General features: G+C 38.9%; 4 protein-coding genes across 12 annotated transcripts; 3 read left to right on the plus strand and 1 right to left on the minus strand.

Annotated features, from left to right (window-relative positions):
* The first annotated feature begins 5,335 nt into the window (after nucleotides 1–5,335).
* Nucleotides 5,336–65,462, plus strand: kcnn1 (potassium channel, calcium activated intermediate/small conductance subfamily N alpha, member 1). Of its 2 annotated transcripts, XM_031901701.1 has the most exons (10): nucleotides 5,336–5,567; nucleotides 10,189–10,641; nucleotides 13,322–13,417; nucleotides 16,338–16,756; nucleotides 34,754–34,895; nucleotides 35,544–35,654; nucleotides 37,024–37,151; nucleotides 48,050–48,058; nucleotides 50,462–50,531; nucleotides 61,873–65,462. In XM_031901701.1, the coding sequence occupies exons 2-10, from the start codon at nucleotides 10,270–10,272 to the stop codon at nucleotides 62,155–62,157; spliced, it is 1,632 nt and encodes a 543-aa protein (XP_031757561.1). In that variant the 5' UTR covers nucleotides 5,336–5,567; nucleotides 10,189–10,269; the 3' UTR covers nucleotides 62,158–65,462.
* Nucleotides 65,463–73,698: 8,236 nt separating this feature from the next.
* On the plus strand, nucleotides 73,699–81,609 carry ocel1 (occludin/ELL domain containing 1). 4 transcript variants are annotated; one of them, XM_012971465.3, is made up of 6 exons: nucleotides 73,699–73,836; nucleotides 75,189–76,443; nucleotides 78,313–78,491; nucleotides 79,008–79,179; nucleotides 79,596–79,646; nucleotides 80,126–81,609. In XM_012971465.3, exons 2-6 carry the CDS (start codon nucleotides 75,340–75,342, stop codon nucleotides 80,237–80,239), a joined length of 1,620 nt encoding a protein of 539 aa, XP_012826919.1. In that variant the 5' UTR covers nucleotides 73,699–73,836; nucleotides 75,189–75,339; the 3' UTR covers nucleotides 80,240–81,609. The 4 variants fall into 4 exon arrangements, with proteins under 4 accessions (XP_012826919.1, XP_012826929.1, XP_012826966.1 ...); XM_012971475.3 differs by having other exon boundaries at nucleotides 75,189–76,437; XM_012971512.3 differs by having other exon boundaries at nucleotides 75,189–75,858.
* A 5,544-nt stretch (nucleotides 81,610–87,153) lies between these two features.
* ocel1.2 (occludin/ELL domain containing 1 gene 2) lies at nucleotides 87,154–103,436 on the plus strand. Of its 3 annotated transcripts, none has more exons than XM_031902205.1 (9): nucleotides 87,154–87,183; nucleotides 89,226–89,265; nucleotides 89,943–90,671; nucleotides 90,763–90,924; nucleotides 96,799–96,950; nucleotides 97,449–97,616; nucleotides 97,773–97,944; nucleotides 98,082–98,123; nucleotides 101,504–103,436. In XM_031902205.1, the coding sequence occupies exons 3-9, from the start codon at nucleotides 89,958–89,960 to the stop codon at nucleotides 101,603–101,605; spliced, it is 1,512 nt and encodes a 503-aa protein (XP_031758065.1). In that variant the 5' UTR covers nucleotides 87,154–87,183; nucleotides 89,226–89,265; nucleotides 89,943–89,957; the 3' UTR covers nucleotides 101,606–103,436. The 3 variants fall into 3 exon arrangements, with proteins under 3 accessions (XP_031758065.1, XP_031758061.1, NP_001072761.1); NM_001079293.1 differs by lacking the exon at nucleotides 87,154–87,183 and adding an exon at nucleotides 88,757–88,833 and having other exon boundaries at nucleotides 101,504–103,433; XM_031902201.1 differs by lacking the exons at nucleotides 87,154–87,183; nucleotides 89,226–89,265 and adding an exon at nucleotides 88,468–88,833.
* A 1,957-nt stretch (nucleotides 103,437–105,393) lies between these two features.
* On the minus strand, nucleotides 105,394–126,349 carry nr2f6 (nuclear receptor subfamily 2 group F member 6). Of its 3 annotated transcripts, none has more exons than XM_018091958.2 (5): nucleotides 126,182–126,349; nucleotides 124,817–125,128; nucleotides 116,137–116,231; nucleotides 109,406–109,933; nucleotides 105,394–109,285 (listed from the first exon to the last, which is right to left on the minus strand). In XM_018091958.2, the coding sequence occupies exons 2-5, from the start codon at nucleotides 125,086–125,088 to the stop codon at nucleotides 109,011–109,013; spliced, it is 1,170 nt and encodes a 389-aa protein (XP_017947447.1). In that variant the 5' UTR covers nucleotides 125,089–125,128; nucleotides 126,182–126,349; the 3' UTR covers nucleotides 105,394–109,010.
* Between the last annotated feature and the right edge of the window lie 17,830 nt (nucleotides 126,350–144,179).

Consider the following 144,179-nt stretch of genomic DNA (forward strand, 5'->3'; position numbering starts at 1 on the left):
AGGTACAAAAAATAGGTTTGGAAAGCAGACCAATAAAGCATTATAGGGCTCATTTCAGTCTGCAAGTGCAGTTGTGGTCCCCAAAATGTTCCCACAGTTGCACGTAAAACCAAATTTTTATTAAAGGTACTTGCATCAAAATTCACCCCTTTACATACAATTGTGCTCAGCGCTGCTCAGTCCTTCCTGCCATCAATTCCGAATTCAGCTCTCCTGTGCCTATTGACTCAGGCCTGAAGCTATGGCCACTTCCTTACCAGGTGGTATTTCCAATGTTCCTTTCACACCCATAGGTGCTGCAAATTTGTACCTAAAAAAATCTGACGCAGAAGTCACTCTCACCCTGGACACCAAAAAAGATACCACAGGACTTCTGTGCATTTACGTTTGATTTGCACTTGCAGTAATTTTGGCAAATCAGGTGCAATTGCAATCTCAAACAAATGTTAAAAAAAATGTGAAAAAGAATTATTAATAGTTCACCACAGTTTGGGTACATGTTGATATTAATGACAGTTCACCATGGACCATCCACTACAGTTCATATTTGAGAGCTGACACAGGCTATTTTAGACAATAACTAACCACAATCAAAACCACTAAGGTGGTGGCTCAGTGGTTGAGTGGTACAGTGCCTAAAACCACTGTATTAAGGGTTATGGCACATGGGGCAGTTAAGAGGGTTTTTTTCTGCCAAGGGAATTCCTATGGTTGTGCTGTGTATTTACACAGAGGCAGATTTATCACCATTCTGATCTTCATGGTTTTAGAGGTTTTTAAAAACAACAAACAAGCCACTAAAACCACAAATGTCTAGTCATTTATAAAAAAGATCTGAATTCAAACAGCATGAACGAATTAAAATGCAGGAAAAAAATGAAGCATAATTAATGGGGAAAAGATTAATGTTTTTTTAACAAGAAAAAATTGTTTTAGTTTTAGTGCAAAAACCACAAGTTGCAGAAAAAAATATGAACACTAGTAAAACTGCCCCTTAAACTTTACAAAAAAACACATTTAGAAAAATATGACAATGTGACATACCAACCCAGTCTTAAATAGCATAACGGCAAAAAGGGCCAAATTTGATAATACAGGTATAGGACCTGTTATCCAGAATGCTTGGGACCTGTGGGTTTCCTGATAAATAGGCTTTCCATAATTAGCATCTCCATACCTTAAGCCTGCTAAAAAGCTATTTTAACATTAATTGACCCAATAGGATTGTTTTGCCTCCAATAAAGATTAATTATATCTTTGTTTGGATCAAGTACAAGGTACTGTTTTATTATTACAGAGAAAAAAGTTTGTTTGTTTTTTTAAAAAATTGCAATGATTTAATTAAAATAGAGTCTATGGGCGCTGGTTTTCTGTAATTCGGTGTGTTCTGGATAAAAGGTTTCCAGATAATGGATCCCATACCTGTACACAATTATATACCTATTAGTAAAAAATAATTAGTTGGAAACTGTGACTTTATTTAAATGCATATTCACAGATTCAATCACTTCCAATGATGTACAAGTTTCAAGTTTCACTGTCACTAAAAAAAGTATATCAAATACAAAAATAAATTCATTACAATAGCACTAAATTGGTTTATCTGCTGACAGAGACAATATGTGGCCCAAACAGGAGCTCGGAGAAAGGAGTTTTGTCAACATTTTAGATTCACAATTCAATATCTGTGACGGGGACTGAAAGGTTTATCCTTTTATCCTTTGCCCAAAGTGGGGGGGTGATATAACCAATAAAGTTATAAAATATAAAGCTCAATGGGCAATCTATAGTAATGAAAAAAAATTTTCTCCAGGTATGGCTTCGCTGCGAAATTCCGCATTTTGCCATTTTGCCTAAAAAAAGGCATGGTCACGTCAAAAAAGTCACGTGCATCAAAAAAAGTTACACACCTCAAAAACGTCTTACACATCAAAAAGTCATGCAGTAACCACATTTTGCTAATTTTACGCCATTTCAGGAATTTTTCTGCAGTTTCGTCAATAGCAATGTATCTTTATACTAGATAGCCCTTGGGATGAACATGAAATTCTACATTTTTCATTATTACTCCATTTCTACTGACTGTTTCTTATGGTTGTTACTACTTTTGTAAATCTCTTTTTGCCTCTTTCTTTTCCTATTTTTATTCTCACATGATTGGCTGTCACATGATTAAAACTGTACTTCTATGGCCATGTAATGCTTTTCACATTTCACATCAGCTTAATTCAAATAAATATGCAATTTGATTTTTGGCAAATCATGTTTGTGTTGGAATCCTGTTTGTACCTGTCTTAATACATCTATTTCTATGGGAAGTGGACAAAATGCTCAAAAATACCCCTGCTTTAGTGGTGTAACTACCCTGAGGTAAAGGGGGGGCCAGGGCAGTAGTTGCTGTATGGTAGTTTCACTGTCCACCAGTCAGTTGCTTCAAGGGGAGGGGTGGTAACTGTTGAAAAAGTGGAAAGAAGGTCAACTCTTTTTAATGTTTTCCAGTGCATACAGTTCCATGCAAAAGTTTTTGTACACCTTGAAAAAATACATATTTCATTAGTTGTGTAAGTGAAAAGTATCTACTGCTGGAATTAGTGTGACATTTGCCAATGTCATTGGGCCTGGTATTTTCTGGATAAGGTGTCTTTTGCCTTAAAAAGGAAAACTGCACTGTACCCCTTAAGATTACAGGTGTTCGTAAAAACATATCACATAAAACAGCAGATATTCCAAAACTTCTCAAATAAACAGAGAAATATTTATTTCGACTGATATGTATATTGGACTATGCCAAAAAGAACATTGTCATTTTAAATCCAATCCTTCAGGCTCATATGAGGCATGGTGCTCACACACAAACTACGGGCATGCATGCTTGCTAGGTTACATCAGTCAGTAAAAGGACAGATCTGTGTCTTTTACTTGGTCCTGTTGAAGGAAGAACCAGCTCTTTTTATCTCATATCGTATGTAAAATGTACAGAGCACTATAGCCTTTTGGGCCGCTTTAATTGAAATTAATTCATGTTTTCATTTGAGTTTACTTAGCGGGTTAAACTAATCTCTGGGGGCACCTGCAGATTATAGGGCATGGCTTTGAATTTAAAATGTAAGTCATTTTAATTCATTCATCTGTCTTGAGAAAGGGACAGCATGTACCAAAATATCACCTGTATTTTGCTAATATACGAAATTTGCAGCAGACCAGAAAATGTCCAGGAGCCTTTTTGCAATATAGATTTATATTCAGCAGATTGACTTTTTTTGGAAGTTGGACACTCCTTTTTTTGCTCTAGATTTGTCTAGGTCAGTAATAAAATGAATACACTTATAAGATCCATTATCTGGAAACCTGTTATTTAAAAAGTTCCAAATTAAAGAAAGTCCTTCTCACAATTTGATCCCAACTAAGTTGCATGAATCCATATTGGTTTTATTTAATGCTTAAATGATTTTTATTAGATGTATGATATGAAGATCCAAATTTTGGAAAGATTATTCAGAAAACCCAAGGCCCCAAGAATTCTAATTCTAATAGATCCAATACCTGTACTGATATTAACCCTGTCCTTGACTGGGTTTGTGATAGGAGACAAATTAATTCAGAAGCACAATCATGATGAAACCTGGCAAGAGAAGGATTGATGTACATTATATCCCAAAATTAATCACTGTACCACTATTTCCACTATTTTTTGTTTTAATTTAATGATCAATTTAAACTCTTCCTGGATGGATTTAAGTACTACTGATAATAGAAGAGTTCATATGGGTATTTATGTCGACCAATTATATATATATAATACTTATGACACTGTATATATAATACTATACACAGTTGTGTGTCTCTTGGTAATGCTACATACATTCAGGAATAGGTATGGGCCATAGTCAACATATTCTATTGAAATACAAGTGTCTGCTTCGGCTTTACAAACTGAAGCTCTGCCCTGTGAGAAAATTCCAAGAAGTCTTGGAATGGAAAAATCACTGGACTTTTACCTTTTTTTAAAAAAAATTAATGTTTACTCAAATGTAAAAACTGGTATTCTTCATTTTCAACAACTTTTAAATTATTGAATGCTTTACTGTTGCTTTTCATTTGGAATTTGAATGGTTTCTAGCTGTCAACGTCCTACTGGTCTCAGCAACCAGTAGATTGATTGCCATAGGTCAATAGGGGAAGATCTACACAGGAAGCTTATAAAAATCTTACATTAATAAAAACCTGACCTAACAAATAATCTTTCTGGTTGCTGGGACACTGTCAGTAGCAGTTTAAACACTAGTTTGGACAGAGGCAGAATAGCATACTATATAAATAAAAAATGTAGATGGCATTGTTCATGGCATTGTAAGAGCTGTTTTAACTGCAGTCTGACAGTTATTTGAAATACCACATTTGGAACATCAGACAAGGTTTGAATAAAGTCATGCTAGGAAGTGAATGGGACTTTTAAACATGCAAGAGACCAAATACATCAGTTGGAGAGCTGCAAACAGTACAAGGATATCCATGTGGATCTAAGGCTCTATAGCCATGGAGTTGACATTGCCTTTCTATAATATGTTTTTTGATCAAGGCTAGTGTTGTCTGTGTTTATTATTGATGTTCCCTTCCATGGGTGCAAACCCACAAGCATAATTCAATCAAATGTTGGATGCCATGGGGTGAAATGCCAAGTGTTAAAACGACTGTGGACATAAAGCCTTGAAGTTAATTTTTAGTTGAACTTTCCCTTTAATCACTGAGCAAGGCCAGAAGAGTGTGCTAGCAGACAGAAATTGCACCACTGCTGCAAGTGTGCACTGGTGCTGCATGAACAGCTTGGGCTCTGCCAGAGCACACACATTAGCAGTGGAGAGTGGCAATTCTTCTTACAAGTAATACCTCCATCAAACACTCTGATGAGCTCTTACTAGCTCACATGAAGAACATAGAATCTATATAAGTACATTTAATTCCATTCATAAGCTCAATTATCTTCACCGTGGCTAGAAATGATTCCTCACACACAAACAGCACAAGCAGCTTTCTACCATCAGATTGGGGTCTGCAAGTTAAACACATATGCATAATTACACACGCCATGTCTGTGCCCAGGCACACTCACTGGCACTCATGCCATATTTACACAGCAGCTGCCATTCTTAGGAGGCTGTTTACATATGGCACAAAATTGTTGAATGGCCGAATGCTTTTCACATCCTAAAAGCTTTAACCCCTTCTTTGTCATAAGGATTTTTTAGCTCTGCAGGTCCGCAAGTTACTGTACCGGTGCATGTGTGCTGGAGAAAGGCAAGCAATCATTCATTGTACCTTGCAGCGTGTCTCCTTTAAATGGGGGAGGGGCCTGTAGTACACTGAAGACATCATGAGGATAGTTGTGGTGCAGGCAGCCAATCAGAGGGGGTCCTTCGGAATCCAACAGACCTCCAGGAGAAGCAGCGCCAGCAGCAGCAGCAGCAGAGCAGAGAGGGGATGCTGCAGCAGCGCAGGGCTGTCCCACTGCAGAGCAGCTGCAGAGCACACGGAGCTGACACCAGCCCTTCATCAGGACCAGCTGACAGGTAAACGGGTTTCCAGCTGCTCCTCATCCCCATCGCTGCGGGGAGACGGGGGCTATCCTTCAGCACCACAATTTGTCTGTTCGTATCGCTGCATGGTTGCTTCCATCCCGAGCTCTGCAGGGAGAGGGGAGCTGTCCTTCAGAACCACAGCAAGAGCCCAACTATTCTATTTTCTACCAGTTTTTAGCGCGTCAACTGCAGCTGCCCATCAGTTGCTCATATAACAGGTTAGAAGTACTGCCTGCCTCACTTAATGGCAAGAGGAAACTGTCCTTCAGCTCTCACATCATCCTACCACAGCACAAGCTGCTCACCAATGCATGCAGGCTGAATAGTGCTAATGAGTACTTTGTACCATAGTGGCACATCATAGGCATCTTAAACCTCTCCTTCTCTGCCACATGTCTAGCACTGCTTGCTGTAGCCAGTCACCCACTCTGGTTGCTTTTTCCCCCCCATCTTCTCAGCTGCATGATCTATTACTAAACCTTTGCTGGTCCTGCTGCATGTCTGGAAAGCAATGTTACCTGCTGAATATGAGTAGGGAGGGAAGTTGATCACTGGAGCACTGACCAAGCTTGTAGACCAGGGTGGGCTCCTCTGGCTGCGGCAGTGCGGCTAATGCCTCTGAAACTTCTCCTATGATTTACCCCCCACCCCCATCACCACTACCAAACAAACGTACTCCTTGCTCCTAGACTGTGGCTCTCATGGGAAAGCAGCTGGTTTAGCTGGTGTGAAGCACACACATATGCTCGGAAAGTGCTTGTTGCCACCTAAATCATAATGCAAATCAGTACTTTATAAAGGAAATGGTGTGTTGTAGAAAAGCTTTCCCACTTTCCCTTAACAGTTATTTATCTATTTTCTTAAATAAAGGGCTGTTATTTACCATGTAACTATGACAGAATGGCACTCTTTTGCCTACTGTAGTCAGTAACCATGTATGTGTGTGTTTATATAGTATATCTAAATATATATAGCATGTTTTGAGATGTTTGTTTCGTAAATTGCGAAACTGAGAAGCTTGAATTGCTAAACACCTTTTTTTAGCCAATGATTGCTTGATTGAGCAGTTTCCCTGCATGTTATCAACCAGAAAGTATTAAGACGTCATATTTGAAAACATATACAGGGAAATTATATAGTTTATGTTTCACTATGACAAAATGCTTGAATTCTAGAAAAAGAGGGGTTAAAAAATTGCAGTAAAAAGGCCTCCATGATATTAACTCTTTGGTGACAGATCCTCGTGCAGACCCTTTCAGTGACCATATGGAAATATATACGGCCAGGTTGTTGGGTCTTCAGTATTTAGGGGTCTATATATTTTGATTAGAAACTTGAGACACAGAAGTGTAAGCATGCATCCTATAGCAATAACATATAGGTTATAAGAAAGGAAAGCTAGGGTTACTGGCATAGGGCATAGTCAGGAGGAAAGATAGTGGGGAGATAGGGAGAAAAAGGTTGAATATTGTGCAACAATATTTAAATTTTTAGGTCTGCATTCGTGAATATTGTGCGCCAGCGATGTGTGTGTGTACAGCGGGCATTTTTCCATGTTGCAATTAATAGTGTAGTGCATAGCTGTATTAGCACAAGCTATGAATGTGTGAATTTGCGTCTGTGTGCCAGTCTGTTGGTTGACATTTATCAGCAGGTCATTTGGTGTATGAGTTTGTGGCAGTCACTGCATCTGCGTGAGTGTGGGTCTGGATTATGTGCCAGCGTGTGCCTGTGTACCAGCCTGATAGCTGTTTGTACGTCAGTGCAAGAGTGATAAGATATGTGAATAGCAAAATGTTTAGATTGCTATGTTCCTAATCCAAGAATACTTCCTTTGTGGGTACGAAGAGCCATGTTATTGCTGCATTCCTTAGTCTTTCTCTACCTAAGGACACAAACTCCTGCATTTTGTCTTTAAAAATCGTTTTCTAGACCTGACTGCAGTATAGAATGAATAACATTTGAAGACCAGGCTCTCATTGTGAAGAAAAGCAAGTTTTTCTGGATCTTACAATACTTTATGGAGGTTGCTTTATATTTAAAGAAACCACGGATTCAATTCCTTTGCTTGGAGAAAAACCTGTGATTGGGATTTTGTGCCACTTAGTACATCTGCAAACCCCTGTTTGGACACAACATTAACTGGATTATGATAATTAATATTTGATTTATTAGCAATTGGATTATGGGCCTATCCTGTTTTTTTTTTAGAACACTAAACAACTAGCTAATGCTGCCAGTGATGCTAACCATAGCGCCTCACACTTTTTGTTTCCTAAATATATATATTTTAATTATTTATTTACTTAATTTTTTAAATAAATCAATGTCCCATTTTAGTACACCACTGTCATCCCATGTTGTTTTGTTTGGTAAACTAAAGAATGTCTTGTGATTTACAACAATCCCTACATCTGTCCTATTAATCCCAACAGTGTACATTTAAGAATCCAGAGCTTTAAATACCTTGTTTTTTTCTGTACTATGACCCCTAATTCTACCTTTGATTACCCCTGATCTGTCACAAAACCCCCTTACTGGATATTCAATGACAGAAATCTTAGCCTGCAGTGTATACATCAGTCTTCTGTAAAAAGCTGTACTGTAGTGGTTACAGTAATGGTATGTTTCTTTTCTTGGCCTGAACCCCTGCACCAAGAACTGTCAGTCTCTACATGGAGCACTTGCTGCCTGCAACTATGTCATTCATACTGCTGCACAGCACATGCAGAGGGGGTGGCAGTAAAAAGAGTGAGTAACAAAAAAAAAAAAGAGGGAGAAAGGTACAGAGACAAATACAGAGGAAGCATAGGAAAATGAAACCAAGAAATAGAGGAAGAAGAAGTGAAGAGCGGCATAGTATAGTGGTCAGTAGATGAGACTGCAGAATTTATAATATGGGGATAGGGTATATGGTCACAGGTAGATAGAACATGATGAAGATGGGCACAGAGGACCTTTTTATTTTATCATGAAGCTGTTTTCCTGGTCGAAAAGAAGAAGTGCAGGGGGCTAGTGCCCACATATTATACAAGATGATTTGCAGTCTTTCTGCTGCCGTGTGATGAGGTTTAATGCTGCAGTCATTCAGTGTCTGAAAAAAATCTGAATCATAGCAGCTCTCATCTGTATACATTTGATCTTATTACTTAACCTTAGCATGCTAAGGGCTAGGCATCTGCATGTTCCCCTGTTGTCTTTATACTTTAGTCATCGGAACAACCATTTATGTGTGATCCACTGTATGTTTCTTCTTTTCATACTTAAATATTCTCCTTTTTGCACCGTGCTCTCTATGTACCAGCACGGTCCAGATGTTTCCATGTACTGAGTCAGTTATCTGCTATACCACATAGGAGGCAGCTTTTTTATAAGAAAATGATTATGTCACAAAAGGAAAAGCAATGGAGCCATTGGTAGCCTGGCAGCCATGAAAATCTCATAGAGGGTCACATTTGGATCATGGGTCTCAAGCTGGACAGCTCCAATATTTATCAGCCACTATGGCGCAGTAGCTGTACTATATAAGGGTGTTAAGCAGTGCTAAGTATTAAAGGAGTTGGACTACTTTTCCTATAAAAATCAGCAACAAATACATTATACCAAAGCATGTGTGCATGTGGCCAGTTGTGCTTTACATAGTTTGATGTACATGTAATTGTAAAGAGAACTGATGATTGGCTACTATGGGTAACTACACTGGTGCGAGGTGGCACCAATAATAGTAAGTCAGTCCCAGGGAGTGATTTGGGGATAGAGTTTAGTCTGTTTGTGTAGGTTATGTTTTTTCTGCATCATTTAACTGTTTTGTTCTATTTTGGCTTCACTGATTGCACACAAATCAAAGATACATTAGGAGGCACTAATAATGGCTTAATATAGATAAAGAATTGAGTTAGTGCTTTAAGAAACACTAGGTTTGCTGAAGCAATATTGGTTAAAGTACATGAGATCTCCTTAAATACAAAGTGAAAAGACTTTTGCCGAAAGCATCTGCATGAAGGTTTGGCAGATACAGCTAACATTTTTAAGATGCTAAAAAGACATGATTTCTTGTAAAATCTTAATAAAAAAATGATAGGCTTTTTAATTGTAGAGCCCCACAGTGTTTTACCTATTTGTATCTATTTATATAGTGTACCTTTCCCTTTTACCATTCATAAGGTTGCTACAGAACCTGGTGTGCCAGGATGATAATGGCTCCGCTTTGCATGCAATTTTCTGACTTTGTAAGAAAAAAATGAGGGGTCAGATGTGCTGTTGGAGTGCTTTCTGTGACATGTAATATAAAGTATAGGCCCTGTTTTACCATGGACCTGTGTTTAATTATGTAAATTATAGTTTAACATTACATACATTATATAAAACTAAATATAACAGTGTAGATTTATCTTGTCTGTGTGTTTTGACACTAATTACCAGTCCAGAAGTTGATACCCTACAAAGTAAAACACAAATCGCCATTCATTGGTATCTGGAAAGTGGTTTCCTCAAAGCTTAGCATCTCTCTTAAATTTTTAGCACACACATCGTATGAAACATTTTGGAAATCAAGCAAATTAAACATACACAGTAACACGCTGTAAAACATCTTCTTTCATCTCTCTTCCAGGGGAACGTTGAACTACAGTCTGTCAGTCATGGTGGTCCAGGTGCATCCTTCAGAGAGTCCAACAATTTTTTGGACATAGCCATGAACAGCTGCAGGTACAACGGGGGTATCCCACGACCCCTCAGCAGCCTGAGCTCCTCCCGGAGAAACCTTCACGAGCAGGACCCTGAAACACAGCCCCTGCAGACCCTGCACAGCCCGGGAGTTGAAGTGGTGGTATCCAAAAACGATCCAAGTAAGGCATCACACCGTAGCCTAAGAGGGGTTGAAGAGGGAAGCCAAGAAGCCCCGAGGGGGCAGAAGAAGAACCAGAACGTAGGATACAAGCTGGGGCACCGTCGAGCACTGTTTGAAAAGAGGAAACGGCTCAGTGACTACGCTCTGATATTTGGGATGTTTGGTATCGTAGTTATGGTCACAGAAACTGAGCTGTCTTGGGGGGTCTACACCAAGGTAACTAAATAAGGCAGTACTGAGGGCAGACCTCAGATATAAAAGCAAAACATAGTTGAGATTTATTAAAGTAAATGTATGTATTAAAGGAGAAGAAGACATTTTTATCATGCAGTGATTCATATATGTGTTCCTATCCCCTTTCTTATATTATTTTCTCATTATCTGACCTTGTCCTAGCCATGTGTGATAGTTAGTTGCTCTGTTGTGCCCTTGGTTAAGACAAACAACTCTAAAGCAGTCAGTGCTTAGTACTGGGATGTTATGTAGAAATATTAAGCTTCAAGTGGCACAACTACTCCTCAAGGATTATACCCACAGGCTTGCTCTAGGTTGCTATTGGATGTCAGATGAGGTCTATGCATTAACATTTGAATATATAGATTCTTATCCAAATTGAGATCAAGGCTTTGAAGGATGGCACACAAGAGGCCATACTAAAACAAAGAACCATATGAAATCACATCTGAAGTTTGCCAAAATTTATCAGAGTGAACCAGCTGTGATTTGGGATAAGTTTTTATGGTGTGATAAAACCAAGATTGATAGTTTAAAGAAATATGTGCAGCACAAATCAAACATTGCCCACGCCTCTTTCCAAACTTTTAGTATATTATGGTGGCATTAGCATCAGGGCATGGACCTTCTTTTCATCATTAGGGACTAGGCATATTGTTAAAACAGAAGGAAGACTGGTAGGAGCAAAATACAGAGACAGACTGTAAAATGACCTGTCCCAGTCTGCTAGAAACTAAAGCTTCATAAAAGTTTATCTTTTAGAGCAATCAGGGCAATAATACCAACCACAAGGCCAAAGTAACACTGCAGTGGCTAGAGAACAATTGGTAAAAGTCATGCATGGCCCAGTCAGACCCCTGATTTAATCCAATAGAAAATCTGTGGCACTGATTGTAAATGAAGGTTTTATAAGCATCATCTGCAGAGACTGAACAACCTGGAGCATATCTGCCATGAAGTATGGGCCCCAATCCCTAATGCACAAAACTGGTATATACTTAATACAAAATTGCTGCAAATGGTGGCTCTACAAAATATTTCGACAAAATATTTCATGTTACATGTTACTATGTTACTATGCTTTGCAATAAAACTATCACCGCAATCACACACACTTTTTTTTTTCTCTCTCACTCTCTCCAATTATACAGTATATACTCAAAGATACAATGTATATAGTATGAATAATGCAGCAGCTCACTTTACTGAAACGAGTTGCTTGCATGTCTCAGTAAACACCTCAGTAAAAAGATAATAGGGCTCATTTATGTTCACAGGTGCAGTGAGCAAAGTGCAATTTTGAGTGCAATGGCAATGTTTTTCTTTTCACAATGCAGCATTTTTTCCCAGAATTCCAGGGTCATTGTGGTCGCAAAGGATCAATGCAGTCAGTGCAACTGTGCTGCCAAATTAATACAACTGTGCGTGTATTTTGGTGCAAATCATACGCAGTGCACTAAAGTCCATCCGCAAATATATGAAAGTGCAAGAAGTTTTTTTTATGCAAGTGTTGTTAATGAAAGGGGTTTAAAACACAACTTGTGTGGGGAAAAGTGTGGAAGTACAACGGCATAACTGCACTTGTGGATGTAAATGAGCCCTTGTTGTTTTTACAGAGCAACCATAGCAACCAATCAGCAATTAGTATTTCCTCTACAGTTGAATAGTACATATCTGAACAGTTGCTGGTTTATAGATCTGTAGCAACTTTGTATTGTTATTCATTTTCACCCTAGCTGTCTAGAGATGCTGATAGTTGTATTTCTGCAGGGGTGTCTGTTATTTTGTATTACCAGTAGTGACCTTAGCATTAAAGGAGGGGGGGGGCTGAGGTGTTAAATATCTGTCTGCATTATCCTTTAGTTTATTTAACCCCTATTGTCCTAGAAGTTATATAGCAGGCATCAGGTATAAGTCAATGGGACAACAGGTCCACCTGTAAATCTGCAAAAGGTGGCAGGATAACTGCCAGGACCAAGAGACAAATGTCTCCTGGAACCAATGTATGTGACTGACAAAGCGGTGGCTTGGCTCTGTGGAGGTTTCCCCGTTATTGATTTTCTTTAGATATATTATATAGAGAAGACTTCAACAGATAGGCTCTGATGGAGGAAAATGAGGAAGTAATGGGGTGTATTATTGAGAGAATAATAGGGAGGAGTTAAATGAAGCAGAAGAATGTGGGTAGGTTAAATGGAGCTATATGATAAATTACTGTTAGGGTGTTATAGAAGGAATCGACAGGAAAAATAGAGAGGAGTAGGATTTTAATAGGGAGATAAGAAAATTATTGTAATATAGCAATTATAAGATGGATGGATGAAGTGCTTTTGGTGGAATTATATGAACTGTATACTGTATATGTTATTGAGCATTAGAAAGAAGCATGTGGAAGGCATTTAAGGCAAAAGTGGAGGGGGTATAAAAAAAAGGTGTTATTGAACTATTATACTATAGTAGTATTTAGAGCAGAGTGGTATATTTGTATATAAAACAGTTGTTTTACAAAGTCAGGGATAAATAGAAATAATAGCTGACTTAGGACTTTGAATTTAATCAGACAGAGTGTGTGAAATAATGGATTTATAGTGGTGTCAGGTTTAAGTGCAGTTTATGTTGTTATAAGGCAGGGCTTGATTGTACCACTCTGATTTTTTTGCAGGAATCCTCTTATTCATTTGCACTGAAATGCCTTATCAGCCTCTCAACTGCTATCCTGCTTGGACTCATCATCATGTACCATGCCAGAGAGATCCAGGTAACGTTTAAGGGCCTGTCTATGTACAGATTAACAATAGTATCAATAATGGCACTTTCAGACATGTTAAATGCACATTTCTCAAAATAAACTGCAGCATTAAATATTTTGAGGAATAATTCACTGTATACAAGTTTAATGATTGTCTTAGAAATGTTTCATTGGAGAACTGGTGATCAGGATGAAATCACAATGAACATCCCTCTTGTAAAGGATTTGTGTCTCAGGTGACATGTCTTGCATGCTGAAAGTTGACACATATACAGAGGGCTAAAGAAACACAGGAACCTTATGCTTGACCTTGGGTGAACTTGTCATTCTATCTCCTAGGCTTCCTATTCTGCTTATCGCGACAGCTGTCAGGCTCTTGTCAACATAGTAAACACAAACATATACCTACTAATGACATCACTCTGCCACCTTAGTACCTCATCTACTGATAGTCATGCAATGTTCAGTATTTCAAGTTACAAGAGATGGGGTAAAATGTGCATGACCCACGCTATAAAAATCAGAGGTTGCTGAATTAAGCACTTTATATTGGATCAGAAGTTGCCAAACCTGACAATAGCTTTCAGTGCACACTCCATCAAAGGAAATTCATTTAGACGTTTGGTTGTAGTTGTGGTAACCAGTAAACTTTTTAAAGCAGAGGTTCTCAACATGAGGGTGAACCTCAATAGGCAGACCCAAAGTACTGGATGTGAGTAACCCAGCTAAAAAAGTCATTTAGGGTGGGATTTGGGGTAAATACTTATTTGTTGTTGTTGTAGACATACCTTAAAGTCCAGCTTGAAAGACAATTTTGGGTGAGAATTGGGATTACATATTTACTATTCCTTTGGCAAGATGTCTTTTGCCCAAACAGAAATGACTGCGAGTAATAACCAGTCTATTTAGTCTGTCCATTAAATATTTAGTTCTGGTTTTGTTTTCTTCTTAGCTTTCCTTACCTTAAACTTAACCCGTTAACCATATCACTGTCATTTGTTCTCTTAGCAAAGTTCCATGCCACAACTGAAGTGTATAAGCCTAGTGTGCAGAACTGGGTTCATGAAAGGGGGACCGGTCCTGCATTAGATACTAGGGGGCACATTTACTAATCCACGAACACTCAGAGCGTTCTGCGACTTTTTCGTATTGTGCACAACTTTTTCGTACTTTACGACAACATTGCGAAAGTTTCGGATTCATTCAAGCTTCGTTATCGTGACTTTCCTTGGGTCAGGTTGGAGCTGCACAGTGCCATTGATTCCTATGGGAGGCTTCCAAAATCATGCACAGAAGGATCAAAGTCGGAAAGGTTTTCCTGCATTTTACGATCGTTCGGTACGAAAATTTCATGACTTTCGGATCGCCAATACGATATTATCGTGACTAATTAGATTTTTCGTAAGCATATTCGTGATATTTGCGATCTTAAGAAATTATCGTATCCAATTCGTATTTATCCCATTCAGGATTCGAACTCTTGATTTCATGAATCTGCCCTAGGTCTTGAACCAAAAATGCCTGAAATTTAGTTATTTTGGCTTGCTTGTTATCCTTTGGCAAACAAATCTAAATTTTCCATTCTACTGGAATTCTGATTTTTCTCTATTTTTATGTACTCCTTGAATATACATTCACAAACTCTAACTACAGTGCATTTACATTTGCAATTATATAATTTCTCACAACCATTTTCTAAAAGTGAAAATTGCCAATAGCCTTTCATCATTGCTTACTCTTCGGGTTCTAATACACCTTATTATTGATAAACTGCTTACATGTATGCAGGACATTAACCCCCATATGTAATAAAAGGCACTTAGTTTGCCCACAGGTGAGCAGTAAATTCTAACTGCTGCTTGGTTAAATTTAGTGTCTTTTATTATATAAACCAATTAGAGTGCATGTTATTGTAATAAGCATAATTTTCTCTACACTGTGTATAATGTATTTCACATACCCTATCTGCTACAGCTTTGAAGTAAAAACTAGTTTCCGTATGTTGTATTCATTAATAAATAAGTCTAAACCTGGGCCCAGTTCAATATTTGAAGTACCTTACTTGCAGCTTGGATGCAATTTGAAAGGTTTCCAATAACACTCTGTTCCCTGGCCGTCAACCAGCTTTCACTTCAACTGGAAATAATTTCCCCTAAGACAATATATTTTATCTATAAAATAACTTGTTTATTTCACTGTATGAATAAATGATTGCACTGCACCAACCTTTGTTCCTGCTTAAAAATCCGGCAGTAAATACTGGCATGATCTGCTCTTCATACTGTCCATAGCTTGTGCGTATTTAGTTTTTCCCAGCTCTCGGCATCAACGTTTAAAATCTTTTATTCCAGCAGAATAACTTTTCAATCTTTATCAAGTAATGGCAGTACAATGACCTACATCCAGACTCCGAATGAGCAAATCAAGCACTCTGAGCTTGAAATTAACTACTCTGCTATTACTACTCAACTAAACTTCATACATGGTCGTGGATTCAAGCTGTCTGTTTGAGTGAACTAATTACACTGACACATCTACTGAACTTGTATATGATGTTGTATGAGTCATATAAGTATTGTGTCTATAAAGAAAAGGTGAAAATGGGTTCTTTTTTATCATATTGTTATTTTTTGGCCTCATACTCCAACAGTTGCATTTGGTCTTGAGCAGTTACTTGGTTATAACTAGATGATCATTTGAGCTTGTAATTAACATACTTAATCATATGATCACAAATTCTGTGTTTGTTAAGTATGCAGCTGCCATGATTACACTAAAAGAATAATTCTGCAGGAACTTTATGGATGATCAGCTGCACACTAGCCTAACATAACTATAAGCAATGCCACTGGACTTTGGAGAATGCTATATATACAGTATATAATGTTTCCTCTTTGTTTTCCCTAACCTTATTACCTTTTCTTCCCAGCTTTTCATGGTCGACAATGGAGCCGATGACTGGAGAATAGCCATGACCTATGAACGGATATTTTTCATCACTTTGGAACTAACTGTGTGTGCCATCCACCCAATCCCTGGGCAGTACTCTTTCACATGGACAGCTCGGTTGGCCTTCTTTTACACCACCTCTGTGGCCAACGCTGACATAGATATCATACTTTCCATCCCCATGTTCTTGAGACTTTACTTGATTGGAAGGGTCATGCTCCTACACAGCAAACTTTTCACAGATGCCTCCTCCAGGAGCATTGGTGCACTCAACAAAATTAACTTCAACACTCGTTTTGTAATGAAAACATTGATGACCATATGTCCTGGCACTGTTTTACTGGTCTTCAGTATCTCATCCTGGATCATTGCAGCTTGGACAGTTCGAGTTTGTGAGAGGTAGGGTTTTTAATGCTGTCTGTTGCTTCTCAATGTGTAATTTGCTGTTGATGGGAAACTTGCTGTGTGTGCATGAGTATGAAGATGCATGCCCCTCTACTTATAATCCAGGTACACCTCACATAAAGAACATTTTATATTTAATAGACAAGCTGAATACCACATCCTCAAACTAAACATTGGCATTGCCATTTGCTATATATTGTATGTGACATGAATCACTTGAATGAAATCAAAAGGGGTTTACAGTGGATAATTGGGATTTGTAGTCGCCTTAGATTTGCTCCCAGTTTTAGACTTATTATGTGGATAAAGTGTATAGTAGAAATGTATATTTTTAACCCTATGGGGGCAGCCAGTGCATATACTTAAAACTATTACTTACCAGCATTTTGTGTCCCTCCTTTTTCAAATTAACACTGTAAACTCAATTCAGAAATACAAGAGGATGTAAAGAAAACAAATCCTTTAGCTTTTGAATTTTTTTTTTTAAAAAAGACCCATTTGCAGGAACATAATGAGGTGTATAGGAATTAACCAGAGGGCATGCAATCTGTAATCATAGGCATAAAAGTGAGTTTATCTCTTCATGCCTCATTGTACATGGTTTCACGGCAGGAGTAAATGTGTTTGCAATGACAGCTCCCAAATCCTTCATCATAGACCCCGAAGGTCAATAACTATTTTGCCAGACAGCATACCAGTCTTTAAAGACAGATGAGAGACTTCATGGCTTCCAAGTCCTTTCAGTCAGTGTTATTGTCTGCAAGGCCTTTTTTCATTTCTCTGACTTGAATGTCATCCATTGGCCATACAAAGCAAGGCTTCAAATGGCAATATACATGTTTGTAACATAAAAACAGTAAATAATCCCCATAGTGAAAATGTGTTCTGCCTACTGTTCCAATTAAAATGAGTCATATTTTGTTAATAGGATAGTTTACTGCAAATTAACAGAGATTTCATATTATACTTTCTTTTGAGTCCTAGTTAAAAGGGAAGTTGATATTAGAAGTGAATTTTATTGTGATGCAGTTATCAGTATTCTGAGACAATTTGCAGTTGACTCTTTTTTGTATATGGTTTTGCCTCTCTCCCACATGATTTTTAAAATTCCATCTAAATTTTAGGTTAAGGTACTAAAAAAATGTATATTTTTTAGTATATCTTGTGTTAATATCCCATGCAATTGCTCAAACCACTCCTTAGTTGCTGGGACAAGCAAGACATAACTACCAGATAACTCCAGACTGTAGAGAAAGTTCAATATATCAAAAATATATCTATATATGAATAGATCTATAAATATCCAAATACCAGTTGCAACTTGTCTTAGCATATCATATTAAAATGTAAATTTTGTGTGAACATCGTCTATAAGGGTAAGGCCCCACAAGGCTGACAATCTGCCTGTCGACTTGAAAACCTTCTAATTGTGCCTGCACCCGGAAGCACTGAATCGGCCCAAGTGCAGGCACACGCAAATGATATCCATCAACTAAAGTGAGGCTTTCCATTTGTTGGTGGATATTGGCTGTGTGTGCCTTCACCTGGGCAGAGTCATAGATTAAAGTTGACAGATAGGCTACAGTTAGAAAAGCTGTATTTCATCTGCAGTAAAGCTTAAATGAAACAAACTTAATTTTAGTCCACTCTGTAGAATAAGTTTATTTATATATAAAAGTAGCAAATTATATATTTAACAGTAGGTCATACAACCTATTTTAAAATCCACGTATATTGACTTCCTCCTGAATTTATCTATTTTGTGCGAGACAGAGTCAGGACAGAAGGGAAGGTGGGAGTTGAGGCTTAATATCAGTATTTGCACTTCATTTGTTGCCTATTAATGCTGATAACATACACCTTTAAACTAGATCTTTTTTTAAAAATCCCTATTTTGGTGGGTTTTTTTGGACTTGCAGTACCTGTAGATGTATATTGCCTCAGATGTTTTTCCCATAGGCTGCAAGTCATTTAAGTGTACTCCATTTAAGACAAACACTCATCAATAACATTCACCAGCTGCTAAAAGGACCTATCACGTATAAGTAGCGTTTTTGTTAAGAACCCACATGCCAGAGAGCCATTGGTCTAATCAGGCCGTGTTGCTTATAGGAAGCATTATTTCTTTGCAAGCCACCTCTTCTGTGAGATCTGCTCAAAAGCAAGGGACATGATCATGGGGTAATGGATTGGGTTGTGCTCACGGGTGGATCCTCCCCAACCTGCTTGACACTTGAAGAAAAAAAATAAGATAAAATAAAAAAAAAGAAAATATTTCTGCTCCCTTGTTCAAAGTCTGTATCCAGCTGTGGGGTGGGGGATGCTACAGCCAGCTGATTGTGTCAGAAATATGTTTAGTGGGACAGTTACTGTGTGTCTGCTTACTTCAAACATCCATGAGAACAGGTCAACTCTCTCCTCTTACAACTGGTAAAGCTTTGGTGCTGCTACTCTTCCTCCAGCCAATCAGAGCTGTGGGGAATCAGATTGACTGGAGGGTAAACTTCCCTCCAGCCAATCCAACTTCCACTCCCTTTTCTAGGTCCTATACTCTATGGGTAAAAGCAGAATCATGGAAGCTGTAGCAGATACGAAAGAAAATACTTGACCTGTGGTGAGCAGTGATTTAAGTAGCCAGACATACAATCTGTTCACCTCCATGATGGTTTTGACACCTGTGACTGCAGCTACCTAATGACCATCAGCACCCCCACCATCTTGAAACATCCTTTGCCCTTCACTAGCAGGTCAGTAAGGATTTTTTATTTTTTTTTAATAGAACATAACAGGAAAAATTAAAAAGGGCAGAAAACAGTGTTAAACAGAAGAGAAAGAAATGGGATCAGAGATAGTTATGGAGAATGGGAGAAGAAATGTGGGTGTACCTATAAGGAGAGCAAGTGAATGAAGAGAACATATAGTTGAGAGGAGTGGATTGTGGAAAGGAAGATAATAAATAGGCAGACATTACATAAATACCCCTTTAGGTCACAAGCATTCCAGATATTAGATCCAATACCTGTACATGCATTATCACCTAGAAGACTAAATAAGGTTTGTGTGTATAGCCAAGGACTGACAGTAGATGGCCTTTGTGGGTCAAGGGAGCTACCAGTTTTTGTGGCTTTTAATCATGCAAGTACCTTGTTAGTGTTATCAAATTTGCAGCTTTGAAATTCTGCTTGTTAAAGGTTTCCAAACATACAACTTTTATTTTCTCTGAGATCACTCCAAAAGCCAGGCAGCACCACTAAGGCCCAGTTTTTATTTTGGCTAATCAGCTTTTGTTCAATGGCACCAGAGGTTTTTTAGCCAAACTGACACATTAGGGGGTTATGTAATAAATGTTTGCCCAGGAACAGTAACCCATAACAACCAATCAGCAGGAAGCATTTAATGGTCACCTGTTTACAAGCAATCATCTTATTGGTTGATATTGGTTACTGCTCCTGGACAAACTTAGTGCCTTTTATTACATATGGGGGATTGGGTCAATAAATACACTGATCAGAACAGAATGAAATCTTACATTATGCATGTGCATGCACGTAACTTTAGGCTAAAAGGAGAAGATTAGAACGATGATGGGTCAAAACAAACAAAACTTGATTCTTTTGTTCAGTTAGGAACATCTTTAAATAAGACATGAAACAATGTACATTTAATACTTACAATTTTCCGACAGAGAAGCACAAAAGCAAAGCAATTAAAGCTTTTTGTACGTTTTAATAGTCTCAACCCTCCCCCACATGAAAAAAAAACATTCAAACCTATGGGAAACACATTTGTCCTTCTCAGCTTTGTGATATATATAGAAAAAGATCTCTGATAAGGAATCAATCCTTCCAATCATAATGTATCACAATGACACAGACTGAAGGAGCTATGAGACTTGGAATCTACTTATCTTGCATTACAGAGCTATGGGGCAACAAGTCAATATCAGCCACTGCAGTGCCTCAAACAGAAGGGAGCTATACAATGCTTCATGTTAACATAATAGTCATTCCATTTGCACTACTCTGTCAGTCATTTGCTTCTGCATTGTGATGTCTTCTTCTGCACTCTTCATTAACTCAGCCAGGGCTGCAAAGATCCCAACTTACCTTCACTCCATTACCATATATATATATATACTTGCTAATGTTGCTTACACCTGGTGCTCATCTTTTATACTTCATCTCTAACTGCTGTTACTTTTTCATGGAGTGTCAACCCTCTTAATAGCATCTCTACCCCAAACCACTGCTTTTTATAGAGATAATATTACTGGTTCTTCTGGCACCCAATTATGTGGGGGTCCCCTGTGGCAGTAGGGGAGTTACATTGACTCCATGAATGCACCTGAACAGGGACCCTTCTTCAGTAAGAGTTGTAATTTATGTTACGTTTCAATGCCTCTCCCTGTCTGATGTCCTGTAACCCCCAACCTCTCAGCCTCTCTACCTGCCAATACCTTTCTCTGCTGTATATCCTTTCTTACTGCTTTTCCCAATCTCTTTTTCTGCTGTTCCCTTATCCGTTCATTCCAGTTTGTTACATGCCCCCTAACCTGCTGTTGTGTCCCCTCTTTCTAATGTCTAATGCTACTCCTAGGGAGAAACTGTGAGTGTAAAAGCAACTGAACGCCAGGCTTTTCCTAAATGCACGCCTGCTCTGACAAATTACAGGGGTTTAGGGCTTGCTGCAGCTGTTCTGGAACTTTTTTTTAAAGAGGGAACTATTTTGCAGTCTACAGAAGACAGGTCTTCTGAAACAAAATACCCTTCAGTTAGTAATAGACAAGGTCTGCCCAATCTCTTTTTTTCTTCTGCAAGTTAATCCTCATGCAGACCTTTTTCCGTTTTAATCTATTGCAGGGTGATCTTTTAACAGGCAGTTAACAGGATAAGGTCTCAGACATTTCTAAATATCTAGCTAGGGACTGGTTATGGCACTCTCAAAAATAACTTGCTTTATTCTAGTAAAAAGGAACAGCACTTAGTGCTGGCAGACCTGGATATAGCACAGGGTGAACTAATGACTGCAGATTTTGGTGTAGACTGTGCTATATCTCTGGATAATCAAAGGTCACCTCGTGAATGTTTATTTTTAAGTTTAAAGCAGTTCTGGTTTTCCCCTGTAATGTTCCTTGAGCTCATTATTGTAGATTGTTGTACAGGAATAGACAGTACTGGGATTTTACCTCTTATAGTGTGCCAATCTAGCTGTACATAGACTGCCCATTATCTGAACTGGGCAAGTACAGCCAGTGCTGGGTTTCTGCCTAACCTAATGGGCTTTACTTTAGCAGTGCAGGTATGCAATGTCAGTTAATCTTCAAAATGCACATTGTCGGGAATCAAAGGCATTTTTCATTTATTACTTTTAAAAAATGACCTTTTGACAATAAAATGTCTGTTGCAAAGGCATTACAGAAGGCTAACGTCTGGCGTGCGCACATTTTGTTGCAGATGTCTATATGCAGTACAGACAATGCTGCTTGATACAAAGGGAACAAAGGGGATAGGGTAATTTTTCTGCTTAATGTAGTGTGAAGTCTTATCTATGTGATATCAGGTGACATGTTGTAGTGGGTTTTTTTTTTCATATGGCGTACAATAAAGATTAGTAGGATGACATCTTCATTACAGATTATTCTGACTCATTTAGACAATGTTGTGTTCCTATGTAATGTTAGGGTAACCCTCTGACTCCACACTATGGTTCTGTCAGCTCCTAAGATCTACTAAATGCAGATTATCCCAAACAGGCACAATGTTTGGTGCCCCTTTAGGGTAGCATTTATAATAAATTATTGGTTCAGGCCCCTACAAGGAAATGTTACATTTTAAGATAGGGAGAACTTGTTTTTACTGGTTTGTATTATATTGAAATGTATTGTTACGTCTTGCTTTCTGTAGACTGCTACAATTGCTGTAGGACTGCTACAATTTGCCTGTTATCTGACTGAACCTGCCCACTGAATACTGGGCAATGAGGCCATCCATATAGATTTGCAAAAGTGAGATGCAGCTCTTGTTGTTTTCAGATGTGCAAGTGTCTCATCTGTACCAGTCTGTCTGTCTGTCTTTGAACTGCCTTCTGTGGTAGCATATATGCCCAGGTTGTAAAGAAGTAGGGTTTGTGTAGAAGGTTATCCACCAACCTGGGAGACCATTATCCTTTTCATGCAATATGGGTGCTAGTGTTGCGCGAATCTGTCTTATTTTGCTTCACTGAAAAATTCCCAAAACGCCTTGAAGTCAAAGGCATTTTTTTCTGTGCAAAGTACATTGAAGTCATGGGCTGTTTTTTTGCAGAGCTTTTTTCTCCCTTTTATAGGTTGCAATAACATCCCCACACAAGTAGATTTGTCCAGTGTACTGCTGCCAAAACATCAATTTTTTTTTTCTAAATGTGAGAATTTTAAAAAAAAAGCACCCTCCAAAAAGTGCCAATACCTTATTTATTGAGTTATGTCATAAAAGGCACTAACTTTGCCCAGAGGTAGTAACCCATAGCAACCAATCAGCAGGTAGCATTTACTGGTCACCTGTTTAAAAGCAAACATCTTACTGGTTGCTATGGGTGACCTTACAAAAATACCTTACTGAAACTCTGCTTTCAGTCTACTCAAATAAGGCAACTGAGCGACATTCACTGTTCAAGATCCAACTTGCAGCGTTTAAAATCTCCCCTTCTAGCCCTTCTGCCAAAACCGGAAGTCAATTGTTGCTGCTGTACAGAGGAATTTTTCATCCTGTTGGACTGATTTATCTCCGTAAGTGCTGTGAACACTAAAGGCAGCACTCAGGTCAGCTATAAATTTAAGCACTACAGAAAACCCCATAAAGTCAGCGTGCTCTTCACTGCTTGCAGCTCTTACAGATACAAATTACACAGTCACAACACTTGACTTCCGGTTTTTCTCTACTTGCTTGGCTAGGAGGAGAAGTGGGGTGCCTCATGTTGCTTCCTACTCAGTGAATGTCACCCTATTGCCTTTTCGAGTAGACTGGAAGCAGAAGTATTTTTAATAAAGTATTAAAAATAATAAACTTTGTGCAGGATGGAGCTACTATTAGTGCAGGACAGAGTAGATTTTTTACTTCGATTTTTTAGTGTTATTTTTCCTTTAATGAGTAAAGGTCATGGAAATTTGAGTCCATGCATAAAAGTTTCCAGCTGCACCTTTTCAGAGCTGCCTAATTCAATGTTTCTGTACACTGCAAATAATAGGACGTTGCTTATTTCAAATTACATTTCTATGAACAACTTAGGGGAAAGATCCACACAGAGAATTTGGGAGTTTTGATGATATTCTCTATTCTTTAATTCCTAGATAGGTAAGGGCTACAGTGCATACTTAACTGTATCACTTCTTTGCTGTAAGTCAAAAATGTCTAAATAGTATATTTTCACAAATACTGAGGTCAGATCATAATTTCAAAAGGGGTTTTAGAAAAGAAGCAAAGTGGCTTCAGACACACACCACAGAAACCCCTTGCAGTTGTTCCACAGAAGAGCAGTCATAGCTGGGAAGTATGTGTTATACAGGTACAGTAGTACAAGATGGCAAAAGGATAACTGTAGGGATCATTTACTACATGGAAGTCAGGGTGCAGAGAAAAGAAAACCACCATGTTTTTGCAGTTTGCAGACTACCTATCTTGATAAATAGCCACAAGATTCTGCAATCTATTCCGGAACACAGAGATGTTTTGTTGCCCATTAATACTGCTGTGCTTGCTTTTACAAGTGCTGTAGCATGAGGGGCAGGTAAAAGAGGCATATATCTATCCCTATGTCATTCAAAATCTGCAAGTTAGAGAGCAGTGGAAGATGCATGGTGCAACAGGCCATACAGCAGGTGGTAAGGACACTGCTCTCTTCACATTTTGCTGGATTTTTTAAATTCATTGTGAGGTGATGAGGGCAGACAGATTCTAGACAGAAGTGCTATTTGGATGAGCACTTTGTAAAAGACGCCTTTTATGTCAACATTGCCTAACTTGCGCCCCTAAGGTACATTCAATCATCCACCAACAGCTTAGAATTGAAGGGCCATTTTTGGGTAGTGGAACCCTGCAAATTATTTTTTGCCTTGGCCTGGCTACTAAACACAGCCCTCACCTTCATCAATCAATTAACAATTTTTTGAACCAATGTTTTAAAAAATGTTATACTCAAGATAATGAAAAAGTGAGGTATACACTGAATGGATAAGAAGGATTTGGAGATTTGTATATCTCTAGGCAGTGTCATTCTGTGGCTACTAAAGCAAATACAGTACTGTCTTGTATAAAAAAGGGCATTGACTCAAGGGATGAGAACATAATTTTGCCCCTTTATAGGTCCCTGGTAAGGCCTCACCTTGAGTATGCAGTGCAGTTTTGGGGTCCAGTCCTTAAGAAGGATATTAATGAGCTGGAGAGACGTGCAACTAAACTTGTAAAAGTGATAGAAGGATTTGATACTGTCATGGTTGGGGTTGTATGCTCTGGAGAAAAGCAGCACTGTACCCTGGTCGGGTGCCACTCTAGGCACCGGACCTCTAAGGCACCCTATTGGACCATACACAGTATGAATTGCGCGGAAGAGATGAAATGTGCATACGTATTATGCCACTTCTGTCCCTGTGGATCAACCAGGTCTCCCCTCCCCCCTTTAATTTACCATATAGGAATCCACCCCCCTAAAGCTGCCACCATAACATAGGCACAGGCACTTGAGTGCCTATGGTAAATATGGCCCTGGAGTAAAGGGGACATTATTAGCCCTAAAAGCCTGTTATAGGACTTTATAGTCAGATAGTGGTGGATCTTTATATAGAAAAACACAAAGAACTAGATGCCACCAATTTAGACTTCATAAAGAAGAAAGAACTTTCATTTGAAGCAGTGAATATTGGTATTCACGAAGGTAATGAAGTACCATTTTCACTGCTTCAAATGATCCACAGCTATGGTGATCCCAAGATCTACAGTTAGTTTTGTATTGATATATGTATATATACAGATCCTCTCAGTGCTGCCAAGTTGGAGGCCCCATAGTTAATGATATGCAGGCAGCATATACAATGACATACAACTCCACATAATGCTCTGTCTGGGGATTTTAGATCTATGATGGCAAATGGAGGAAAGAAGCTGCTTACCTCCAGGCTGGTTAATGCATGTCCTGTCAGTGATCTGACATGGGCCCAAGTGTGCTCATGTCAAATTGCTATTTTTTCACATTGGCACATATTTGTGTACGGACACATTTTAATGGTCCTGTATGTTTTCTCTATAAATATATTTTTTTCTAATCTCTGTGCTCTATGATATATCCAAAACCTCACAGAGGACACATGCAGATAACTAGGCAAAATTTACCAAAGAAATGGCTAAAATCTGAAATGTTCCGACTGTTGCTTTTTACTGTAGTTAGCTTTTCTTTAATTAGTTACAACATTTAGAAAAAAATGATAAGATATGACAGATATAATATTGGCTAGACTATGAAACTTTTCAAATGACTGCAGCAACCTCTAACTCCCTTCTGACTGCCCCTGCTATCTCCATATCTCTCCCTTCTCTATCACTGCTTGGTTTTCATGGCAGACAATGGGACTGTCATCCATTTTTAACCATCTTTACGTAAAAAAGAAAGGTTGGGGGTTCCTTCATTCCCAGTTACCCAGCATGCATTTCTTAGGAGCTATAGTTTTTAAAAGAAATTCACTATTCAGCTAATAAAGAATTAAAAATGTTGAACCTTTGGCAGTAAAGAAATTCATAAAATGAATATATCCTTTTTATGCTGTCTGATGTGATTTCTGTGTATTTATTCTTAGAAAATGTTATCAGAAAATATTTGGCTCAGCTGTTTGTGTCTGTGAATCAAGGCAATGTTGGGTATTTTTCTGTTAATCAGACTTTCTTAGTATTACTTCAGTATAAAAGATGCTCCAGCCTGCCCTTTTTTTCCAAGTGTGGATAATTGGAGGTAGAGATAAAGGCGCCCCCAATAGAACTTTATATTCATTTAGCAGTGCCTCATTACACCTCTGTCTAGCAAGATCAGATGATGGAAAAACATAAAATATATAGATCAATAGCAGTTATAAGGCTGCCTTTATTTACAAGGCAGACATACAGAGGATGTCAGGCAAAAGCAATGTTCAAAGGGCAATTTTGGACATGGATTGCAATTGTTTTTACCCATAAATACCTTAATTTAAGAAGCTTCAAGGCATCACATAGCCTTGTAGTGAACTAAGGGCTTTGTGAGAATCATAAACCTACCACTGATTTGTATAACAGAGTATTTGCGGCTGTGGCCAGTTGGGGGTGGTGTATTCCACCTAGTGTTCTGTGTCTAGCTGGACCCCCATCTAACTGCAGAAGACACATTTTGTAGCCTGCGGCTCTAGGGAATATGGAATGTGTTTTAGGCATTCATAGAATTAGTTGCTAATAAATTAGCGACTGTGAAAGGAACAAAAATCAAATTTTGCAGCTGCCAACAACTATTTTATGATATGTCATACTGAGGACCTGCTACAAAGCTCTGATAACAGATGCATCTGTGAGTGGAATCCTGGTCAGAGACAGATTTGTTATCTAGGTGAAATTGCATCTTGCGAATTAACCAGGGAAATCACCAGCACTTGAAAGTGAGATATCTTTAAAGCCAACTTAAAATGTCCCCCAAAAGTGCTTTAAAGGGTAAATATAATCTATAAAAAGAAGGGAAATTGATTTATATACATTTTGGTTATTAACGCTTGGGGAGAGAGAGCCATAGATCTTTTAGTTTTGCAAAATGAATACAAAATATTATCATGCCCAGTCTCATTCTGCCCAGTCCCAGACAGATTCTCATAACAGGTGATTTTTAGTTTTACACATTATTGATTTTTGAACATCTTATTAAAAATGGAATTCTTAGCATAATAGGTGCTATCAAAGACAGGGAGCCCTTAGCCTCATGGTAGAGTATGAGACCATGACGGCAGGTCTGTCTGTGGACTAACACACAAAAATGAGTAACACTGAACAGATCTGCAGTAAATTTAAGGTGTGGTTTGCTATTGCGGTGATGCTGGTGAACACTTGCCTTGATAAACAGATAATGACAGCTCAAAGCCAATATAAAGATGGATGATTTTTGTAGAAATAACACTAATACAGATAAAACTATCTCATATTCTGCTGGTCAATTTGCACTTCTCAGTTAACGAGTGCAGAAGCTCATGGCTATCACACAGACAATGTTCTATCTTGTTAATCACTTCTTAAGGGGGATGAGGGAATGTTTGCAAAGGAGAACTTTACTGGATGGATACAGCATGACTCACATCCTGCCATTTCTTTGCTACAGCATGTCCCTTAGATGCCAGCGGTGAGGCATGCATGTCAGGGAGAAGCCAGGCTCCCATTGCCTGCCCTGCTCTGGACTAGACAGCCATTAATCTCCTCATGCAGAGAGGCTTAATAAAAAGCATGCAAACAGCATGGTCTCATTTAAAGGCTCAGCCCTACTCACTGAGCAGTAGGATGGGAACTCACTCAGCCATATAAACTCATTCTGCCGTAACTGGCATGCTCATTATTACTGTGGCCCTTTCTCTTTCAGACCAAAGTTTATTAAACACGGTTTAGGAAATGTATAATGGCAAACATCTTAGGCTTATTTGCATGTAAGCATGTAGAGTCTGATGCCTCTCTTCCTTGTCCATGTGTTTGATATATACTTTAATTATAACAAACAAAGAAAATAATTATGCTTATGTATGTTTATGTACTGTGATATAATTTAAAGGAACAGTAAAGACAAAATGACGTATTCCTTATATGAAAGTGCATATTGTAAAATTCACAGTGAAATCTGTTTATGGTGGATATAAAATGCATTATGCATGCCAGATCTGAGCTCCAACATGGTGTCCACAAATGTTGGTTTCATTTTATTTGATAAAATGCTTATTTCATCTAAACCCCCATGTCTTCAAATCTTGGCTTTAGTACTGGAGTCAAGTGATAAAATCACAATACCAGCTATAATTGTAAGTTCAGTGCAATAATTCTATGTACATCATTTATAAACTCAATATAATACAAAGTTTGCATATTATTAAAAAATATGTGACTCAAAATGAAAATATAGTTGATTGTAGGCCCCTTCACTTCATATTTACTTATGTACAGATTATTCTATGTGGAAAAGTTTGTGTCCAGATTGTGCAAATCCCAATCATACAAAAAGGGGTTAATACAGTTATTTTTCTGTTATAATAGTCAAGTAATTAAAATAAGTTATGCAGGGGATATTTAATACATCTTAATAAATCTAACCCAGGGTCATAGTGCTGAATCCCAGACTTTAAAGAAGCAGCATAAAATACAGCCTCATACTTTACTGAGTTTAAATTCTATTTACTTAAAGAGATACTGACACCAGAAATAAAATCTTTTTTTTACATCTATCATAACATTGTCTTTGCAAGAACTTTATAATTTTGCCATAAAAGTATTTGCCTGATGCGTTTACATTACTGTCTGATTCCCCTTGTTCCTCTATGAGGGAGCGGCCATATTTGTCCGTTAGCATTAGAAGCTATAACTGGCAGGCTGAGAAGAGACAGTCAGGTTGGCAAAACAGTCAGGTTTAGGAATTTCAAGTAACAATTATTTACAGAAGCAAACCTGTCAGCGAAAAACCGTCAACATGACCTATAGGGAACTTTTTATGTACAGTGGAGGAAATAATTATTTGACCCCTCACTGATTTTGTAAGTTTGTCCAATGACAAAGAAATGAAAAGTCTCAGAACAGTATCATTTCAATGGTAGGTTTATTTTAACAGTGGCAGATAGCACATCAAAAGGAAAATCGAAAAAATAACTTTAAATAAAAGATAGCAACTGATTTGCATTTCATTGAGTGAAATAAGTTTTTGAACCCCTACCAACCATTAAGAGTTCTGGCTCCCACAGAGTGGTTAGACACTTCTACTCAATTAGTCAACTTCATTAAGGACACCTGTCTTAACTAGTCACCTGTATAAAAGACACCTGTCCACAGAATCAATCAATCAAGCAGACTCCAAACTCTCCAACATGGGAAAGACCAAAGAGCTGTCCAAGGATGTCAGAGACAAAATTGTAGACCTGCACAAGGCTGGAATGGGCTACAAAACCATTAGCAAGAAGCTGGGAGAGAAGGTGACAACTGTTGGTGCGATTGTTCGAAAATGGAAGGAGCACAAAATGACCATCAATCGACCTCGCTCTGGGGCTCCACGCAAGATCTCACCTCGTGGGGTGTCAATGATTCTGAGAAAGGTGAAAAAGCATCCTAGAACTACACGGGAGGAGTTAGTTAATGACCTCAAATTAGCAGGGACCACAGTCACCAAGAAAACCATTGGAAACACATTACACCGCAATGGATTAAAATCCTGCAGGGCTCGCAAGGTCCCCCTGCTCAAGAAGGCACATGTGCAGGCCCGTCTGAAGTTTGCCAATGAACACCTGAATGATTCTGTGAGTGACTGGGAGAAGGTGCTGTGGTCTGATGAGACCAAAATAGAGCTCTTTGGCATTAACTCAACTCGCTGTGTTTGGAGGAAGAAAAATGCTGCCTATGACCCCCAAAACACCGTCCCCACCGTCAAGCATGGGGGTGGAAACATTTTGCTTTGGGGGTGTTTTTCTGCTAAGGGCACAGGACAACTTATTCGCATTAACGGGAAAATGGACGGAGCCATGTATCGTGAAATCCTGAACGACAACCTCCTTCCCTCTGCCAGGAAACTGAAAATGGGTCGTGGATGGGTGTTCCAGCACGACAATGACCCAAAACATACAGCAAAGGCAACAAAGGAGTGGCTCAAGAAGAAGCACATTAAGGTCATGGAGTGGCCTAGTCAGTCTCCGGACCTTAATCCAATAGAAAACCTATGGAGGGAGCTCAAGCTCAGAGTTGCACAGAGACAGCCTCGAAACCTTAGGGATTTAGAGATGATCTGCAAAGAGGAGTGGACCAACATTCCTCCTAAAATGTGCGCAAACTTGGTCATCAATTACAAGAAACGTTTGACCTCTGTGCTTGCAAACAAGGGTTTTTCCACTAAGTATTAAGTCTTTTTTTGTTAGAGGGTTCAAAAACTTATTTCACTCAATGAAATGCAAATCAGTTGCTATATTTTATTTAAAGTTATTTTTTCGATTTTCCTTTTGATGTGCTATCTGCCACTGTTAAAATAAACCTACCATTGAAATGATACTGTTCTGAGACTTTTCATTTCTTTGTCATTGGACAAACTTACAAAATCAGTGAGGGGTCAAATAATTATTTCCTCCACTGTATATTCATATATTGAAAGGCAGTTTTTTGTGTCAGTATCACTTTAAAGAATAGCTACAACTCACAGAGAATTAAGCTATTATGATGTGGGCTTCTGTAGCAGTCTAAGGCAACTGCAGCCCTTTATAAGTTAAGAGTTGTTCCTCCACAGATTCCCTCATATTCTTTTTTTTTTGCTGATTCATAGCACATACTGTGGGCTGCTGTTCCTTATCTGAGCTTAGGGACTGACTCACATATATAAAAATACACATATACAATATAAAATTGGGAATACAATGTTGCACAAATAATTAATTCAGATTCACATTAAAGTAGCCTGGCATTCTTCATCACAGCTAATTAAATACCGACACTATAGCATCAGCTTTTATGCACTTTCTGCAAATGTTTTATAGATTGCCAACAATGCCTTAAGCCCAGGGTTGGACTGTAGGGTGCAGGGCCCACTAGGGCTACTACCTCAGGTCCCCCACCATCCATCTGACCCCCTTCCCCGAGTGTGTGTAAATGAAACTTACCTTCAGCGTCGGGGGAAGGAGGGGCTTCTTCCCAGTGCTCCGGCGGCCCAGTCAGACCCTGCTTAAGCATAGCGTTGCAACAGTAGCTATAGCACACTGAGCATGTTTCGTGTCACTGACACTCAAAAGATGGCCCAACACGATCCAAGATTTGGACCCGCTGTGGGCAAATTTGAAGGCAGTGATCATAAATTTACTCTCAGCTGGTACAGTTCAGTAAATTAAATATAACCTTTAATCCATATGCTCTTTTAGAATGTAATTCTTCTTTAAAGGGAAATAAAACTCTACTGAAAAAAAATTAAATGTAAGGTGCATTAATGAAAAATTAATAGATATGAAAGTGGACATTGCTTTTATTATTAATAGCATTTTTTATGTAATTAGAGTAATTTTTTCATTAAGCTAGCCATCTGCTTTAAAGTAATCTTATTAACCAATGCCTGCTTTAAATATGGCTGCTTCCAGCAACTGCAATGCTTTAGGCTGTTCTAAAATAAAAAGAGACCCACATTATGAATTTTATATAAGGTTTCCTTTTAGAGAACCTAATGGTAGGGATACCAAACCTGTGACCCTCTAGCACAGGGGTGGGCAAACTTTTTGGCTCACGGGCCACATTTACTTACCCCCGGCCAGACAGGGCCAGGGCGGGCAGGGCCAGGCCAGCGTTACGCCCCCTTAGTCTGTTTAATTCCGGCCTGCCAATGACACCAAGTCTCGCGTGATGAGACTTGGCGTCGTCGGCGGGCCGGATTAAAAAGGCCAAGGGGCCGATGTGGCCCGCGGGCCGTAGTTTGCCCACCCCTGCTCTAGCAGATACTGAATTACCAACTGCTTGCTAAGGTTTATTATTGTCATAGTTTAAAAAAATTAAGTCTTATATTTTACAATGGTTCACTATATTCACTATATAATACACAAGAGCCATGAATAAACTGTAAACATAATATTGGTGCTCAGTGATGTCATTTGTGTCACATGGCTTTATGTGTATTATAATAAAGAATGTACTCCCTGTTGTAAAATATGAGGATATTAGAAGTCACCGTGGACTTCCATGACCTGCACAAAATCACTGCGTCCTTTACCTCATTTTTTATGGTCATAAAACTCCTTAATACAAAAATACTTATATTTTCATTAATCAAATATATGAGGAGATTCAGACATATTCAGAATATTCAGAGTGCACACTCTTTATAGCAAAGAGCCATTAACTAATGCTCTCACCAAAGAAAAATATAATGTGTCTGCTTCATTTAGTAAGTGAAACAGGAAACACTGCTAGCATATTTACCCACTAAAGGTATTTTTCACATAGAGGTGTACATACTGTCACTTTAAATGGAAGCTGTATTGACCATTGTAGCATCAATCCTCCTTCCTTGATCGAAAGTGTTTATTTCGTTGAGTAGACTTGACACACAAGACCCTCTGAAAACACCTTAGGTAAAAGATCCACTTTTACATTTTGAATGATTTTTACAAATGATTTTACACAAATGTCTGTCTAACTGGCAGTTACTGCTATATTTTACACTTACTCTGTCCCCCTTTAAACAAAGCAAATGAACTCTTCTCTGCCATCACTAGTAATGCTGCCTTAGTCATAGTCTACCTGAGTAATATACACGCAAAATTTAAAAGGAGGGTTTAAAGTAGTAAGTTAATAAATGTTCAGTATAACATAGATTATCCACAGGCAGCCTTTTCAGTTTGTGCAATATGATAACATGGTTGCTCTGATAACCATAAGGCACATATGAAACAACACCTCCAGTTTTTTTTTTACTTTAATGCAATCACTACATTGGCCCTAAACAGATTCCCTTTGCCCAAATTAAACAATAGCAGATCCTGGCTAAAAAGCTACAAAGACATATCACTCAGTGATACCCCATTACATTGTGTGTGCTGATTTTCATTCAGGCTTTTAATTACACCAATCAATAAAGAATATCTAATGACAGGCACCTGTTCATGGTGTCAGTTATGCTAGCACGAAACAATATTAATGACTGGGGCATGTTTAAGGGATCAGTTGTTTCTAGGACTTAAGTGTACCAATGGTCAGAATGATAAGTCTTTTATTGAACAAACACATGCTAATGGCAATAAGGTTTAAGGGTTCGTATGTGGAAGATCCATGACTGTGTCAACAACACTGGACACTTATAGTCCATTTAAATCAGTTTGTAACAGTGTGGCTCATTTGCTAACAATGGTGCAGACTTGCTTCAATGCAGTAATCCATATTAGCCCCTGAGATATTTGCTTCTGTTGTCTTACTCAATGGTTAGTAACACTTCCATTTATTTTTCAGTGTGTCTGGAATCACCAGACATTACTGTTCTACACAGTTCGCATAACTTCCACAGATAAAAATTTATATATGCTATATATGATGCTGTTTGGGGCTCATCAACTAAATAAGGATGGCTACACATTTTCTGAAACACCTCTTTTTCTTACAGTGCACTTAACAAAGCCTTTTGCTGACTGGTTGCACTGGTCCCATTAGAAAAAAGTATTAAACAAATTATGACATTTATCAATATACAAGTGGTGGTTAGGCTGAATGTATTTTATTGTGGGGCGATAGAATTCAGAGGCAGTGCTGAGCTCTAACACCCCCATAATTCCATAGTTCCATAATTCCATAATTCCCATAATTCCTAATGCAAGTGGGGATTAAGAATTTGGACATAACTTTTCTGAGGTAGAACTAATTATTCCAGCATTAAAAAGAAATTGGTAATTTTGCTAATTTTTTTTAAACCATTGACAACCCTGTAAAAATTTCTGCAGATGCTCATATTGCTAACCAATGACATAGGTCTTATTTTATCAGATAAAAGATGTTTACAGATTGTAGAAATATATAGCACTACAGGCTAGATGCAATTGCCATTTCCTTTGTTCATTGTAGCATTATCAGTTACTCAGGTATTACCCTCAGTGCACTTAGGTCCTAGAGAAAACTATGAGGAATTGATTATTTGGCATGGAACTACAATAATCAGCCTCAGTGATTCTCAGTGCAATGGGTTGGCATGTATTCTACAGTGAAATCACCCCCCTTTCCAAACTCACGTTTTCTGGTTTTTTTTCTGTTACTTTTTCTCTGGCAGGTACCATGACAAGCAGGAGGTCACCAGTAACTTCCTGGGTGCCATGTGGCTTATTTCTATAACATTCCTTTCCATTGGTTATGGAGATATGGTGCCCAATACATACTGTGGCAAGGGAGTCTGTCTGCTAACTGGAATTATGGTAAGAATGGCATCAGATTAGAATCTCTCTTTGTTTTTCTTATTTGCCAGCTTTTCTGTTTTGAATATATCTAATATACAAATGAAATATATTTTGGATCAAAGAAATGCAGTGATGTCAAGGGTTCCCTTTAAACTCAATCATATTCAGATACTATGGTAAAGAGTGTAGCAATATGGACAAAGTTTTAGTAACTCTAAACTAGTCAATAAAAATATAAACTATTCTATTGCAGTGGCAGCAGTAAAAGCAAATTGCATTAACTGTGTGTGGTTACTGAACCTGGAGCAACCTTTGCACATATTCCCCTGCATGTTCTACAGAACTGTGTGACTAAAGGCTCTATTTGCACATGAATTCTTGTGTTTTTTATTTACTTACCTGACTTATGGAAACAATGACATAATATGTATTCAGCAAATTCTTTTCTAAGCATGCAAACTAGAAGAGTATGATGGCAAGAGGGAAAAATGATTCAATTATTTAACTGTTAATGACTTCCCACCCTCAGTCCTAACCAGAAACCCTATTGTTTTTTTGGCAATCTATGTGCCATTAATTCCTACTGAAATATTATTTTTTATTTATTTTTTGTATTTTTGACTAATAAGCCCATGTTTTTCTCCCCTGCTTGCCTTCCTTCTGCAGGGGGCAGGCTGCACAGCTCTGGTTGTCGCTGTTGTTGCAAGAAAACTGGAACTTACCAAAGCTGAGAAACACGTTCACAACTTTATGATGGACACACAACTATCAAAGCGGGTACAAATTTGCTTGTAGGGGTGGAGGGAATGGGAAGAGTAGACACAGTGGCAAAGGGTCAGAGAGTATGTGTAGCTGGGAATGTTTAAGCAAAACAGTAAAGTATATGGGGTCCACATTTAAAATTAGTTATTTTTCCATTTCTATACCCTTTGTACACGCTAGCATTACCTATTTCTATTCATACTTTTATCCTTCCCATACAGCTTTCTTTATTTAAACCCCTCTTTCAACTTTTCCTTCAAATACTTTGATATTACAGTGCCATTCCACGGAAACAACCAAGTAAATGTTTTACAGGAGAACGATAAATTCATTTAAACAAAGGGAAGAGCTAATTGTGTCTACAAGGGAGACTTGGTGGAGTAAAATTAAAAATGGCTGGAAAACAAAAGCTGATAAAAATTCATAAGGTGTAATATAGCGCTTGTGCAAATGGTGCAATTATATCAAATGCTAGTTAAAATGTCAGTTAAGTAATAATGAAGTCTTACATTTATTCTTGGACTAATGAACTGCAGGTGTTAAAAACTATAACTTCAAGCTTCCTTAGGAATTACACTGGACATCAGTTAACATTTAAGTCATTAACTCCATTCTTTTGTCCATGGGCCTACTGCTAACATATGTCATGCACCATCATTTGATCATCATCATCACCTTTTGCTGCAGTCACTTTTCCTACAATCACACAGACATCTGTGACCTTACAATATCTAAAGTCAAACATGTTAGGTAGTGCCACTTGGTAGAACTAAAGACATGTCTCCAAATTTAACCAAAACCTCACCTATTGCAGCAACCAGTGTCCCTTTGAAGATCCAATTTGGAACTGTCCAAACTAAATCTGGATCATTAGGAGGAATTCTGCAAGGGGACACTGTCCTTACTACTTCTCCTACACTTTAGTATAGTTTAATTCAATTAGCAGTTCCTGTCAATATGGGGAAAGTTTAAAAACCATTGGTAAGGTCTCAGAGATTTCATTGGATTGCTGTTGGTCTGGAAGGAAAACATATTTGATCTGTGTTGCCACCAATTCCATGTAGATGAAGCAACACCAGACATAAAAGTAGGAGGAGTTACTGGCCTTTCATGCCATGAGTCTATAAGCTGGATAACACAAGCAGTGACCCATATAGTGTCACCTTGACCTCTGTATGTCCTCTCTCTACAAATTTCTTCTTTCTTACCATTACCTTCCTCCCACTGCTTTCAAGCCTTCTCTTTTGTCCCATCACACCCCATGTTTTTCTGATCTTTTCTCCCATTACACCCTATATATGCTTATTGAACCTGCGCAGCAACCTCCTTATTTACTCTTTCTTTTTTGTGTGTCTTTTTCTTTCTTTTGTTGTTATTTTTACAGGTGAAAAATGCAGCTGCCAATGTGCTCAGGGAAACTTGGCTAATTTACAAACATACGAAGCTTGTGAGAAAGATCGACCATGCTAAAGTACGCAAACATCAGCGCAAGTTCCTGCAAGCTATTCACCTGTAAGTGTGTAAGACTGAGAAAAGGAGTGTAGATCAGGGGTGGGCTAAAAAAAAAAAGGAGGTTTAAATTAAGAGAGAAAAAAATTAAAAAAGGACTGAAAGAGAAAATTTGTGAAAGAAGAAAAATAATTGATAAATCATAACTGGGTATTATTAATACTGCCAAACCATACTTTGCATAAACATATTTAATGACTAGTGCTAATGCTTAGAATACATTGCCAAAAATGAGTAACTAATAGGTCTCAACAAGTAACTTATAGGTTTCATGTATTTAGCAGTTAGAATAACAATTGACAAACCTTTACCATAAATTAAACACATGTTGGAAATAAGAAATTAATTTGTAACTGGTTGTCATAAATCTATTCTAAATATTAAGACATTTAAGATAAATTTGAGGCAATGCAATAAATAAGAAAGGTTTTTGTTTGCTTGCAATACATTTTTAAAATTATACATTAACTCTGCATGTCTTTGGAATGAAGGAATATGGTCAACAGGATATGGTTAGGGTCAAACTGATGCCACAAATGGGCTTATAAGCTTGGTTCCTGTCTGCCCTTATAGTTTTGTCAAGACTAGGGCAGTGGGCAGCTGTGCTTAGAGGAGGGGGCAAGTGTGGGTGATGAATAAAGAATTGCAGAAACATCATGTGAAAGTGACAAAAAAACATGAAGATGTAAAACAAGGCAGTTGGACAGAAGGGAAACATTTGTGATAAAACATGGGAGGAAAATAAGTGAAAAAGAAATAGTAAAAGGAGGAGAGAATGGGAGGCAAGCCATTGCATCCACCCAATATGCCCCCCAGCCCCACCAGGGTCTTTTTGTGTTAGAACAGATAGTGATGAGCGAATTTTTTCACCAGGCATGGATCTGCAGCAAATTTCCGCATTTCACCGAAAAAAATTTGCACCAAAAAAAGTTGTGTGTGAAAAAAAAGTCACACGACAAATGTTTTTTTGCAATTTTTTTGCCGTTTCCCAAGATTACCTGATGTTTCTCAAATTTATCGACGAAGCTAAATGCGGCAGATTCGCTCATCACTAGTCACAGAGGGTGGGTGGTCTGAGGGAGTTATCTGCTCAACTGCTTTGGAAGAAAGCCGGGGACTTGAAGGTGAGGCCCTGAGAGTTAATTGTACAGTTCCAAGAAAGTTAGTAGTGACAGTGTTTCAAAGCAGAACAAGAGAATTCCATGACTATTAGTTTCTGACTGTATCAGGTTAATATAAATGAATGTAGAGCCAGAAGCAAGAGAACAGAGGGAAGAGTTTAAACTGGAAGAAGTTAAAAAGGTCTTGGAATTGTATTGGTTTTAGGAGCACCATTCAAAAAATCTTATTGAGAATAAAGAAATATTTGTCACATCTGAGAAAATTCTTGCATATATGACTGCATGATGTTAAAAGGGATGTGGAAAGCAGCAGAATGCTTGTAAGGAAGAGGAAACTGAGAGTGTAGTTTCAGTATTAGAATGAGAAATGCAGGTAGGCTGAGAATACATGAGAATTTGTAGAAAACAAAGAATGAGAAATTAGTTGTGTTTTGCAGTTGGATATGCTTATTGTACTGAGCTGTGTGTGAAGAGTGCTGCTTGTGCATGGCAGAAGGCTCTGAAAAGGAAGGGATGTGACTGTGCTGAGACCTGGAAAGATTCTTTACAGGTACAGAATAGAGTGTGATGTGAAAAGTTTTATTGTGCAATGTGAACTAGGAGGGAGGGATATGAATTTAAAAAGTCTTACTGGAAATGCATTGTAAGAGATGATATAAATAATACATTAGTGGTAGAGATGGTGGTGAGCTATAGGAAGGGACTGAGCAGATGACTTGCATGGAGTTTTGGAGGCCAGTTCTATAGCTTTTAATTTAAGGTTGTCAGGGAAAAATTAGAGTGCAGTTTTTGAAGCTGATGCACCTGAGGACATACTAAAGCTGTTTAACAGAATAATAGATTACAGTAGTAATGGCATGGCATTTTAGGAGACTGAATTTTAGCTGTATACTATGTTTAATAGGCTTAATTTTAAAGTCCTGCAGTAATGGCTAATCCATGTACATTGACACAATATGACCCAATAACTATACTTAACACAAGTGGTAAACCCAACTCTCCAAGGTGTAGTACTGATGTCTCTTAAGTGCACATACTAGATTTTGGGTATGATCACTTAATGATGGCTTACAACCTCATGGGTAATTAATTTAAGTCCAAAGATAAAAAGATGCAGGCTATAGCAACAATAGTATCATGGCAACATTTGTCATCCGTGCTAGTATGCAGGATACAATTGCATTATTGCAGATTTGAGTTAGCAGTCACAAATGGAATAGTTAGTGCTGCTGGAAAACCCATTAGAAAATGGTCAATGAGTGTGCATCCACTGGGCTTTTGTTCTGGATGAGAAATAATGCTCAGTCTGTGTGCATGTAACTATACTTAAAGAACGATGCCTATGGGTATGTATGTGCCTGTATCTAAAAATACTGAAGGTAGATTAAGATTTTATTTGAGTGAAGTAATACAGATGCAAAATAGTGTAGAACAATTACATTTGTAGACGTAAACAGTCATACAATCTGTGTGTGCACAGAGAACAAAAACAAAATCTGTGTTTGCAGATATAGCATTAGGCCTGGCCTGTGTGTCTGCATGGTGACACAGAGAAATCTGAGCCTGCATTGATAAAGAATAAAGCTTATAAAATGTGTGCATAGATACAGAATAATGTAGTTGGTGTGTATGCTTGGATACGGAAAACCTGCAGTTTTCCAGAGTCCATAGATACGCATAGATACAGAAAGCACCCAATATGTTTGTGCATGGATACAGAATAAAATACTGTACAGTGTGTGAGTCTGTAGATAAAGGGGACATTTTACTATACGTTATACTATGTTAGAGTCTTTGCAGTACTCATTTTATAGGTTTCTGTCTGGAGGTGCGTAGCTGCCAATAGCTTAAGATTTATGCCCCTTTTGCATGGGACTGAATGATGGCTAAAATGGACTTTCTTTGTGTTGCTTAGTTATGTATTAGAAACAAAGTACTCAGTGAACTTTAATAACTGTAGCAGTAAAGGTTAGTAGCTGCAGCAGCAGCAGCAGGGGCGTAACTACAGAGGAAGCACACCCCACACGCCAATGTATTTTAAGCGCCAAGCAAGGCCTTTATTTAGCCCCCCCCCCCCCCCCATCCACTGCCCTCTATCAAGCCCCATCCCTGCTCCGTTCCCACAGAGTCTGTTTCAATGAAAACTGACTCCATCTTCAGTATCCTTGGGTTTTCTTGGGATCAGTGACACAGAGCTTGCTGGAGTTAAAGATACTCCAGGATTACCTTTAACTGAACATGCACCAGCAAGCTCCATGCCGCTGATCTGAAAAAAAAACCAATGATATAGAACATGGCACCTGCTAGCTCCTCTGTGCTATTCTGCATCTATAGATTAGCTTTACAAGAGCTAAATGGAGGGAATAGGAGCTCAATGGAGAGCAGTGGATGGGGGCTTTTGTCTGGTGGGTTTAGGTTTCCTTTATTGAGCAATTTTAAAATATTTTGGTAGAATAGGTGAACTTACCAATGTTTTGGGGCCCTTAATAAAATTTACTGTGGGGCCCAATAACATCAAATACACTGTGCAGGAGGCAGTGGCTAAAAACTCAAACAATTGTTTGCTAAAGGAGAATGAAATAAGAACAGAAAGAGACAAACTGTACTCCTACTATAGTGAGTATCTGTGGTTTTAACTGTATGATATATTGGCTGGGCGATTTTTCTAAATGCTCCACCTTCCACCTCCTCTAATAAAAGGCATCTCTAAAATATGCAAAAAAAAGGGTTAGTCAGATTTAAAAGCAGACATAGCATTAATCAGTTTCAAGGTGCTTTTTGTAATCCCACACTTCATAGGGCAGGCCCCAAGTGAACTTTTCCTCTGTACGTAAAGGATATTACATAGAATGTGCCAGTATAGGGAAAACTCTGAGTTAAACTGGTGCTTCTCACAATTTGTTGCCCAAAATTAGTGTTATTTGCGTGACATGTTCATCAGGAACATCTAGTGAGTAGAGAAGCTTGCCATGCTTGCTTTGTATTATGTTGTCTATTTTTATGTTGTATTTGTTACTTTCACGTTCTTTTAGTTATCATAATGAATCTATGTCTAGTGTTCCACATTTCCTTATTCTTTTATTATTAGATTCTTTATCCTTCCTGTTTGCATCCTCCTTTTCTTCATTCTTTTTTTTTCTTCTCTTTTCCATTTTTGCCAGCCAAGGTTATATTCTCCCTTACAGTCTTACTAGGATTGTCTGCTCCCTAATTGAATGATTAATTGCAGAGCGTGGCTGTGTGACTTGAAAGTACAAAGGCTGCAAGCCACATTGTGCTGGCCAGATATAACAGGCAAAATGTAGTTAGTGTTGGCTAACGTTCTTTTTACAGTAGGAGAAACTGGACACATTTTAAGTAGGAACAAGTTGCACAGGTCTGGTTTTGGAGCAGATGACCCTTATGGGTGGATTTGTTGGTAGGGTATGGGTTCTGGGGTTATGTAGTGTGGCCACTCAAAGGGCTCTTACAGACAAGTATTTCTTCATGTATGTCACGATCGGTAACCCAAAACCCAGAACAATTGCCAAGGTCCTGGTCACAGCTCACACTTCTGCCTATAGCAGCCACCTTTGGCTTCGGGTGGAGCCCTCCACTTCTCGGGTGCCTCCAGGTCTTAAAGTGAGAGGACCAGGGCAAAGGTTCTGAGTGAGAAAGGGTACCATATTGTTACAGGAGGACTGAGGGAGCTTACAAGAATCAGAGTCAGGTAAGCCGGGTCAAAACCAGAACTGTAGTGCAGTACAGAATCCAGAAGCAGAGACAAACAGGCAAAGGGGTCAATGCAGGCAGAACTCACTTAAAGTCAGAACCAGACATGACAAAATGCGCACCCAGGAACTATGGTAGATAGACCTATAACGGGCATGGGAGGTAGCCGAAAAATGCTTGCCGAGAATACGTCCCACTACTGTACACTTGCCCTACCTTGTGCCTGCACCCGAATGAATGAAATATGCTCGGGTGCAGGCACATGTAGCCGATATCCGCCAAAAGATGCAAGACTTTCGTATCCTCAGCGGATATCGGCTACATGTGCCTGCACCCGAGCGTATTTCATTCATTCAGGTTCAGGCACAGGTAGTAGTGTATGGCGCTATTTTAAGCAAGCGATTTCGCCATACGCTCAGTGTGGCATCAGCCGCAGGCTAGATAATTAAAGAGCACCTGTGTAAATAGAGAGCACCTGTAGCCATCATTCCTGCCTGGATAACTATTATTAACTATATTATTGAAGTGAACCAGGAGCCCAGTAGTCCTGCTCAAATAGGAAACTGCACAGCAAGCAGTGGTTTCCTGGTTCAAATCCGGGATGTTACAATGTGGGCTTATGTGGTGGCTCTTTCATGCATTCCCTCAAAAGGGAACACAGGAGTTAATGCAGTCCACTAAACATAGGGGGGAATGCATCAAGTTACATTCCACTTCTATTTAATGCTTATGTGTGGCACAATGAGTACAAACAGACAGGAAAGAATGGGCTGCGTTCCCTTGCAGTGGAACAGATGAAAGAGCCACCACCACAAGGGAACAAAGTCATGTCCAAAATGTGTGTAAGAATCCTAAACATACAAACAGCATTGTTCAGACTGAAGAAAATCCAATCACTTGCAAATATTTTCCAGGATTCAATATATTGCACTGATTTTGTTGAAAAGGGAGGAATTGGGTTTATGTTGCCATTTCAGGGGTACAGTAATTTTATTATGGTAGGGTTGGTGCTGAGCCTCAGTGCATGAGTTTACATTTCATTAGCAACTACTTCTACAAAACTACAAATCAAATACTAATCATAAAAAATGGGCTAAAGTGAGGATTCTGGGGGATGAAATTCTGCACTTGGCTACAAATGTTGATTCCTATTTATAAATCAAACTCAAAATATCAAATATTCTTACTGTTATAATGGATACTTCAATCTGTTATTTCTCAGTCTTCTGTTATTTCTCATTTTATTTTTCAATCAATTAAAGCTGCTGCTGAACTTATATGTATGTGAAGTAGCTCAGCAAATGTGCCAAAAGGTTGACTGTGGACACAGCTGTTCTAGACCTTTAACTTTTTTTTATATTGCCTTTATGGGCTTTTTCAAGATGTGCTAAAAGGCATGAAAGAACTTTTGAACCAATGACAGGGTTGACAGTGTATACTGCAGCTGTGATCACCAAAGTTGTTTGTGAGAGAAGCAATTGCCCAAAAAAGATGTTGGCAATACCTTGGCAATAATACTTCAACATACACTGGTTTCTTATCCATAGGAAACATAGTTTACAGGTGGAAAAAACAATGGATAGACCCAGTGCAGTGATCATTTTTGGCTTGTTGTTCAGAGCAGACTACAGTCCTAAAGATTCCATAGTACAACTCCTGCCATTAATGGTAGCGTGTGTATATGGCACTGGGATGCAGACAGTTGTAGTGTACCCCTTCTTACTCCATTTAATAGAATATTATTGCATAAAACCAAAAAAATCTTTTTACTTTTAAGACACAGTGGTTCCCTAAATAAATCCAGACCCCAGGTCATGTTCACCAGGTATAGTTCTGACTGTCTGTGTGTTTCTCTTTTGGTTCTCCATAGCCTACAATAAAGTGTACAATTGGATGTGTTTCTGGTAGCGGCTGCCCATGTCCTGTTTATGTTTACCCTTGACCAGCATGCTTTGCTAGCACCTGTTGTTCTGTAGGATCTAAAATCCTCGTCCCCCTCCTTGCCCTAATCACATACACATCCATCTCCTACTATGATCTATCATCTGGCTGTTCCTACTCAATCTTGTGCGTTCTACTGCTTAACTCAAGTTCCTCCATTCCTACATAAGTTTCTCGTCTCGCTCTTTCTATTCCCTCTCTTCCTGACACCCTTTCATTGGGACAAAATAATAGAAGGCTCATAGATTGCAAGGTCTAGTAACTCAATCAGAAGTTTGTTATCAAACAGGAGATCTGCCGATTTGGTTGGTATTAGTTACTACTCTACTAGCAAACTTTGTACCTTTTGTACAGTATCCCAAAAGTCGGTTACAGCAAATGTAAGTGATTAACTTATTACATATACAGAGATCATTATCTCTACTCCACTTTAATATGAAGAACATAAAGAACTTTATATATTATGGGGTATTATTACTATTGTATTGACAAGATAAAATAAGTGAAAGGTGAGCAGGTAAGGGTGGAATAGGGTTCAAAGAAATGTGATACAGCTTAGTAGGAGTATAGGTAATGTTATCTGATATTATATATTTATGAATTGATGTATGTTGTTATTAGCAAAGTCATTCATTTTTACATTGTCGTTGCAAATCTATTAACCCCATACATCAAATGTACTAACACTGTAGTTCCCTATAACAACCGTCAGCACAACTGACCACAAGCTACAAAAGGTGTGACTATTTGCTATGAGTTTCTGCAGTTGTAATGGTACCTATGTTAGAAAAATTTTGGAAGCCAAACGGCCTGCTCAATATGACTGTTAATGTTTTTGTTTTATTGTTTTGATATTATTAAGCTATTTTACATTTAGAGGTAGATATAATTGGATAACTTCATTAGGTTTCTATAGGAATCCATAAATTACCACTGAAATTGTTTGTTGCAGTCTTATATCCAGTATAGCCGCACCCAACTTTTTCTTGCTGCAAATGAAATCTCCCATGTTCAAATACAAGGTAGATGGAGTATTCATGATCAATGCAATGATTAAAATCATGCCCAGTGTATCTAGCTCATGTTACATACATTCTAGTTGAAATAATTTAATTTAACCAGTACTAATAAACTGAAACGGGGGGGAAATGAAAGTGGGTCTATAATAAGCATCTGTTAAAAATTACAGTATTCCAGGTCTGTACTATAGAACCATGTAATCAGTCTTTTAGCTAATCTGGGCCTGCATGCAGTAGATTCATCTTCATTAATTACTGATTTATCTTGATTATTTACTGACCCTGTGTACTGCAGATCCTTAAGCCCTGCCTTCTTTCACAAGCAAAAGTGACATTGTTGCTCACCCTAGTGGCCAAAATGCCAATATGCTGCCTGGCTTTTATTAAGTTCCATATTTTCATGCATTATAACATAACTAAATAGCTCATCTATGATGCTCATGAAACTGTAGCTCCATTCTTCCCATTGTACATTAGACCCTAAATTTAACAAAAGGATGGACGCAGTTAAGGGGTTCTGATCTGATGATTCAAGAATGGAATAAAGGTACAGTTTGGTTTAAGCCATCTTTTCTTCCCTGTCCCACACTTGGGCTATAAATGAGGGCATCACATTAGAGCACAAACACACACATACGGTTGAGCATTACTTCAGTGTATACTCCTGCTCCATGCCAACAAGTAATATTACTAGTATTTAATTTTTACCTACAAACACCAAAGGCCAGAGGTTCATGTGAATGAATAACAGCACATCCTAGTTTGCATTGGAATAAACCCTCTTGACTAAACTAAATAGACCATATTGGTGTGCATATGGCTGGGAAATAGCCTTGGGAACATTGCCTTTGGTTAGACCTATTTATATATATGTATATATATGTTTAATAAACACACAGGAAAACTATTTAAGGCTTATATACTTGTGTAGATTTCTGCTGTTTACCTTAAAACTTCTAGAACTATGTCCCTGATCTTTATTGCTTAGTTAACGCTTAAAATAGTTGCCATGGCAGCACTAAAATACAGCAGCAATGCAGGCAAAAATCATAATAATGACACAAAGAATTATAGTTGAAGGAGAAAAAGAGAGAGAGATCTAATAAGACAGAGGCAAAGAGAGACAATTCGCTAGAAATCAGGGTTAGAAGACAAGGAAGTGAGAAAAGCAAAATATCATGGATAAAAAAAAATGTTATTACTCACATGCGAGGATCATCATAAGAAATAGAAAGGGAATAGTGCAACTGACAGTCCTTCTCCCTCAGGACTAGACATCAACCCTGAACCATTAATCCTAATTCTTCCGCCATCGCCCATCAACCCTTAGACCTACCCACTACAAAATGCGTATCATTAAATAGACCTGCCTGCTCCAGACTATACATCAGCCACCAAGACAACACAAGGTTATGTGTGTACCATCAGACCCCTCCACCCTCATGCTTGGCCTATCCAAGCATACATCACTCCTCTGCTCACTCCCCAGACTTCTGAGTTTGGATATTCCAAACTGTAGAAATAAATACAGGGCAGATGGGCAGAAGAAGTCTTGCCAGAACTGGATCCATGTGTTTCTACTGGTTAAGTGAAAAGGGTCTTGTACTCTACCACTGCCATTATCTTTCTAATTAAACAGGAAAAAATGCTTCAAGAAACTGCATCAGTCTGATATCCCACGAAACTCTCTATACCCCATTGTCATTCACAAAGATGACAGTTGCTTGTGGCCACCATCAAACTGGCATGCCAGAGTACCAGAGAATTTCCTAGTGTGCCACAGCCCTGAGGGCCCAACTAAAGAAAATTGCCATCAGCCATTTCTTATTTCCACCATAGGTCTTTTTGACACCTACAGAGACAGCAACAAAGAAAGTTTAAGCTCCAGGAGAACTTGCTGTGCATGAAGGGTGCCTCCGGAAATTTGTGGGCATGGCTTATGGTGCTGACTGATATCACTGCACATGCACACAAAATCCAGTGAAATCAATGGATGCTCACTGCACATGTGCAACACCCTTTTTCAGGAAACTGAATTCTCACTGTGTATGCACAGTGGACATTCAGATGAGGATATGTTTAAAAAATGGATGAAGGCTTGGGATAAATAGTCTAAATCATGTACATTTAGCTATGTCTATATCTAAATATTGTGAGAGTGGGCCCTCAACACAAAGTTCATTAGTTGGCCTTAGGATGTCCACTCTGACACTGCTTGTGACACATTTAAATATACACTATTTATAGGAGTGCATAAGTACAGTTTTCTTTAGAAATGTCCAGTAAAGTATATGGGCACTATGTATAATGCAAAGAACTTAATTTTACCCCACTGGTATTTGTTAATATTAACTATTATTCATAAAGCAACAACTTATTCTGCAGAGCTTTACATTAAATGGGTGTATACATTGAGCATCCAGATTGCATTCATGGTATCAAAGGGCCCTGCCCAATTTAGAAAAGTGAGTAAGAACTGGCAAACTTCTCCCCCTGCCCAGGTAAAATGATTTCCCAGGATGCTGCCAAAGTCCAAAGTATCTAAATAAGACCCAATCAGGTGTAGATCAGAGTGCTCAGAAGACTACTCAAGAGGAAAGTTTATAACAATTTATTTTTTGGGGTTTTGAACCTCTTCAGGCCATAACATATTTAATCCTTTTGATGATGGGTCTCTTTGACCTTGCCATGTTGTCTGAACATAAACATACAGCATGGTATAAATCAAAGAGTAACACATGTTGTTTGTGGAAGATTCTCACTATTTAAAAAGTGCATTTGTGTTTGCTGCCCTAGATATTCGTGTAACTAAGGCTGAATGACTAATGCACCATTATTTTTACCTTATCTGTACTCACTGCATGAGCTAAGTGGGGCCCTGACCAAAGGTTTGATCTACGAGAGGTCCATATCCAAAGACTGGACCTTCAAGGGGGACTTGAACTGAAAAAGTTTGACAACTGCTGCTCTAAATTCTTGGAATGAATTGTGTAACCCCAAGTCCTCTTTGAGCTGTGTTATATTGTGTGTTTTTGTCCTGTTTGTTAACAGCAACAAAAATAGAATTCTGTTGTGTTTTGTCTTTGTTTTGCTAAATCCTCCCTACCAGGGCTCAGAAGTAAGTTCCTCTCTCCCTCTAACACCCTCTCATCCTCTACAAATACCCTCCTCGGGTGTATGTATCAGTGCTTGCCTGCATGGGACTTCAACTAACTGTTCAATTCTGGTCTTCATCTCTAAGATCATTCTGTGGTTTTTCATTCAACGATGAATGAGAAATCCTGTTATCTTTCTTTATGGTGTTTCTTCTTCCTTTATGAAGAGTATGCTGCTTTATATAGTCATGCTGAGTGGTTACAAAGTCCAGACTGCCAAGGAGAAGTGATGAACTAACTTACTCCCTCCAAGTTATTAGGCTAAAACCAGCATCTCTCTAAATTAGTTTGAAACCTAATACTGACCCTAACATAATAGCTTCATGTGAAACAGCAGACTTAGGGGCAGATGTGAGTTTAGAGCACAATACATAAAAACTCTCCTATGTTTTATTCATTCCTATGAGATTTTTAAAAGTGTATTTATCAATGGGTGATTGTTAAAGTTCACCAGTTTATAAATATGCTTTTTAAAATCCCAGAAGAATAAAAAGAATGTGGGTGATTTTTTATGTATTAAGCTCTAAACTCACATATTGGTAAATCTGCCCCTATGGGTCAGCTTATATTTGGTAGATACACAACACTATGTGAATGTTTCTAGACAAATTTAAGACACGGGGTAATTTATAAATACTGGGCAAATATGCACCTGGGCAGTAACCTACAGCAACAAATCAATGATTAGCCTTTTTCATGCATCTGCAGGTTGAGTGGTGAAAGCAAATACCTGATTGGTTTCCATAGGCTACTGCCCAGGTGAAAAATTGCCCAGTGTTTATAAAGGACCCCCAACTAGACAAAGGTCCCAGTTGTAAATAAGTAGCTGAAATTAGTTTTCACTATTCTATGTGTGGCAGTTCACACATGACACAGGTAACTGCAACAGCTGCATGTGAGTGTAGTAATATGAGTAAATTACTTTATCTTTCTATTTGCTCAGCAACAAAGTAGCCAATATTGCAGTAGAGAACTCTAGGGCCAGATTGCACTGTGCACCTTGGTAGTAAGGTTTTGTGTTTTGCGCAGTGTTAGCCTGGTCTCAACATTGAACTTAATGGAAACTGTGCAATCTCATTTGGACTTAATGAAGAGGTTAAACTATTTCCAAGTTTATCTACCGTGGTTTTTGCCCCAAACTACGCTGGTCTGGCTGCAACAGAGTAGCTTAGAGCACAGTGGTCACCCAGTATTGATAAACATAAGCTTAGGGGCATATTTATCAATATTCAATATTCATTTGTATAATTTTAGAGCTTTTTTTTTCAACCTCAACTAAGCTCACTTTTTTTTTTTTTTTTTTTTTTTTTTAAACTATGGACATTTCCATATTTATTAAAAATCTGAATATAAAAAACATGAACAAATAAAATGTGGAATGGATACAACTACCTTAAAATCCTCGCTTTTGTGGTTTTTACACTTGATAAATAACGAAAAAAATATGAACATTGATAGATCTATCCCTTACTGTTTTAAAGGCCTTACCTGACTTCTGACCATCAGAGACAAGTTCATAGGCCAAATACTTTTATATAAGCTGGTTGACCTGCAAGTAGACTTATATCCTTAATATTTTCTAAAAGGGAGTACATTATATAATACACAAGTCCATGAGCCACACGTGACATCACTAAGCACTAATTATCACTAATAATATCACTAAGTACCCAATATATTTTACAAGTTATTTGTGGCTCTTGTGTATTATATATATACATATACTGTATAAATCCCTAACACTGGATGAATTTACCCATTCTGACAACATAGGATAAACTCAGAGACTGATTTCAGGCTTGTAGCTCACAAAGTAATTTCTCCCAGAGCTCTCCCTTGGCAATCCCATGGCAGTGCATGTGGTGAATGAGTGCATCATTACATAAAGCAGCATGCTCATTATCAGGAAGGGTTGCAGTGGCTGCTCGGGCTTCTCACTGACATGTAATCTACACTGCACACTGTCAGTCGCAGTGCTCATAAACAAAACAGTGCATAACGACGCATGCAAAGATGTTTAATGTATTTGCAGTTTCTGTCCTTACACAAGGGTTGCAATGCTCTGCAGGCCTCTCTTGCAAGAATGTGCCCCCCATGTCAGTGCTATGCAGACAGTTGCTCGCTTATTTTTAACAATTGATATCGCATGACCAATTACATAAAACACATCTAGCGGATTATTAACCCTGCCAGTGCCGGTGATGTCTACAGGAATAATCTCATTAATTCTGGAGGGGTTAATATTATGTAAAAGCTTTCTTTTTTTGTGAGTGAAGGGAAGTTGGCAGTGGCTTTGCATGTGTCATGTGATTAGCCAACAGGGATGTGGCTCTGCCAAGTCATTCTCATTGTCCTGTCCCCCCCAGGCTACGCAGCGTGAAAATGGAGCAGAGGAAGCTCAATGATCAGGCTAACACCTTGGTGGATCTAGCAAAGGTGAGCAAATTACAGCTCCAATGCTCTGTAATTATCAGTGCAACAGAAATAACTTCAATATGGAAAGATACAGCCATGCGCTCTATTTACATTTTGTTATATTCAGGGGAAACTCTGTTTGTGTGTAAAGTTGCCTTTTGCATTTTTCATGGTTTTAATAATTGAAAAGGCATCTCTCTGGCAATGATATCACTAGGATTCCCCTCAGTGTGCAATCCTAATTACATCTCTAATTACATCCTCAGGAGATTCACACATATCAACATGTAAAGGGCTCCCCCTGCTGGAAACTTTGAGGTACTTCTGTAAAGCCTTGCTCATGCAACAAATATAAGTTGCAAGTCCCCTGTGTTTGATCTTACATAGTTACATAGTTACACAGGGTTGAAAAAAGACCAGAGTCCATCAAGTTCAACCCTTCCAAGTAAACCCAGCACGCACAACCTATACTGACCCATCTATATACTCACATACATAAACCATATATACCAACATCAATACTATCTGTAGATTTTAGTATCACAATAGCCTTGGATACTATCTTGCAGTGCCATCAGTATTAGTTGGAAATACCAAACTTTATGGTTCAGATTTGGTGGAACCAGGCAGATTAGATGGTGCTGTTTCACACATTTGGGATCTGTATTTAATTTCATTAGAAAACAGCAGATGTGTTGGCTCATGATAAACCAACCAATCACATCCGATTCCGTTGATGTTTTTAAATGAATGTAAGGAGATTACCTAAAAATGCATGACTACTCCTTGAAATGTTTTGCATGATATGTGAGTATTCCACACCAACCCCCTACTGCTAACCCACCCCTGCAAACAGCCCCATGCCCAGTGCCTGAAACCAAAATATTAAAAAAAAAAGGACTTAGGAACAGGCAGTTTGGCATTTTAAGGTTCACTGCTAGGGACATTTATTAACAATAGGAAAGTTTGCCCATGGGCAAAGCCATGGCAACCAATTAAATTGTTACATTCATTGTTCTACCTGCACCAGGCTCAAAAGCTCAATCACTGATTGGTTGCTATGAGTTACTGCCCATGAGCAAATATTCCCAGTGTTGATAAATGAGCCTCAATGTGATTTTATGTTCCTGATAGTAGAATTCCACATTTTAATTGGTAACAGCCTGGCTTGTGACAGCCTCCCAGGAACTGAATCTGGATGATTTTTTGACACAACCAAAGTATAGCCTGCTACTCCCTGACCCATGCCCATTATGCAGCCCCCACTGGGGGTATCACTTTGGCTGTGTTGCACTATACGTGCTGGGACTGTGCTGTACCTGCTTAGAGCAGGCTGCAATGAAATCCCCTGCCACAAATCATCTGTAAATGAGCACTCACAAATCAGTAATTTATATTGGTACAGTCCAGTCACAATGAACAAGGCAAACATGCAATTTTTTACTGTAGGACTAGGACGTGGAAAAAACATTGTGCCCTATAACTGTACAAACTGTCAGTGGCTGTTAGAGCCACAGAAGTGACTGACAAACTTAATATTAACCATCTCTATTCAAGTAAGTTCACGTCACATATTACATTCATTCCATCACATATGACATCCAAATGATTTAAATGTATTTAAGTGTACTTTGACAGTAGCTCAACTACCACTATCTACATACCTTATGTAAGGGTTCCTTACTTCACTAAGGAATTAAGTCCCTTAGGGACTTCCTTTAATGGAGTCTTGTGTCTCAGTCTCCCCAGCAAACATTTACCCTGTTCCACAGGTGGAGGCAAAAGAGGAAGAACCTGCTCCCACCTACTATATTAGACTCCCCAGGAAGTGGTCACCAACCACCAGATACCCAAGTTACAGGTACCAGGACTTCCTAAACCAAAATACAAGGAAAACCTAATAGGAGATTTAGCATAGGTCCCTACATTTTTTTAACTTTTTATTCCTTCCAATTCGCAAAAGTCTAGGGCAGTGTCTAAAGGAGCCAGCATGGTTGTTGGGGACAGCCAGGGCTGCTTTAATAAATGGGAAAAAGGGACACAGAACAAGGTATTCTACTCTCAGCATTTCCATCTGCAATAATGTTTCAGTGAAGAATACCTCAGAAATAACAGGGTCTCCATTCAGCTTTCAGAGCTCCACTTTTTTTGTCTGCTTAGAAAAAGTAATGTAAAGGACGTTTCTTATAAAAAAAAAAAAAGCTTTCATTTTCAGCATAGATGCAGTTTACTCAGCGCCAGATTTCTACTGGGGGAGCCCCGAGGCCGCCCCCATTCGGTGCCCCCCTATCTCCCCCCACCGCGCCAACGTGCATGCGCCAACGCCAGCGTTAAAACTCCCCTACGGAACAGTGGGGAAAGGTCCACATTGCTCCGTACGGTAGCAAAATTTAAAAATTTGCCTGCGGCGGGGCAGCATGCCTCCCCTATGTTTGTGCCGCCCTAGGCCCAGGCCTTTGTGGCCTCGCCACAAATCCAGACCTGAGTTTACTTGTGGTGTTCCATGTAGGGGTGTGATCTTCTGCTTGCTGATCTTCCAGCGCTGAGAACGAGTTAGAAGGGTCTGTTAGTTGCTTCATTTCCATAAATGACAAAGAATTAGGTGGCCATTTAAATCTTTGGCAGATTTTGATTTAATTGTACATATACTTAATGAAATGTAGTCAGGGTATTCCTTACCACACCAGGATCTTCTAGAAGACAGGCTTAATACACACAGCCCTCTTTAACATTAGCAGTGCTGGGCCAAGCAGTTGCAAGTTGCACCCAAGGCAGTTGCGATTGCACAGTGTGTGAGTGTGAGTGGGAAGCAGGTGGTTCAGTCAGGAAAGGCCATTACCCTGAACTAAAGGTAGGCAGACAGAAGAGGTACGTACCTATTGAACCCTCCACCCCCCCACCCCCCACCCCCAGCATTGCACCCTAGGCACGTGCCTCTTCTGCCTACCCCTAGTTGGTAGCTGTACATGAATTACTACTGTCCTTGCAGGTAGTTGGATACTCCAAGCAGCAAGGGAAGACTGGCCATGCTAGAAGAGCCTATCTGACCCAAGCCTGCAATATACAGCAGGCAGAATTATTGATGGGAATTCTAAACATGAGGCAGGTTTACTGTCTTGCAAATTTCACATGTGAAAGCTCCGCTAGTGTGCTGCCCCTTTTGAAGAATAGTTCGTGCTGGTGGGTGTTGACCACAAGAAAGGTTCAGCCCCATGGGAGGAACATATATAGAGTAAGTTCAGTCAGCTGGATTTGCCAACACTGACTTTTAGCTTGAAGCAGAAACATTCTAGATGAAATACTACATTTAAAGAATTGATGTGAAATAAGCTCTGCTCAAGCTTCTGCTTCTCCCATTTCAATCAACCTTCTACAAGTTCAGGGGTTATTGCTCTTACCAGGAAGGGATGGGTCTATTGTTGTGGTGTGGAAGAAGGATGTGACTGTACACTGTTGATGGACTAATATAAGAAAAATGCTTGCATGCTTTGGGATGCATACCCCTGCCTTGGGTGGAAGAATTTCTGTCTACTTTGGGGCAAGCCTTATTTTTTATTCAACACTAATGGCAGGTACCATCAAGGAGTTAGATTGTTCCAAGACTGTCTTCCATTATATGGACACAATGTTAAGCAGTTTGGTGCATTTTGGACTTTTGCCTGCTGTGAAGCAACTAATATATGTGGTCTATGTGGCCAATTCCTGCAAGGTGGAAGCTGTTCAACAGTGGCCTGAGCCCTGCAATCAAATTTGCCAAGGATGCAGTCCTATTAACTGCTCTTTTTAAATGAGAACATGCTGGTAATGGTGGAGTGAAGTTATCCTGGAGGAAAATGAGCAGAGGACCTTTAAGGGGCCCCTTTAAACTATAAACAGGGTCATCAACAGGGTTACAAGGAATGAATGATTAGATATGCCAGCTACACCTAAGGAGATTCCACAAGTAAAGGAAAAAGAAACTTGCAATACAATACAGGTATGGGACCTGTTATCCAGAATGCTTGGGATCTGGGGTTTTTTTAGGATAAGGGATATTTCCGTAATTTCAATCTCCATGACTTAAGTTTGCTATAAATCATTTAAATATTGAATAAACCCAATAGGCTTGTTTTGCCTCCAATAAGGATTATTTATACCTTAGTTGGGATCAAGTGCAAGATAGTGTTTTTTTATTACAGAGAAAAAGGAAATCATTTTTTAAAAATTAGAATTATTTGCTTATAATGGAGTCAATGGGAGATGGCCTTTCCGTAATTCTGAACTTTCTGGATAACGGGTTTGCGGATAAGGGATCCCATACCTGTACTAGAGTGCAAGTGGGACAGGCTTCCGGACATTTACTCCAAATTCAAGACCCAAATATAGGATAACTAAGTAATTTATGTAGTAAGGACAGAGGCCCCCCACCTGGAAGCTTGTCTAGGTGACTTCTTGGCTATTGTTGGTCATGTGGATCAATTCAAGGAGTCAATAGCTGACAGTGTTTTGTGCAGAAGGTATCTAAAGTACCATGGACAGGTGGCAATTGTACTGCAGATAAGACTGAGAAAATAATTTGTTTAGCTTCAATTAAGCTGCAGCGGGTGTCTGAGATGCATAAGGGTGACTGAAAAGACTGGGCCCTAACTGTTCACAATTTAGCTGCCAGCCACAGACTCACTATTCAGGAAGTGCTCTCTTGCCTTCGTTACACACTTGATTGTTTCACCAGTTTTCTGTAGTAGAGACCACTGTTGAGCAGATGCTACAGGTCACTAAATGGATTCATGTGGATTTATGTAAACTGTCCTTATTTGTGCCCTAAAAATTCCTTTTGGATCAGACTAAATTTTGAGTCCTAGTTTTGCTTATCAATAGAAATACCAAACTGCTCTAAAATATCCTTATTGGGATATGTATCAAAAAGTAAAAACAGAGCTTTCCACAATTAATAGTTAAGTACACAAATAAGTCACTGGGGTATTAAAATTTTTACTTTAGTTTTCCTTACCTTTAAATTTGCTCAGCACCCTGAGGGAGGAATACCAGAACTGATGGCCTAATCATGTTGAAGATGTGATCTGAACGCAGCAAAATCCTGGGGATTTTTTTCTTCTTTATTATATCAAAAAGACAGTACAATCTGTACTATTTTGCTATGTTCAGTTAGACTTTTGAAAGTGGTGATTTTTCTTTAGTGAGCACCAAGTGGATATAATTTGTGCTGTGTACTACCCTATTTTTGATAGAAGATGTGGTCTGAGCTTACAAACACATGGCTCACTCTGTTATTCGTGAAGTCCATCTAGCAAGGTCTGCTGTATATAGACCTGCTTCTCAACCTGCCAGGGGTAGAGATTATACACCAACCCAAACAATGGATACAGAAACTAGCCATCTTCCTGGCTTATTTCCATTTTACCAGAGGAAGAGAGTGTTAGTGCTAAATGACCAGGTCCAGATGAGTCAGCTTTAGCAGACACTCCAGCTTATGTTGTGGAGATGGAAAAAGACCAGTACAGACAGAAATTGGCTTAGCCCTGTGTATTTATGCCAGAAACAGTTACTTGTCCCCCAGCCTTCCCACCCACAATTAGTGTGAACTTGTATTTACCAACAGGAAACATTGGTGATGGTTTTAAGCAGTTACCTAACTTGTGTTTTGTGGGCCTTGATCCCACTACAACACCAGAATGCCCTCTTGTACCATACTCTTTACTGTCTGGTGTGTATCCATGCAACATCGCTGCTTCACTGATGGCCTCCTGACTGGCCCTTATAGGGGTAAAGGTGAGGCTTTGTGCAGCTGCGCCATCCAATAGTTCCAAACTGGCAACCAGCCTGGGCATCTACCCAATCCTAGTTAATGGAAATATATGATGTCATATGGAAAACAATGCTAAAATCTCCCAGCTTGATATGTGGTTTGAAGTGTCTTGGTGATAGCTGGATCCCCAGTTTTATAGGCTACCAGGGTAAGGTTAAGCAGATATAAATATGGCAAACAAATATAGAGCAGGCACCATGTTAGGTTTTTTTGGTGTGGATATACATTTTAATGATTAATAGAGGTAAAGACAACAGGAGAAATGAAAACAGTCTCCCTTTAGTGTTTCTTGAAGTAGTACATCCCTCCACTGCCTTCACTAAGACACTTGCAGAAATGCTAACATGACCCCATGTTGAAGGGAAAGGCAGTAGTTACAGTAGATTGGGGCACTGTGGATTCAATGAAGTTTAATGAGGTTTGACAGGACCAGTGCATGACCCCCTTCCTCAACTGATCTAAAGCCCAGAAGGTCCTGGGGCCTTACCACATGCTACAAACTACTGTTACTTCAATATAATTTTATCAGATAAATTTAATATCAAGCTGTCAGGGAAATATAATGTTAAGAGAAATGCACAGCGTGGTGCTCTTTCCATCTGTGTATTTATAGCAGCACACACTGCAGCTCGCTCACCTCAAACACAGCTGACAGTTTTCATGAATGCACAGCAGCTGCTCCATAGTAACAAGGAACTTGTGATGCTCAGACTACCCTTCTGTGATTCGCTTATTGGTGAGAGTCAGCCAGCTGACAGCCATGCTGATATGAGAGACCTGGGTGGCTGTGCCCTTTGACGAGGATGTTGTTGCTGGATCCACAGATGGGAGGAGCAGGGGTTTGGGCTATTTATATAAACATTTTTTCAAGGAAACCTTTTAGTCTAATGATGTCCAACTGTGACCCTTCTGCTTTCCTGAACTGCAATTCCGATCACCTCTTATAGCCATTACCTGTTGAAGATGTTGTTAGCTGCAGACTACAGATTAGACATCTGCTTTTATTATGTCCTATTTATAAACGTGAAAAAGAATTATCCATGGCCTTATAAATAAAGAAAGTTTTGGGGGTTCAGTTGAACTAGTTCCTTTATTTTTAAAATTATTTTTGAACAGTATCACTTCCTCTGAACCTCAGGGGGCCCTGGTAGTCACCTTCATGACCAAAAAAAGCCCTGTATTGGTCGGACCCATTTAAACACCATAGGCTTTTCTTTCATTCTTTAACTATATTCTAATTTACTTTAATAGGGGCCATTGCTTTTATTACAATAACTTTGTGAGACTAATTATAATTAATTGCTGTTTGTTGCTAAATAGTGCCACTAATTCCACCCTTGACAAAACATTTGAGTAACACATATGCTTTTTCATTTCTTTACTTTCCTTGTTTAGATTTTACCTGCTTTATTAGATTTATAAGCTTTAATATAACTGAAGGCAAGCCCAATTGCATTGAATATGAAAATATAAACACATTTGCCAGAGCATTTGTCATGTTAATCATGAACATCATGCAGCTAAAAATGTTGTTGGTGGGAGCTATTTGTGCGTTCCCCTTAGCTGGATCCTTCTTTCCTTCCACCGCAGGGAAACACAGGAACAGGCACAGCCCATTCTCCCCTATCGTGCTCATATATGCACATGCTAACTTGGGGTTACTGTACAACAAAATGTACTTTTTGTCCAGAAAAAATTACTTATTGTCCTTAAATGCTTCCTAAATCACAAATGAGCATTGAATTAATTCTATATCCAGATATAGTACTCCTCAGGACATGGACCACTGGTTGTTGCACTTAGGGGCCCATTCATTAAACCACGATTAAGTTTTTTTGAGAAAAATTTGTATCTAGAACTTTTCATAATGTCCACGATAATTTCATTAAAATTCCACTTTTTTGTGGTTTTCAATAACTTCCATAAAAAAGTCGTATTTTTCGCAAAGACTACAATCATTTCAGAATTCATTCAAGCTTTGGTATCGTGACTATCTTTTGGCCAGGTTGGATCTGTAGAGTGCCATTGAGTCCTATGGAAGGCTTCCAAAATCATACATTGAAGGTTTTAAAGCCAGAAAGGTTTTTGCGCCAAAAATGTTGTGACTTTCGGAACACAACCACGAATTTTCGTGACATTTTCGAACATAAGAAATTATCATTGTTACTCTGAGTTATTTGAATATCGTGATTTTAACCACAATTGTGGTTTAATGAATGGGCCCCTTAAACACATGCATGCGTCTATACCCATATATATACTATATATACCATTATATTTATATAAATATGTATACTCACCAATGAAAAACACTGAGCAGACATTAATTATAAAGATATATTTCACTGAAGAATGTATCTATGCTGCTGGCAGTTATTAGTGAATAAAAGTAAGAAAATTCAGACCAAACATTTAATAAAGCCCCAAATATTGTCCCTTTGAGGATCACACCTATTAACCCATTTTGTGTCCAACATGGAACCAATACCCTTCTGAATAAGGTTCAGTAGAACAGTTCTCCATCTTTATACACCCTTTTGCAAACTTCTTTATAAAGCCAAATAGAACTGATTAAATGGACTTGCACACTAGGGGGCCCATTTATCAATGTATGATTGTGTCCGAATACTAAAAATTTGTATTTTTTCTAAGTTTTAGAACTGTGTGTATTTTCTGTGATCTTTTTCGTTAATTTGCGCAACTTTTTTGTACTTTGTGACAATTTGTGTGACAAAATCTTATTTGTCGCAACGAGTATGAAAGTTCCGGAATTCATTCAAGCTCCGTTATCGTGACTTTCCTTGGGCCAGGTTGGAGCTGCAGAGTGCCATTGAGTCCTATGGGAGGCTTCCAAAAACATGCAAAGAAGTTTCAAAATCAGAAAGTTTTTCGGTCCTTTTACCATCTCCAAAAATTTCAGACCTTTCGGATCGTTTTCGTACGACCACAATCCGAAATTTTCGTACTTTTAGCGCACATCAGATAATATTGGATTTAATCCTAATTTTTTGTATCGTGCTTTTTAATGTCCCATTTATCAAAATGTGAGTTTAGCGCTTAATACATAAAAACTCACCCACGTTCTATTCATTCCTATAGGATTTTAAGAAGCGATTTTATCAATTAGTGAATTCTAATTTTCATCCATTGATAAATACACTACTAGACATCCCATAGAAATGAATAGAACGTGGGTGAGTTTTTATGTATTAACCTCTAAACTCACATTTTGATAAATCTACCCTAAGGGGCTGATTTACTAATCCACGAATTCGAATCCGAATGGGAAAAATTTGGATTGGAAACGAACATATTGCGACTTTTTCGTATTTTTTGCGTTTTTTTCGTCGCCGTTACGACTTTATCGTAAATTGTTGCGACTTTTTCGTAGCCGTTACGACTTGCGCAAAAAGTCGCAACTTTTTCGTATTCGTTACGATTTGCTTGTATATTGTCGCGACTTTTTCGTATTTAGCGCTCGTAAACGGTGGGCAAAACTTTACGTCTTTGCATGATTTTGGAAGCCTCCCATAGGACTCAATGGCACTCTGCAGCTCCAACCTGGCCCAAGAAAAGTCATGATACTGAAGCTTGAATGAATCCGAAACTTTCGTACTCAGCGCAAAGGCTACGAAAAAGTCACAACAATTCGCGCAAGTCGTAACGCTATGTTAAAAGTTGCGACAATTTGCGAAACAGTCGTAACGGCTACGGAAAAGTCACGATAATTTACGAAAAAATCGCAAACTACCGATCATTACGAAAAAAACGTATTCGGACGCCTTCGGACATTCGTGGATTAGTAAATCAGCCCCTAAGTGTGCTTCAGCTTTTCCTTAAACTACCAAAGCCACATCTCATCGACTATATTGGAAATCTTTTGATGCAGAAGGTACAGCATTTCCAGGTCAATGAGCACCTTTTTCATTAAAGTCAATCGTGAGTGGCATGGGAGGTCTCAGGCATTTCTCCACTGGGGAAATTCATCAGAGCATAAAACACTTCATATTAGATGAATCTAAATGTTGGGGGTCATATTTACATAATCACACATATTATCTTGGCCCAATGTTCTAATATGTTCCACTGTAACGATATACAAGGATGAGCAAATAGCCCTGTAATGATGTTGGCCTAGTTGGCCTAGTGCTTTCATTAGCACAGGTTAATGTTGCCTCCTTTAGAATATTTTTAGAAATCCAATTAGCTGCCTCCAAGAACCAGGGAATTTAATAAAGTGCTACATTGTGCAAAAATCTGAATAACAATAAATACTTTACCATGTATGACTTAACTATTAGATGCTTTCCTTTAAGGATTAATAGCAAAATTGTATGTGTCAGACAAAGCAGAACACAAAACTACTCTCCATTAGTCAAATCAGTTACTCGTGTAAGGAGGTGAAATATAATTTAATTTAAATGTACAAAGTTAAACTATATTTAATTTGTCCAGCAGGTAGCACCAACCATAAGGCTGGTCTGTAGAGGGGATTCCCCTTTAAGAGCCTATATTAAGAAGTGCAGACACTTCCTCTGTGGCTTAAGAACATCAACAGAAGAGACAGACAATACCAAGACAGACCAGGTTTGCATCTTGCTAGAGCTAGATAGAGAGAAGAGATTGGTATCTGCTTGCTGTAGGAACATGAGATAGACAGAGTAGCCAATGTATCCCAACAAGGAGTGAGTATTTGGGAAGAGCCCCCAGGCAATGGTGTGCCAGTTCGAGTAACAGTTAGGTAACAGGTTAGTGAAAATCTGGCGGAGCTGTAGTGAGACGGCTTGAGAGAAGCTCATACACTGCATGTGGACATGCCAGAGGACCTTCCACACTGTGTTAATTGTGTAAATTATAACTTCTGGTCATTAATTATGATGTCCATGTGACATCTGCGAGAAGTACTGAATAAAGTTTGCCCTGGTTCATTGCATTTATTTGTGATATGCCTACTTCTTGTAGCAAACGCCTACCCTATTCCCTGGAACGCATGTCAGTCATGGATACCAACTTTACACTCAGACCTCAGTAGGTCTGTTGCTCTGTACCATTAGATATGAACCTCTTTCAGCACATTCCTTTTGTGTTATCCTTTCAAGTATGTACATTGCACAAACACTGGTTGACACTACTCTATCTCTTCCGTCTAATTATTCCAATCATTATTGTTAATTCTGGAACAAACAGGGGCAAGTCTATCAAAGGCCTAAAAATTTTACTCACATTTACACATAAAGATTTTTTTATTTGTGAATGCTTTTCACATTTTATTAAACTCTGCCATGTCCATTTAGAACAGATAAAAACTATTTTGTCCTATGGGGAAAAAATTTGCAAGTCTTCTCCAAATTTTATGGACACTATGAACAATGTTTTTGCTACCAGTCTATAGGAGACTTAGGAAATTCAATTCACTTCACTGTGGACATAATGCTTTTGATAAAAAAAAAGTGAAAAAAATGTTTTTCCTCTGACCTTTGGATAAATCTGTCCCCATAGTGTCATGAATATTTATCTTATAAGGATGTTAACAGATGTTTATGTATTCCTGTTCAGACCCAGAATGTAATGTATGACCTCATGTCTGAGCTGCAAGAACGCAATGAAGACCTTGAGAAGAGGATTATAACCTTGGAGACAAAGATAGACTCCTTAAACACCTCTCTTCAGTCTCTGCCAGGGCTGATTGCTCACGCCTTGCTCCGAGAGCAGGGAGAGCTCTTCCTTCTACGCTCCCATCGCCCATTTCCCCCTTCAAACAGCTCAGACAATTCATGGAGTCCACCACGTCGACGTACTTCTCCTTCCACCGCTCCCCACACCTCTTCAGACAGCGGCTGAATGAGTGCAAGGGACAAGAAAACAGTCTGAGTGGGAGCAGTGGAGTAAAGACTTAATGAGTTCACTAATTATTACTAATTATTCATAGCCACTGTGTGGTTTGATTATGTCAGCTTTTTTTCTTAAAAGCCTTGGATATTTGTTAACCCCTGCGGGTTCTTTGAAAATGCTGGAGTGAAAGTTATATTAAAAACAACAACAAAAAAATGTTTGTGTAAACACGCACACGTGTGTACGCGCAGTGGCGCGATTAACCTCCTCCTTGCTTCAGGGCTTACCATGAACAGTAATTTGAGATTTATTAATCTCCCCAAATCTTTCCAGAAAAAAAAAATGTATTTATTTTCTTAAAGTCTGATTTTTAAGGATGTCTTCGATGCGTATTTCCTTTTCAGGAGCCTTCCAGTGGTAAGTTATTGGCCATATTTTTCATAACTCCCATTATAAAGAAGAAAGAATGTTCTCACGTATATTTTAATAAATGCCTAGAAGGCAGGGTCCTTATTAGCCCCATTGCTACCAGAAAAGCCTGGAACGCCCACCTGGTAGTAAGGGGTTATGGTGAATATGGTCCTTAAGTAAGGTTTTGGACTGTACGTGTGTGTGTTTACATACAGAAATATGTATATATAAATATACATGCATATATTTATATATAGATACTATAGATATAAAAAAAAGATCAGAACTGTATTTTTTTAATCTTACGGCCTGGAGTGGTGTAGTATGACATATACAAGTGTACTGCCCCACTGGGTGGCATGTATTTATGTAGAGGGGCCAGGGTGGGTGGCTCTTTTATTAGAATCTGTTTCTAAGAGACTATTTAAAAAAAAATGCCAATTTAATATGGGAGACTTGAAAAATACTGGCTTGAGGCACATATACAGATTTTCTCCTTCAAAAGGACAGTCAGTAAATTCCTGCTGCTCGGGCCAAAAAATTAAGCATAAACCTGGGCTCAGGGTGCCATTAGGTAAGAACAGGAGGCATACCGATAGGGTACCCCACTATTGTGGGAGGCCTGCACGACAATATTAAATTCTTTCCTGAATTGTAATGGGTCCCTTAAAGGAAGGATAGGTTTCTGTATGTAATGTGTGTGTTCATTTCTTCATCCAGTTACTAGCCTAAAGCAAGAGCCACGCACAAAACTTTCCTATAGAGGATCTATATATCAAAAATATTTAGGGCCCCTTTTGTATGCCAAATAATATGCTACATTCTCATGGGTACTTTCCAAATGTATGCCACACAGCCATTTTACCAATAGACCACCAAATATTTTACTAACCATTCTACAGGTAATTGGATCTGTTATCCAGAATGCTTGGGACCTGGGGTTTTCTGGATAAGGGATCTTTCTGTTATTTGGAACTCCATACCTTAAGCAAGTGTTCTAAAAATGGGTTTCTTGATAACGGATTCTATACCTGTACTAAATACTCCTAACTCTAATATGAAGAATTCTGGTATACTTACAGATTTCAAAGCCAGCTTGTATTTAAAGTGTCCCATCCTAAATTGACTTTGTAAGTTGGTTAACAGCGTTGAAATTGTGTACCATGCTTTGTAAAACCCCCTAATTCCATAGTGGATGTGAGCCTATGCAAAGCATTATACTGTAGGCCTTAGATCAATGGCACGCGGCTCATTTCCAGGTGGGTGATAAAATGCTCAAAATTGCTCTCAATTTCTTGCAGTGGCACACTTACCAGTCAGGCAGTTGTCACTGGCTGACTTTTTGCTCTGGAGACTGATTCTTAATCTAGCACCCACCCTGCCCATGGATTCCCTATTGCACCCATAGGGCAGTGTAGGGCTCTGTGATGCCCCCTTTGGAAGGCTAAGGTCTTCCCAAGGACTAGTTTGGCTAAAATAATGGTCTAGTCCTATAGTGGGACGGTACTTTAAACTGTGGGAATATACTATTTAATGGAAGAGCGAAGTGCACAGGAAGAATGCCAAATTTCATTGAGTGGTTTAAATGGATTGTAATTTCTGCCTAATTGGTACAATACATTCCAGTGGCAAATGGTTGGCAGGAAGAGACAACTTTTGGCATAAGAACCATGCAGATGTTACTAGCAGCAGATACTTACATGAAAGATATAAGTTTTATAATGCAATTAACTTATAATGTTACTTGAGGAAATGTTGGGGATGGTAGTTTTTTTAATTAGCATGAATGGAGTCAGGGTGCTGGTGATGCATGAAAAATACCCTCACTGCCAAATAAGGAGAGTGTTTTTAAAAATATGTAGGGGCACCTTGGTGACATAAGTACAAAAGCGATTGGCATTCTATTATGGGACACAGCTAATATAAGGTGGAAGAGTATGCTTAAATACCAGTCTTACAAAGTAAACATAACTGATTGTAGTTTGATGATTTTTTCAATGTAATACATTCATTTTATTAAATAGGTAATATAATGCCTTTTATTGGATCAATGTATATGTTATCGCTAGTAGGGAATCTGCTGTGTTCTGCATTGTGGTAATAATTGCCATATGGTTTATTTGAATCTCACAATGTATGAGTATTATCACAAATGTTAATGGATGTAAAAAGAATATAAAAACAGAACACTAGTTTAATTTACAATCTTGAAAAACCGAAGGTCATTTTTACAAGAAGAAAATAACATTGTGATTGATGACGTACTTTCTGAAGTTATCAAGCTTGTAAATTCAATCAAATCTTGGAACAATAAAAAGTGCTATAATACCTATTCTCTACAAAGGCAAAGAAGGAAAACGTGAGTTTTAACGTTATCAATAAGGCTGGAGTTCTCAGTGGAATTAAAAGATAATATTGTAGAAGGACAGAACAGATTTGTGCAACCAGGAGGAACCAAAAATTATTGGGGGTGGATTAATTACAAAGGCAATAGTATAAGGCAAGCATGTTGCTAAAAGGGTAGCCCAGCTATTTAAAGGAGTGAGTGGGTATATCATGTTAGGAGAGTTTCTCATCGGGGCATGAGATCCCTTACAAAATCTAGTCAGCTTCCAGTTTTACTCCAATGCAGGGACTCTTACTGCAAAATATCTACCCCTTCTGTGCTCTGCAGTGTGCTTGGGGGCCCTGTTGCATGGAAGGGGTACGGAAGCCCTGCCTCTTAGAGACAGCTGGCACCATTTGGTGTTTGGCTCTCATTAGTAATATCTCATTTCTAGATTTTTATTTCAAACAAACTAAAAAAAAATTAAATTGACACGTAGAACCTATAACCGGTTTTCTAGAAAATGTCTGAATGCCACAGATCTAGGAAAAAAAATTAAATACTGTTCAAGAAAGTATGTCTTGTGTGTCTTTATTTCCTGATGAACTTCATTTGAAAAAGCATCTGACTGGTTGCCATGGGTTACTGTCCAGGGGCAAATTTGCCTGGTGTTTATAAATAACATCCATTGGGTCTGCCAGTTACAGAGCTTAACAGACTTCACTCCATTAGTGTAACCCATTGGGATCTTGGGATCTCTTCTTACTCACCAAGCTGTGCTGTCAATAGTTTTAGCCTTCTGGAGGATACATGTGACTAGGTTGGGTGAGTGGGGCTGGTTGTTGGTCTGGATTTCAAGTCTTCATTTGTGCAGTGGTGTCTATGTCCCTGCACACAGATTTTTATATAATTTGGTAAAATGCATTATTAGTACCCATGTTCCAAATTTCACAAATATTCAGATACTGACAGGTCAGTAGTGCTTACTACTCTAGAATCTATAGAATTGCACTCATCAGCTAAACATTCAGCACTGCAAGCCTCTTTTTTACAAAGTGGACATATACAGGTTAGGAGTTCTGTGCCATTATAATGTTAGTGTTCTTTACCCCACAAGGCTTCTTTTTAGCTGCACATCATGCAAAAATGATACAGTATGTTTGTGTTGGCTTCATTAGAAATAGCTACAGTGTGTTTAAATGCATCTTTAAGCTGGGCCTCAAAAAGGGTTACAGAACACAAAAAAAGAGTGAAAGATCTAGATGTTCCTTCTTATTAAGGGGAAGTGTTTATAGATAGTTTGAATATACTTTATCCATACTTTATCTTGGTGTAAGCAAAAATAGCACATATAGACAAAAATCAGCCGCTTCAGTGAGGAAATGATCCAGTGCTGCTATTTTACGGAATTCTTCTACTAATGGTAAAAATACCTGTAGAAGACACAATAGAATGCTTTCTTATAAAATTAGGTTGAACTTGGTTCCACTTAGAAGTTCAACCTTCTGTCAAAGTAAATTCTAACTTCATGATTTCAAGAGCATGGATCAACTTTGTACTAAATTATTCTTAGTACAAAGTTAATCTTTTGTTAAAGGTATTCAACCATAGGCATATTTGGGGCTGAGCCTTTCTAAACCAACACTAGCACTTTGCTGCAAACACAGGACAGAAATACAGTATTATAACCTGAAATTGGCACTTTATTTATCCTGCCATGTTTCCTGGGAGGCATTATAGAGAAAATGTGCAATGCATATATTCTACCTATAACACATGAATTTGCCACTGTATTTATCCTTGCAGTTTTTTTTAGGATATTTTATTAATGAAATAGTTACTGCGAACAATGGGAGTGACAGACTATTTAAAAGAATGGTGGCAAAAATTAGAAGCACACAACAAAAGTGGTGGACGGTGCATGTGTAGCCATGTGATGAGATGCCTCATTGCCATATTGTTGCACAATACAGCAGCACTCACAGTTGATGTCCACCCATGCACTGAATAACCAGGCCATACCCTACCCAGATTTTTGCTTCAGATATGGTGGAGCATTCAAACCTCAGCAGTAGACTGCATACACTGGACAGTACTGTTTTGTTTTTTTTATTAATGTGAATACCTTAAAGCAGCTTACAGTTAGGAAAGCAGTGCATTTGGCCCCATAATGCCAATTGGTCCGCAAGATTCATTTTTTTTTTAAATGGCAAATTGGATGCAAGTATCAACTTGGAATTGCAAAAGTGCATAAATGTTAACCATGTAAAATAAATTCTCGAGCCACTTTAAAATCAGTTTTGCAGACTGATAAATGCGGATAAGAAAAATAACTGTAATTAAAATAGAGTTTCCTTCTGAAGTACCACATATGTAAGGAAATATGTGGTGTAGTAACAGTGAATGCACATCATCACCATCAATTATTCATACAGCACCAACAATTTACACAGTGCTTTAAAGCCATTATAACACTGGTAGGAAATATTAAATAGGATCAATGTTTGCTAAAATGCCTGTCTCTTGTGGAATATACCTGAGGGTGCTAAAGAATTGGAATAAGGGATGTACTGTGAAATTCAGCATTGTTTCTGGATAATCACTTAAAAATAATTCTGATTTTTAGCTGGTCTCTGTGTCATATACAACTCTTTTCTGCTCTGTTCACCCATTTGCTACCTGAATCTCTGTGTCCTTCTCCCTGGTTTTTTCCTTAATCTCTGCACCTTGTTAACCTTTTCCCAGCTACATTACTGATCTCAAAGCCATTTCCTCTTACTGAGAGTTCAACTTGATGAACTGTATTTTTTTAATCTAACTTACTATACACCTATACATTAATGGTTAGAGCTGAATAAAATCAAAAAGGAGAAATGCGATCTCAAGCAAATTCAGGTCACAGGATATCCAGGATGCCATTAGCCATAATAAAAGTGGCAGCAGATAATGGCATTAAATAAGCCAATGAAATGAAACACTTTTCCTCATTTTATTCAAACTGTACTATTTTTGCCACTAGATGGCAGAATTTATTATAATTATGGAAGTCATAGTCATTAATAGAGTAAACAAAAACACACACACAAAACACCATAGGCAACTTTAATTAACCCTTCCCTGTGCTCTCTAAGAATAGAACAGTATCTAAATGTCATGTGAATCTGTTGGCTTTTATGCCAGTTGCTTTATTCACGAAAAGTCTATTGCTTTTTGTTTTTTCTTCAGCTAAACAGGGAAAACAGGGAAGCTGGTATTACACTTTAGGGATATATTTATTATGCTGTGTAAAAAGTGGAGTAAAACATTACCAGCGATGTTGCTCATAACAGCCAATCAGATGCTTTGCTTTGGTTGAAATCTAATTGCTGATTGGTTTCCCTGGGCAAATCACCGGTAATGCTTCACACTACTTTTTACACAGCATGATAAATATACCTCCATGTGTGGTAGATAGATAACTAAATTACCAGTGCACAGATAATTCACCTGTATAATGGACTTCTGCTTCAATACGCTCACAACAAATTGTGAAAGGAGCAGGCTATATATACTGGTAAACATTTTATCTACCTCACAAGAACTAAACATTGTTGAAACAATAGGCAAAACATAAAAAATGCCAGCACAAGCCCTATTCGCTGAAGTCATAGCAAACCTGAAAAAGGACAATGGAAAATAAATGTTTTAGCCTATAGAAAAGCTTTACAAAAAATGCTGCTTTATAAGATATTACCAGTGGAAGGATGCCCTTACCCTATGGGTGTTCCCACGGGAGAGGGTCGCTGACCTTCTCTTTCACTACTCAAATGCAGAGATCTGCAGAGGGCAGTAAGAATCAAACAGCCCAACTCCCACCACTACTACACATCATTACATAATACATGAAAACATACATATTACATATCATTAATCATATTGGCAGCCATTTGTAATGCTATGGAAATAAATGCAAACAACCGTGGCATGTGCAGTAGCCATAGAAGCCAGCTGTCCTGTGATCTGAGGAGGTGGGCAGTATTCTGGTGACCTTAGCTTTCCTGAAATGTGAGGTCTGATTATAACTTGTTCCAGACTACATTACATTATGGTCATTCTTCATTTTCTTCACTTATTTCAACATTGGTATTAAAACTCTGTGGGATTATGTATAGTTTGAGCCACAATTAAAGAGAATCTGAAGCAGCACTGGTGCCCTGTCCCATTCGTTATTAGACGTAACTCTGCATGCACTACATAACATATTGGGCGCAGTTGCACTGAAGTAATGTAGTGATTGTTTGGCATGCAAGTAATGATTGCGCCCAATTCTTTCGGTGCACTTGTGCTGTACTTATTTTCACAGGGTGCTGAGGGAAGCTTGGAGCTACCACCTGGTTCAGTGGTGGCGGTAGCTCCGAGGTCCCCCTAAATCAATAGGCGCACCCCATTCAGAACAAAAGGCAGGAAGGACTGAGCAGCACTGAGCACAACTATACAGAAGTGCATTAGACCTCTAATGAAAGTGGTTTTAGGTGCAACTCACTGCAGCAAAAAGCAAAAGTTGCACATTAAGCTTGCGGACATAAATGACCCTTAATGTGTGCAGGGCCCACTTTCCACACTGTGCATATGTGTTTAAGCAGCTGCACATAGAAGTAATAGATGCAATGCTTGCTACATGCTGCATTACTGATTAACATAGGTAACTTGTTATTGCCATCTTGTGAGGAAAGTTAGAACTACAAAAAAAATCACAATGAAAAACACAGTTGTGGTCGCACAACTTTTGTGCACATTTTTTGCATTCATTAAAGGTACTTACATCCACCTACTCCCTGCGCTTCCATATAGTTGTGTTTGGCAATGCTGCCTCCTGTTACAAATCAAGCACCAGAGGTGACAACATCAAAAAGTTCAGGACTATGTGCTTATTTTAAAACGTCGGACACATTTGGGTCAGGCACATGGCCTCCTCAATGATGCAATTATGTTGGAATTATGGTAAAACACTGATTTGTGGGTAAAAAAAATATGGAGATTGCATGGACTTTGCACTTGAGGTGAAGTTGAAGTTAATGACCTCTAATATGTAATATGTAAAATAAATGATGATGATATATATAAGTTCATCAGGGAAAGTTCCAGTTAGGAACTGATGGATTAATAAAAAACCTCAAACTGATTGTCTTTGATCTTTGGCAGTGCAAACTCCTGTGGGTGCCGTCATATATATATATAATAGCAAAAGGGAAAGTTCTTCGTACTCTAACACATTAAAATCAGAGATTCTCTGCACTTGCCCATATCAATAAGTAATAATAAGGACATTAAGATACTAAAAAAATGCCAGGGATTGTTTGTCCATGTTTTGCAATATATTCCAGCTGGCTAGCTATGCCAAATTCATCCTTAGTCTGCAGAGGTGTATTTACAGTTTGTGCTGCCCTAGGTACTTTTGATTGATGATGCCCCCCTACCCCCCACCCCCTCAGATTTGACATTGTTTTTGGTATGAACCTACATTAAGGTAAGTAGATTCTAGTAGAGGAAAATAATTGCAGCGCATGAGTAAGTCTTTGAACTAAACGAAGGAAAGAACATTAGAATTCCAAGCATTCCTCCAGCGACCAACCCCCCAACCCTTACCCCCTTTCGCCTGTCATCATTAAGCCAGCGGGCAGTTGTAGTCCACACAGAAAAAAAAAAAAGAAGAAAAAAATACTACCTGCTGTGCCTCCCCCTGGACCCTGTCACTCTAGGCACTGGCCCTCAAGTGCCTTATGGTAAATATGGACCACAATACATTATTCATGGGGGGGGGGGGGGTTTGCACAAAAACACAATTTTTTCATGTAAAAAAAACAAATTTGTGGTGATATATTAAGACAAAACTTTGCCATTTAAAGCTGCTGAGATCATGTAGAAGATTTGTAGGAAAATGTAAAAACCACTCCCCTTTTCTAAACTGCACCCACTTAAATCTATATGCCTCCTCTTCCCCTGTGGATAGCACGGCAACCCCCAGCACATACACACCTTGGGGATCATATAATGACTATTTCCAACTGCTTACAAACTCCCAGAACAAACCCCTGCAAGGTTCACCTCCCACAGGCAGCAAAGGGCAGGTAGAGTATGGCACATACAGGCAGCATAGGGCAGGCAGAGTATGGCACACCCAGGAAGGGTAGGGCAGGCAGAGTATGGCACACACAGCAGGGCAGATAAGTATGGCACACAGAGGCAGCAAAGGGCAGGCAGAGTATGGCACACACAGGCAGCATAGGGCAGGCAGAGTATGGCACACCAGGAAGGGTAGGGCAGGCAGAGTATGGCACACATAGCAGGGCAGATAAGTATGGCACACAGAGGCAGCAAAGGGCAGGCAGAGTATGGCACACACAGGCAGCATAGGGTAGGCAGAGTATAGCACACACAGGCAGGGTAGGGCAGGCAGAGTATGGCACACACAGCAGGGCAGATAGAGTAAGGCACACACAGGCAGAAACGGGCAGGCAGAGTATGGCACACACAGGCAGCATAGGGCAGGCAGAGTATGGCACACACAGGCAGCATAGGGCAGGCAGAGTATGGCACACACAGGCATCATAGGACAGGCAAAGTATGGCACACACAGGCACCATAAAGCAGGTAGAGTATGGCACACACAGGCAGCATAGGGCAGGCAAAGTATGGTACACACAGGCAGAATAGGGCAGGCAGAATATGGCACACACTCCTATGCTGCCTGTACGTGCCATACTCTGTTTACCCTATGCTGCCTGTGTGTGAACAGGTGAACAATGTGGGTGTTGAACAATCTGAGCCTGAGGTATGAACAATGCAGGGACTAAAAGGTATGAACAGTACAGGGGATTACATGTAGAAACAATATAGGGGTAAACAATGCAGGGGGCCAGTTAATCTCACTATTGATACCATTTAAGGCTTACACAAAGGTAAGCAGTCACAGCAGCCAGACAGGTGGGAGGCCACACAGAGGGGGGTCATGGGCCGGATGCGGCCCGCTGGCCGCCAGTTGGACAGCACTGACATAGAGCAATTAAAGTACCATAAATCTTTCAGTGCTCTGATCCTTCAACCTACTAATAATTAGTGATGAATTAATCTGTCCCGTTTCGCTTCACCATAAAATTCGGGACACAAAAAGAAAATTCACGAAACGACAAAAAATCTGCAAAATGCATTTGTCACAAAAGTTTTTTTGTCGCTCACATCTTTTTTTTTGTGTGTGTGACCATGCCCATTTTGACGCGACCACGCCCAATTTGACTACTAATTCCAGACTTTTAGTTTAGTAGCTATCTCATAAGATCAGAGTGTCAGTGACCCAAACAAAAAAAAATATGAATGTGAAGTGATCCCTCTTTGTTGTTGTAGCAGCCACTAAACTTATGGGGAGGATTATCACTAGATTTTGTTCAGCGTTGCTGGTATTTCATTATTTTTAGCCACAAGAGCATTAGTAAGGTTGGGCAGTGAGATTTGGAACCAGCCTTGGTTTGTAATGATTTCTGCAGACTATTTATCTGGATCTGCTGATCATTTATTTTTTAAATCTATTCTTAGTTTGCATTGACAAGGTTGATAAGACACAGTCTAATCATGTTCTTAAAATGGCAGATTTTCTACATGGAATTAACTAATGGCACATACTACTATTAGAAAAGAAGTATACTGTTTCACATATGGGCTGGTTTATGTGATATACTTTATAGAGACCTGCAATGTTTAGGGGTATAGTTTCCCTTTAAAGACCTTACTTTGCCTAGTAAATATGCCAGATATCTACTCTGTTTACTCCCCTGTGCCCATTCGCTGCCACTCTATGATATCATAGAGGGGGGCAACTGATAACTGCTATAAATTTCTTAATCACATCCAGGTATGGGCTTATTCAGTACAAAAAACATAAACCATTATACAGTGCATAAGATTAAGGATTATATTATTTTTAGATGAAAAAGTCAGAGTGTTGGTATAGAAGCCCATATTGCTCAAAAAAATGTTGAAATGATGTCAACAGACAAAAAAGAGATGTTAACCTTATAATTTGTAGCCTATTTTATAGGGCTGCGCGTAAACTGAGAGACAGCTGCTTCCAAATGAAATTCTCCCTTTAAGGGATTCAGTCATGATTTTTATGGTATACCTTTTATTCTGAATTACACTGTTTACATAGCAAATAATTCACTTTCCATGTAAAATGTTATTTTTTTATAGTGTAATATTGGTGTGTAGGCAGCCATCTCAGTGCATTGTGCCTGAGTCTGAGCTTTTAGAACTGCTTTAAAGCAACCTATTGTTTTTTTTGACTGGAGGAGTCCCAAGCTGGACCAGGATTTTTAGTACTTAGTTCTTAGTATTGAGTGCTATTCTGATATCTACTGGGAGCTGCTATCTTGCTACCTTCCCATTGTTCAATTGATCGGCTGCTGGTGGGGAAAGGGGGGAGATAACACTCCAACTTGCAGAGCAGCAGTAAAGTGTGACTGAAGTTTATCAGAGCACAGGTCACATGGCTGTGGCACCCTGGGAAATGAAGAATATGGCTAGCCCCATGTGAAATTTCAAAATGAAATATAAAAAATCTATTTGCTGTTTTGAAAATTTCAATTTCAATGCAGGATTCTGCTGGGGAAGCTCTATTAACTGATGTGTTTTAAAAAACACATGTTTTCCCATGTCAGTATTCCTTTAAAATCTTTCCACACTCTCTGAACGCCTTTCCTCCTCACTGCACCCAACATGTAGTTAATGGATAACAAGATAAAATACAAAGCATTCAGATAACAGTCCAGAAGAAAATTCGACCCCGTCAGGAACGCAGAATGAGATGCCGGGAGCTATAGGAGCTGGTCTTGGAAGCTGTAAAGCCTAAAGAAACCAGTGGTAGCCTCTATATGACTTTGAGCCATGTGATAGACAATTCCTGGCGATGGAGCTCAAAGGTATTAAAGGCAGCCATTCGTTTTTTTCTACTTGGATTTCTATATGTTGTAGATGCCAGCTGTGATTTCTTGGTTTCTGCTTTCATCTACCCCTACATCTAGTTTTAATCTTTCTTCCTAAATCGCCTGCTGTTTCAATCTACACTGTTTCTTTATTACATATTTCCTTTCTTCGTTCCTCTCTCACATTATTTTTTTACTTGTTTTGACTTTGCGTGCAGTACAGTACAATGTTATCAGGGAATAGGAGTTTCTGTATTTGTCATGCTACAGGTAATAATGACACAGCCCATGATGCAATGCTCTCTGTGTGTACAGTATAATTGAAGAGTCCGAAACACTAAAAAATTGTCAATATAGAAGTCTAATGTACGTACATTAAAATATAATGAATTGTGATTCTGTATTTCCAAAAACGATTTCTCCGGAGACAAAGCCTACTAGAATATTTTCTTATTTGTAGGCAAAAACAATCAACTTTCCGTGTATTGTGTGCACATCTAATTTTCAGCTGCTTTAAAAAATGATCAAATGTCACAAAAAAATGTTATATTTCTGACACATTTTTGTTTCAAACATCTTGAATCATTGTAGCATTTTTAAAATTAATTTTACTTTTTAACATCCAGACCTAACATAGACAAGATATGGTGATCCAAATTACAGAAAGATTCCTTATCTGGAAAACATCAGGTCCCAAGAAATTCAGATAATAGATCCCATAGCTGTACCCCATATTTGTTGAGGGAAAATGAATGTTTGTATTGTATATTATGGAATGAGAGTTTATACAATATACTATGAGAGTAGACACAGTCTTGTTTGGGATGAATTATTCATGACAGTGGAAAAGATTCCTTGAGAAGAGATAAAAATTTAATTTTTACCCAAATTTGTATGACCCCAACTTTAATAAAGTAATAAGTAATAAAAAGTAATTAATAAAAAAACAATACCCCATATTTGTTGTTGGGAAAATAAAAGTATGTATATTATGGAATGAGAGTTTATACAGTATACTATGACACAGTCTTGTTTGGGATGAATTAATCATGACAGCGGAAAAGATTTCTTGAGAAGAGATCAAAATGGAATTTTTACCCAAATTTATATGACCCCAACTGTAATAAAGTAATAAGTAATAAAAAGTAATTAATAAAAAACAATTTGTGAAATATATGCTTTTTGGGAAATATGATGAAGTTTGAAAATATATATATATATGTTTTTTTATTATTTTTTTTTGCCATATAAAAATATTCCAGAAATGTCATTGTTAAAAATCATGTCATAAATGTTCTGAAAATACAAAGGTACACACAGTACTAAAAACTGACTCCTGTACCTTGCAGGACTCTCCAAGGCATGTTTCTGTCTGTGAGAATTAACTGAAGTTATCATCACATGGTTCGGAAACTAGAGCAGTTCTCCTTTGGGATATGGAAAAAGAACTAGATCCTACAGATATATTTGCAGTAACACTTCAGATGAGGCAACACTGAAATGTTAACAATGTCTTCCGTACCCTGGCTCTCAGAGAAGGAAAAGGACAGAAAGCCAGTTTTACGGCCAACAGACAAATATGCTGCCTACAAAGGAGGATCACGCTATTCTGATGAAAAGACACACTGGGGAGATACCCCAAGCTTCTCATTTGATTACTATGATAAGGATACACACAGAGGATCAGAGATTTCACAGCATCAACATGATACAGAGCTTGTGGCATCTAATGGCTTGAGACCTGTCAGACGGTTTATACCTGGCTCCTTTAAGAGTTTCTTTAAGAGAAGCAGAAACAAAGGAGAACTACCTACAGCAGGGAATTTGGAAATTGAACACTGTTCCCCACCTGTTACCCCTCTCTTAGATAATACCAGCAGAGACTCCAGCCATGAAGATAAAAAAGATCTTGAAACCAGTTTATGCAGCAGCTTGAAATGCAGTCAAGAGTTCACAGTCAATAAGCGAACAGATTCCTTGCAGAGGAAGAGTGAGGCATCCACCAGTTATGGGGAAAAGGTAGAAGCCTACAAGTTAAAATATTCCTACATGAAGTCCTGGCCTGGTTTGCTCAGGATTTTGGCTGGGGTACAGCTGATTTTGGGTGGGATGGCCTTTGCTTGTACTTGTGCATATATTCAGAAGGACTACCAATGGTACAACCTCTTTGGCACAGGACTCCAAAGAACTTTGCCTGGGGGTTACAGCTACTATGGTCCAATGACTCCTTTTGTTATGGTTGTGACTAGTTTGGTGTGGCTCACTACACTGATCCTGCTGGGATTGGGTTTGACCATGTACTACAGGACAATCCTCCTTGACTCCCACTGGTGGCCTCTCACTGAGTTTGGCATTAACATTGTCATGTTTCTTCTTTATATGGCTGCCGGCATTGCCTACGTCAATGACATCAACCGTGGTGGCCTCTGCTACTCTGTGTTTGCTGTCAATCCACTGATGGTGGCATTCTGTAGGGTAGAAGGGGGTCAGGTGGCTGCCATTGCTTTTCTCTTCTTCAACATGTTTCTTTACATGGTTAGTTCCTTTGTATGTCTCAAAATGTGGAGACATGAGCAGAGGCGCAGGACAGTTGGAAAGGTACAGGTGAGGGAGATATGGCTTTCACCCATTATGTTACTTTTATTTGATCTTTTCTGTCTTGCTCTAGTACTATGCCTCTCTTTTTCTATCACAAAATCTTTCTTCTTCTTGAAATGCAAACAAGCTCAAACAAAACAACAAAACCAAATGTTTATATATAACATGATATCCCTTACAAATACTTTGCATGGAAACATAACAGGTTCCATACTATGATAGTGTATCTCATACATCAAAGCAAATATTCTTATTCAAGTGCAACACTAGCCTTTCCTTTTATTGTTTCCTTTTAAAAGATAGTTACCAGTATGAGGTGTTTTTATGTGGTTGGAATGCTTTAGCTCCTTGATGCAGAAAATAGTAAATATATAGAATGTTTATTGCTATTTTGGCCAAATTACTGACAACCCTGCAATGCTGATGTAGTTTCTAATGTTCCAGAACTACCCAGGTTTTTTTATTTTTCCATATACTAAAACTAAATTCACTGCTTTTCACCCTGTATTTCAAAATATATGTTTCATTTCTATTTATTTCTATGTTTGCAATGTAGTTTTCTTACTCAGGAAGTTCTCCTCACTTGCTCACTCACTCACTCATAGGAATATGAGGTCTAAAGGGAAGATGCTTGGCAGCCTTCCAGCACTTATGTTGCTGTATAAATAAATGAATACAAAGTCTTAAACATTCTTTCCTATACTAAAATCAGTCTCACATACTGCTATTTCATTCAATCAATAAGAATCTTTCCCACTGAGTGTTGAGGCAGTATTAGTGGAAAATAAGACACTTTAAAGAATATACTCATTACATATTGTTTTAAATGCATAGTTTCATGCTTACATAGTTAGGCTGGGTTAAAGAAAAGTCTATCCCTCTAGACGAACCCCAGTGAACATATATACACACACTCTTACTGACCTGTCTATATACTCACATATATAGACTGTATATACCAATACCTATACTAACTGTAGATTTTAGCATCACAATAGCCTTTGTTGTTCTGCAAAGGTTACATTTTGTCAGTGTTTTAATTTGTTCATTGATTATCATGCCTTTACATGGTGTTTTCAGTAGTAAAGTAGCTTGTGAAACACCCCAGGAATGTTAAATGTTTTTGTGTTACTGCTGTCTAAACAAATTTTATAGATACATTTTTTTCCTCTGAAAAGCAACAGTGATGTCTAGGTAAGAAATGGCAACTGAAACCATAGTCACACTGTTCTTGGTGTATGTGTCTCCACGATAATGGATATTTAATATAAACCAAGTTGCACTCCATTTATTCTGTTTACCTATTCCACTTGCTCTTCATTGATCTCAATGTAAACTGCATGATAACAACAAGAAATAATTTTGCCTTTACACCACCTACCTACTTGAAGTTTGCAATAAGGATCATATAAAAAAATGTTTTTGTCTTATATACAGTATACCACTTATTTTTAGAAGCAAATAGTTCTTGGTTTTACATCAGCACCAAACAGAACATTCTTAAGTACAGGTATGGAAGCTGCTATCCAGAATGCTGGGCCCTGAATGTTTCTGATTTTATCTTAGTTAGGATCAAGCACAAGGTACTGTTTTATTGTTAGAGAGATAAAGGAAAGTATTTTTTTTTATATTTGAATTATTTGATTAAAACTGACTCAATGGGAGATGAGTTTCCATAATTAAGAGCTTTCTGGATAACAGGTTTATGGATAATGGATCCCATACCTTCTCCATCCTATAATTTAAGCTGTATACAGCACCATGTAAAACATATTAATGTATAGAGGGAGATATTAACTAGGGTGCATGGCAGCTATTAGATAGGTAAGAAATTGTTAATAATCTTCTTTTCATAACTCTTGTCTTTTTCAACAGAGAACGGATAGGCCAAAGCGGATAATGTTCCAAGATGAAGTTGAACATTTGCGGGCTGCCAAGGGAATAGTCACCAAGACCATTCACTTCTCAGAAAAAGGCAGTGACACTGGACCACTAAATCGATCTATTCCATATGGACACAGACCAAAGCCTCATGTGCTACCAGATTATGTGCTGTAAGCATTTCACACCTCCTTTTTGATTTAGCCTTGGCATTAGGTTTGAGTATTAAAAAGGTAAGACATAGACATATGACAGTGGAGATGCTAGCAGAACGTTTTAAACATTTTTAATAAGAGGAATAAATGTTATGCAATAGAGTATGACAGTCTGGGAACACATAGATTACCACAAGCCTTATTTTTAGGCTGCTGTCTGTTGGGCCTGCACTGGCAATGTGTGGATTTGGGCAAATATCAGAGAGTTTGCTGTAATATACCATAGACAGTCACTATTTATTTGTCTGGTGGGGGATGTTTGGGCCTCTGTATACTTGAAATGACAAGGCCTATTTTAACTCCCAGTCCAGCCTGCTGCCTGTTTCTACTTGTAAACCTAACAGTAGCCAGTTTTTGGGGTTTTTTTTTCTAAAAATGACTCTTTTGTTCTTGTCAACTTCCACCTGCTCCCAAAAAAGCATTTTTTATCATAAGCACTAAGGCCCACAAATTGAGATGCCATATATTCTATAGGAAGTATCCTGAGATTCGTACTGCTGAGGAAAGGGAGAGTTACAAGGCTGTGTTTAATGACCAGTTTTCAGAATATAAGGAGCTGCACGCAGAGGTTAAAGCAGCCATGGCGAAATTTAAAGAGCTGGATATCATGATGGATAAACTGACAAGGGGGCCACAAAGCAAGACGGTGAGTTTCAAAGGATGCAATTTGTATAGGGATAAAAAAAAGTGACCTGATTTTTTTTATTCTGACCACTGTCCCTCCTCCTTTGTATGCAAAACGTTAGGCAAGTGAGTCATGTGACAGAAAAGACATTACTAACCACCAATTATAACTAATGACATCACTAACTTTGTTTATAAGGATATTCCTGGCTCTTATTTATTCATTGGTTGCAAGCAGGTTTCACACAATCCAGCTAAAGGCAGAAAATCTTGTTACAGAGCCACACTTTCAGTCTTCCTGTGAGATCCAGGGGCCAAAACTTTCATTTTGTAGAGACACAAAAGTTGTGTCCAGTTTTAGTTGGAAATATATCTGTTTTATAAATAGACTACACTGAGCAATCATCTTCCTAAAAGTCTTTGTTTTTACACCTACAGGCTCCAGAGAGAATCCAAGTCATTGCACAAAAATATGAGAAAAAGAAGAACGTAAGTGCCATTTACAAAGTTCTCTGGGCCTAGGCTGGTTTCCTAAATATTAAGATAACTACATGATATGTATGGTGCTTAAGGTTTGCTATAAAAATGAGGTGCTTAGAAAAAAGGGCCTTGCACTGATTCAAACAAATTCTCTAAATTATATAGAAACTGTAGTTGTCAGGATCTAATAAGGTGGTTTTCAGTTGCATCAATAGTATGTGTGCTAGCCAAAAGAGAGGATATATCCAGTGCAAACGATGCCATTTGGGTGGGGGAGGCGTTCCCAACTGATATACATTGTAGGCAAATGTAGGCTTTACATGTCCTTTAAGCAGTACTACATTTAGTGGCATTCATATTTCAGCACCTAATAAAATGATTCTATTCTACCATGGCAAATAAATGCATATAGATATTGCTCTCAGGAATGGAGCAGGAAGGTGGGTGATGTGCTGTGTAATTTTTCTCCTTTTCTGCCTCTCTGTTAGGACCCAACATTTATTGAGAAAAAAGAGCGCTGTGTCTACTTGAAAGGAAAGCTGTCCCACATCAAAAAGCAGATTCAGGCATATGATCTGCACCAGGGAACTGTATATTTCTGAGACTTAATTTATTGAATTATCATAATTTTACAATCTGCGGTTTGGTTATCTACCACAAATGAAAAACACGTTAAGAGAGATGGATGGGCCTCAGACCTATGAGCCGGAAGTCTGGATTGTGCCAGGAAGATATTATTGACCTTTTTGACACCAACTTCCTGCACCACATTTCAACTGTAAATTTATGGACAGGCATACAGTAGTTGGTAAAATACCTAGTGATCTCCAAGAAAAAGCTAAAATTGTTATATTAAAGTAGGATCATTTTACCCAACAAAGAAAAATCTTCATTTATTAGACAAAAAAAGTAGCAGTGGAAAATGTAAAATTCACGTCATATGGCTCATGGGTAAATTGAGTGTGAAATGCTCCATCTGTACCGCTGACACATTTTACCTTTTTCCATGGAATTTCTGTCAGTTTACCCAGCATGTCAGGTGGTTATAGCAGCATGGTGGTGAACTACAAGTATTGCATACTGTTTGTATTCCATGCTAATGCTATTGTGCTGAGTTACAATGTTGGCCGTGAGCAGGCATTCAATAGACAGAGAACAACTGACCTTCTCCTTATTTTAAAGTGGACTTTAAACCAAAAACTATTTGTAATATATATGAATTAAATATTTTCTAAGGTCTTATTAGTTATTTGTAAATGTAATTACAGTTAAAAGTAATATGCTTTTCTGTTCTTGCCCTCTAGTTCTGCCTCCATTTCTTTTAAGCTGCTGGCTTCTGATACATTATTTTAGCGATTAGTGCCAGAAGTGCACAGCATATAAACAGCAACAAAGATGCTGCTTTCAGTAATAATTGTATATACATACAGGTATATATGTAATACCATTAAAAATGTTAATTACTGTATAGTGGAAAGCTGTTTAGTTTTTGGGTGGAGTTGTTCTTTAAGAGCCAGTCCTGATCTACCCACCCACTCCCTGCACAGAGAACTGTGACTTTACCATTGGTCTGGGGCACCGCTAGCAGGTTAGTCACTAAACTGCTAAAATTTAGGGGGATGCAAAAAGCTGTGCCCCCTTAATATATGAGCCCCCATATGGCTTGTCTGCAAAGGAGAATGCTGTTAGTAATGTTAGCACTTACATATGTTTTTATTAACACAATATGAATATTTTAACCATGCATAACTTTCATATAACACTTCTTGGAAAAAATACACAAATACAGCTATTTAACAGAATTTGCGAGCCCATCTAATTTCACATTTTCCTTTTTCCTGCAGCGATATGCTTAATATTTATTCAAATTGTTTGAGGTACCATGTAGTGCAGGTTTTCTCCTGTGTGTTATGTATGCCTTGAAATTTCTATCACTGAATCACTAAAAACATGCTCATATTCGGCCATGAAATTATTGTACTGTTTTGATAAAACATTATTGGGCTGTTGGCAATTTAAATTATGAATACAGCAGTTTTGTCAGTGCTTGCTTAAAACCTTGATAGAAATATACAGAGAGTTCCCCCAGGCTTAGCACTTAAAATATATCCGCTTGTGACCCACAAGGATTCTTAATGGAAGTATTACAAATCACCATATCAAGCATGAGAACCGGCATTAAATATTGTATACTATATTTTCTTAAAACTACAGTTCATCAATAGGCCCTAGCAAATATTCAACCACCATCACATATTTTCATTGGGTATTTTATAACTTGACTGCCCTTACAATGAAGGAACCCTTCTTGTGCTAATGATGAAATCCTCCAGACTGTAATGATAGACCTTGGGTGTTATAGAGTGTATGCATTTGTATGAAGAAGGGAGAAATGTTCACAAGTGAAAAGCAAAGTATTTTTGCACTTGTTGTTTGCCTATATAAGGTCGTATAAAGTTTTTTGGTCATTGGTTGTTCTCATTCTGACATTCTACAACTAATAAGGAGGCCCTAAAATCTTCTCTCCTATAAACCCTTGTAACATTAAAAGACAATAAGGAACATCAACAGACATATTTCAGTGTGCAAAGTGTAAAATTTATTAGCTTGTGATTTTTTGTGGCAGGTCTGCTAAGTCTATTGATGCTATGGCAACCCTGGAATTAACAGCACATTAGGGGTGGTGTTAACGTAGAAAAGAAGATCACAGAGTGAAAGAAAGTTTGGGAGGGTTTCTTGAACTTTCCTTCCTGCATTCCTGACTAAATGAATTGCTACAGGTCTCTGTGCTCCATTTTGCAGCACAAAAACCTGTGTCTGGCCCCATGAATACAGTGCTGCCTGTGTTAAGTATGGTGAAGGGTTGGGGGAGTTTCATTATTCCATTTTTTAAGAATTGGGGCTTTTGCTACATGGATCACACAGCAGGTTTTTCTTCACAATATAGGACAGTTTTCAACATTACTTAACATATGCAACAAAGAAATTAAAGTTGATTCTTCCTACACAGGTCAGACTGGTCAATGGGCAGACTACTTGGCAACTTGCTTGGGACAATGCCTGAGCCACTATTAATGTTATTTATTCCAGAACAAAGTAAACTTTAAATCTTAAAGGCATAGTTCATCTTCAAATTAACTTTTAGTATTCAATAGAATGAGCAAATCTTGATTGTGTGCTCTGTGAGGCTACAACTTCATTATCATTGTTATTTTTTATTTTTTATCTTTTTATTCAGGCCTCTTCTATTCATATTCCAATCTGTCACTCACATCACTGCTTGGTTGCTAGGGTAAACTGGATTTGAGCAATCAGATAGCTGCTAAGATTCCAAACTTGAGAGTTGCTGAACAAAAAGCTAAATAATTTAAAATCTACACATGTAGACTAATTGCAGATTGTCTCAGAATATCACTCTCTACATCATACTAAAAGTTAATTTAAGGGTAAACAACCTCTTTTTTTTCCCCAGTTTGTGTGCAAGCACACACTCCACACCTGCTTCCTAGGCAGAGAGCGCTTACACAGCTAGTTACCTTAACTAGAGCACCTGCACTGGCTCCCCCGACCAACTGAACGTAGCCCCTGTTATTCACCTTATCTGCTGTGTCTCATATGACATTTAAAGGAGAAGGAAATGTACAATCACTGGGGGGTGCTTACATTATACCCCAGGCTGTATAACCTCTGTTAGAAGAAAACCGCACCAGCTTGAGGGAGCTGTGAGACAGCTGTTTTTTAGATAACAATTCCAGGCAATGTCATTGGCTACTAAAGCAAATAAAGTGCTCTCTTGTATAAAAAAGGGCATTGACTCAAGGGACGAAAATATAATTTTGCCTCTTTATAGGTCCCTGGTAAGGCCTCACCTTGAGTATGCAGTGCAGTTTTGGGCTCCAGTCCTTAAGAAGGATATTAATGAGCTGGAGAGAGTGCAGAGACGTGCAACTAAACTGGTAAAGGGGATGGAAGATTTAATCTATGAGGTTAGATTGTCGAGGTTGGAGTTGTTTTTTCTGTAAAAAAATGGTTCTTGCGAGGGGACATGATTACTCTGTACAAGTACATTAGAGGGAATTATAGACAGATGGGGATGTTCTTTTTTCCCTTATAAACGCCAGTGCACCAAGGCCCACCCCTTCAAATTAGAGGAATGGAACTTTCATTTGAAGCAGTGTAGGTGGTTTTTTACAGTGAGGGCAGTGAGGTTGTGGAATGCCCTTCCTAGTGATGTGGTAATGGCAGATTCTGTCGATGCCTTTAAGAGGGGATTAGATGAGTTCTTGAACAAGCATAGTATCCAAGGCTATTGTGATACTAAAATCTACAGTTAGTATTGTTGTTGGTATATATAGTTTATGTATGTGAGTGTATAGATAGGTTGGTATGGGTCTATGTTTGTGTGCGTGATGGGGTTTGCTTGGAAGGGTTGAACTTGATGGACTTTGGTCTTTTTTTCAACCCAACTTAACTTTGTAACTAGGTAACTACATAATTTAACAAAAACTGTTCATCAATCAATGCAGCCATTTCCTTGGCCAATCAAAGTTTGAATCAAACATGTGACATGTAGCATCTTCCAGGTTTCAGCAGGTGTTTATATAAACTCCAAGGCAATGACACATTAGACTTTTGGACCACATGTACCAAGTACACTGATCCCTAGAGGTCCACTGTCATCAATAACACACATTTCATGCTCCTTTTTTAAACTTGCTCTCATCAATTACAATTTTACTTGCAGGTAATTCATAGATGAACTTCCAGTGTGTCTTTGCCTTATGATAGCATAGCCTGCATGACCATGTGATGGTGTAGTGCTGGGTGGCACATTCTTATAAGTGATCACACAGACAAATAGGAGAGAAGCTATCCATTTGCACTTTATGAGAACATGCCTGACATCCCATAAGAAACCACACTTAAATACTGCAGAATTCAAAACAGAGGCATGCTAAGTATTGTTTAAATCTTAACCACACTACCAGACACCTATCCAGCAATACATTAGCCATTAATTGCACATTGTGTAGTGCAGGGCCAAAAGTCAAATGGTAAACTGGATATCAAATTTGCTGGCAATAAATTTATGACTGAATGGAGCTGATTGATCTCTACATTTAAATCAGAAGAATAAGCAGTCAAAGCCTGTGAATAAAGAAGGTCCTTGTAAGGTCCATAAACCTACACACAAAAAACACTAGTAGTAAAACTTTCCTTGCTTACATTTACTTACATGCTGACAAATCACATACATATTCCAACTTTAATTTCCATATTCCTACTCTTTTACAGTCAAGCAATGTGGAATGGTGGAGCTTGGATAAAAAATGAAGGCAGCACCAGGCCAAGCTGGCAGAGCACCCTAGGCAACTCGGCCGACCTCCTCAAGGGCCTCCTCAAGGAAACAGACTAGGGGTAGGCAAAAAAGATACATGCCTAGCGAGCCCCGACTATTGTGCCCTAGGCACATGCCTCTTCTACCTAGTCCTAGTCCCCATTAATGTCTGGAAGCACAGTGGGAACCTTGTGTTTTTCCCCACAGTAAGTTGTGCATACCACTGCTTTCATTTAAGGTACTTGCATCAAAAAGCACTTTTCGCTCTTCCCTATTGTTGTGCTCAGAGCCACTCAGTCCTTCTTGTCTTCTGTTCTAAAGCAGGCTGCAGAGCTGATATAAGCACCTCCTGACCAAACGGTAGCTCCAGAGTTTCAGCACCCTGCATTAATAGCCGCAGAGCACTTCCACCTAAAGAATTGGGTGCAGACGTCATTTGCATGCCAAACACTGGAAATGACACAAGCGAATACTGGAAACAATGCCAACCAGACTAAGAAAATATTTGGTGAAATTGCTCCTGATTTGTGATAAAGCACAAGCACAGTTGAGTCAATTTTGACAAAATGGATGCAACTGCACAGCCCAGTTGTGTAAAGAGACTTCTCATTTGCACTCTCAATGATTCTGGGAAAATATGGCATATGACTACACTCAAAATTGCACTTTGTACACTGCATCTAGATAAGTAAATGCGCCACATTGGAGTGTGGTCACCATTTTTGTTAACAATTAGTTTATTTAAAGTAAAGTACTATGGATGGATGTCTCTTTTTTTCTGATAAAGGCCTTTAAACTTGAATTAAAAAGTAGAATATCTTGTTCAAGTCCTGTTGAGTTCAAAACAGTCAAGCAGGATAATGTAATTAAAGATTTAAAGTTTGTCACAATCCTTAAAAACCCATAGCAGCAAATCCGGATGTTAAATTTACTGGTGTAAAACTAAAGATTTGATTAGTTGATATGGGATACTAGACCTTGGACACATTTTGTTATGCTAAACCATTAAAGTGATCTGATAGATAGTGATGAATGAATCTGTCCCATTTTGCTTCGCTGAAAAATTTGCTAATCTTTTAAAATATATGTGAAACAGCGAAAATGTTGCACAAAAAGACTTTCTTTTTGACACACACACACATCATTTTTTTTTACATATTTTTTTTTTTTTTTTACACAGGCGCCAATTTTTTGACAGGGGTGACAATATTTTGATGTGGGCAAAATTTTCCAACACGCAGTGAATTTTTCCATGGTGGATTTAGTTGCTCGTTTTGCAAAAAAATCCGAATAGCGAAACACGGAAATTTGCCGCAAATCCATGCCTGCCAAATTATTTCACCCATCACTACTAATAGATTCATAAGCGCCCAAACAATTGTTGTGGGCCTGGAGTACGCTGCTAAGTTATGTATACAGGTATGGAACCCAATATTCAGAAACCTGTGATCCAGAAAATTCTGAATTACAGAACGGAATATTAAGGCCATCTCCCATAGACTCCATTTTGAGGAAAAATTCACATTTTAAAACATATTTCCTCTGTAATACTAAAGGAATACCTTGTACTTGATCCTAACTAAGATATAATTAATCCTTATTGGAGGCAAAATAATCCTATTGTGTTTAATGCTTTAAATTTATTAGTAGACTTAAGGCATGGAGATCCAAATTACGGAAAGATACGAAAGATTACGAAAACTCCAGGTCCCGAGCATTCTGGATAAAGTGTCCCCTGTACAAATACCCACACATACAGGTATATTATTATCAAAATTAAAACCAAGGACATATTTGTTCTCATGCAAATAATGTTCCTTCTAATTTTTTTGGTTGTGTACATGAAAATTATCTAAAAAAAAGTATGTGTGCAGAGAGGATGGTGGCTCCAAATAAGAATTAAATTATGTTTTTTTTTACACAAAATTCTCTGACTACACCACAATTTGTTGCATGGGCTGGCCTCAAAATGCAAATATGATAATGTGATGTTACATATTTTTGTACACATGTACACATTTTGTCTTTAATAACCCTGAGCAACCTATAGAATGTGGGCAGGGCTTTGCCTAAATGCTAAAACTGTAAAGCCTACAGGATGTAGAAAACAATGCAAAATTTTTCTAGGACACAAACAGGAAAATGAAAAATAAAACATTATTCAGATGGATGGAAGTGCAGACCAGAAACATCCAGAACCTATTAATGGTAAGAGTTAGAAAAACTTTAGCTTCATCTATTTCTTTATATTTTATAAATATTTCTATTTCTCTATTCTGTTTTTCGAAAGCGCTCACATACAGCGCACTGCTGGGCAATATACTTTTGAGACCTTTCTGACAAGTTTGAGTGATTTGTTAAACCTAAGACAAGAATGTTCAGCATTGCAGTTGTAAATGTTTTCCAGACTGTTTCCCTTATAGGGAGATACCACAAATGCAGTGTTTTAGTAATGTAGAAAATAAGGAACTGAGTATTTAGAACAGGTACAGGGCCTGTTATCCAGAATACTCAGGACCTGGGCTTTTGTGGATAAGGGGTCATTCTGTTATTTGGATCTTCATACTTTATATCTACTAAAAAATAATGTAAACAGGATTTAAATAGGATTGTTTTGCCACCAGTAAGGATTAATTATATCTTAGGTAGGATCAAGTACAATGTATTATTTTATTATTACAGAATAAAATAAAATCATTTTTAAAATGTGAATTATTTGATTAAAATTGAGTTTTTGGGAGATGTCCTTGCCCTATATAATGGGTTTCTGGATAACGGATCGCATACCTGAATTTGAAATAGAGATTGCTCTTTTAAGATTAGAGCCAGAACTAGGGGTAGGCAGAAGAGGCCCTAGCCTAGGGTGCATAGGTGGTGGGGTGCCAGCCATGTACCACTGCACCCATGTCTCCCCGCACACTAACTTGGGGGGAAGGGAGAGGGCTAGCTGGGCTGGCTGGGTTGCCTAGTTTTACTATATTGTAAATGGACTTATTTTAAGCATATTAAACTGGTTTTTAGTGTTTATATTTGTTGTATTCATATTATTAGCCTTCAATTTCTGCCTTTTGCCAGCATGCAAATGAAAATGCTATCTTGTCATCAGGGTTGCTTGGGGAATTAAGCTCCACCATCCTCATAGATGATTTAATCCAATGACTGAAAGCATCACAAAAAATGTAAAAAAAAGTCAAAAAGCACAAAAATAAACACCAAATGCAAATTGTCTTAGACTAAAACTACTTATATTATATTTTACTTTAAGGTAAAGTACCTATTTAGTATACAAAGACCTCCCTCATGCCCTCTTCTAAATATACAGCAGGGGGCTTTATCTGTTGCTTTTGCAACCTGCTAAGTCTTAACTGTGCCAGCTGCCCTGATAGGCAACCCTTGCACATTTGTTGTACTCTGTAAACCTAATAGCTAGGAGAGAGGTGGAGTCTGACGTCCTCCATGGGTAATAACATAACTTGCTGTAGGCTACTTTGTAATGCTAAACTGAAAATATATATTTCCCAATATAATTTGGTACTATATATTTCAGTCCCTAAAGCAGACAAACTTTCTGCTGGCAGAGAAAAAGTTAAAAAAATATTGACCAGGAAGCCCCTGTTGCAGTACACTGGGAACTGAACTGAACTTCTCAGTTGTAGCAGAGCCCTAAGGGGAGGATTTCACAGTGTGACTGTGGGCAGAGCTGGATTCTAATCATTAATCCCATGAACGCCATTCCTGGCCAACAAAGAAAGGTGGAAAAGTCAGAGGGAGGGAGGAAAGAGTAAAAACAGGCAGTCAGGGAGGGAGAGAAGACGGAAAGTGAGAGCAGAGTGGAAAAAAAGGACAAACATGTCACAGGTAAGTGGAGACTGAGTTTTTATGTAACAATCGACAGAATTAAAAAGTATGTGTAGTGTGTAAGCATGTAGACATGAGAGAGAAGCAGGTGCAGCTGGAGTAGGTGGATGTTTTTGGGAATAACAGGAAAGGGAACAGGATGGAGTGCAAAACACAAAAGGACAGCCAGAGGGGGAAGTAGTTTGAAGGACACAAACAAATGGTGGCACGGAGCAGAAAGAATATACTTTATAAGTAGCAAAACAAAAAAAACACAGTGGGACCGAGAAGTAAAAAGGACTTTGTAAGCATAAAGAGGCGGAGCATGTGAGAGCCAGTGTGAGAAAAGGGAGGGGGACATTGCCAGATAACAGAACATAATACTAAAACCTACAACATTTGTGTTTCATCAGAACCCAAACTGAATACTGAGACGGAAGGATGGTTTGACAGGTAGGTTGAGATTCCCTTAATTTCACTTACCCACTTGCAATTCAAGGGTGGAAAGAACCACAAAAAAAGAGAATATTGGAAATAGATTGGGTCAGTAATTCACCAAAACTGTGAAAAATTCTTTATAGAGTAGGAAGGGTGATGCATAGATACTGGAAATATACAGAAGGACCCATGAAATATTTAGTTCAGAGACACAGGTGAGGATCAGGTTCTACTGTTGGGGGGGGGCTAAAAGAGTAAGATGATATAATGGAGTCGAAGGGCATACTATGCTGTTTTTTTTCTCAAGTTGAATATTAATAAAAATAACTGCATATAGGATGAAAGTAGATATATTTGTAAAAGGTTGTTGTTGCCGCTCAGTGTATCTCTCATAAAAAAAAAAAAGTTAAAAGTGGAGAAAAGGAGCAGTGCAAGTGGTAGAATAAATGATAAGGAGAAAGCTGCAGTGAAAGAAACAAAGATATCAAAACCAAAGCAGGAGAGCAAATACTAGTTAGGGTGTGTGTTACAACAGTATGGAAAGGTACAGAAAGGTACAGAGAGATAAAGAATGAATGAAGAAAGAGAGAGAATTAGAGGTGAGTGAGAAGAGATTTGGTGTGAACAAAGAAAGGAGACAGAAAAGAAAAAATTATATAAGTGAATTTGCTAATTTTGTCTCTCTCCAACAGGGTCCATCAGCCACAATGTACAATCACAGCCGATATGGCAGCCCTCCAGTCTACAGCCCCCCAAGTGCTTATCATCATCAAAACAGCCATGCCCCAGGATCTTTTGCTTACCCCATCCAATCTCCCCATCCCAACTCATTCTACCAGGAGGATATACCTCCACAAAATTTCTACAAATGGAAATCACCTCCTGGGATAGTACGAATCCTACAGGGAACTATAGTTTTCCTCTGCGTGGCTATCTTTGCCTGTGTGGCTTCCACCTTGGCTTGGGAATATAACTACGGGGGGATGATGGGTACTATGGGAGGAATGGGGGGCTATTATGGAGGGTATGGTTATGGATATGGCTCTGGTTATGGATATGGCTCTGGTTATGGCTATGGGATGACTAATCCTCAAGCTGCAAGTGGCTTTATGATGGCCATGGCAGTGTTGACTTTTATTGCTAACCTTGGGCTGTTCATAGCAAGTGTATCCAAAACTAGTGGTTCCAGGTCACGAAAGTTCTTTATGATTATACTTGTGCTAAGTGCCGTTCTGGCCATACTGGACCTCATTGCCACGATTGTCTATGTAGTTGGGGTTAATCCACGGTCCCAGATGGGCGGCAGCTTATATTATAGTCAAATGATGATGATGTGTAACCAGATTTACTCTCCTGTATCTTCTGGAATAGGCTTTGCCAATCAGTATCTATATCACTACTGTATGGTGGATCCGCAGGAGGTGAGCCAATCTTATTAAAAATTCTGTTTAACATTTGTTTTATTTTTATGTCTTTGTACCATGTATTGATTCACTTTTATCTTCCCTTAAGGCCATTGCCATTGTCTGTGGGTTTATCATAGTCATTTTACTGTGTGTTACATCCTTCTTTGCTTCAAAGACAAGACGCAAGATCTGGCAATATGGACAACCAAACATTAACTGGGATAAACCTGTTACCTCTTTCCAGGAAGGGCCCAACGTAGAGGAGTGGGTAAGACATGAAATTAAAGGCACTCATGGCACCATATTCTCTCTAATACTATAATTCTATACAACAACATCTGTTGACATATAGCCTACAGAGACCTATGTTTATATGACATTCTTAGATGGGGGCCATTTACTAACGTCCAAATGTTTTTTTTCGATTCTGATTTTATAGTGTTAAAAGTCGCAGAAAAAAAGTTGTGAATTTTTCAAGATCTACTGTGTGACAAAACAGTTAAAAATACAAATCTAACAATTCAACAGCTATTACTTCATGTAGAAGGAGATCATGTAGAATTCAATGGCAGTTGCCTCTTCCCTTTCCTGGAAACTTTAGAGTTTTTCAGATTTTGACCCTGTTTTTTTTGTGTGACAATTTGAAAAAGTAGAGGTTTCAGTGCAACAAGTCAAAATATTCAGAAGTGACTTTTCTGCTACTTTTTTCCACACTGACTTTTACAGTTCAGTCTTTTTAGTAAATGTCAGACATTCATGGAAATATTTTTAATTTTTAAAAAGAAACAGTTTTAGTAAATCTGCCCCTAAGTGTGTTTTGTTAGAGTTTTTAAAAATCATGCTCTCTGTACTCATACCTGCCTGTGGTTCATTGTCCTTGAATTAATATTTGGAGTGTGTTGTGCATTAAGCTATTACAGTGTGTATATAAATGCTTCCCGCTAACCGCACAGTTCCCTGCCAATTTCTGTGCACAAGAAAAGAACAAAATCGCTAATATTATAAAGAAAGCTCTTATCATGTTTATACTGAAGATCTTCCCCATGCTGTAGTGTTGAGTGGTACATTTAAAATTAAATGGTACATGAGATACACATTTTGCTTTGAACATGTGACACTAAGCATGAAAGAAAATAAATATCCTGTTTATAAAGTTTTGGATTAAATTTAAATATTGACAGAGCATATTCTGTATGGGGAACCTTATTTATTTTCATATTTGTTTTGATGAGGTAAACTCATATAGACACTGCAATGAAATAGTCTGGAACAAAACAAATAGAACAAGGAACAAGACAAAATTTCAGTGTATATGAGAAATAATTTGTTGGCTTCAGTTGTAGGGAGGAATTGGGGTTTCCTATAAGTAGAAAGCAAATAAATCACCTATATTTAGCTGGGTGGGGTAAAACAAATGGCGTATTTTCTTGTATATATGGTATGGTATATTTGATCGTCTTTGTGTACTCACCAAGATAAATAGCCCCTTATAATTTATTTACATTTAACAGCATATAAAGCATATGATGAGGAGAGAATATTATTACGTGCAGAAGTGAAGAGACAGCAGTAGCTCCAGTGACCTAACCCATACAAGCAGGGCCGGATTTCTATCCTGGGCGCCCCGAGGCCGCCCCTGTGGGTGTCCCCCCGTGCGCATGCATGAACGCGCCCCCCAGTGCGCATGCGCAACGCGCCATCTCCCCATTGCGCTTGCGCGAACGCTCCTTTAAACTCCCATACGGAGCAGTGGGGAGAGGTCCCGACTGCTCCGTATGGGAGCCAAATTTTAAAACTTTCCTTGCGGCGGGGCAGCATGCCGCCCCTAAACTTTTGCCGCCCTAGGCCCGGGCCTTTGTGGCCTCTCCACAAATCCGGGCCTGCATACAAGTAGACTATAAAGAAAAAAATATATGTGCTTGTGTGAGGACAGAATAAGATATAGGAGGAGACTCAGGAAAAGCAAGGGACTTCTGTTTACCATTTATATGTACCTGTCTAGATTACACAAGAGAGTAAAAAAAATCCACCCACTTTCTATTCATTCATTTGGGATTTTAAAATGCGTCTTTATCAATGGGTGAAAGTTAGAGTTCACTTTTTGATAAATAGACAACTACGAATCCCATAGGAATGAATAGAAAGTGCGTGAGTTTTTCTGTAGTGAGCTCTAATCTCACACTCTGGTAAATGCGCCCCATAAAGTTTAACTTGTTTGGCCAGGTTACAAAAGGAGATTTGTTTTTGTCTAAATTGACTACCCAAAGTGTGGGCTATATTGGGATGATCAGAGTGTTTTGGTCCTCAGATGACACATTGGGGTCACACTTTGTAGAAGTGTCATCTGGTAATTACACCTATCCCTCAAAGTGTTTCTCATCAGAAAGGATTTTCTGCACAACCAGACTGATATCTTAATGAACTCCAATCAGATCTGTTAGTAAGGGCCAACAGACAAGGGAAAGAAAAGTTGTCTGTATTGTACTTTTATTGTATCCACTGAAAAGGTGAGTTAAATTAATAATATGTTACTGGCTAATATTAATTCTGAAAAAAAAATTTCTCTTCTTCACGTTGTGTTGCCTAATAATGGGCCAAAGTTATTTCACTTTAAATAGCATTTCTATTTTCTCTATTCATTAAAATAAAAGTGCACACTGTTTGTGACATAGTCATGGCAAGTTTCCAGCTGTAATACAATCATAAAGCATTACTATTGCGAAACAAATGGTGAAACTGTTGGATAGGTATTTTTGTGAAACTCAAATATTTCAAAAGCAAAACACAGCCGTTTCACTCATCTCTAAGCTGTAGTGCTATGAGTTTTTACTGTAGTATGTTATAAAATAGCTGATTCTTAGAAACCTTTCAACTGTTTTTCATTATTTATTTCTTATAGTTTTTTCATTATTTGCCTTTTTCGTCTGACTCTGTGACACTTCTATTTCATTATTACTATTTCTTATAACTTATCTTTCTGTTCAGCCCCTCTTCCAGTCTATTATTTTACCACTGCCTTGTAGCTAGCGTTTAGCAACAGATAAACGCTGAAATTCCAAACTGGAGAGCTGCTGAACAAAAAGCTGAATAATTAAAAAAACACAGACACTAAAAATTAATTTTAAGATGAATAACCACTAACCAGAGTGTATCCTTCACTTTCTCCAAATAATTCCCCTATTTGTGTCTCATACACAAAAATACCTAAACTCAACCTCTCTTTCTCTCTGGCTCTTTGACATATACACACAGACTCCCTCCCTCTGTTTACTTCTCTCGCTCAGGTACTCTCTCTTTTTCTCTTACATACACACACACACATGTACATTTCCATAGATGATAATCTGAATATGTGACATCTTTAAAGGTGAAAACACATGGAGCTACACCTTATACCTATACACCTTAAGATCTGCTTGCTTGGCGACATCACCAACGGGTGGGCGATATCAGGAGAATCAAGGCTAATTTGGCCAGATATTGGTCAGACAGGCCCGTCGGTAGTGCTCATACACGGGCCAATTAGCTGCCGAATTGGTCTAAGGGACCTTTACTCTGTGTGTCTTCATCCTAACACTCAAGTATGAAGGCCAATGAAAGTAAGGCAGTAAGCATAAGCAGTTACTTCAGAAGGGTGTAGTAAATTACTATTCCAAAAGGTTGTGTGCAGGCAAAAAGTACATTTTCCACAAAGCTAAGAATTTGTACAGATTTTGAACGTCTCATTTCAGAGCATGCTTTGGAAGTAGCTGGGATTTAATGTAAATAACAAAGTCTAATTTATTGTATGGCAGTGGTACACATGAAATTGCATGCAGTACACATGAATGGTTGGTATTTTTGCGGTAAGCGCATGGGTGTGAAGAAGTGTACGCAGGTGCTCTGATCTCTGTATTGCTGCCAAAGCAACTGTTTGTGAATATTTGCTCACTGATACGGCCGGTTTCTGTCTGGTGACTTATTAACATACTTCCCAATGGTATCGGCGAACACACACCTCACTCTCATATCAATGTAGGAGGGTGTAACCTTCCCCGTACCACAGGCAGGCTAAGATTGGGCAAGTATAGGTTCTCTCTTTCCATGATTCATATGCCTCCATCTTTCTTCCTTTTTTGTGCTCCTTATCCTCCCTTATGGTGAAAAATGTTGCTTTCATAGAAAAAACATTTTGAGTTGTGCCAGTTTGTTTGCACTTCACACACATAAGTGAATGTCACCGTGGCCTTTGTTTTATTTATTTATTGAAGGCTCAGTTTAGAATTTTTAAGTCTGCTGCTGTATGTATATTTTTACATTTCTTTACTTCCTACTGACCTCCAGTCTAATTTCTCTTCCAACAGCACTCACTCTCTCTTTGAGCATTGTATGTGATGAGGTGTTACAAAAGACACCAATATAAATATTTAACAAAGGCTTTTATATGGATGTAGTCAATTATCTGAGCATAACTAAATGAACAGTGAAAGGAAAGACTGAGCAGCATTCTATTTCTGAATCCTGTGAGGAAGCACAGATGATTGTATCCAGTGTATGAATTTGTGTATGCATGCGTGTGCACATATCTGTTTGAAAGCATACATTGTCTGTTATTCCTTCAAATATATTTATAAAAGTATACAGATTAAATTAAAGAAATGAGGTCTGGTAGAAGAGAGGTGCAACTGCCTCCAGGTGTGATCAGACTGACAGCTGAGGATTTGCTAAATGGGTTGTTTGGTTCTGTTTGGGAATAGATGTTCCAGGGAGGCAAACAGACCTGCTTTTAGGGATGAATCTTTTATGAGTAGTCTTGCTTATAACAGAAATCTGCTCATCATTTTGTTTTACAACCTAATATGTAGAATATGTTGCATGTAAAACAATGTTATAGGATCAGGAAGTCAAAGAAATACTAAATGTATAAAATGATATAGTCGCACCAGTTTATGTTTACTATTTGTACATTTTAGGTTAAAAAAAAGGTTGTGTCAGTCTTTTGTTATAAAGCTGCAAGGCTATGATTGAAAATATGTAATAAAAATATTGGGCATGCTTACATAGCAGTGGCATAACAGCCCGGTGCATCAGAAGATTCTCTGACCTGAAATGATAACATTTTTTGTGCATTTACCCATGAATAAAATTAGTTTTTTTAGTTTTCTACACTGCATTCCTGGAAGGTTCTAGCAAAAAAATGCATGTGATTATAGAGATTTTTGTACATCTTTTCATTTTCAGACCTCTTGTGGTGGAGGGCTGTTACCCCCATGGAACTTTATGCCTGATGAGACTATAATTGTTCATCCAGTGCCAGGCAAAAAGCACAGGACAAGGGAGCTCTGTGTTTAATGTCTGCCTAAGCAAGAGTTAAATGTAAGGTTCCTGAGCACCTTGCCTCCCTTGATGCTCCTTCTTGCACTTCATAAATTCCATTACCATTAAAATAACCTAACTTCTTGAACTTCAAAGCTGAATGTATACAGAAAGAAAGAGTATTACAATAAGTGCTCCCAACCCAGTTTAAGAGGGATCCCTTGTCACCAATCAAAATGCAGTATGAGCTATAGTCAAACATGAACTTTTTTTAGGTTTATACATTTTTTGCACCTTGCCTATAAATGTACTGAGTGTATTAATGCAGTGGTGATACTGTCCGTAGATTGTGTATATTAAGATAGCAGTTTATATTGACTTGCCATTGCTCAGGGCAGACAACAAAACCATCCAGGGCTCTGCCATGCCTGAGGCTTTAAATGCACATAAACTATTTCTAACAATGCTGTTATGAACTATTTTAATGGCTTTAAAAAACTTCTTGTGTATTCAGAGGGAAGTGTATTTGTTGTCATAGTAGTAAAATGTCATGAATGTAGCACAATGTTCCTGTAATCCCGTTATTTCTGTGACATTTTAATGACTTAGATTAGATTATCGCAAGGTAGTAAAATATTTATTACTTCGTCTATCCATGCTACTGATGTAGTCCCTGACTGGTTAAAAGCAAATACAGTAATGAATAGTACCATGTTTCATTATAATGTAATCAAAAAGGAAATACTAGCAATATGTATTACTCAAGCAGTGAAGTAGTTATAACAATGGGCATGGTATCAGTGCTGCAAATACTTTCTGACTACACTAATCTGCCTCTCACCCACAGGTAAAGAATGTTCCAGATGGTGCCCCAGATGACACAGCCACTCTAATTTATTCTGAGAAACCCCAAAGTCCAGTAAAGGCTTTGAGCAATAACAGTATCTACAAACCACCAGAAGACAGTTTTGAGGCAAGAGAATCACCTCCAATGAGCAGGTACAAAGTCCAGGTAGTGATCCCCATTCACTACAAGTCAGGGAGTAATGTCCTAAGATCTAAGACTCATGAAATGATCTCTTAAGTCTTAACTACTAATGCTCAGGGAGTATTCTCTTAAGATCTGGCTACTATGAAGTGCTCCCCTAAATTGTTTTAAAGGGAGCTGTCATCACAGACTTTACTGCAATAGATAGGATAACCTTGTGTAATCTGTAGCCTTTCTTGTATCAAAAAATATTCCAAATGTTCCAAAATGTTTTATTGTCAGCAATTTCAAGTCCTCAGTTGCACAAACATTATAAAAAAAAAAACATATATTTATATTTTATTAATTTTGCCATAAACAGACAGTGAAGCAGCATAGTGCTCACTGTAAACACAGGTATTAATTGCCCTAACTTAAGGTATTTAAAGAGACATTAGATGAAACACAGATCAGCTTATTTCTAGCATGATTCTGCCAATAATAGCATTAATGAGCTATGTTGATTGCAGCTCTCCTGTGTCAGACAGTGAGCCCCAGGAGCAGAGCAGAAGCAGACCTCCAGTCCGCAGGGGCAGGAGAAGGAGGCGAAACCCAGAGCTGGATGAATCTCAGTACGAGACAGACTATACTACAGCTGTGGAATCTGGTGATGACAGAGATCTTGGAGAGTGGGACAGGTAAAGCTGCAGTTTGTTAGGTGGATTATAACAGGACCAGAACAGTAGTTGTATGGGAGGTAGTTACTATAGGGTAAATGGACAAAATCGAGAAAAAAACAACTATTAATATTCATCAGTATTCTGAAATAACTATGTTTCTCTCACTGCTTTCAGTCTGTACCCTCCAATTGAGTCAGACAGTCAACGCCAGGAATATAAAAGAGAATTTGACTCTGATTTGCGTAGATACAAAGTGATGTGCGCGGAAATGGATGATATCAACAATCAGTTGCAGCAGCTCAGCAAACAGCTGGATGGGCTCACAGAGGGCACCACACAGTACCAGGTACCACCCGGCCCCCCCAATTCCCCCCCGGCACTTATACTCCTTCCCAAATGCTCTCTCTCTTGCTCTGTATTCTTGGTGCCTCTACTATCAAAGAATATGCTGGCTTTCTGGCAGTAATATTACATTTTTTACAGGGGGTTGCTGAGGAGTACAACAGACTGAAGGATCTTAAAAGAGTAAGTTATTTGTGATTTAAAAGGCCTTTTTTACTTCTTAACTCTGGAATCAGCCAGCACTATATAAAAAAAAGAATATAGAAAAATAATAATGGTTCAAGTTCCCCAACAGACTATATTAGGGACCTAGATTATGTCAATTTGATGAAGTGTTTCACTTGTGTAAAGTTTATTGTCTGCTGTGTTACCTGTAGCACCATTTCTTGGAACATTGCTGAGCAGTTAGCAACCCTAGGATTCCAGGTCTACGAAGCAACATGCTTAACCACCATAAAACTTTTCTTAATATAGGTGCTCAATTGCATCAATGCAGTTACCACTAGCAACTACAACTAGTATCTAGCCCAGGAAAACGAATTAAGGCAAATGTCCTAAAGTGCAAGGCGCACCTTGGGGCAGGGTCGGACTCAGCTAGCAGGGCTCCAGGAAAAACCCTTATCGTAGTCTTAGAGTTTTTTGAAACTATGATTGTTAATAGTTAAAAAAAATCATGAAAAAAAAAGGTGCAGAAATTGTTGCACCTATTAAAGTGTCAAAAAAATTCTAAAATCACGAAGCAAAGAAGATCTTCTAGTTGTTAAAAGGACACCTGCCATTGACTTCAACATGATCTTGACATCTTTTAGAAGGCATATTTTTTCATTTGGATATGTCACAGTTTTGTTGCATAATAAATGGTAAAAATTATTAGAGCCATATGTAGTAAATCAGTCATTAGATATTTTTTATGGTCTCAGGCTCTTGTTGAGTTTGGTGCATTTGTTCCTGAAGGGGACAAACCAACAGGAGATTCAGATCAGGAGATTAGGGCAGATCAATAAAGGCTATAATTTATCTTGCTAACTGCAAAAATACCCCAGTTTAAAGAAAAACTAAACCCTAAAAACAAATATTGCTTATACAGTATGCTGAACTTAATGCACAAGCCTAACGTTTCAGCATCTCTATAACGATAGTGATCCAAGTTGTGCTCAGGGGGTCATCTTGGTTTTTGAGTATCAGTGATACACATGCTCAGCGTGCTCTGGGCAGCTGCTGAGTAGCTAAGCTTAGGGGTTGTTGTAAATCATTAACGGAAAATGAGGTTTGTCTGTCATATAAGTTGATGCTACATGGCTTATTATTAAAGGGGAACTCTGGCTTCTGAATCAAACATGTTGGTACCACCAAACATGGTGGTAAAGAGCACCAAATCATTATAGGGTTCATGTGCATCCGCAAGAGCAGTGAGCAAAGTACAATTTCAGGTGCAGTTGTGGTCCCCACATTTTGCTGACAGTTTGTTACATTTAAAATTACTTTTATTAAAGGTACTTGCTTGGCCCTGCTCAGTCCCTCCTGTGCTGCTGTGCCTATTGGTGCAGGAGAACACTGAAGCTACTGCCACCTTAGGTCTAGGTGGTAGCTCCAAGGTTCCCTCAGTACCCTGCATCAATTGATGCAGTTCACCTGCACCAAAAGAATAGGGTGCACACATCACTTGCACACCAAACACAGGAAATTACACCAGGGAGATAAAAATATTCACTGCACCTGTGCCTGATTTGCCATGAAGTACATGAGCAATTGTGTATTGGCTAATTGGACACAATTGTGGTAGGCACAGCGCAATTGCACCAAAAGCATCTCAAACTGCAGTGATGCAAGAATTCTGAGAACAAACACTGCAGTTTGAGATGCTTTTCGTGCAATTGCGCTGTGCCTACCGCAAAATATATGTAACTCGCTGTCAGCAAAATGTGGGGACCACAACTGCACTTGTGGATACACATGATCTCTAATGTATAGCATTTCTAGCCTAATTCTTTGTAAAACTTTAGATCTCCTCTAACAATAAATACTGTATAAAAGACCTGTGATCTCTTTAGCAAAGGTAGCCATTGGTTAGTGATGAAAATAAATCTCTGTCTCTGTAAATTGATTTAACACCTGATTACCTTTTCTGCAATATCATTTTAACCTCTGGACCAGTCTGTCAATTATTTACACATACTTTTTTCCAGCTTTGATGTGCAGTCTATACTGTCATTAATATACAGCAGTTGCTATTTACATCAGTTTAGACAACCCCAAGGACAGTGCATATAATATAAAAGTGCACAGAATTTTGTACTTTTATCCCTATCGTTCTCAGCCAACCAGTAATCAGGTGCAAAGGTAAAAGGTTTCTTTTTTGTAATAAAGCAAAATAACCTATTATAATGTAAGATGTAGTCCTAGGCTAATGTCAGACCAGGCGAAAAACACCTGAAAAACACTTGCATAAAATACCGCCACATGCCTCCTACCGGTGCGTGCACCCGAATGAATGAGATACGCTCAGGCACAGGCACATGTAGCCAAAATACGCATTAAAACGCAAGACTTTGCAAAAAAAAAAGTACAAAAGTAAATTTTTGTACTGTCTACAATTTGGAAAAATTAAGTTGCATGAATATATGATCCTCTTCAGTACTGTGGAATGTCATCCTAAATCCAGGCCTGCCCCTTCAAATCATAGGACCCCATACTACTTAATTGGCAGGGCCATCCTCTCTAATAGCCTATTAATCCCCAGGGTGGGTGAGCCCTTCCAACAAAGTAGTATGCCAACTTTAATCTGGGTTAAGAAACTCTGCTCTAAACTGTTACAAACAATTACTCAGAAATCAGAACAGCTGTTCTGTACAGACATTAGCAGTCATGCTCAGTAGGGGCTTAATATGCCCCTTTAAAGAAATGTTAGCAACCTATGTACTAAGTATACAGAGAGACAGGGACCAAAAGAGGAAACTAATACAGGGACCAAAAGAGAAAAAAAAAATAAAAAAGCATTTTAAAAAGTAATTATTTATGGTGTGCTTAAAGGTGAAGTACCATTTTAATATACAGAACACAGACCTAAAAGAAACTGTTCAAGTGAAAAAGGGATAAGTTCCCGAAACATGTTGTGATATGCACCAATTAAAGGTGAATTGCAGAATGAAGTACTGCGGTTTCTGGGTTGTTTCTAAATCTCATTGTACTATTGTTATCACACTGTGGATGGTGTGTGTTGAAACAGAGGAAAATTCTTGGAAACCCTAAGGTGGCCATGCACAAAGCCTGATAAAAGCTGTAGCTCATTGACCCATGTATGGGGCCCTCAGATAGGCCTGCCCGACCGATATCTGGGCAAAAATCGGTCAAATGACAAACCCAATGCTGTGATACAGGCCATCAGGATAAGAAACACATCATATGAACATGAGAGGTAACAGAATTCAATGGGATTATAGGACACTGCTTGCAAAAGCTTACAGTCTAAAAAGTTGTCTCTTTAACAAGAACATTAATGTAATGGAGGGCTGTGTCACTTGCTAACCGATTGATTTATCCAAACTTTGAATTTATTTTTCTAGACCCCTGATTATCAAACCAAGAAAATGGAGACAAAACAACTTCGCAACAAGCTGTTTCACATAAAAAGGATGGTGAATGATTATGACAAGTCAAAGGGTTAGGTTAAGTAGACCAACAGGCACCCACAAGAGGGCAGTACGGTATATATGGACTATACAGCATGGACTGCATATTTCAACTCTTCAACTTATTTTCACTGTCTCACATATTAATGTGCGGGCTTCTTTCTTGAACAAAATTATATTTTTTACAGGAATGACTAAGAATGCTCAGATCTTGTACAATAGCAGTCATGATTGTGTTTAGTTTAATATGGCTGGTTGTAGCATTTTCTATTTACATTGCCCTTTTAAGATTGTAAAGAACTTTTTTTATGTTGCTAAACCCCTTTCTGCCTGATTGGTACAGGCTAATAATTTCCCAAACCTCACAATGCAGCAAAAAACTAATTTTCATGCCAGGCGCCAAAATTAGGGACAACATTTTCTGCAGCATCAAAAATGCACATGAAACTAACTTGATACTCCATGCTTTAATCCATCATTGATTTTGCTGCCTCGTTTATGGTTGTGATCAGACCTATGCTTTATCTGGATGCTGACCAGGCCCTTTAACCAATGACACATAAAAATAAGGAATTGAACTTCTACTAAAGTGAGGTGCATATACCATGTATTCCATCTCTGACCATTGTTGCATTAAATTGGAAGAAGTTAAAGCATGTGGATGTTTGATGGATGGCAGAATGTATAAACACAGGGGAGCAGATGGGATAGGCTAGAGACAGGGCCCCCATTTCCTATTGTACTAGTGTATATGTGTGTCATTTTTTATGTCGGCCTGCTATATATGAAAGTAATAAAAAGTGGCTTAATAGTTGTTTTCTTGGTGGAAAGGAATGTGAAAAGTAGAAGAGGACTCGTGACAGGTATTTTGAGAGGGAAAAAGCTTTTGAGAAATACTAAATAAAGCTATAGAAAGTGAATAATGAAGAACAGTTGCTAATAAGTTATTATATGATTAATCTCCAGAAGTCATTGTTGACTAAACTGAAATTAATACAAGCAACTCAGCTACAGACAAAGACCTAAACTAATATGTAAACAAAAGAATGCTAACACAGACTTGCACACGAAAGTGTTAACTGCCAGGGCGAACTAACCTTTGTCATTAAAAGCTAAAAAGGTAACCACAGCAGAAAAACTCTGGGACCTCGTGAATGCAGTCATTCCCATACTCCCCCTACTGGGGAATGACTGCATATATATATGCTAAGCTATACCCTATAAAACCAACATTTGAAAATGTACAACAATAAACTGGCAGAACATCCACTGTGCCCTTTCAAGTCTATGTAGAGTTGCAATCAGTGGTACTACGACACAGCAAACCCCACAACTACAGGCAGAAGGTGGCAGGTATGTTTACACCTTTTCCAGAATAAAATAAATACTGGCCTTTCTATATTGTCATATTTCACAATTGTTACCAGCTAGGCTGGAATTATTCTAGACAGGTGGTAACCCTAGGGATGGGGGGGATTAGACTGGTGCATGGTTGTTCTTCTCCCCACCCACCTGTACCTATTCCATTTTTCCCCCTGCTGCAAACAATGAGGAAACTGTGTGTAGGGAGACATCCAGAAAAGTAATAAGATGGGCGAAAGAATGTTTGTGCCAGGCCCCTGAAGATTTTTTTAAAGGGGATGTGGCCCTTACAAATTTTACCACTGGTTGCAATAGCAGCTTTTCGGCCAGGTAGTTGTCACCCGCAGGGGTGAAAGCAATGAGGTAAAAGCAGAATCTGAGGTTATGACTATACAGAGCCCTGTGATATGAAGATATTTGCACTTACTTAAGAGAAGTTGTTGTAAGCTCATTTGGCCTTTGCTGTCATCAACATTATATGAATAAAATCTATGTTCTAAAGGTATATTTTCTGTGCATTGCTTTAAAAAAAATCTCATGTTTGGTCAGCCTCACACCTTACATCCTAATAATTTATAGTCCTTCTGATATTTGCCTATGAGCACCACACTATGTTAAGATATAGGTCACATGCTATATAAAGAATCATGCTGATTAAGCATTTTACAGAACTGGTTTTACGGGATTAATGGCTTGTGCATGTTATATACAATACATATATGTTTTGAGCAAGGGACTATAAGAAAAGGCCTTTTTCCCCGAGAGATATGGGAGATAGAAGCTGCAGGGAAGCTAGAAATACAGTTTCTCCTACAGTCTTGCTGAGTGCTGGAGTTGGGATGTTTAAGAAAAAACTCCTTTCGGATGGGAGGATCAAATCTGAAAAGCAACGGATGCAAGGGTGGAACATGTAATGGGGAACATATGTCAAACATTTGTGCTGTGATACCAACATATCACTCTGTATATGAACCAAAGCTGGAATTAGATGTTTTGGCACCAAAAGCAAGCCAGGTATTGGCCACCCCCTGGTGCATGTTAAATATCTGTTGGAAAAAAAATTGTTTTGTAGCTTTTTCAGTCTCGGCTTTCTCTGGTTATTTAATGTTTTATAGTGTGTCTGAGCCTTCTGTTTTCTTCCCTGGTTGGGACTTGCTGAAAAACACAACATAACAGTAAGTTCAAATGCTACTTATAAGGGTCTGAAGGACCACCAGTAGTGGATTAAGAAACCATTTGTATTGAATTTGCTTCAAAACTACAACTCCCAACATTTTCTTTCCCAACTTCCAAGCTATTCAAGTACTTACTTGTAGTTCTGTAACATCTGGTGTGTATTTGTCTGAAACCACATATCAAAACATTCCACCCTAAATGGCTTTCAAGCTAGAAACCCACCTCAAACACTTGAAAACATATACCTAAATCCTTTCAATACGAGAGGCCGGGCCACTCCAGGACCATGTATTGTGTTTCAGCACAAAATTCACATTCATTTTAAAAGTAGAATTCTATCTTTTTGTCAGTGACATAAATTCTATGGCATTTGTTTGTAGCATAACTGACTGGCCAGTTGCAACTGGTCTCCCAGGTTATGAAAAAATTACTTCCATTACTATTTGGCAGCTGAACTACTTATTTTAAATCTAAATTAATTAAAAATCCACTCTTTAATTAAAAAAGTGACTTACTTAAAAGCATGGATGCTAGTCCAGCATTCCCATTTCCCATCCACAATGGATGTGAGTCTCTAACCTTAATGTGACTCCTACTGTCTATGTTAGTACAATAAAGTTTAACACATGGCATTTGCATACTTTTGCTCTGTGGATAGCAGCCTGTTTTTTCAAACATTTCTTACACACCAAGATGACCTGCTTTCCCATTTAACCTGAATGCATATTTGACATGTATCCTGTAATTCAACAATCATTTCAATGGAATCCTAAGACTTGCTTTATAAGCATCACCATTAAAGGGGCAAAGTGATGCAGAGGAAGCCAAGGAATTTTGCAGTTTTCACTGGTATATATCTTGCAAGACCGAGAGCTCTCTTATTTGGGTAGGCTCAGTGTTGATTGTGGACATCTAGAAACTATTTGAAGGGTCAAGGTTAATTCACAAATGTTGGACCATTGGTAGAAAGTTTACAGGGATACTACAAAATAAAAGATACATTCTATGGGCCAATCAACCAGACTCACTCTCCATTTATCTTATCCCAATTTGTGTTTCACAGTTGTGAAGTTCAGCCCAGTAGATTGGAATATATTATTTTGATAACCTTGAAACTATAGCAGGGCTATTGTTACAAGCGTATATATTAAAATGTCTGCTGTAGTTTCTGTTTCTCCTCAGCATCCTGCATTCTCACTGCAGATACAAGGGCAAGGCCCAGAACACTGCTTACTTCCTTCTTTTGTACATGTAAATATTTGGCAAAAATGACAACAAAAACACAATTTTTTCCGGTGTATTTTTGTTTTATTTCTACATCCTTCTTTGGCAATTTTCCCTTCCACCCGTTTTTGGCATTAGCAGAATATTTAAACATACAATTTTACAAGAGTAGAAACAAACAGAAAACAAAACAGCCTTCTAAATATATATATATAGAGAAAGAGGGAGAGAGAATTTGCTGAGCCATATTAAGAGAGATATTTCTGTGCAGAATAACTGGCTATTCATTAATTTAAAAAGCTCCATTATATAACATTGTTTTTACATGCCTAGCAGTGTGTTCTGCTGTGAATATATAGATGTCTGTTTCATACCCCTCTTGAAATACTCAGCACCAAAATGTGGGCAACAAGTCATTAATGAAGCATTGCTTTGGGCACCACAGAGACAGGTAGATGTAATGTGGCATAAACACAGTAGAAACTGTCATACGGTGTTTTGGAGTCTTTAAACCAAAACCAAAAATAGTTATGTACATAAGTGTTTTATAAAGAACTCTAAACAAATGAATATCCAACTAGTCATACACGTAAACAATCCCTATACATACAGACATACTGTGCTCCTCGCAGCTGCAACTCATACAAACATGAAGTGGTGGTGGTGTTCTCAGTAAAATGCAAGTATTTCATATGTGATCAGTTTTAATGCTTGGGGTCCCTGCAATGACCTCCTGGCACATTAAAGGGATTCTGTCATGATTTTGATGGTGTAGTGTTTATTACTAATATGAACAGATTACACATTGCAAATAATTCACTCTACCATTTAAAATGTTATTCTTGAACCAACAAATGTATTTTTTTAGTTGTAATATTGGTGTGTAGGCAGCCATCTCAGTGCATTTTGCCTGACTCTGAGCTTTCAGAAAGAGACAGCACTACACAACAGAACTGCTTTGAGATAAACTATTGGTCCTACTCAGTGTTCTTTCCCAAGTTGCACTGGGACTTGGCTTTTTCAATAATTTATCCTGCTTGGGTGCTGTTCTCATATCTACCACTAGGTATGGGAGCATATTAAACAATGCAAACAATTTCTAAATTCATTCTGATTTATATAATGCTAAAATCTTCACCAGCCTTCAGGTAACCTGCCTTTTGGAAAGGTATAGGGGTCTGGGAAATTAGAAATCATTACCTCTCAACTCTTAAGTATTTGGGCTAAAGTTCTCATTGCTTCTCACTGTATTTAATGCTTTGGGGGGCTAAAAGTTCCCACTGCCTCTAACTGTATTTATTATATTTTTGCTGCCACTACATCTGCCCCTCAATCTATAATGTATTTAGGATCTGGAGTTATTGTTCATGGAAGTCAATCTACCATTATTTACACGTGCATTCTGTGTATATATTTCTATATATCTTTTACTGTATAAGCTAATTTAGGCTAATGGAACATAGGGCAGTTTTTCCACAGTGTTTTTTAGCTGGCAGAAAAATGCCTGAAGCCACCCTAAAGTAATGGGAGGCAGTATAGGCAGGTTTGTCCATTTTTTCCCACTTAATAAAATACAGTATGTCAGCAGCAGTGCTATTAGCCCAAAACAGAGCAAAACCAGCAACATAGAAACATGGAGGAACTATTAGTTCAGGCATCTGAATCATATAGTGCAGTGGCACATGGGGAAATTAGTTGTCTGCGATAAATCTTCACTATTGCGGCCTACTAATCTCCCCAACATGCCATCTCTCGCAAGGAAACTTCGGAAAACCGAAGCGATGCGTATGCCGTCTGACCGACGATTTACATTCTTGTCGGTGGGATGGCATGTCGGGGAGTTTAGTTGCCCGCAATAGTGAAGATTTATTGCGGGCAACTAATCTCCCCATGTGCCACTGCCCTTAGCAAAGGTTGCAGTGCAGGTGTAAAGAGAGACTAAAGTCACATGGCTGTGGGTACTTGGGAAAGTAAGGTATTTGCTTGTCTCATGTTAAAGTTCAAAATTAACTAAAAAAATCTATTTGCCCTTTTGTAAATTGTATTTTAGTGCAGGAAAAGATCTATCAATAGATGCATTTTGAAAAAAAAACATTTTAACGTGACAGAATCCCTTTTAAGCTAAGGGCCTTACAAGACCTCAAACCTTGTTTCAGTATTAAAAAAAACAAAAAAATCACACACATCTGAAACTAAAGAAATAAAGTTTCTTAAAAATAATTAATTAACACAGATAAAAAAGAGCAACAAATTAGTGTATACACATAGTGATGCATTTTAAGTACCATTATAGCCACAGCTAGCCTCTCACTATTATCTTTTAAAGGGGTGTTAGAAACTCAGCAATATTGTCCAACCCCCTATATTATTTTACACTTCTTTTCTGACTGAAATCAGACAGTTACAATAGGATACTCAAAATTGCAATAAGAACTATAGGCCATAAAGAATAATCAATAATCTGCAGAGTGGTCAAGTTAACTATAGCAAAAGATTTTTCTGAGGTGTTGATGCAAGGCCAGACAAACCTTTATCTTAGCCGTTAGAGAAAAGCTGACCCTGCACTCACCCGTGTAATGCACCATCTACTGCACAACAAGCACTGTTTCAATTCCAACTTACATGGTTGATTTGCTCCCAAAGATTTATTACTACAGTTATAAAAAAGGCTTCATATGAAGGAATTTGAGAGCCTTCAATGTTTTTTTTTTTCTTTGGAAAAAAAAGAAGACAACATTGAAATTTTTTTTCCCACACTGAGAAAATGCAGAGTAAATAAGGACAGTGACTTACATTGCACTAACAGGTATCAAAAAAAGTGTTAAGAAGACAATTTGGTTAGAGCTAGGAAAAGAAAAATATTTCAGAATAAATGATTTCAGAGTAAAGATAAAAAGATAAAATCTATAAGTATTATTTCAGTGTTTCAAACCTTTAAAAGACCTGTACATCAGGGCAAATTAAAAAATGGATGGGAAGATGTGTATTTTTTTTTAAAAAATTGGCAGTTGATTTCGTAATATTACAAGACGATCATGCCCCTGATAAACAGCTTTTATTTTAGTCCTTTCAACACCAGAAGATTTTAAATTGACTTCTCTGACACGGGACTTAACAGAGTTCAGTGACCATAAAATATGTTTAATATCAACACTTCTGCATCTCTCCATTGTGTAAAATTCCTGGAAGCTGAATTCAGAAGAACAAAACAGTTGACTTCAGTTGACTGGGAAATTAGTGTTCGATCAAGAGGTAGACAAGGTGTGGACTAAGCTGTACTGTCAGAGGCATACAAATTCTTATGGGTTTATACAGAGTTCCTGGGGTGATCTGGAACTCTTGCTGATTAAAGCATATTTTAGGGCACCTTTAGAACATCTAAAATATCCTACAGTACTCAGCAAAATTAAGGGTTACTATTTATCTATACAGGAAATGAGAAAATGTAGGCGGTATTCTGCCAGAAAGTTTTTTTTAGCCCTGATGTAACCCAAGCAAATTATCAGCAGAGAGAAAATTCATGGGTCTGTAGACATCTCATCATAAAATTTGGAAGTGCCCTTGTGACTTGCAAAAGAGGTTGAGCCTGATCTCCAGAAATAGGCAAAGGCCTACCACCAGACTAAGTATCCATGGTGTGGCCCAAGTCAATATTATTGCACTCAAGCATCTGGTGGTGCTATTGACCAGATGAGTATGGCCAATTAAAACTACTCCCAGACAGAAGCATGTCCCTAATAAGTGTTTCTATAGGGGTCTTGCCGACAAGCCTCATGAAGAAGAGCTGGGATATGAGTGATGCAGGAACAGCTCGAAGTGCAGGCAGTCGTAAGAGGAGACGCCCAAAGCGCTGGGGCTGAGAGGGATACTGGGCTCGGACATATTCTGTGAGGGCTACCTGGGCTTTTTCTTGTAAGCTTTCCACGTGAGCTGGATCTGTGAGGCCACAGGCATCTAAGATTGTAAAAAAAAAAGATTTATTTTTGATCTACAATTAAGTGTTAAATAAATGGTTTAAAAATATGATGAATACAAAAATTATATAGATATTATGGAATCAAGCTCTTCCCTCACCTGAAGTGAAGAGTGCAATAGCTTTTAAACAAGCATATTCAGCCGAGTCCACCTGCAGGCGGTTAAGCTTCTCAACCTGGTCCTGGAAGAGACGAATCTGATCCATAAATGAGACGACTCGGTCAGCAGACATTGGAGAAGCATGGAATCCAGCAGCAGCCAAAAGGGGAGCCATGTGGAGTGGAAGGGCAGACTGAGCAGCACTAAGTACAAAGAGTTCACTCCAGCTCAGTCGAAGCAATGAGACCTGATCAGCCATAGCAAGTTCTGGGAAATAGGGGATGTTCCTTGACCATTCAACAGTGCTAAAGAGAAGCCGTGCCGCCAACTCACAGATATTATCAATGCCCATCACACTACCCTGTTGAGCGTACTGGGACCCATAGCGGGAAGCTGGATATGGCTCAGCTCTCAGGAGCTGGGAGATCAGTTCAGAGACGGGCTGTCCATTGAAGTACTCGCCTGCTCCCGGAGCAGAAGTGGGACTGGCACTAGAGTGGGCAGGTGGGATTCTACCTCGCTGGACAGCTGTGGAAAAAGCATCTTAGTGTTAGAATCCACAACAACAGCACTGCTTTCTTTCAGGGAGCCTGTAATAACTATGTAAAGCACTACGCAAAACTGTTAATACAAAATAAAAAGTGATGCACTGCCATAAAGGCATAGAGAGAAAGGATATGATAAAGCAATTTTCAAATAATCACTATTATTTAACATATTTGCTCTTTATCTTTCCAGTTTGCCACTTTAACATCTACCAGGTTGCTAGGTATGCCGATTCTTGCAACCAGGAGGCGGTTTAAAAGACAGACTGCAAGATGAACAAGAAATAAATTGAATGAATGATACATATAGTAGTACAATTCTAGCATTTCAATCGGTCTCCTTAAGGGTTGAAAGAGGAAAGTTAAAACATTTTTGTTGTCCATAGTGGAAGCTTCATTGATCAGATGAACTGAAAAAGAGACAGAATATTCAGGAAAACACAGAACTTTGCTTGTTTATTTACAAAGCACAGAATTTTATTCCCTAGAAGTATTTTTATGTGACAACACTGCCTTTGCTTTAATATAACCTCCTACTCTACAGTCTTCTTCCAAGTCCTGCATACTACAAATGGTGTATTCACCTTTAGGGTGACAGTACACAGAAAGTTTTGGCACCCACACTAAGGGGCACATTTACTAAGCCACGAACTGGCCGAATGCGTCCGATTGCGTTTTTTTCGTAATGATCGGTATTTTGCGATTTTTTCGGAAAATTATCGCGACTTTTTCGTTACCAATACGATTTGCGCGTAAAAACGCGAGTTTTTCGTAGCCATTCCGAAAGTTGCGCAAAATCTACCGATTTTTTCGTGGCGTTAATACTTGCGCGAAAAGTCGAGTACGAAAGATTCGGATTCATTCAAGCTTCAGTATGGTGACTTTTCTTGGGCCAGGTTGGAGCTGCAGGGTGCCATTGAGTCCTATGGGAGGCTTCCAAAATCATGCTAAGTCTGAAAGTTTCGCCCGCCGCTTACGAGCGCTCAATACGAAAAAGGCGCCACAAGATACGAGCGCATCGTAACGGCTACGAAAAACTCGCGTTTTTTTGCGCAAATCGTATTGTTAACGGAAAAGTCGCGTCAATTTCCGAAAAGTCGTAAAGGCGCCGAAAAAATCGCAAAAAATACGAAAAAGTCGGAAAATGTTCGTTTTCCAATCGGATTTTTCCAATTCGGATTCAAAATCGTGTCTTAGTAAATCAGCTTACCGACTTATACATGTATGTTCAGATGTTTTGTACTGGAGGAGATGTGTGTGCCATCACCCTAAAAAATGGCATATATCAGCTCAACTACATTCACTTCATGCAATCCAGAGGTCAAAATTTCCTACAGCCATTTGCTTCTGTTTAAGACAAGAAAGAAAGAACACAAGCCCATTAGTTTACTGACCCCATCTAAAAGTCAAACCATGTTTGTAAGGTTACAAATGTATTGTTATTGCAAATTTTTATTACTCATCTTTCTATTTAGGCGATCTCCTATTCATATTCCAGTATGTTATTCAAATCAATGCATGGTTGCTAGGGTAACTTGGACCCTAGCAACTGGCTTGCAAAAACTGCAAACTGGAGAGCTGCTAAATAAAAAGCTTAATAACTCAAAAAACGTAAACAATAAAACATGTAAACCAATTGCAAAATGTCACAGAATATCACTCTCTACATCATACCAAAAGTTTATTTGAAGGTGTACAACCCCTTTAACTTAAAATAGGGTTGCTAGAGGTTCTAACATAGAACTTATTACTTTACACTCCTTAAATGAAAACAACCAGCAGGGGTATGAATAGGACATAGAATGAAGATAGTACATCGCCCAGCTTTTACAGTTAAGGTAGACGCAGTTGTTTTGCCTTGTGTTCACTAAGTGTGCACCCAGAGGTAGCTGAGGGTAGATGCTATAAGTTTTTTTTTTTTTACAACGTACAGCGATGGCTGCAAAGTGCAAAAAAATATGTCCTGAGACTCCTCTATGAATACATGGTTGCTGGGGTGCAAGATGAAGCAGGCATTAAGCACAAGGCTTCCTTGTGGCTAACAGTGTTGCACTCTGCAACTTGAGCTGGAATTTTGGGTGGAGTGCAGCATTGCCACAGACACAAGTCTGTAAAGTAAATGAGCACTAAGGGGTGTCATTTTATTCCCCTTAGTTCACTTTCATCTCGGACTTAAGTAAATGAGCCTCAATATATGTAAATGGTGAATGCAGTATGGCCAAAGTATGACCTTGGTACTTGTCACATGGAGATATTTTTAGGAATTATTTTTAAAAGAGAAAGAAAGGTGAACTCACTGGAGGGTGCCAAATGTTAGGTTCCAACTCAGTGATTATAATCACTTAACTGATACCCAGGCCAGTACTCCTATTAGCAGAAGACTGCACCACAGCAAACATTACTGATTGTTCTTCTTCCTGCTTCTCCCTTCTTTGGTCCCACCACACCAATGCATGGGCAGTAGAGTGAAAAGCAGTAGGAACGAAGAAGCAGAAGAACAGGGTTGAGTTGTGATGTTCACTCGAATGCCGGCTGCTGCAGTTTTCTGCTAAAAGGAACACTGGCCAGGGGACCACCTTTCCTTCTCCTTTAACGGTTATATCCAAGATTAAGCCAAAGTAAAGTGGCATTCCCTTATTTCTCAAAAGCAAAGTAATAGTATTCAGGAAAATACTGTATCAATGTCAGATTCTACAGAAAAGGGTCCTCCTCCCTCTATTATCTCTTGGCATGTGACACCTAATGTTTGTTACTGTGTACATTTATTTTTGTTTCTCCCCGTTTGTGTTATTCTACTGTAAGATGGGGGCAGATTACACAACAGTATTCTATAAATATATACATACGTATGTTAGGGTCTTCTAAGATATACATCTTAGAAGACCCAAACATCCCAGTTAAGGGATCTCTCCTCAAAGTATTTGTCGGTCTACTCTTCCTATACAGTTTTTGCCAGCTTTTACATCCATTAACATTTCAATTGACTTTTTTTTTTTTTTTTTTTAAGAACTTAAAGATGCGCTGTTGATCACCAGTTCCAGAGTGGTTACTTTTCCTCTTGGTTTCCTAGGAAACCTGCCTGATTGCTGTGAAAACCTCCAGTCTAGCAGTCTTAATTTGCCCCATTTATTAATTCCTGGGAAACATCGCAACATCACATCACATAAATAATGGAGCCCTACATATAAAAGAGTGGAATTTGACTGGCTACACCCCTACACGTTTATTTATATTCATCTTATGCAGACTCTCTATCTTGTCTTTTCTGTTCAAATTATTTACTACCATGGCAGTTTTGATATTTTTCCAAACAAGCTACTTCCTCCTCTTAGTTTGGACTACTAATGTAATTATTGTAGTTACCCAGCGGCAGACATTCTCTATAATGTGACAATGGTATAATCTCCTTTCTCATGCAAGAACTGGTATCTTTTACTGACATGCACTGCTCATTTCTATACTTTCTCCTCTGTCATTTTTTCTCTCACCTGTTCTGCATTGTCATTGAAGCACTTTCAGCCTTGGAGCCATACAAACAGCCACTAGCCCTGTATGAATTTATGTATGAAACAAAGCAATGCTTATCTCTCGTTTCTGTATATATACTAAAGTACTGATGTGGTGACTCTACCCCTCTACCGTAAAGATTCTTCCTCCTCTCTGAACCTATTCAGGGAATGTTAGTCTCTCTCTGACCCCTAACACACACAGCACTGGTCCTTCCCCCTTAGCCTCCACCTCTTTTTGCCAAACAACAGCGTTGGTAGAGCTGGTTTCCCTCCCCCATGTTCCCTCTAACACACACAATCAGTTCTCCTCTATTTGTATCCAGATATGCAGTGCTTACCTCAACTCTCAGTCTCCCTCTGTATTGTGCAAGCACTACCACACACCAAGCTGGGCAGCCCCACATACTGAACACAAACACTGCATTAGCTTTTCAAGATCCTCTTCATTAATTCACTCCCCCATGCTGGCATCTGTTGTCTCTGTACAAAAATAGTAGTGACCAACACCCAACTCACATTTACCCCACAACCGACTGAATTGTTGATGCTTCCATTCTCTAATTCAGCAGCTCCACTCTGCAATGTAATGGCTTAGGAATCTTAAAGCCAGAGTAACAATTTTAAGACGCGATTCTACATTTCCCAGACTTCTCAAAGAGCCTCTTTGCCTGTGGCTAGCTGGAGAAATTGTGCCATGCATTTCTGTAACAGCTGGATAGTCAGTTTAGGTAGGTGAAGAATACAAAATGCCACATGATTTCATAAAGGACACGACAACCCCCCAAAAAAATTGTCTAATAAAAGAAAACATAATTCCAAGCAACTTCCCAATGTGCTTTAAAAGTTAATTGTACCAGTAAATGTAATTGCTATTGAAAGCAGCATTTGCTAAACTCCTGGTTGTTACTTTTTAAACAATGTTGCAAAGGTCAGTCCCCTCCAGCAAGGCAGGTCTGCCAATCTGCTGCCTTGTGTTTCAAATGCCAGAGCCGCCGGGGCAGAGAAAAGAAAGGGACTGGTAAACACTACTTCTAATAGCAATTGTGTATACAAATAATTAAAAAACCAAGTAAATTTGTAATGAATGTATATTGCAAAGTTGCTTAGAATTATGTTTTATTAGGCAAAAAATTATATTTTATTACATTTTTGGTTGTCTTATCCTTTAAGATAAATAATTAAGTGACAGTGCTGTGGCATGTAATTGATTTTTAGAAATTCAACGAGTGGCTGAATTACAGCTTTTGTTGCTTAAGGCTATTAATGGGGCCCTGTTGTTCAGACACTATGCAGTTTTCTTCTATGCCACACTATCTCTATTGGCTAATCAAAGTATACTGCCTTTCAATGCTGCACATTTCTCCAATTACCTTGTACTTAGCCCACCTCAATACACTTAGGTCAGTGATGGTTCTCCCCACCCCCTGCTCTGCATACTTGGTTCAATCCATGTTTGCTGATCCCTGGTTGGAATGTGCTGAAATGAGGAAGTGGCAACAGAAAGGGGGGGAGGGGGAATAAAGAACTTTTATTTACTTTTTGATGCCTGAATAGGTGCTTGGGAGTCACTCAAGCAGGAAAAAAAGAGCACAGTTAAAACTTATGAAAAAGGGTAGGGGGAAAACACAGAAAAGGAGGAAAAGGAGATAGGGAAGGCAAAGGGTATTTTTGTGTGTGTGTGTGTGTACGGTGGGGGTACAAACAGGACAGGAAAACAGCATAGTTAATTATATAACTGTAAGCAGGGGTTATACAGAGGAGGAAATATTGGTAAAACTGGGGACGGGGGGGGGGGGGCGCTATAAAAATAGGGGTGCCCAGAATCCAGGATTCGGTTCGGTATTCGGCCAGCATCCACGGTCCTGGCCAAACCGAATTCAAATCCTAATTAGCATAAGTCAGCATGTGCTAATTAGCATTCAGAAGTTTGAAACGTTAGGGGAAAAACAAATTTTACTGCACGAGTAGCTGTTTATAATCCGCAGAGCTGTTTATAATCGGCTAAATCCATCAGGATGGATTCGGGGGTTCGGCCAAACCCAAAAAACTAGGTTCGGTGCATCCCTAATTAAAAATACAGTAAAATAAAAAACTGAAATCTGTTAAAGGTGAGAGGGGACTTCTGTCACAAAAGGCATATAAGAACCACTGTACAACTTGCCTCTTATCTTTTTTTTCTCCCCCCCCCCAATTTCCACACTTAATGAATTCCCCCCTTCCAATATGCAGGGAAAAAAAATATGGTTACATGCACAGCATTCATTAAACATGTGATTCATAGCTGTGACCTTTATCTGGAACAGGTCACAAGATCACATGACAAGGTGTTCTCAGTTGTCACCTGCCCATTCTTCTCATACACGCCCTGTCCCTGGCAGCTAACCTTGTTCCACTCCATTTTAACCCTTCATGCCATGCCAATCAAAAAATGTCCCAACAAATTGTTCATACATGGGTCAGTGCTACGTGAGATTAATATCCCTTTAGGCCAGAGATCCCCAACCTTTTATATAGCCACATTCAAATGGAAAAAGTGTTGGGGAACAACACAAGCATGAAAAAACGTTCCTAGGAGTGCAAATAAGAGCAATAATTGGCTATTTAGTATTCCTAGGAGGGCTATTTGGTGTATACAAATGGCAGGCATTGATGGCAATGTAGTCAAACAACGACGTACCTTCTTTCCGCATGCCAACTCGGAAGCACTTCTTCAGTCGGCAGTACTGACACTGGTTTCGATGATGCTGATCAATCTGACAATCTCGGTTTGACCTATACAGACACAAAATCATGTTATGAAAGGACCCTCAAGAACACTGAAAGGCACTGCATATTCAAGTGTTATTACACAAGTTTTACAATAAATACATAGAATAATATAAAGTGTATAAGTGCACATAAACACAAAGACCTAAACATGCAAACACATGTAAGAACTAGGAGGGAATGTAATGAAAGTCGGTAATGGGAAAATTATTCGCAATGCGAAAATGTATGCCTCTATGTGAACAAATCTGCTTTGTGCAAATTTTATGTGGGCTTTGCAAACGCGGAAGCTATCATGGGGGGCCATAACCAGTTGCTCTCAGCAAATGCTTTGCTGGCCAAAAAGCAGCCATGATAACTGCACTAAGCTGTGTGGAAATGCGAAAAAAAAATCTTCAGGCCAAGACTTAATGCTGTACAGGAAAAAGTAACCCACTGATCATAATAGTCAGTGCCAACTGTTTCAATAAGCTCCCTTGAGAATGACATGCACTATACTGCTGACAGACACCAAAAGTCACATTGACTGGCTTAGTACTCTAACACCTGATAGATATCTGGGCTTCTAAAGAAATTAAAAATTCATGTGGAGATGATAGCTAGAAAACCACAGGTAGGCCCAATATATTTATAGACAAAATAAATTATAACAAGGTTCACTACTCGGTTGTATTAAAATAAATTGAGAGTGTAAAACTCCTTATTGATTAACTTCTACTAACCGACATGCATGCTAATGGAATATACTGACATATACACAGGCAAACAATTAACATTATCTATATAATGTACTCAGAAATACCTTGAAGCAGTCTGCATGATGGAAAACATTTGCTTAGACTCTAGTACCCCTTAGTACCCCAGCTGCCTCCTGTATGCCAGACTAGCCAGGGATTTCCCCAATGTCCATACAATGTTACCAGAAAACTGCACTGATTGGCCTCAGAAGGAAAAATAACCATACAAAGATTGGTAAAGAAAGATATCTATTGTTTGATTTAGAAAAAATTGTGTAGGAAAATTGGAAAATAAGGGTGTAAAGGTCAAAAGTAATGAACTCCTCTGGCCAAGAATTCCAACAAGTTGTACAAATAAGTGGTAGGTTTACAGAGCAGAAAATAAAAGGAGGGGGTAAAATAAAAGGAGGCACATGTGACACCTCATTTTGTACCTGTAGGACAAGACAAAATATAATTATGTGGCAACCCTTTAGAAACTACTGATTTATATCAAACAATAAAATAATGTATACAATTAAACAGCTTAAAAGACTGGCATCCAAGTGATGCCTACAAATTTCCAAAAGTGTGCTTGGACCGAGTCCAGCATTAGTCCTAGTGGAGACTTAAGGCAGTGGTTGTCAGATTTTTCAATTCAAGATCCCATGGAAGGGACACCCTTAGTTCATAGAGATTAATGTGTGTAGGTTGGCCCAAAACCTGCAGGTCTGGACCAACAAATTGCTCTTCCAGTGTGTTGCGAGTGGGCAGCAGTCCTTACACTTCCCCCCTATACCTGCCTCTCTGATGGACTTCCCTGTCACAGTCCGACAGATTGCAGCCTGAAAATGCTCACTTGCACATTAGGGGGCTGAATGGTTTCTCCACCAGTGGAAAAACGCAGTCAGAGAAACCACACCATGTGACATTAGCATAAGGGTTGTTAAAAGAAAATGTAATTTAGAACAACTTTCCAGTATACATTTATTAAGCATTTTCAATGTTTGTTGTTTGTATTTTCTGTTCTCTAGCCCTGACCCTTAAAACAAAGCAGCAAGAGGTAAGGTGGCCATACATGGGCAGATTTTAGCTGCCGATTTGGGTCCTTCAGATTGATTTGGCAGCTTATCTGCCCATGTATTGCCACCCTCGACTGACATCTTGCTTAAAATTGGCCTCAAGTTAGGATGGCATTGTGGGAATATTAGTCGCCCACGACAAATCTTCGTTGTCACGGGCAACTAATCTTCCCGCAATGCCATCCCACCGGCAAGAATGTAAATCGCCAGTGGGATGGCATACGTGTTGCTACGATTTGCCAGTCACCCGAAGTTTCCTCTCAAGGCAACTTGAGCCCAATTTTAAGCGACTAATATCCTCGTCTGCCACTGCCCTTAGGAGTCAGATCCACTAGCGTAAAATCAAAAGCCAGACAGATACTGCTTTCAAAAGCAATCACATTTACAAATAACTTTAAGGGCTGTGGCAGACAGGGAGACTAGTCGCCCGCGACAAATCTCCCTTATCATGAACGACTAGTCTCCCCGAAATACCATCCCATCGGCGAGTATGTAAAGCGCCACGTATGCCGTCTCACCGTCGATTTACATACTCACCGGTGGGATGGTATTTCGGGGAGAGTAGTTGCCCGCGACAAGGGAGATTTGTCGCGGGCGACTAGTCTCCCCGTCTGCCACAGCCCTAAAACCACTGAAAATGTTTAATGAATGTAGATTGGAAAACTGCTTATAATTACAAACTATTCTAATCTATTCACAAAACAGATGAGGAGTTCTTCTTTAAATTAGAGATAACATAATCCAAAAAAAATAAAAAAAAAAACCACAAGGACATAAACCACAAGTACTGGGAAAAGACTGTGACCTGAACAAGAATTCTTACAAAGGCCACAGCCACACACATGGGTGACTAAGCCATAGGTCAGCAAGTATTTTCCTGGGAACGCCAACCTTTGCATTCCTTACAGAGTCTCAGCTGACATTCTTGCTCATATGGCTGCAGGCACACGAACACCTATCTTTGCTTTATATCTGGTCCATGCCTAAAGGCTGAATTACTACACCAAAAACATGTATTGGGGTGAAATTGCTGCACCAAAAAACATGGATTGCAGCCATAAAATTCAGATTAACACTGAACAGCCTTGGTGATAAAGAAGCGGGTAGTTATGGCTTTTGAATGGCCATAGGCATGTCCTAGGAACTGTGGAAAATGTGCATATTGTCCTACCTGTATGTCAAGCAACATGCATATATTACTGAGAAGATCCCTACATATGTCATCAAGTGCATATAGTATTCCACTATAACATTCAATATGGCACAAAATGTATCCTTGTAAATTAGGAAATTCCAGTCAGAACAAAAATGGTTCTCTCATAATATCCATTTTGGTGATAACAAATCAGTCCTTTAGATTGTAAGTTTTTGTGAGCAAGGCTCTCTGATCCTGTTTTTATTCTGTAACCCTTGCTTGTTAAGCCCCACTTGTTATAAATAATAGTACTGTGCTGCGTAACTTGCTGAAGGGACCAAATTACCTGGATATCATACCACCAAAAAGATAGCTAAAAGGAAATTGGACCCACCACAACTTAATCTGCAAGCAGATTTTAAATTCACTAACCTAGAATATACAATAGCTTACTGTATACACTGAACAACACTTGCTTTTTTTTTTTTTTTTTTTTTTGCATATCTGCATTTTACATATATGTGAAAGCTACCAAATACTATCTATCTGTCTATATACAGACTTAACTTAGACCAGCAGCATGGCAGCCCACTTATATAAATGTTGATAGAAAAGCAAAGTGACTTTTGTTGTTTGGAAAGTACAGAAATGTCAAGATAGTTCTGAACTGCATCCCTAGTCATTAAGCCACACCCCTAACTGATGACTGACTCAGCCTGACTATCCACCTGGCAGTTTAACCCTAAGGCATCATAAATGAAAATTCAGCTCAAAGATTTACATTGGATGCTTAAAGGAGAAGGAAATGTAAAATTGTAATTGCTTTCCTAGTACCTCAGGTTGGTGCTCCTATTAGGAAAAAAACGCACCAGCCCGGGGTGGCTGCAAACGAACACTGATCTTCCTCCTGTTTCTTTTCTTCGTGATCCTGGGGCCTATGCATGTGCAGTATAATGAAAAAGCCAGCTTTTTTTTGTTAAAGTTCAGCTTTTTACTCTACTGTGCATGCGCAAGCGGTGTGAAAACAGAAGAAGATCCCAGCTACCCTGGGCTGGTATGGTATAATAAGCAAATACAATCATTGGGGGTGCCTAACATTTTGGCACCCCCCAGTAATTGTACTTTTCCTTCTTCTTTAAGTAGAGATTCAGTAAGAGACAGGCTGTTGGCATTTTATAAAGCAAAAGCTCCAGAAGTCAGAGTACAGTAGACCCATGGAAAATATAATTAAGTATATTATATAGAATATATATATATATATATATATATATAATATATATATTTACACACACACACACACACACAGACAGTGGGCCGCACACACCAGGACTTTGCCAGCACCCTGGGCGTTTGAGCCTTTATAGGGTGTGCTTCTTTATAGGGTGTTTGTTTCTTATATATATATATATATATACATACATATACACACACACACATATACTGACTGCAATTCTATCCAAAGATAACAAATATTTGCCCATTTTCTTAACAGGAATTCACCTACTAGACTTGGTTCATCCCCTCTTTAACATGTAATTGTATATCTTTTAAACAACTTATCTTTGTTGTTAATTGTCCCTTCTTTACATCTCGTTTGCATCTATTTATTACTTTCTACATCTACATGTCACATTAATTAATTACTTGAAGTCCTTTTGCTTTACAGCAATTCTGTGCCCTGCCCACCATGGAATTAGGAGGACTTCAAGTCCCAGAATCCTTCACTTCAACATGGAACAAGGTTGAATAACTTTGCCAACCTAAGCAAAAAGTGGAAACGCTCCCTGGGAGTCACGGGCAGACTATCATAACTTCCTTTCAATGTGGAAACAGGTATGTCTGTGTAATAAAATAAATAAATAATATACATACACAAATTTATATTTATTTCTGGAGGTGTAGATAGTGTTTTTGCACCTGTCTTTCCATCAGCCCATGTTAAAAAGGGGGGATATTTTTGTCCCTTTAAAAAAAAAAACAACCTTGCATTTGTTCCAAAGAATAATATGCATAGCAATAATGCTTAGAAATAGTTATAATCAAATTATCTCCTTCGTTAAATTTAAGAAGCTGGAAATTTTATCACACATTATGGCTAACTATTCTAGCTCAGTTATCATTGTCCTTATTAAAGGAACATACAAACCACAGTGGTCAGAGATCATATCTGAAACCCATTATTTACATCACTGCAGCATTTAGCTGTAATTAGCAGGGGAGATTGCTTATCTTTCAAACCATAAAAATAATCTTAACGAAGCAAAGAATATCTTGTTTTTAACAGTACACCAAAAGTAAAGCTTTTTTTCAAGCTTTTTTTTTTTTATACCATTTTTCTAAAATTTTGAAATAGGAACCGATTTTTCCCCCAATAAAAGTTCAATATGCAAGTTTAAACCAGGTGTGTCAGATGCCATGTAGTGCCAAGTGGAGTGGGTAAATCCCAGCGAGGGCCACAGCTTTCTAAAGGGGGCCACATATACAATGGATTTATAATATGTTGTATATGAATATTAAACTACTTTTGATTTTTCATCAATCTTAAGTTCATTATGCACTACATTTATAAATGTAATATAAAATATACGGTATATATTATATTTCTATAACACCACTGCATTTTGATGATAATTGATAATTACAACAAATAAGAAATCAGGTTACACAGAACTACTCAAATGGTTAGGGCAATATTTATTTAAAATCATGAACAGTTCCTGCAGGTTGCAAAGTAACCATCAGAGGGCAACATGCCTGCTGTGCACTTTTATATATTATTTAATACATTTCTCAGCAGCCCCAGCTTCAGTCCCTACTGAGCATGCTCCCTGCCAGTAATATGCTGCTCACTGAACTAATATGACATTTTTAACTGTAATTTATTAATACTGTTAATCAAATAAAGAGATTTAGCATTAAGCACTTTTCTACCATCCTATTGGACCTGTGTAACATGGTCTATATATAAAATTTTACAAAGTTATTAGCATTATGTACGATTGTAAAACAGCTTGGTTTTAGTCCTGTAGATAGTTGACTGAAACACTGCTGTGATTGGGAGCCCATGAAAACTGGTGGCTATCATGAATTTTACTTGCATATTCAAGCAAAATTGTGGCAGGCTAAATACCCGAGAATCGCCTGGTCTGTCATAGGCCTTTTGTTTCTTACACTGCTCTTTTGCTCATTGGTATTATTTTCCTACGCTTTTTAAATATTTACTATGAGTAGGATACCCTTATCCAAGCTCAGTTATGGAGCTCTTCTATCTAGTTTTAACATATAGTAGTGCTGTTGTTTCACCTTCTGGTAAAAATGGAAATAAGTTATATTGCCAGTAACAAAGCAATTCATATTTGGTCAACTGCAAAAGAAATAAAAGAATTTTCCTATATTTTAGGGCAAGACATATACTTAATGTAAGCAAACACTTTACAAAAAAAAATATTTCCACAAAACTGTGCAAAAATCACACATCTAAAACATACTTTCAGGAAATTCTATATTAGAAGAGATGCGACTACAGAAGGCCAAACAGACAACGATCCACTAATTTGGCAATGTGGAGGGACAAATCAGGCTGATACAGTCATCTGTCCATTTTGCTAATGAGGCCCACATCAATGGCCCAAAGCAGTCAGCAAGCCATTGACTCAAGGCCTTATACCCTGGCCAATAACTTGCCAACCCACTCTGGAGCGGAAGCTCACATTAACCCATGTATTGTCAGATTCCATGAAACCATGTATAGGTTTCAAGAATCTAAATAATTGTAATTTTTCTTGTGATCAATGAGACACACATATCCACCTGAAACAGGACAACATTCCTCAAGCCTCCTATCAGGCTGAAAGATTCATGAAAAAATTGGTTAGGGATGTTAAACTGCTTTGAGAATATGTTAATTATAGTTAAAGAAAACCCATGATAAATAAAGAGAGAGCAGAGAGAGGACACGCCATCATTACATGATTTGTCTATAACACTGTACTTGACTACACTAATAAGACTCTGCTGTGCAACTTTTCCCATCAGAGGTCCAGTTATCGAGATCTAGTTGTACCCTGGCTAGGTCTGCTAAAAGATGGTGTCATGCTATAAAATGACCTTGAATTCCAGCTGACATAAGATCTATTTCTACCACTTACAATAAGAGTCCAAAACCCAAAATTAGGTTAAATACAGATTCAACTGAACAGTGCAGGTATATTTATTTTGACTTATTGAAACACACAGACCAAACCTAAGTACAGCATGTTACCTTGGTACCTTTCAGTGCATATTTAGGGGCTGATAAAACATAGAAAAATACTGTACTTAGTGTATTTCATGCTTTAACACAGAAATGTAATGGTCAGTTCAACAACTCTTCTTAAATCCGTGTACCGATCACAGCCAACCCAAGCTAAAAAGATTATGACCTTTGACCAATGTTACTCTAATATGATTTATTACAATCCCCTCCACAGGATGTATGTTTATCTGGCCCTAACACAGAGAGGACAACTAACTTTTTCCTGAACTTCAAAACGTGTTAAGGGGAAAAGTGATGGCTCAGTTGTTAAAGTAACTGGACTATGACCTAGGGAGGGCCTAGGTTTGAAATCTGTTACCAAGTCCTTGAGACCTTGAGCAAACCCCTTTTACTAAACCCAAACAGCAAACTCTATAGTACAGGCAGTCTCTTGTTCAAAACATCATGTAGTTATCACTACAAATAACTTGTAGCATTATACAGCTTTTTAAAAATTCTACTATGCATTCATATAACTATTTCTCCTGCTTATAATACAAAGCACAAAGTGAAATATCGAAACAACTATGAGCCCTATAGGTCAAATCCCCAATGACAAGCTTTACAAGACTAGAAGAAAGCAACTACAAAAAGACACAAAGACCTTACTGATACAGACAGAAAGTCCTCGCCAACAAAGCTTACAATCTAGGGCAAGAATGAATGTAACCAGTGAACTGTAAGGACCTTAAAAAACTACTTTAAATGATATCATTCATTTATAAAAGTGCAGCCTGCAAAGATGTCGCTTAGTGGATATCTAAACCCCATCAAGGAACAATCTTGATAACACTGGTATAAATTCTAAGAATAAAATGTGTATATGCGATCAGCAAAAAATTGTCTCAAAAGTGTTCAAAATTAAAAAAAAAAAAAAAAAAAAGGTTATTCATGTTCTGTGCTATGTACGGAATTGTATTTTCCAGTGAAAGGTTCCAAATATTCTGAACTCTGGGATATTGTTGACATAATCCTCCTGAGTCTGGCCGTCAAACCTGTACAGCTCTTATGTCCCTCAATTATTTCATACCATTACAACAGTACGGTGCATATTTGTGTAATGTGGCTCTAATCATCTTCATGTGGGAGATTCCCCATATTGGGCCAAAAACCTTATAACAAACACAGGCTTATGGTATGGCACACAATCAAGGACTGCTGCAGAACTATCCATTAGCCATTCCAGTTAATATGGTGTGCTTTCCCTGCAGCAGCAGGAACACCATATTTATATAACTGCTACTCTTAATGGTATCATTTAATAACAAAGCGCCAAAAACATTCAACAGCCCTGTTATGAGAGACAGACCATTAGTAACACACTGCCAAGAACAATCTTTAGGACTATTCATAAGGGTACTCACCTACAAGTGTAACTGAGATTCCTGCGGACACTCCTTTTAAAGAAACTTTTGCATCCCTCACAGGTGAAAACCCCATAATGCTTTCCGCTAGATTTATCTCCACACACCACACAGTCCACTTGGATCCCTGGGCGTTCTTCATCACCCTGCTCGGGGTCACTCATTCCTCCCTGAGGCGAGGCCTCTTCTTCCTCAGAATTCCTGGGGTATCCCTTCCCCACACCATTAGTGTCTCCGTTGGGGTCTCCCCAGCCCCCAGACACCATGGCCATACCAGCACCAATTTAACAAAATAAAAAAAGAGTCTGGAAACTGAGAAAAAGCAGAAAAATAGGGGAAAAAATATTTTAAAAACTGCACCAAAACATTCAGATATACAATATCATTAGACTAATATTCGTGATATTAACTTATGGATTATAGCAAACATAAGCATACAATGCTGTCTTAACCATTCCAATCTCTGCATGCATTGAGAATTCTCCTTAGATTCTCATGGCACATATATGATAGATGTGCAGCGCTGACAGGCTTGAGAAAGATGTTTATGGCTTGTGTTATAAAGCTGTTGTGCTGAAAGAAAGTGACACTGGAGCAGCTTGTGAAAGAGGTCATGGATGTTATAGGTCCCATGCCCTTCCCTGTTTGGACTGCCTGGGTTACAGAAACAAGAAAGACTGGTTCAGTGAGGTCTAACAGGATGGAATGGAATACAGCAGCCCTGAGGGATGTTTTGAGATACGACTGAGCAGGCTTAGTATAAAAAAAACCAGGGTGTCTCCAGGGTCAATAAAAGTTGATTTTTCTATTTTTTTATAGATACGAATTTATGGGGAGTTACAGTGCACTGGCATCTTACAACATAAGATGGCAAGTTATATGATGTGAGGGTCAACTGCAGGGAACAGGCTCTCGATACAAAAAGCAGTAAATGTGCGAGGCCTAGGAGGGAGCTGTAGGAGGGAAAATAAGGGTGAAAGGAAGGGTAAGGCAGATGACTGAAGGGGCGAGTTGCCAGGCATGTGACTGCTGCAGACAGTATGAGGGGTCTGGGAGATGGACAGCATATTAAGGTTAAGGCGTTATTAAGGGGTGAGCAATGATTACTGTGCCCCCTATGGGACACGGTGAACTGGTACAAGCGATATGTAGTGCGAGGCGGCTCTGTAGGCGGCGAGTTGCAAAGCCCGTGTGATTGATCGCTCTAGTTCAGAGGTGTGCATGCTAGTTGCAGAGCATAGGATTGTGCATAGAATGAGTTAGGAGAAATGTGCGGCTAGTGAGCCCTGCTGTGCAACAGAGATACCTACGGCCGCTAGCAGCAGGATCGGCTGCTCCTCAGCCCGCCCCAAAGGCTGCAGTTACCCGGTGAAGTCCATCTCCGATCGCCCCATGTCCAGCGCCCGGTCCGGAGTGTGGCCGATGGGAGCATAGAGGGCGGAGAGCCGCAGGCCCCTCCTCAGCTTGTGACACCGGGGAGGAGGTTCCTAACCCAGGGAGGGGAGAGGAGTCAGAGGCCGGGAAGCTAAGAAAGCCATATGGGATGTGTGGCAAAGGGACAGGGTGGGACTTGCTTCCCACTATATTATTATATTAGTATCTTTGCGGGGGCTGCGGTAGATCTAAGTGCTGTTAGTGTGAGACACCTGGAAAAGGCAGTGCGCTGTACTGCAACTGTTGCTGTACTGCGACTTTAAGCATGCTCCGCAAGCTCTGGTGGAAGTTGTAGTACTTTGTTGACTACATTTCCTGCTCCGTAAAGCTTTGTAGATGTGGGTGCTGGCCGCAGGGGCCCCAAACTGCCAACTAGTGGTCCCCGCATGTTGTGCGCAAACTCTAGAAATACTTCATGATTGCGCGTAAGGTTTCCCTAGCTATTAGTCTGCAAGTACCATTAGTTAGGTGTTTCTTCCCTTTCGTGCATCTCAACAACCTTGTTCTGTCAAAACAAAATAAAAAATATCTGGTCTCCATGTCTAAAATATTTATTTTAAATATGTACATCTCTATATACCCTTTTTAGTGCAATAAATAACTATATTTATTCTTGCCCATAATCAACCATTCCAACAGTGACTGGCCAGAATGGAAATGCAAGCCAGCTGGAGACCACATTTTGGTGTATTTAGTCACTGTTCTCCTGAAACTTTGTATGGCCAACATATGGCTTTGCAAATAGCAGGATATGAATAAACATTAGTAAAGAAAGAGAACAATATACTAAGAGCATCAGTGGTTTTTAAACCAGTTTTAAAGCTGGCCATACAAGGTGGGCAATATCAGGGTGATCCTAGGGCCCAATCAAAGTGATGGGGATACAGGCCGTCAGGGCAAGGACCGCATCAAAGATCCAATATGATTCTCGGTGCAACATCTGGCTGATTTTCAGGCAGAAGTAGGACAGGTAGGCCTGTAGGAGGGCCCTATACACAGGCAGATAAGCTGAAGGGGCCAAATCGGCATCTTAAATCTACCTATGTATGGCCACCTTAAGGGCAGTGACACACGGGGAGATTAGTCATCACACGACAAATCTTTCCCGCAATGCCATCCCACCGGCTAGAATGTAAATCGCCAGTGGGATGGCATACGCAGCACCACGATTTGCCAAAGACGCCCGAAGTTTCCTCTCAAGGCAACTTGGAGCGACTGCGGTACATCGCAGTGGCGCGTATGCCATCCCGCCCATTTACATTCTAGCCGGTGGGATGGCATTGTGGGGAGATTAGTCGCCTGCGACAATGAAGATTTGTTGCGTGGCATCTAATCTCCCCGTGTGTCACTGCCCTAAGTCAACAGGAAGCAAAAGACTAAAAATATCTCATAAGGTGTTTCTTATACATAAGAGAGGACAGGAAAAAGAGAAGGGAAGAAATATGTCAGTGAAGAAAAAAAAAAGGAAAGATGCAAAAATATTAAATAGTAAAAAAGATAAACAGAAAAGAAAGGACAGGAATAGTTAACTAAAGAGAGCTGAAAAAAAAACTGTTGACGGTTGGCCATGGTGTAAGATTTGCTTATGGGCCACTAGCACCACAGTCCGACACTGTATACATTACCAATGCCTTAATTAACGTTTTGCTTGAAAAAAATGACAGCAAAATACTTGAATTTGCTGTGCAAGAGTAAATGTAACAGCAAGAAAATAGAAATTATTACAGGCACTTTAGCAGGTGCCCCTTATGACCACCCTGGTAGTGGGCCAAATAGGGCTAATCTAATGTATGCAAGTACTGTATATCTTTATTTATAAGGCACTACTTATGAACACAGGTCTGAACAGTAGAACAATTAATTAATACAACAGGGGGTTATTAAAATAATAATAAATACAAAGTACAATAATAAATACAAGGTACACTTGCAATAAGTTAAAGGAGACATATCCTATAAAAAATATGAATGTACCAGTGAATTATACTCCTCTAGATATAGAAGGATTGTGCTTAAAAAAGTTGTGTTTCTACCTGATTTATTGAGAAATTCGCCCAAAACCCCACTAGCCCCGCCCATCTGTTCCACTTCCTGCTGGCTGAATTCTCTGGATGAGCTGGGAAGCCGGCAGCCCTCCGTATCCTGCACTGTAGGATAGGAACCAATCAACAGCTAAGCTGACCTGATAGGGAACTGAAGCCTGTCTTTGCTTGTGTGACTGCAGGGCTGTGATTGGCTCTCCCCCTCCTACTGTGCTTCTGGCAGGGACCATTAGGACACGCCCACTCTCCATTTCAAACTCGGGCAGAGAAGTGATAGGATCTATAGGGAGCTCCAGTAAAGGGGCCATTGATACAGATAGGGTTAATGTTTAGCCCAAAGGGAAACCAGCACCGGATATTATTCATAATTGCCTACAGGGTTAGGGGTTTTCCCATTTATCCAATATTTCTCCTTTAAGAATTAAAGAGACAAGAGGATGGAGGTCCCTGCACTGTAGAGCTTAAAATCTAAATGGTTTATGGGCCAATCATCATCTTACAAATAGGGGGCTAAGTTAAACCTGCAGGACCAGGCCTGGACAGCAATCTATGGATTTTGGCAAATGCCAGATTTACTGAAAGGTGCCATAGGCCAGGGGTCCCCAAACTTTCTTACTCGTCAGCCACAGTCAAAAGACTTGGAGAGCAACTCAAGCATCATAAAAGTTAATGGAGGTGCAAAATAAGGGCTACGGTTGGCTATTAGGAAGCCTCTATGCACACTTTCACCTTACAGGAGGCTTTATTTGGTAGGAAATCTGGTTTTTATTCAAACAAAACTTGCCAACAAGTCAGGAATTCAAAAACAACTACCTGGTTTGGGGTCACTGAGAACAACATCCAAGGGGTTGGTGAGCAACATTTTGCTCACAAGCCACTGGCTGGAGTACTACCAAGTGATTCTGCTCAAATATCTAATGGCTCCACTGGTCATAAACATATGTTTCAATTCTAATATTGTAGACTACACAAATGAGTGTCATATAGAAACCATTATGAAGCCTAGAAGAGGATAAGTCTGTCATCTTATCAAATGGAAGCTAACTGCATAGCGCTATTTTGGATAAGAACTTTCAAGCCAATGCTGGCACCAATGATTACTGCAATCGACTACAAACTATCGATCGATTTACCATTTACCCTGGAAAGCCTGCTTCTGCTAATGTCGAGAGGTTATCCATTCTTATCAGTGACGGGCGGGGTTGCAGTAAGAAAAAATAGTTAAAGGTCCAAACAGCAAAACATTGTGAAAGGTTAAACTAAAAGAGTATAAAAGGTCACCACGTAGAATATTGCTTAAATGAAAGGGATTCTGTCATGATTTTTATGTGTACTTTTTCTTTTTAAATTACACTGTTTACAGCAGTGATCCCCAACTAGTGGCTCGTGAGCAACATATTGCTCACCAACCCCTTGGACTGTAAATAAGGGAAGGTTTTTCCAGATAAATGAAATGTAGATCATGAAACTTTTACATAAAGTTTGTTAAATAATCACATGATTTTAATAAAACCCACATAAACTGCCTGGGAGTCACCTTAACAGGCTGCTGACTGTTTAAAGCAAGTTTTTTTTCAAATCAACAAAAAAAAGGATAAGTATATTTTATTAATTTTTATTTAAAGCAATTGGTGTTTGTTTTACTGTTGTGGTTTAATTTTTTTAAAGTGTTTGCTGATTGTGACACTAAATTACAAAGTTTGGTGAAGTCTTACAGCAAGTTTGCCAGAAGTTGCATTACTTTGTAGTTACCCTCAGTTTGAGTTGGGGGGGTTTGATTAGTTGCACCTGAACACACAGTGTTAATAGAATCATTGGGACTCCAGTGGAGCTTGCTCTGGTGGTTGCTACTAAGTGATTAAGTGGGGGCTGTGTAAATGGAGCTATAAACACAGGAATTAGTAGGGGCTCTGTAAGTGGAGTTAGAAACTAAAGTTGAATTCAAGGTACTCAGTTTGTTATTTATTTAAAGTCTTTTTTTCCATACTTTTGCTTAACTGTTTTCTGTAACTGGGAGAATGAGTGGCAGCAAGATTGAAGGTCTGACGCAGTGCACAGTCTGCCACATGTATGCAGTTGTGGAACCACAGTTCCAAAGTGCTTACCTCTGTCGTGGATGTGAGCGAATTGCCACTTTAGAGGCTTGCGTTAGAGCCCTAGAGGAAAAAGTTGCAACACTGCACTCAATTGACAATCTTGAGAGGATTCTCTTGCTCACTAATCAGGAGATAGCGGGTTCAGATAGCTTTGGGGGAAGAGAACAGCAGCAAGATGATGAGGCAGTATGCTGACATTTGCTGTAATAAACGCTTGAGAGTTTTCGCTGCATGGATTGCAGCGACTAATCGTCCTGTGTGTCTTCGCCCTAACAGGCGGGAGACCAGTTTCTCTACTAGTGGTGGGGAGGAGAGCAGAGCTAGGCCTAAACAGATTGTCGTTATAGGGTATTAAATTATTAGAAAAGTGAATAGGGTACTCTGTCGACTGGATCAATATAATCAAACAGTTTGCTGTTTTCCAGGGTTCGGCATGTGGTTGATTGGGTTGACAAATTATTGGTACATATTGGTACTAATGACAAATGTAATGGTATGTGGAGAACCTTAAAGAGTGAGTTCAGGGATCTAGGCTTAAGATTAAGGAAAGGTCCTCCAATGTGTATCTACTGGGAAAAGCTTTTCACAGGGTTTGTTTTTTTCACAAAAGGAAAATGAAATATCTTTAAAATGTTGCTCAACAAGTACACGGGTCAATTTATTCCCCTTGTAAGGAAAGATATTGCAAAGCCAAACCTTTATGGTTGGTAAGAAAAATATAAGCCTTTAAGGGCTCTGGCACACGAGGAGATTTGTCGCCGGCAATTTTTAAAAGAGCGATTTGGCGACAAGACGAACGACAAGACGCCAATGCTAAACCAATGGAAATCGCCAGCGTCAAAACATATGAGGCTACTCGTCGCCTGCTGTTTCAAATCGCACACAGACCCTTTTCTGAGCGACATGTGGGAGGGGTAACTGATGAGTGGTACCATGGGTAGCAGATCGCCTGGAGCTCAACTCGCATGAAATCTCTTCGTGTGTATTGTCGTGGCGACTTGTCGCCAAAGCGCCGGGGGGGAAAAAATGCAGGCGACAAATCTCCTCGTGTGCCAGAGCCCTAAAGGAGAAGGAAAGGCAAAGTCACTTGGGGGTGCCCCCAAGTGACTTTAATCGCCTACCTTTAATCGCCTACCCCGGGCTGGTGCCCCTGCTTGGAGAGAACAGCACCAGCCTGGGGTACCTGCAGCGCTTCCTCCTTCCTGCTTTGCTAGCACGCGCATGCGCAGTAGAGCAAAAAGCTGAACTTTAACAAAGAAGTTGGCTTTTCACTCTACTGCACATGCGCCTGTCATTTAGTCGTTGTAAAACTAAGGAAGCGCTCCACTACAGGTACCCTGGGCTGTTGCTGTTTTCTCCTAACAGGGGCACCAGTCCGGGGTACAAGGTAAGCGATTAAAGCCACTTGGGGGTGCCTAACATTTTGGCACCCCCAAGTGATTTTGCCTTTCCTTGTCCTTTAAAGCATTCAAGTTAGCTGGAACAGAAGAAACTTTCATCAGGTACAAGGAAGCAAATAAAGCATGCAAAAGGCTATCTGGCAAGCTAAAATAGAGATGGAAAGGGTTATTGCAGAAAGGAGTAAAAGGAATCCAAAATTATTTTTTAAATATATAAATAGTAAAAAAAATTAAGCAAGAAGGGGTGGGACCCTTATTATCACAGGGGGGTCATATTGTTGATGAGAACAGGGAAAAAGCAGAAAAGCAGTCTGAACTCTTATTTTTCATTGGTCTACACAACTGAGGAGCCAGCTAATCAAGGCTTCCATTTTAATAGACTCAGTTATAGTAATATAACTACTGATGCATGGGTCACTCAGGAAGAATTTCAGAGGCTTGAACATGTAAAGGTAAAAAAAGGTCCAGGACTGGATGGTATTCATCCCAGGGTATTAAACGAGCTTAGCTCTGTGATTGCCAAACCTCTCCACTTAATTTTTTATGATCCATTGAGATCTGGCGCGGTGCAGAGGGACTGGCAAATTGCTAATCTGGTTCCATTATTAAAAAAGGGTTCCCTTTCTCAGCCTAAAAACTATAGGTTTATTAGTCTGACATCAGTGGTAGGAAAGCTTTTGGAAGGGGTTATAAGGAATAGGACACTTGACTACATTGCTTATCACAATAATATAAGTTTGTGCCAGCATGGTTTTATGTGTAACAGATCTTGCCAGACTCATTTAATTGCCTTTTATGAGGAGGTGAGCAGGACCCTTGATGCTGAAATGGCAATGGATGTCATCTACTTGGACTATGCTAAAGTATTTGATACAGTCCCGCACAGAAAGTTAATGATGAAATTGAGGATAGATTACAAAGAGTGGTAATTGGGCCAGTGGAGTACAGGGGTCAGTCCTTTGCTTTTTCCTTTGCTGTTTATTAATGACCTGGAGGTGGGCATAGAAAGTACTGTTTCTATTTTTGCTAATGATACTAAATTGTGCAAAACTATTAGTTTCATGCAGGATGCTGCCACTTTGCAGAACAATGTGACCAAATTGGAAAACTGGACAACAAAATGGGAAAATGAAATTTAATGTTGAAAAGTTATGCACTTTGGTAGAAATAATATACATGCAAGTTATACACTAAATAGTAATGTTTTGGGGGATCCTTAATTGAAAGGGATCTGGGGATTTTTGTAGATAACAAGTTGTCTAATTCCAGGCACTGTCATTCTGTGGCTACTAAAGTGCTGTCTTGCATAAAAAAGGGCATTGAGTCAAGGTATGAAAACATAATTTTGCTATTTATAGGTCTCTGGTAAGGCCTCACCTTGAGTATGCAGTGTAGTTTTGGGCTCCAGTCCCTAAGAAGGATATTGATGAGCTGGAGAGAGTGCAGAGACGTGCAAAGTAACTGGTAAAGGGGATGGAACATTTAAACTATGAGGTTAGACTGTCAAGGTTGGGTTGTTTTCTCTGTAAAAAAGGTGCTTGCGAGGGGACATGATTACTCTGTACAAGTACATTACAGGGAACTGTAGACAGATAGGGGATGTTCTTTCTCCCATAAAAACATTTGGCGCACCAGAGGCCACCCCTGTAGATTAGAGGAAGGAAACTTTAATTTTATGCAGCGTAGGTGGTTTTTCACGGTGAGGGCAGTGAGGTTGTGGAATGCCCTTCTTAGTGATGGCAGATTTTTTTAATGTCTTTAAAAGGTGCCTGGATGATTTCTTGAACAAGCATAGTATCCAAGGCTATTGTGATACTACAATCTATAGTTAGTATTGATGTTTGTATACATGGTTTATGTATGTGAATATATAGATAGGTCAGTATAGGTTTGTGTGTGCTAAGTTCACTTGAAAGGGTTGAACTTGATGGACTCCAGTCTTTTTTAAACCCTAAAATCCTATGTAACTATGTAACTATGGTTTATGTATGTGAATATATAGATAGGTCAGTATAGGTTTGTGTGTGCTAAGTTCACTTGAAAGGGTTGAACTTGATGGACTCCGGTCTTTTTTAAACCCTAAAATCCTATGTAACTATGTTAAGTACTGTAACTATGTTAAGAAAAAAATGAAAATCACCGGGGGGATGCCAAATGTTACGCTACGTGTCTCCTCCCACGATGTCACCCTGCATGCGCACACTCGTCAGCACGTTGACGCATGTGGGGGAGGGTAAGGGTCAGAGGTTGTCAGCTGGGTTGCCTAGGGTGCCCAGCTGGCTTGGCGTGCCTCTTGAAACCTGCACTGGTCTGGGGTACTTCTGCATATGCACCACTGAGTGATCTTCTTTTGCCACTTCTTTCTTCTGTTTCCCCAGACCAACACGTGCAGTAGAGTGAAAAAGGAATATCAGGTAAGTGATTATAATCACAGCAGGGTGCCTAATATTTGGCGCCCCCAGTCATTATAACTTACCTTTTCATGTAAAACTATCACCAAAATGCTAATATTGACATGTTTTGGGTGATCTTGATGCAATATTTACCATTCCTCTCAAAGCCACCATATTTTCATACCACCCACATCCACTACCATCAGCCATCTTAAACCATTCTTGCTCCATACCTCTTGAATTCCCCCATAACAAGCTGTCCCTCAAACTCTTCAAGACTAAACTCAGATCTTACTATTTTAGCACTAGAACAGTATCTGGTCAAATCTTGGGACATATGGGCCAATTCTCCTACAACTGAGGACAGCACACTTATTACCCAATTATTTGTGCCTGTAAATTCCACATCCACTTCAGTGTTGTACTGTACCAGGGTAGCCAGGTCCATCAGAAAACTGGAGCCAATGGCCCACCCCTCCTCCCGAGCCACCCCACTAAACAAATATTAACCCACCCTCTGCCACCAATTACTGCCCAATGCAACACGGACTCCCTTTTTACCCATGATATTCTACACCTTACACCCACCCGCTGGCCATTTTGCAAGTGATTGTGCACTTCCAGTAGCAATATGACACCCCTTAGAGCACAATACAATAAGCACTTGTACTGTACTCATAGGCAATGCAAGCTGCACTTCTAACACAGGGTGCCTTACACTTCCTACGTGACAAGATAGAAAGGGGCATTTGAGGGGAGACAAACATATTCTATTTTTTGGCCACCCATTCTCTTTGCTTCAGAGTATAAACAGTAACAATCACAGTTGCAGCTCCCAGAGAAGTGGTGCATTTTGGACACTGTGCCCTTGTCATAAATGACCCCTCATTTCATATATATTTTATTCTATTAAGTGAATATTTAGATGTTCCAAGAATTAATTTTTACAATACGCCTCACGAGAGCATGTGACCTTGACATAAATGGGGGGGTGGGGGCATGTATTTGAGTCACTTAACTGAGTTCTTATGTTCACATCACTGTTGGTAACTAATCATTAAATGCTGTTTGCATTTTCGTTCAACAAGAAGAGGGGAAATTGTTTGTGCCTGGATAGATTTAGTGGATATCTCATTCCGTCCTAGGATGAAGTCCTATCCTTGGCTGCCCTATCTAACACAAACATTTCACGTCTCAGTAACATGATCTCCCCCAGCACTCCTCCTTTTTCAGAAGGGAATGCCAGTTTGTTTTGATATTTCACCGCCTACCCCCCAGATACTGGTTGAACTTTGACCCTTCTTATAAATACAAGCTTGTTCCCTTTTGCTAACCCTTTAGTTGACATAAGAGTGTGCTGACATACTCGATCACTTTGTGTTTTCTTTTTGTTTGGGGGAGTGTCAATGTAAAAGTTGTTACATAGTATATATATACTTATGAATATCCTGTAAATGATATACTTATAATACAAAAGTGCCACGTATATCCTGTAAATTATATCCTTATAAACTAGGGATGCACCAAACCCACTTCTGCCGAATCCCAAACCGAATCCGAATCCTAATTAGCATATGCTAAGTAGGATTGGGAAGGGTTAAAATAATTTCCCCCCCTAAAATGTAACTCTTTCCGAATGCTAATTAGCATATGCTAATATTTAGGATTTAGATTTGGTTCGGCCAGGACCATGGATTCGGCCAAATCCATAAAAAAAAAAGGCTGGATTTGGGCCAAATCCCGAACCGAATCTGGGATTCGGTGCATTCCTATTATAAACAGCACTTAGGGATGTCATCAGTTATAAACTGATGCTGATGTAATTTCTGTCACGTGAAAAAACTTGTGCATTGTAATCAATATTGCACCCCGTTTTAAAAATATGAGGATATTAGAAGTCACCTCAGAGTTCCATAACCTGTGTAAAAGCACTTTGGCTTTGTGCCTTTATATAGTCATGGAACTACTCAGTGACTTATATTATCCTTGTAATTTACAATAGGGGGTACTTTATTCACTATATAAACAGTGTATATAAACAGTGTTTTGTGATGTCATAAATTAGTTATAATTGGTGCTTAGTGATTTAATTTGTACCACATGATGCACTGACACTTTTGTATTATAAAAAATAATATGCATATTCACAGAATATGAAGATCTTATGTGTGTGTGCTGTCTTGCCTACAGCCTTGCTGCAGTTGTTGGACTGCAACTTTTTAAATCCTCAATACGGACAAAAGCTGGTAGCTATAATACAACAACAGCTGTATCTGTGAAAACAGTCCAACATTCCAAAAACAGTTGGATTTGTGGAAACAGTCCAACTATGGCTGAATTTGGGAAAAAAAAGATGTGTGGAAATTATGTGACCTAGAGGTCTTTTTTTTGGAGGGGTGAATGCCGAAGCCAGCAGCCATTTTTTTATTTGTTTTAATTCTAGGCCCATTTATTTAGCTTAAACATTTTAAACCTGAAGTGATGTTAAAGAAGTGGATGGAGTGTTAATAATTTTTTAAAATGTATTACTACAGATGACGGGGGTCGTAGGTCATCGCACTAGTTGAGGAAAGGGTATAGGGTTATCACAACAGAACCAGCCTGAGGGAGGAATCAAAGTTAAATCCATCCCTAGCACTACAGTGGTTTTCCTGGTTTCCTCTGTTTTGACACAGTGCAGTTAGGACTATAAACTTTTTCAGAGTCATTTACATGTATTGTTATTATTATATATTAATTCTGAGCAAAATCCATAAATTTGTGTCAATAATTTATATGTGTTTAATTACACGCATCAAAACTTGTACCTTTGATTTAGTTTGTCAGTGCAACCAAAATGCATCTAATAATGAAATATTGCATAGGCTAAAAGAACACCAAGTCAACAAATGTGTATATCTCTATCTAAAGTTTCCAAAATATTTGGGGTCTTAGGGAAATCAAATTTAGAAAATAAAACTTGATGTTTATTAATGCTTTTCTCCAGAAGAAAAACAAGTTCTCTTATAATTGGAATATGTAATAGCACGCTAGGGCACAGACATGAACATACAACTGGCACCTGTTTGGGCACTGAGGACAGAAATATAGCTCTGCTCTCTAAGGAGCACTTTTCTAAATCATCCAGCAGTAATTGATGGTTTCATTCACAATGCTCCAAAATGCCTAGGAACAGTCCTAAAATGCAGAGCAACAACAAGAAAACACATGGAACAAGAAAGCTTTGTGTACTGTGTGCACAAGTGATATTCTTGTAAGAGTATCGTAGAATGCAGACATTCTACTTGTGGTGTGGTGAGTCTATTTTTATTATTAATAATAAGTATTTATAAAGCGCTACCACATACCACTGTGCTGTACAATAAATTGGTGTATACAGTGATCAAACAGAATAAAATAGAAAGCCCATTTTATGTTTTTTAGGGGACCAGAAAAAAATTTTGTAAAATCCAAAAAAATGTAAAATTAGGGAAATGCATTATGCATTATATTTTGGTGAGACCACAAAAAAATCAGTGTAAAAAAAGGAAAAACTTCAGTAAAATTTAGGGTATGTAAAATTCAACCAGTAATCTATAAAAGACCTAGAGAGGGCATATTGGCCAATAATGCAGGCAGAAGAAAGAAAGCTTATGGTAACAATTAGGGTAACAAATTGTTATTGAAAAACCTTACCATTTAAAAGGCAACTAGACTAAATTTTTTTTGTTCACATAGTGCAGCTCTAAAATGTCCCACCTATACAGTAATATTCCAGCGCAACTACATACTATGTCTATAACTGCTTCTAATGGAATACCCAATGCAACATTTTACGCAGGCTGCCATTTATATAAGGGCCAATCTTGCTTCACTGTAAGATTTGTCACAGCTCACTAGCAAGATGGACTTGGAAACTAGCATGCCACTAGACAAACAATTTGTGGAACCTGTTGTAACATTTTATAGGCTGGCATACTGACTTATGTAAATTTTACAGGTCAAACATGTTACACTAGAGTGTTTTGTGGAGTCACATGGGGTGACCAATGCTGCCCTGGTGACCATCAGGATGATCAGCTGGGTAACTGTAAAATTTGGCCATTACATGAATAGCCAAATCGTTAGAACCATTTGGTAAAAGTGTGGATCCTGTGTAGATATTGGATATTTATTTATATGCATAGCCAGCTTTAGACAACCTCTGCCCAAACCAAGAAAAAGATACATTATACTACCTTGCAAACACAAAGGGTGTGAGCCAAGCTCATACATCTTTTCTGCAGAGGAAGTACCTGTACCAAACAAACAACATAATTACAGTGTTGCTGGCTCTTTCACTTATGCCTTTTCAAATGAGGTCATTAATTAGAAAGTAGACTTCCAGACTTCTCACACCCTGCTTCTAATGAACAGTCCCAATTTGCTTGCCTTTGATCACACTCCATTTGGAAGTTTCTTGTTTACATTTTATTACTGTGTATCTCCTCTTCTTTGTTGCCCTGTCTAAACAAAATATTAGTGCCTTGTGCCTTGTGCAGAGTCACTTTGCTTTTAAGGAAAGTGAATTAAAATTGAGCAATGTACTTGGCGAGTCACTTAATTTAACTTAATTTAATATGTCACATGCAAAGGTGGTGGTGTAAGTGCTTTTCCACTTGAAAAGTCAGTGGGAGCTGTTGGAAGTAATAGGGGTGATAGTGATAGGGGCAGAAAAATGCTGGTGGAGAGTCCGGCACAACATTAGCCTCTCGTTTAATGGATCCAATAACAATTAAAGGTGGCCATACACGCACCGATAATATCGTACAAAACCTCGTTTCGTACGATATTTGGTGCGTGTATGGTGTGTCGGCGAGTCGATCGATATCGCAGGAAGCTGCTGATATCGGCCGACTCGCCGATCGGACCAGTTTGAAAATTTTGATCAGGCCCCATAGAAGGCGCCTGACCAAAATCTCCCTTCAGCGCTGAATTGGCAGAAGGAGGTAGAAATCCTATTGTTTCTACCTCCTTACCTGCCGATTCAGCCCTGAATGGTGTGTGGCGGATCTGACGATGTTTCGTGCAACCGATGGTCGCACGAAACATTGTCAGATCGCCACGTGTATGGCCAGCTTAAGTGTGTATTTTAAGGACAAAATCTACTGTGTTTGTGTGTGCATGGACAGGATGATGTTATTCATCCAAATTCTTCCTGACACAAGGCAGTTCGGTACTAATGTCCTCTCTGCCGGTGGAGATAATGCCTTGTGTGACGTAGCCCTAATGCCACATTTATCTTTGAAACAAAAGGTAGCCACTTCTAAACTTTTTTCTATAAAAGAACATTGGAGAAAGTGTTGGAAAAAACACTGGCAGTAGTTCCCATTAAACATAAGACACTGAACTCTTCCCCAGCATTTTTCTGCTGGTAGAAACCAACTTCTCACTTCCAGCAGCTCCCATAGACTCCAATTTCCGCCTGAAAATGTGCTGATGAGCTATTTTAAGTGGAAAAGCACTCACACTAATACCACTTCTACATGATTCCCTTTGAGGTCAGTGGGAGCTGTGGGAAGCTGTCACTGACATTTCTCCTCCAGTGGTTTTCTGTCAATGGAGAAGCAATGTATACATTTTTTAAAAGCACCAAAACCCCTAAGGTCTATGGCACATACAGGACTTTTCAGCAGGTGTATCCTGAGGCTTGATTTGAATAAGGAATGTTAAGAAGTGCAGGTGTGAATTCTTTTCAGACACATGCTCAGAAAAGCTGCACTGACCCAAGGCTACAACCCACAGGGTTCAGATCAGCTTTCTTCCTTGCCTGTACCTGGAACAATTGCGTTGGCTTGGGTGCAAGCACATGGAGCAGATTTCAGCTTTGAAATGTGTGAGTATGCATTTTGGCTCCAAAATCTGCTGCATGTGCCGGCACTATGTGTTGGCTCTGGGTGCAGGCACATGTGAAGGCTGATAGGGGTTAATTCTCAGCCTGTGTCTATCCACAGGATGAAAATCAGCCCCATGTGGCCATAGCCTTAAGCAGTGAAGAGCAGAATGATATAATGAGATAAAAGCAAGAACGATATACTATATAGGTTTATTAACAACATCCTTTAGTATTAGGGCATATATGAATACAAATACAAAGGGACATCTACTTAGAAAATTGCAGTGTACGAAGTGCAATTTCAGACACTATTCACCATCTTTTTTTTACCCAGAATGCAGCATTATTGCAGCTCAGCATGTTGTGTTCTCTGCAACTGACAAAATGAACACAATTGCGCAAGCACTCGTTCATTAATTGGGCGCACCTTATGGCTACAATTTTTATAGCAGAAAAGGCATCACTTCTGAAAATCTGTGTTAAAATGGCATTAGTGTGTGATTTTTCACCTCTCACTCTGCACTTACTGTCACTTTACACACCTACATGAACTCTGACGCCATGCTAGTTACCCTGACCTTATGTCTCAGCCCTCCCTTTTAGAATGTAAGCTCTTGTGAGCAGGGCCCTCCCACTAGTGTCTCCGATCCTCATCCAAATGTAACTTCAAACCATTTTTGTGAATTGTTTATATGTACATGTTAACTGTTCTGTCTTTTGTACCCCTCTATTCTGTAAAGAGCTGCGTAAATTGATGGCGCTATATAAATAATAATAATTCTTTGGGTGCAAGTTGCACCTATTGGCACAGTCCCCCATCTGAGCTCAGGGGCACGCACTTACAGTTGTAAATGCCCTATGTTGTTAATAGATGAGTAAGAAGCTAGGCAGATCTGTATCAGTCATATTTCATCAAAAAAAAACCTAAAAGGTTATTAGTATCCCCACTTCCATACCTTTCTAAAACATAAACTTAACAAAGATTTACTGTAAAAAAAAAGAAAAAAGTAACTGGTAAACAGAACATTATGAGGAACAAACCTTCTTGCAAGGTTTCTAATTTTAAAAGTTGGTAATCCTAAAAATATCACACAGTTTTCAGTGGTTTTAAATTCTCTGTACATACTGCATTTATTAAATAAAGACGTTCTACAGATGGAAGTTATGTACAAACCATATTTATTCTATAATATGGAAAGAGTCAATGTACGACCCTTTCTTTGCCATAAGATTCTTTATACATGCTGCATTTATTAAATGAAGATTGTTTGCGTTTGTAGAGGCTTTATTGTGAACATTTGACCTCTCCTGGAATGCTGAAGCCGTAACAGCTGCTTGGGTTAGCTTGGAGCAGTTTTCTCTTGCTGTGGAATATAATGTAGCATTGTAATCCTTTTGTTTTAATGTTACAAATGAATAAGTAATAATATTTTTATTCAATGGAGATTTTTTGCTTGTAAGGCCTCTTTAGGCAAAGAAACAAATTATAACACTCTAATAGGTGAATGTTCTCCAATACACAGAGCACATTGTGGACAATTTGAAGGTCCTGTTCTAGCTAAGGCTAATGGCATGTGGGGGTGGGTATCACAGTAGCTGATGAAAGTGGAACCCCAGCCCAGTGTGCCATTAGCCTAAGACTACATAGTTATACAAAGTTGTTTTTCTCCATAAAGAATACATAATAACTTACTGCCAATATGACTCCTCAATTTAAATGGTGCAGGATTTTTCTTTCTTGTATGTTTATTTATTATTATTATTTCTTGTATGTTTATTATTATTTATTTCTTTATGTTTAATGATTATTAGTAGTAGTACAGGTATGGGACCTGTTATCCAGAATGCTCTGAACTTTTTTTGGGGGGGGGTTCAGGATAAAGGATCTTTCTGTAATTTGAATCTTCATAGTTTACATCTACTAAAACATTATTTAATATAAATGTACAAATAAACCCAATAGGATTGTTTTGTCTCCTATTTGTCAACCTATTCCGTCTCAGCAACACACACACCAATATCGTATGAAACCTTGTTTCGTACGATATTCGGTGCGTGTATGGTGACCCGTCGATCAGCCATGTTTGCGCCCCAGCAAAATCTACCTTCAGGGCTGAATCGGAGGAAGGAGGTAGAATTTCTATTGTTTATATCTCCATATCTGGCAATTCAGCCCTGAACGTCAGTGGAGGGTGGAAACAATCTTTCGTGTGCGACCAGTGGGCACCCGAAAGATCGAAAATTGCTACGTGTATGGCCACCTTTAGGGCTTGTACTGACGAACACCACTGCAGCGGTGTTCTTCTGTGTTCCACCACAAGGAAGCGCAGGAAGAAACGCATCCCATTCTTCCTTATGGGGCTGTACTGACACAAGTGCATGTAAGCACCGAACCTAAGTGGCACTTAGTGGAGCACAGGAATAAACATCAATATACTCATCAGTAAGAGCCCTTAAAGGAGAAGGAAAGGCAAAGTCACTTGGGGGTGCCAAAATGTTAGGCACCCCCAAGTCACTTAAATCGCTTACCTTCTACCCCGGGCTGGTGCCCCTGTTAGGAGAAAACAGCACCAGCCCGGGTTAGCTGCAGCGATTCCTCCTTCCTGCTTCAGTGCGCGCGCATGCGCAGTAGAGTGAAAAAGCCGAACTTTAACAGAGAGGTCGGCTTTTCACTCTACTGTGCATGCGCCTGTTTAGTCGTTGCAAAACGAAACAGGAAGGAGGAAGCGCTCCGCTACAGGTACCCCGGACTGGTGCGGTTTTCTCCTAACAGGGGCACCAGCCCGGGGTACAAGGTAAGTGATTTAAGTCACTTGGGGGTGCCTAACATTTTGGCACCCCCAAGTGATTTAGCCTTTCCTTGTCCTTTAAGCTGGCCAACTTCCATACAATCCAATTGGTCAGCTGTGTACTGAGTAAAGATGCCTGACGAAGGGGTACGCCCCCAAAACATTGCTGCAATTTTTGAATAAACACGCAGGGGCCAAGCCCCGCTTGCATGACACTTGTTGTGCCGGTCAACTATTTTTTGCTGTACTGAGTAAAGGTGCCCATACACGTGAAGATCCACTTGCTTGGCAAGGTCACCAAGCAAGCGGATCTTCACCTGATATCCCCACCTGCGGCAGGGCAATATCAGGGAACATGTAGGCTAATCCGATCGTTTGGCCCTGGGGCCAAACGATCAAATTATAATGGCGGCAATGGGGCAGTCGGTTGGGGGATCACATCAACGAGCCGATGCGGTCCCCGATCCGACTAAATTTTTTAACCTGCCCAATTTGAGGCCAGATATCTGTCGGGCATGCCCCTCGTTCCTGCCCCTACATGGGCGGATAAGCTGCCGAATCGGTCGAAGGGACCAATATTGGCAGCTACAATCGGCCGTGTATGGCCACCTTAATTGAGAATGTGATTTGACATACAGCCCCCCAATTTGCCCCCTGCCAATTAATTAAATAGGAAACACCTTTGGCAACCAAGGTATGGGAGCTTTTGGGCTAAATTCCACAGGAGATTCTGTAGGATAGTGTCCGATCAACAAAACAGATCCTACAAGTCCAATGTAGTTGCATGGGTCAAGATACAAGAATCTGATGATCTGCATGCTGCATGAGATAAAATCTGATGGTGTCTGACAGACTTTTTTTTCTTATTGATATACATTGACTGTTGGATGTAGATGCAGGAACAAAACACACCATCTGACTTTATCTGATCCACCTTACATTACAGCCTATGGAAATCAGTTTTTGTAGGATCCTACAAAATATTTTGCAGTTTCATGACATGATCAGAAAAATTCTGACCCACAAAATCTGATCAAAATCTCCAGTGGAGTTTAGCTCTTACAGAAAGAAATGTATCTAGTCAACCTTCCCACAGAATAGCAGCAATGCTGCCAAGGTCAGGAATTATATATATCATTTCAATACATTTAAGGCAACGTATTTTGTCTGTGTTGTACCACTGGGCAGCTTGTGCAAAGATTACTGCCGCCACCATGACACATACTATTTCAGACAACTGGAAACAAAAGAACAGTATGACCTTTGGGTTAGAATCAGCAACGAGAGGCTTAGAAAGTAATAAAAAAAAAATCATGGATAGCATCCAAAGTTTCCATGAATCAGTCACAACCGTT

The sequence above is a fragment of the Xenopus tropicalis genome, chromosome 1 (assembly GCF_000004195.4).
Source record: "Xenopus tropicalis strain Nigerian chromosome 1, UCB_Xtro_10.0, whole genome shotgun sequence".
Lineage (NCBI taxonomy): Eukaryota > Metazoa > Chordata > Amphibia > Anura > Pipidae > Xenopus > Xenopus tropicalis.

Coding starts and splice junctions, on each gene's coding strand:
- kcnn1 (XM_031901701.1), top strand. CDS start 10,270: ATGAACAGCTGCAGGTACAACGGGGGTATCCCACGACCCCTCAGCAGC. Junction 16,757..34,753: donor ACAGTTCGAGTTTGTGAGAG/GTAGGGTTTTTA, acceptor TTTCTCTGGCAG/GTACCATGACAAGCAGGAGG. Junction 35,655..37,023: donor ACACACAACTATCAAAGCGG/GTACAAATTTGC, acceptor TTATTTTTACAG/GTGAAAAATGCAGCTGCCAA.
- ocel1 (XM_012971465.3), top strand. CDS start 75,340: ATGTTAACAATGTCTTCCGTACCCTGGCTCTCAGAGAAGGAAAAGGAC. Junction 76,444..78,312: donor GGACAGTTGGAAAGGTACAG/GTGAGGGAGATA, acceptor CTTTTTCAACAG/AGAACGGATAGGCCAAAGCG. Junction 78,492..79,007: donor GTGCTACCAGATTATGTGCT/GTAAGCATTTCA, acceptor TATATTCTATAG/GAAGTATCCTGAGATTCGTA.
- ocel1.2 (XM_031902201.1), top strand. Junction 90,672..90,762: donor GTATGGTGGATCCGCAGGAG/GTGAGCCAATCT, acceptor TCTTCCCTTAAG/GCCATTGCCATTGTCTGTGG. Junction 97,945..98,081: donor AGGGCACCACACAGTACCAG/GTACCACCCGGC, acceptor CATTTTTTACAG/GGGGTTGCTGAGGAGTACAA.
- nr2f6 (XM_018091958.2), bottom strand. CDS start 125,088: ATGGCCATGGTGTCTGGGGGCTGGGGAGACCCCAACGGAGACACTAAT. Junction 116,232..124,816: donor AATCTCAGTTACACTTGTAG/GTGAGTACCCTT, acceptor GTGTCTGTATAG/GTCAAACCGAGATTGTCAGA. Junction 109,934..116,136: donor AGTTGGCATGCGGAAAGAAG/GTACGTCGTTGT, acceptor CTTTTTCCACAG/CTGTCCAGCGAGGTAGAATC.